At 29.2% G+C, this 144152-nt stretch overlaps 3 protein-coding genes across 4 annotated transcripts; 1 reads left to right on the top strand and 2 right to left on the bottom strand.

Annotated features, from left to right (window-relative positions):
* Window positions 1-10663: 10663 nt before the first annotated feature.
* Window positions 10664-23343, bottom strand: LOC136969064 (short-chain dehydrogenase/reductase family 9C member 7-like). The gene is made up of 6 exons (XM_067263155.1): window positions 23263-23343; window positions 16165-16297; window positions 14132-14341; window positions 13854-14039; window positions 13258-13390; window positions 10664-11015 (listed from the first exon to the last, which is right to left on the bottom strand). The coding sequence occupies exons 1-6, from the start codon at window positions 23341-23343 to the stop codon at window positions 10664-10666; spliced, it is 1095 nt and encodes a 364-aa protein (XP_067119256.1).
* Window positions 23344-44019: 20676 nt separating this feature from the next.
* LOC136969418 (uncharacterized) lies at window positions 44020-115553 on the bottom strand. Of its 2 annotated transcripts, none has more exons than XM_067263567.1 (23): window positions 115370-115553; window positions 100932-101090; window positions 98434-98655; window positions 96210-96322; window positions 93390-93524; window positions 91671-91808; window positions 88798-88881; window positions 88100-88206; window positions 84628-84741; window positions 82534-82597; window positions 78986-79107; window positions 78435-78865; window positions 77975-78363; window positions 77705-77887; window positions 75031-75201; window positions 72045-72170; window positions 55187-55317; window positions 54715-54829; window positions 51278-51657; window positions 48928-49080; window positions 47408-47605; window positions 45977-46075; window positions 44020-44785 (listed from the first exon to the last, which is right to left on the bottom strand). In XM_067263567.1, exons 2-23 carry the CDS (start codon window positions 101039-101041, stop codon window positions 44405-44407), a joined length of 3966 nt encoding a protein of 1321 aa, XP_067119668.1. In that variant the 5' UTR covers window positions 101042-101090; window positions 115370-115553; the 3' UTR covers window positions 44020-44404. The 2 variants fall into 2 exon arrangements, with proteins under 2 accessions (XP_067119668.1, XP_067119677.1); XM_067263576.1 differs by having other exon boundaries at window positions 91671-91787.
* A 2688-nt stretch (window positions 115554-118241) lies between these two features.
* Window positions 118242-139226, top strand: JMJD4 (jumonji domain containing 4). The gene is made up of 4 exons (XM_067263475.1): window positions 118242-118522; window positions 122085-122244; window positions 137732-137860; window positions 138939-139226. Exons 1-4 carry the CDS (start codon window positions 118249-118251, stop codon window positions 139195-139197), a joined length of 822 nt encoding a protein of 273 aa, XP_067119576.1. The 5' UTR covers window positions 118242-118248; the 3' UTR covers window positions 139198-139226.
* The last annotated feature ends 4926 nt before the right edge of the window (window positions 139227-144152 follow it).

Below are 144152 nucleotides of genomic sequence, written 5' to 3'. Positions count from 1 at the left end.
AAGTATAAAAGCCAACAGTAGATTCATTGTCATAAATATCGATGACTTTGAAATATTTTCAACTGATAATAATAAGTATTTTGCTAAACAAATTGCTTATTTACATTTACTAATACAAATTAGCAATTATATAGCAAAAAATGCATTGATATTATTTTATTGTGACACATTAATTTTATTTATTCTATATTATTTCTAAAATTATTTTTAATACCAGCTTCAGGGTTAATTATATTATTAAATTATTCAAAAACTAATAGAATAGTGCGCATAATACACATTAGAGGAAAATCCATTGTTAAACCTATTGTAATTAGAATAAACGACAGCTACTAATAAAAAAACTCAAAAATTTAAAATAGCTTTTATTAAAACTTTAGTTAATTTTTAATATTTTTCATTTAGTTTTATAACTTTTTCTTAACCTAATCGTTTTTAAATATATATAACGAATAATAACTTTTTTTCTTTTCCAGTCCAAAGAGATCCTCCTCTCTCTTTGAGAAAACTAAAATCGATTTTAAGCTCGCTATTTATTGAAAATTTACATGACTTTGTTAGCTTTTATATGTCTAAATTTACAACAAGGGGAACGCGGTTGCACATTATTTCTATATAAATTAAGAATATAAATTTTTAAAAAATTCTGATTAATTTATGTACTTACACCGTAAAACATGAAGTTAAAAAGGGAACTTAGCGACGCATCTAAAAACTAAGGTGGAGTACATACACTGGCAGAATCACTTTATATTTCGGCTCGTCTCTATCTCATAGGTGATGTTATCTATAAATTCAATACTAAATCGTCAAATGTTCTGCGTAGTGGCAATAGACTGTGACTACAATAGACTGTGCAACTACAGGTTTATAATCACCTTGCATTTTAATTTTTTGTATTGTTCATAACCTTGAGAAGTGTAAAACATCAATTAATTATAGAAAATAATTAATGCATGCATTAATTATCAAATTAAAAGCAGTTGCATACACTAATATAGCGCATGCAATTGCTTTTAAATTGAGCTATCGGTTTAATTCATAATTTTAACAATAAATATTAAATGCTGGTTATACATTTTCCTTATTTCCTTTTACAGTCAGCAAATACTAAAGATTTAATTGTTGAATTAAAAACATTATTTACTAGTTCTCGGAACGAAGTGACGACTAATACTTGACTTCATGCATTCCTTGTCAACATTATAACTCTGGAATGAGTTGTCCGATCTTGATGAAATTTTCTAAGACGACTCATCATCACTCAAGGATGAACTGATTAAAATTTCAACTTTCAAAAATGATCCGTTTTTGTAGAACTGGAGATAGGGGTTTTTCTTCAGTATGGATCATTTTTGAGAGTTGAAATTTTAATCAGTTCATCCTTGAGTGATGATGAGTCGTCGTAGAAAATTTCATCCAGCTCGGACAACTCATTCTAGAGTTATAATGTTGACAAGGAATGCATGAAGTCAAGTGTTAGTCGCTTCCTGCACGCACGTGTAGAAGCGTCATCCAGTGGTCGGAAAATATGACAAGCATTAAAACGGTAATTTTGAAAGGTAAATGTTATCGCTAACTGGATAACACAACAAATATAAAGAATCTTTATAGAATAATAAGTTTAAAAAGTTTTCTTTTTAAAACGTGGAGCAGCAGACGATCAATATTGATGGCTTTACGATCCATTCTCTCCTTCGTCTTCCTATCGTTAGTACGAAATTTCGATCTCTAAATGGAGAAGCTGCACAGAGATTCCAGATTGAGATGAAGTCGCTCAAATTCATCATCATCGATGAAATGTCAATGATTGGTGCAAGAATGCTTTACATGATCGAGAGAAGATTGAGGGAGATAAACCCCGAGAAAGATGAGCCATTTGGTGGATTCTTTGTCTATTTGTTTGGTGATTTTCATCAGCTTCCTCCTGTTAAAGATACTCCTCTCTCCTCGAGTGTTTTTTTACAATGTAATGTCCTAACAAGGAAGGGACCTTGTTGGGACATTACATTACATTCGCATTTGATTCTTTTGTGAAGTTCATTGTACTTAGTAATTCTCGTAGACAAAATAGCGCAGATAGTTCCTTCACAGATGTCTTACAACATCTAGCTTCGGGTGATTTCTCTGATAGAAAAGAAATCGAGCCTATTTATCCAGAGATGAACTCGGTCAGTTCCAAACGGCAGTAGAGCTATATCCAACAAACGAGCAAGTTAAACAAAGCAACGAAGACTACTTGCAGTCAACTGGATGCCCTCTTGCTTATATAGCATCTGAAAACACTCCAGATATTGCCCTGCCTTCGTCCAAAGATGACTCAGCTCTCGGTCTCTCCAAGTATTTGAATCTCTCAGTTAATGCCAGAATCATGCTGATTGTCAACTTATGGGTGCAAGGGGGTCTCGTCAATGGTTCACTAGGAACTATACGCTACAATATATATGCTCCTAATGCTCGCCCACCAGCTCTTCCTCTGTTTATTTTAGTGGAATTCGATAGCTATCAGAGACCTTTCGTCTATGATAATCTGTTTCCAATAATCCCCATAAAACGCTCTTCGAACGATGGCAGTATATTGCGATCTCGTAGACAGTTTCCCCTTACCTTAGCATACTCGATGACTATACATAAATCACAGGGATTAACTCTTCCAAAAATCAAAGTAGATGTAGGGAATAAAGAGACAGCTATCGGTCTTACCTATGCTACATTGAGTCGAGTGAAAAAAAGAACTGACTCAGTATTTTTAGAGTTACAATAAAAATCGCTACGAGTCAATCTGTAAGTCCAAGGCCCATAGTGATAGCCAGAATTTTATGAAACGTTGGCATAACAATTAATTAATGGTTTATTCTGATCTTATATTTGTACCTTTAAATGATCCAATAGAAATCAAATATATTGTTGAGAACGAATGATTCTTTGTTTGTTTTTTCCCTCATAATCTTAAACCCTTTTTTCTTAAACTATGGGTGCGCGACCCCATTTGGGGTCGCTTAGCGAAATCTTGGGGTCACGAGATTTTAATGCAAAACATTGAAAATAATTTGAGAGTTTGAAAATGGCATGCTTTGTGTCGTAGGTTTCGTGAGTTGCACTTTGTGTCACTTCTGGTGCAGCGAGACAACGATTCAGCAACACTGATTGTAGTGTGAACTAGTGTAGTGTTGTTGCTATTCAGTGTATTCAGTTGTCTCTGTTCCATTGTAACACAAGAGTGAACTGTGGTAGTACACCATTATTGTTTTTGCAAATTTGTATATATCTTCAATATATATGTATATTTTCATTGTATTTCATATGTATATTGCAAAATATTTATATATCTTTATTTTATTTTATTTTTTTTGGGGTCGCGAAAAAAAATCACAATCATAAATGGGGTCGTGAATAAAAAAAGTTTAAGAAGCCCTGATATAGAAAATAAAGGTGCGAGCAGCTTCGTTCCGACTACACTCTGAGGCAGCGTTACTTAACTAGTTAAGTAAGTTACATCGAGAAACTCAAAACGATGTTTATCGATGTAGTTAGCCTGGAGAGCAGTTTGAGCAGTAATATGTCATAACTGAAAGATTATAAGTAAAATATAGTTGATAAAAAAAATATGATGAAAAGTACAAATAAAAAAAAAAGTGTAATAAAAAAATATTTCTTGGAAAATATAATTAACTCTCAGATAAGATATAATCAAAAAACGCTAAATCTTTGATGCTTAATAACAAAGAGGTATTTTGATATTTTTCGGTGCAGAGTTGAACTCGGATAACTTTTCCATAGTTCAACCGAAATTCACTAAACTCTGCAGAAATATGAAGCAACTGTCTGGCTTTATATTCCAAAAACAGCACCCAAAAATGTCAAAATACCACTTTGTTATTACGCGTTTTTCGATTATATTTTATCTGAGAGTTAATTCTATTTTCCGAGAAATAATTTATGGACATGCCAGGGTTCTACTGAGTATTTTGACACCAAAATCATCAAACTCTAACGAGAGAATTTTTTAAAAATTCAGACACGAAACCGCAAAAGTCACCCCAGAAGCCTGCGCTCGCTTATTGCTCGCCCAGGCAAAAATCCTTTGCTTAGCTTTTAATCCAATTTTTCATTTGTAAATATTTGATATTGTTTTATGTAGCACAAAATTCACGTGTATAAGATATAAGATATCAGTTATAGAATTTAGAAGAGCTTTGCAGTTTATGGCGAAATTTAAAAATTAGTTTCTTTAAAAGTCAAGAGAAAAATGCTTTAAGGAAAATTTCTGCTTTGCTGCATTAGGTAAATTCATGCATTCAAAATAGAACTTATTTACGGACAGATGGTTACAGATGATTAATTCTGCTTATCTTTTTCCAACTCTTAAATCTTGATATAGAAACTTGATTGTATAGTAAATACGTGTTCTTACAAATAAAGGAATCGATAATAATCATTTAAATGCATCGCTGTAGTAGGGATCCGAATCGTTTCAGAAATACATTTTACTATGTTTACAATTGCTATTTTGTGCATGTTCTTTTGAAACTCTACTTGGAAAATTTGTTTACATTGTTGAATAAACTGACAAAAATATCTGCTGTCTTAGTAATAATAATGTTGGCACACTCAGTCGACTTGTACTACGAAGAAGCTTTGCGTTCGTTTAACTAATTTAAAATAACGCTTAATTTTAAATTTGACATAATTTTTTTGTTAAATTGATCAATCAAACAAATATTATTATGAACCTTGACTTTTTAGTTTTTTCCCCTTAAAGATTTTCTCCCATTTTGTGCTTTTATTACCACAAAAAATTCATAGGACTGTTACTTAAATTTTAAAATCTTTGGCTAAATTTATAATTAAAAAGTTAAATGAACATTTTCTCATAAATAAATTACCTAAAAGTAGTAATTTTGCATTTGCTTACCTTTTCTGGATCTCAGTTGTTCTTGTCAGTTCGGTGTCGTCTGCTTGAGAGTAATGCACACACACTGTAGTTTCCGAGATAGACCGTTAATCTTCTCTGGTCTCCTTGTTGTTATCCTATAACACTGCTGAAGCATTTATCACAGTAGGAATTCCGTTATAACAACTCAATCGACCTATATTTAAAAATTATCTTGAAAAATAGTCAAACCTCAGTTTTCAAACGTAATTCGTTCCTAAGAGTTGTTCGAAAACCGATTGGTTCTAAAACCGAAACAAATTTTTCCATAAGAAACAATATAAAATCGACTAATTCGTTCCTGACTTCAAAACAAAACTATTTTTACCTTTTTAAGCTGTAATTCATGCATAAAACTGCGTAAAAATGCAATATTATGTTATGTATTCGAAATACTTGCCGGATATTTTTGGTGGTTACAAATATTTTATATAGTATATAAAAGAAGTAAAATGTTCCATCGCCGCCAACCGAAACCAATACTTTAGAAGTGATTCAACTCTGCCTGGATGAAATATAACAAAATCAAGCGAGACAGACAACAAGTACTTTATTCACACTTCCCGAATTATTATGCTTCAATTGATTTGATTTAAAATGAAATTTAAATAAATAAATTAATTTTGATTTTAGTTTTAGTTTTAGTTTTGGTGTAAAGGACAGAGTTTTAATTATTATTTATTTAGTTTTAAATTTAATTATTACTTTTTGTTTTAATTAACTGGCTACCTAGTATTAATAAATATTAATATTATAATATAAAATATTATATTAATTAATTTGATTTTGATTTAACCGAAAAACGGAAGTAGTATCTTTCCAGCACGCGCATTGAAATTTAATTTTAATAACAACGTCATCGATGACTCGTGTCGTGACATCTAATGACACGAGGGAGATCTTGGCGCCACTAACTTTTCGATCTGTAGTCCTGTCGTTGCTTGGTTGATCCATCGACATTTTTTAACATAAGAAATGTAGGAAATTGACCATCTGTGGTCGCTTTTACCGATTTGTTCGAAAAGTGACTCGTTCGAAAATGAGTTGCTCCACCAGGACACGTTGTATGATAGTCATTGCTTTAACATACAGGTGCTTCTTGATGCGGATATTATACTTGTGAGAATCTGAATTATTGGTCTACATTATATTTTCCGTGGTATGTTTGTCGCCTTTTTGTCAGCTACCTAGCGATTAACTGTCAACTTTTACACATGAGAGCGAACCATCTGTTCGGTTCTCAGACGTCTAAATGACGCTTTCTCATCACCTCTCGACCTAAGTTGCATCCAAAGTAAAACAGCACTTCAAAATTCGTCAGTAGCCGCCCCGATCGACACTCGCCAAGTTCCTAATTTCATAAGGCGCCATTTCCTTTGTGTATGTAAAAAATTGTCCCTGGATTAAATCTGCCGTCCATTGGATTAATCACCGACTTAAGTGGACTAAGCTTATCGTCATCACTACGAATTTTTCCATTCATCCTTCCTCTCGCCTACGAACTAATCGGACTAACAGGTCAACCAACCTCAGCTTCAAAAAGGTATTTATCGCCACGCGGATCTTATGTAAACTCTCTCTCTCTCTAAGAATCGCGACGTTAGGCCTATCTCCCCTTTGCTTTTCTTTGTATGTAGAGTCATGCTCTGTGTAAATAAACGTTGTACTTTAGTTAACGAGGCCTCTGTTTACTTCGGTGCGTGGTCTCTCCCTCTATCCCGAATCCGATCGCTCCGTAACGGAACCGCTCGCGTGTCCGATCTTTGAACCGCCGCGGCTTCCGTGTCAGCTAAGACACGGTGGTGTCAATCCTGACGAGGCATCAAAGAGGTGCCGACCCCCCCTCCCGGTTACATAATTGCCACTCTTTAAATAAGTTTTACAGATTACCTGAGGAATAATAAACCTGTAAAAGATCAAAGGTGTATTTTAATTACCCATTTCTGTTAAAGAAATCATCTATTATACTTAACTCTGTTTTTTAGGAAACAGGTTGCTAATATTTACATTTTTCAAACGTCGCAAGAATAATATTTGTATTTTATAAACATGATAATTCTATTAAAATTATATGAATCAGTAATGGAGAATTTCTTAAGATTTCTTGAATTTCTTTCAGTGGCACGTTATTCAGTAGCAAAAACGGCAATTGCCTGTAGAAGATTCATTTTGGTCCCAACCAACAGATGGCCCAAATCAATCTTTATAAACTTATTACTGTAATAAGAATATCGAAATTTAAATTTGGCGCCATATCTGGGAACCCTAGACCCACAAGGCATACTGGCATAGCTCAGAATTGAAAGGAAATATCACCAAAAGAGTATGATAACTGTATTATGAATTTAAGAAATACCTATTCAGATAGTATCAAAGTTACTATTTTTAAGAAAGAATTAACACTGTCTATACAATTTGCAAAAATAACCAGAGAGATTTAAATTCTCCTTTATTCAGGTACAAAACGATTCAAGGATTAGTTTCTTTTCCTAGTGTGGACATAATTTTCAAAATACTGTACTGTATATTTGTCAATTTTTGTTTTCTTAGCAGAACGACCGTTCGATGTCCTTAAGAGAGTTAAAAATTACAGTACATTAGAAGTTCTGTTGGACAATTGTGTAATTTGGCAATATTATATATCGAGAAGGACATTTCCAAATGAACTGATTGACAATTTATCAGCTTAAAACCATGGTCAGGATAGTCAGGATATGATAAGTTTTGTTTATTCGTCTCTGTAATCCGTCTTCTAATTTTTCTTTAAAAAATCGCAATTTCAACAAAATTTAATTTATGTTTTGTTAAAAATGTTACGTTTTTTCATTTCTAAAAGACTTTTTTCTTTGTTATATAAAATGACTGTAGTTTACAAGTATACATTATTCTCACTACTTGTTGCAATAAAAGTATTGTACATATTAATTCAACTAAGTGTGTTATTTACCAAAAAATTTATTACGTTTGATTTTTTCTTGTGGATTACATTTAATTGTTTTTGTCGTATATCCAATTCTGTTTTGTTTTTAATGAAATTTTATCTAAACTTGTTTTTTTTTTTTTTGTTTTTACATAGGGCAGTGTTGAATCCAAGAGGATACAGGGGAATTTCTCCAAAAGATTTTCCCGAAGAAAAATGCCTGATGTCAACACTATATGAGAAGTGTTGATATCAAGCATTTTTATCATGTACTGTTGTACTGTACATGACAACAGTACTGTACATGAGGCTCCTAATTCAAATTATCCAGGACTTCATGAAGCTACAACGCGGCACCGGTTTCTTCTCTCATTATGTATAATTTATCTGTTTCAGAAGCATCAATAACAATACAATATTTTTAGTAGTGAGTCGACGATAGAGAGGAAGGAATCGATTCGTAATCTACGTATGAATTCACATTAGAAGCAAAGAGCTGTTTTAGACAATTTAATTACATTATTATTTTATTCAATAGAAAATTCTTACAATCAATTTTTTTTTCTCACTAAATACGTATAAAAACACAAAATCTTTTATCATATTGCCGAACACTTTATTACACTTTTGCCGAACAATTACACTTACTTGTTAGTTAGTTTCTAACTAACAAGTAAGTGTAATTGTCGAGAATAAACGCTTACTTGAGGAGTTCTATGGTTAAGGTACATAAGTGCACTTAAATATCTTTATTTCAGTTAAGTGTTTTATTATGTATATTAATAAGGATTTTGTGGGTATGAATAGTATTTAAACCTTACTCACTTCATAACAAACCTCGGCAAAAAGAACAGTTCTTTGAGAATTTCTGAAAAACATTGGCATTTAACTTAGGCACTTTATTTCATAGAATGCCTCAATTATGCGTAATGCCAATAAAATTCTAATACAAATATAAACATTAGGAACAATTTCAAAGTATTGTGAGGCCGCGGAGGGCCGCGTTTTAAGGGAATTTTAAATGAATGTTAAATCGTTTTTTCTAAATTTAAACATCCCCGATAAAAAAAAACTCGCCTTGCCGAATATCCGGTCAGATGCCACCTTTTTGTATCAACAATCCAGTGGGAAAATTGACACTTAGTCGTCGAAGATGCATCGATGGCTCATTTTCCACGACAGTCGTATAAAAGCCACAGCCACCGGTAGCTCGGGGAGATCGAAAAAGGAAGTTGTATTTGAGCTTGTGCCCATTGTGGTCTCCCGTCCCGATCCTGTCCGGGAAGACGACGTTAGAAGATATCTAGGTCTTCCACAACTTCCATACCCGAACGATCGTCGCCATCACGACTGAGAGTTACGTATCATCGTGCCAATTTGAGTCTCCATAATGCAGACCCGATCCAGTCCAAGGAGAAGACCTCCTCCAAGAAGCCACTCAACGGCTACGACTCTTCCATATAGACGACGTTCTCCATATCGACTCTTTACTCCCATATGAGATATAAGTATATTGCTGTAAACTCTCTCTCCGTGAGCTTAGCATCAGAATTAGGTCAATAGGTCAAGCACGTGCCTCGCGAGCTAAATAGAACTTTCAGTCACTCCACTCGATAGGAGTATATGTAACCGCATCTAATTGCATATTCTGTAGAAATTAGCCTCACTAGTAGAATTGTATATATATCATAGCGTAGTTATATAATAAACTTTTATTTTTGTTATGTTAACCTCTCAACCTGTCTTATTCGGCGAAAGGACACCTATCGACTTACCCAACGCACTCCCCACTCGAAAGTGAGCCCTCCTACTCATCCTAATTGATAAGAATCGCGAGTTAGGACGCGAATTAGATTCTTCTGAACTATCCTAATTGGTGTCAGTCCTGACGTTGGCGGATCTTGCAATCCCGCCGACAATTTATCCTTAAAGCCATCCGACGACACCGAGGTCGGGTTTCAACAACCCTTCCGATTAAGTGGTTAATAGGGCACCCCCTTTAGCCCCCTGCTTATCTCACAGTATATTATTCTTTTTCAATGCAATTTAATGCCGTAGCCTACAAGATATAGTCTATATTTAGTAGGCTAAAGCATGCAATGGCGACAAATTAATACATAATATATACTGATTTATAAATATTAAAAGTTTGTTATAAGAATTTAATGGTTCATTATCATCAATTAAATATACATGCAAATTTTGATATATTTTACAAACATTTCCCGAATTAACTGTAATCAAAGACGGTATTTAACTTAATAGTAAAATTTTTATTCCCTATATATTTTCTCATTGAAAAATTCTTTATTCTGTAGACACTATTAAGTACATTTACAGTTCGTATTCTGAAGCCGTGTCTTCTTTTTTCTGTAGATTACTATCACAACTAGGTACAGTACATAGACAGACACTGGGCATTTCTGACATCAATGATGCCAGAAATGCCCATTTTATTTAATTTAAAATATATGAGCCCTACCTGAAATTAGTAGTGGCTTGCCCCTGTACATCATACTTTTCCTTTAACTATAGAGTCGTGCCGGTCATCTAACACTTTTCAGGGGAAATTTTTGAATTGAAATCACGTGACTTTCGTTTCAAACCGGAAGTTCGTATATACTTCACCGGAGTCTCCTACCCCAAGGTTTCTATATCTGGTTTCCACTTTCATCTATCTAACTCCGTTCTTGAGATTTCGGAAAAACAGTGGGAATTTGTAGGTCTGCAATTTTATCAAATTGCAGCACAATTAAATTTATTCAAGAAAGTCTCATTATTATTTTAATATTTTCTATGTCAAGAAAATTTCATCTATTTAGGAACTTTTCAAGATAATTAGGAATTTTAGAATAAACAAATAAATTCTGAATAAAATCCTGTGCGGAAGGAGGGAGTTGATTAGGTATATCTATGAAAATCTTGTTGAGAAGATTTCCCGGTCGATAATATAATTTTGGAAATGGCGAAGTGACTGCATTTTCTAAACACAAAATCACATCTTCCACTTTCTTGGAATTCAAAAAATTGGCCATTCGACAGATACTTTTGGTATAATTTTTTAAATATTCATTTCCAAGAACAGAAGTATATTTTGAATCAGTATTCTTCCAACAATGATCAATATTCGATGTAATATTATCATTATTGGTTAGATGAGTACTGTAAACAGACGAAAAATTATAAGAATTTTAATACGTAAATACATAATATTGTATATATAATATGAATTTGAAAGATAGATAAATTATGTAAACTAAAGGAATATAGCGAAAGCTAAAATCATGAAAATTGCGCTCAGAATACGATCATTAACGGCAATCGAACGATCACGCCATTTCGAATTTTTATAGTTTAGAGTGATTTTTTGCTCTAAATAATTTAAAATCTTATAATAAATTAAAAATATTAATAAAAAACGATGATATAAAAATAAAACAGTCATTTAAAATAATATGAAAAATTCATAATAACAAATGTCATTTGAAAATTGGAAGATTGTGCTGATTGATGCAAAATGGCATCATTCAGATGCCATTTTGTTTTATAGGCGTTGTAGGATAAACTTTATTATCTTGCAGAGCAAAAACTATTTACTTTTTGGGAATTTTGATTGTTCTAGTAACTTACTCAAAGTCCTCTTTCAATTGTATCATTTCATTTTTCTGTAAGAAGTTTTTGTCTAGTCAAAGATTTCATGTCAGTGACATCAACGTGGATTTATTAACATAAATAATGAATTTTAAATATTTAATCATCACTTTTAAATCTGAAAAAGTGTGTTTCTTAATGAGTGATTATGTTTTCGTTTTAATGAAAAGATTAGGTATTTTACTATATCTTCTAATGAAAATTAAATATTTTATTTTGCTACGATTCACTACTTCGTTCATTTTTGTCTGATAAACAATAAAATTGCATTAATTTTAAATAAATTAACCATCCTCAAATTCAAATTTTCGCAGTTATGATACTTTTTTTTATGTATTGTACTGTACGTTCAGATGTTAAGTAAGATTTATTATTGAATGATAATTTCTAAAAAAAATAATAATGATTTTCAGAAAACATTCTATTGTGCCAAATGCCTTTATTTTTTCACATATCCGGACTAAGCCGTTGTAAGTCTTATTTGCCCATAGTGCCGTATCATATGATCTATTGTGTACAGGCCTAAGTACAGAACCTATATATAGTAAAGTCAAAAATAAACCGAACTTTTGGTACACATTACTACAGGCTATTGTATGACAGAAATTTTTACACCACACTACCTTCAGCGTAAACTTTGTGTGTGTCTATGCACTTCTGCTAGGATTTATACTTTTTATCAAAGCAGTCCTGAAAGTTATTTTTCATTATGTTTTTAATGACTCAACGCTCCGACATCTACTCAGCTGCTTATTGGAATCTGCATCCCCTCAACTTTTTGAACAAGGAAGTGGAAAGAGTGTAATATGTCCTCCTTGATCAACTATTCGCTGACAAGGAATGACCGAGGGGAGGTAAAGTGGAAGCTGCAGCGGCCAGAATCCTTAAAGACATCACAAAAAATGACATCCAGTACTGTTTTGACAAATGGCATGGAGGCTAACAGAAGTCTACGGCTGCAAAGATCCGTTAAATCATAAAGAGCAACATGACCAACCTTACTTTCTTAATTAAACTTACTGTATGATACGAAATAGAATCAACCTTCATGGATGGAGAATGGAAATTTTCCATATATTTTTAATTTCCCATAAAATAGTTTGAATAAAAATACAATAGAAAAACTAATAGAAAATTAAAGATGTCAATTTAAAAAAATACTTATTTAATTGGTTACTTTATAGGCTAATTAATGAGATTCTGAACAGTGTCCTATGTTTTTGTCAAATGTACAGAAAAATAACAACTGTATTTTTAAGATGGTTTAATAATTGAATATGTAAGCGCTGAGTATTGGCTCTAGGGAGAATTTATCACACACTTATTGATGCAGCCGGAGAAATCACACAGAGATGGATGATAGCTCCGGCTGATTGGTGAATAGTTACAATAAATAACTAGTGTTCGCCCATATCCATTCAGATTTGTTGTTTGTTTTTTGCCCTTATATTACTATAATTGAATATGAGAGCATTAAATTTTGGTTCTGTGGAGGACTTATATTATTACACACTAATAAGTCCTCCATAGAACCAAAACTTAATGCTCCCATATTCAATTATAGTAATATAAGGGCAAAAAGCAAATCACCAATCTGAATGGTTTAAAAAAGTGCAATTTTATGTTTTCGTGTTATGGTTTTAATTTAAAATTTTAATATTTTAAAAGAAAATAGAATTTCATTGAAAAAAAATTACACGATTAAATGAATTAAAAGCTGAAACTGAGACTTGTATGTTAAATATCATTTTACCTGTAATAATAAGGTTGTATATTTATAACTTTAATGTTCCATTTTTTCATTTCCAAACGAATTCCATCCGAGAAACTTGAGGCTGCCGATTTACTCATACTGTAACATACTACTGAAGGTATCCTTCTAATACCTAAAAAGTAAGAACAAGTTTGAAAATTGTATGTCTGCGTTATATTTTATTCGTATAATAAATTAAATTATATATTATCTATATGTATTAATATTTTTACTAGTATAGATCAATGTTTCCTAATAGACTGTATACTATTGAACTGATTGATAAACATTATATTCGCTTAAAATTTTATATTTTTTATTTATATACATAACACAATTATATAATAAATTGTTTGTAAAATTCCCATACTTTTTACTCTAAATTGATTAATATTGCTATTTGAAATACTTAGTTTTTAAATTTTTAAATAATTCAAATATATATATTTCAAATCGCAAATTAATTCATAAACATCTCTCGATTTAAATTTCGATTATTATTAGCTCGTTATTATACAATAATTGTTCTTCGTTTTAATTTCATTTTACACTTTTAAAATAGCAATCAGTGAATTGCTATAATTTAAATATATTACTTGTTATGCTTGTTAAATTGATAATTCTTCCTCCAGATTTTTGTAGAAGTGGCAGAAATTCTTTAGTCACTCGAACCATTCCAAATACATTAACATTAAAAAGTTTTAAAATTGTTTCCATCGGAGTCCATTCAATTTCACTTGCATGTCCGAGTCCAGCATTATTTACAACTGCCCATAAAATATCTATGACAAATAAAAAGATATATTTTTAATAGTATTCATTACAAAAATATCACAAAACTAGATCTAATGTATATAAATTGTTCTGTAGTTACCATCATCTCTAAGACTGATTTCCACAGCTTTGGCCGCCTCTTTTACACTTTGTTCGTTTGTGACGTCGAGAGGAACGACTTCGATCTTCGAAGAAAATGCTTTTAATTTATTGGCTCCGTCACCTTCTGGAAAGAGACAACCCGCAAACACACGATAGTTCCTTTCTGCCATGCGTTGAGCGAAAAGATGTCCAAATCCACTATCACATCCTTGTAATAAATATTTCCTAATTAATACATATCTTTTTACATCAAAACATGTGGTTCTGTACTGACAAACGGTATACAATTCAATATCAATGTAAATAGAGGAAATATATTGATATGTTGACAGTTTATGGCTCGTTTCCGGGACCGGATTTAGACTAGTTACGGCTCTAAGTTCAAAGTAATTGCAAAGTGGTTTTAATAAAAAAAATTTAACTGATTATTCGTAATGATGAACAAATAAAAATCCTTTACCAGCAACACTTTAATAGGATATTAGAACACCTTATTCTTATACCACAACGTTATACTTTAACGGAATATAATGTTCTAATATCCTAATGTTGATTACAAGAATAGTTGAAAACATACGATTTTCGTTATAAAAAGAAGAAGAAAAGAAGGAGTAACTGATAAATGTTTTCACTGTTTATCGTTACATTATGTAAGAGATTTTTCTCCTTCACAAAATCAAAGAAATTGCCAAATTACGTAAATTCTTAAAGAAATATTTTTGTTTTTTCAAAAATCTTATATTATTTAGTAATATAAATATATTTATGTAATTAAATTTGATTCATGGACAAGGAAATTAATCAAAGTAGGTAACTTTATCTTTTACTCATTTTATTTAGCCTATATTTTCAAAACCACATTTTACTTTATCAGCTGTTATATATACATAACAAAGGAAATTATTGAAATCATATGAAATTTCAACTTCAGTAGATTTCCTGGCATGTGTTTTCTATAATAACTGTATAAAAATACAGATTTGAATAACAGAGTTTTTATTGATCATCTTTGTGTAGTATTAAACAGTTAAAACACTGTATTTCCATAAATCTAATTCAATTTATCATATTAAACTCACGAAAAGGCTAACTTTACAACAGATCTTCAAGAAATAATTAGATCGTAAAACGGAAATATATTGTGGTTAATGTTCATATTTTCTATAATATAATAAATTTTAGGTTTTGTTCTTACATCTGTCACACTGTGAATCGAATTTTAACATTTTAGATCTCAAGGAATTTATAATGCACTTAAGCAATTAACTTATGTAATCCAAAGGCTAGAATGAATTAATTCTAGGATATGATTTTGTTATTTACTTTATTCAAATTACGAAGAGTTTTCTTTAAATATATTTAATAGCTATTTTTAAATATTCACCCACCAGTGGAGAGGAATAACATTACTTGGGTTTGCACCTCACCAATGGGCTGGCCACGTAAAGTGTTTAAAGTCTAAAAAGGAACCAGCTTCGTGTAAAAAGTTTCTCCCAGGAAACCTTTCCCTTCGCAATTTGCCTTTGTGTTAGGTAACTTTATGGATCAATCCTGTAATCCTTTTTAGCTTTTCATTTCCCCAAAACGCAAAATCTATTAAATTGCTCTTTGTGTGATGAATAAACAATCATTTGATCAATTACTTTTATTGAGTTTTATATAAAGTAAATAATTTGGTATTTAAATTTTTATAAATATAGAATCGTGGAAAATTTAAATAATTGAGGCGAAGCGTCAGCGAAACCTCTTCTATGTGGCTTATAGATTGTGTTTGTTCTCAAAATCTGTTCTATCGATTTTGATTAAACTTTGTCATTTTACATTAATTGCGACGAGAAATCCAAAAATGTAATAAAAAATGACTTCGCTTTCGGGATATAAGGTCGTTTCAAGAGCGCGGGCGACAAAGCGATAAAAAACAACCGGGATCCCTTTTGAGAAACCCTACGCGATACGACAAAGTCGCGCGATGTCGTAGTAAATTATATACTATAATCTTGCTAGAAATGAAACGATTAAACAGGAACTTACCTGTAATAAACACAGCTTTATTCTTGGATGGTAAACGTCGTTGATACGATTTGTATATTAGATATCCGAAGTACAGAAGCAGTACAGAAATGATTAGATGGATGTAAGAAACCAATGAAAGCATTTCTTTCATCTAAAGTATTCATAAAAGAAAACCAGAATTACTTATAAAATCATTATCAATATATCGAACTTTTAAAACTTAATATATATGAATATTGTGAAAGACATCTAATACTGAGGGATGAAAGGTACCGGTACATTATGCCAGGTCGATCGAAAGTTGAAAGGCGGAAAGCAGCATATTAAATTAGAATATAAAGAACCAGGCTAACCTTAACAGGCTACCTTCATTGCTCGTCTATCCCGCTGTCGATCTCGTTATAGGCTTGGCGAAAAGACTCTTTTAGTGCCGAAAGAGTAAAATAAGATACCGAAATAAGGCTAGTTTTCCATAGAAAGTCGTCTTGAGTATCTCTCCTTTGGTAGATTATTCAAGCGTTGCGTTGCCTTATTTTAGGCTTGTCCAACCTTTTCTCCTAATGGGCCAAATTAGAAATTTACGTATATCCAGCGGGCCACAGAGGTACTTTAAATAAATATATGCTTTTAAAAAGCTCAAAATGTGAATATCAAACCTTAATAACAAATACAGTATTTTATGTAATTATTAAGGTCTGGATTTTTGAGTGCCGCACCCGCTCGGTTTTTGAAAGGGGCAGAGTATAAAAAGACAAACTAAGTCGGTTTTAGTGCGGTAGGCCCACTCATTGTCAAATTGTTTAGCACACCAAATCGCAAACATGCCCCCAAAACGGTGACTAGCACCCAAATTATATATTTTGCACCCAGCAATCTCCCTTTTTTTACATTTCCAAAAAATATGTTGACAATTATCTCTGTTTTTGGTGGTTTTTATTCATTCATTTGAGGGGCAAAACAAATTCGTTAAACCGGACCACGTATGATGAAGAAAAAAATACGATAATTAGCTTACTCTCTTCTTTTGTTGAGAGAAAAGAGGTAAAGAGGAATTTTCTGGATTAAACAACTAAGCCTTAAGGTTGTTCTAAGAATGTCAGAGTCGTGCCGTGCTATGATGCAGAGAGACGGCCGCATCAGGCGGCACCGTAAGGGGGGGCATAAGCAGCGAAATCAAAATATTATTTGAACCATTCAATAATTAAAAATTTTTACTCAACGCTTTTCTATATTGGTCTGTTATTTCGATATTGATGTATATGATTTATGATTAATCGCACTCCTCTGCCTAAGTGCTTTCGGTACCCTTTGATTTCGGTTTATGGTGCAGGTGCGTTGTTGGCGAGCGCTCGCCAAAAGGCTTTTGACGTGACAGCCCAAAGCTATTATTTTTGTTTGTAATATACCGGGAGACTGCTCCTAAAAGCTGAGGCAGCAATTATCATAAAAGACAATTGTACCTGTAACGTGTTTATAGTTCTGCTATGAGCTTAAATTATTGACAATATTTGATTTTAACGTTAGTTTGTCTCGACAAGTAGCAAGTGGCTTTGCTATGTTTAAATCAGTAAATCAGATATACAGGGTGTTTTTTTTTATCTTGAGACAATGAAATAACTTAATTGGATTTTATTATTTTGGGTGAAAGGTATAGACAAAAGTTGTAAGGTTTTGAAGGGCCAATAAATTGGTGATCTTGGATATGACCTTGACCTTGACCTTCAAGATCATTTGAGGGTCAAGTCTGTTTTTTTCAATGGGAACAGATATTTTTAACCCCGGCAATGGAAAGAACGGGAAATTTCACAACTGGATATCCCTTTGACCTTATGATCTAGGTCAAAGGCCAAGATTATTTTAAAGTTTAAATTATAAGCTTTTTCTATTGTAAAATAAAGTAAATAAAGTAGAGTAAAATTTATATCGGACCTCCTACTCCCAATCTTTCCATACGTAGTTTCGGATTTCATCTATCTGCGTTCTCGAGATTAAGGAAAGGAAATACAGGCGGACGGACGGATGACAGTGGGATTTACAGGTCTACAATTTTTTTCAAATTGCAGCCTAATGAATAAATAAATGCAGTGAGCTAGTATTAATTAACAGATCATTTTCATAGAAAAGATCTTACAGTAAGCAAATGTACTGTACTGTACGTACTGTACATCCTGAACTGTCATACATATAACCCATTAGATTAATAATTTTTAATAAACTTTTTAAATCGAACCACCAAGAATGCCTTATCGACCATTTTGGTATACGACCAATACCGATTCCGAGATAGAATTTAGTATCGTATCAAAACCAAAGACGGGAAGAAAGTAATGTAAAAATAAAGTAATTTTTGCAATTAGATCTGTAAGATTTAAAATCGTAATTTCAACAGGTGTTCTGTTTAAAAGAAAAGAGACGCCACGATTAAAAAAACCGTTTGACTATGTAGTGATGTCAAACTTTTCGATTTGCGGGTCAAATTGCGTGCAAATGCAATACATATCCTATGGTTCATGTATTGTATTAACAACTATATTCACGTGTAGGGTTATATATTCTCTTTATATACATATATAGTAGCCCCTCGTTATCGTGCATTCGGATATATAGCACTTTTTTTGGGTCCTCCAAATTTTAAAAGCATCGAGTCAATAAATTTTAAATTATCAATTGCCAATGAATTTATTTTTGCAACTAAATACGGTATTTTATCCCTACCGTTGTCTTTGAAACTACCCCTGAAGGTGAAACAATAAATTCGTTAAGATCTAAATAAGCAAAACAGGTGAACAGACCAATTATCATTTATGTTTCCTCTTGATGTTAAAAGATGTTTTTATCAGAAACACTTGCTGATGAATGAATAGAGGATAGAGATTCTGAGCTTATACTATATATCAGGGGTGGCCAACTTTTGTGCACATAAGATCTACTTTTTATCGTAAAAATGTGTCGCGATCGACTTGTTGTCATAGGCATAGTCTAAGTGGGGAGGGGGAGTGTGAAATACATACTATGTTTATACACTGTGTTTCAGTACGAAGTGCACTCACTGCTTATGAGTCGAGTCATAATTGCATGCATACAGTTGCGTTCGGTTACAAATATAATACATTAAGTCAAGACATCGCTAGCGATCGACCAAAATTGGCTTGGCGATCGACCGGTCGATCGCGATCGACTTGTTGGCCACCCCTGCTATATATAATCTATTTAGTATAAGCCCAGAATTTTTTGTACTCGATTATATCGCGCTTTTTCTTTGTCTCCCGACAAGCGCGATATAACGAGGGACTACTGTATTAAGTTATAATGATGCTTTGATCATTATACTTATAGTTTGTACGCGAATAATATATACACATTTTTTTCTTTTTTTATAACTATTTCAATTTACGTATTGTTGATATAAAAATATTTTAAAAAGTAAACCAATATTAATAAAATATAGGCTAAATCATTTTCTGAATTTTCCTGAGCGCTATAAGAAGTACGCTCTAATTTTCTAATAAATAAGTTATTGATATTTATTTTAAAAAACTACTACTTTATAAAAATACAGCAATTACAATTCACTGTACTTACTTTAATTTCTATAAACGCCAGATAACTTTACCTGTTTATACTCGTCGTTGTTTTTAATGAATCACAATATTATTTAGGGAATTAGGATCACGTTTACTTAAAAGCTGTCTTTTCATTAAAAGTTAAAAGCTCATTTCCTATTGGTGATATCGCAAATATATGCCAATTTCGTCAGAAGTAACGTCGCCTGCGCAAGATCTCATTGGGTAATCCATGTACTGTACATGTCATTGTCCTGAATTATCGTTGTTAAGTGTACTCAATATTTTTTGTTTGTACATAATAGTAACTTTGATTTTAATAAAATTCTATTTGTTTATTGAATAAATTTTGTTTGATAAAATGTAGTGTTTAAATTGTGTATTTTAATAAATCTATATATATAATCGAGACGAGTTGATAATAATAATAATAATAATCAGCGCAGAGCCCAAACGGTTAGGAGTTGAAAGTTGAAATTTGGTACACAGTTAGGGTACGTCACGAAAACGCACACTAAGAAGGGATTTTTCGAAATTCCTTTCCACGGGGGAGAGGGACAGGATTAAGCCTTAACACTTCCATCAACGATGGAAGTGTTACGTAACAATGGAAATGTAAAGAGAAAGGAAGTGCAAGACACAGATGCAATTTTTTTCGAAATCGAACATTCTATCTAAACATTCTGTAATTAGTCTGGAAACAGGGAGGACCCAATTCTTGCATTCTGTGAAAACAGGTAAGGTTGACTATAACGTTATAATATTTTAGCGAATATCTTAATATTCGCTAAAACGGTTAGGAGTTGAAAGTTGAAATTTGGTGCACAGTTAGGGTACCAGATATAAGTTCCAAAGTGTTAAGTAACAATGGAAGTGTTAAGTAACAATGGAGAACAAGAGAAAGCGACGTGCAAGATTTACGGACGCTGGAAAAAAAAAAGAAAAAGAGTAATATGTTGGAACATATTCGACTCAAATTTAAACAGATTAGTTCGGTTTTTCTCGACCTTTCTTCTTTAGAACATTCGATGAAAATCGAAGGATATAATCAGAACACGTCGTGAAAATCGAACAATATTAGAACATTCGATTTTCAAATTTGACCTTTCTTTAAAAAAACGTAGTTCGTTGATTAAATTACTGTTTTTTTGTGACTATAATGTAATAATCTTAATCTTCGCTATCGTTACTTTTGCCCGAGCAACGCCGGGCCTACTTGCTAGTATTATAATACCCGAGTAATTTGTTTATTAAAATGTCTGTACTTTAACAGAAAGTTAGACATTAAGTATTTAATTATTATTCGTGTTTTATATATTTAATATGACACTTTGTTATTTCATTTAGGCAATAACAGATTTTCGTATGTCTTATGAACTTTCCACGTCGACACCGTCTCCATTAAAAAAAAAAAAAAAAAAAAAAAAAAATACCGTCAAAATTCATCTCAGACATTTAACTTTCTGAGACTAACATTTACTCAAATCATCACGAATTGACGATCATCCACCTTTTACTATGACGACACCAACCCTTGCCTTGGACCGTTTATCTATATCAGGAATGGGCAACCTTTTTTCTAAGGGCCACATTTCAAAACTTTTGAACTGACGCGGGCCGCATACAAGAGAAAAGAGGGGAGGAAATGTCGTAAATCAGAATTCTTTATTCATATATAATTATAAATTAGCATAGGTATATTTAAGCTGGGAAATTTATATATGTGTTAATATTTTATGCGACGCGGGCCGCAAAAAAATATTACTGAGGACCGCGGGTTGCCCATCCCTGATCTACATGACCCTGTCAAGGGTCTATAAAGCAAACGGTAGTGCAGACAGGGCGAAAGAAATTAAAAATGAAAAAATATATTATTATTCAGCGATATTGTATTTGGAATAAAAAAAATCCTCCGAAAATAAATTATAGTTTACTAAACTTTAGAAATGCATTTTTTAATTGCATATAACCGGTTCGGTCTTGAAATGAAAAAAATTGTTCACTTGTCAGAATATAAAACGTCTGTTTTTAAATTTTTTCATACAGACCGACATAAATCTATTTACAGTAAACTCGATACTCCAGTAGCTTTAGAAAATGCTGACCTAAATATAAGCTATAATCATTTACAGTAGGTAATACAAGAACAGGGTGATCACCTTCCGAGTGTATCCCAGAATATCCAGATTTCACACCTCATCACCGAATTCTTACGATAATTTTTCCGGATTGCACTGATTTTTAAGCATAACTGAATAAAATAATAATCAAATTAGCATGCTATTCCTCTTCGCAGTAGTCGTCTTCCCTTTTCTCCTGCACGTACTGTACAATACTTCTGAGGATATAACATATTAATACGTAAAATAAGTCGAGTTTAATTTATTGAAATTAATTAAATTATTATTACTGCCACTGTCGGATGCATCCGGGGTTTCTAATACCCTCATTCCATCCCTAATATATCTCTGTTCCTATATTCCTGCTCACCTAGGCTCATTGAGTAAAGACCTGGATAAAGCTATTATTCGCGTGACCGTTAGACTGGCTGTGTTACGTAACAGAGCTTCAGAGGTGATCATCGGTGTAAGAATGATATATGGATCAATTTTTAATCTAAGAATTAATTAAAATTTATATTTATAAATTTTAAATTACGTAATTTACAATAAATTGATGGTTGTTAATTACCATAAAAAGTATTTTTATTAGAAATTATATAGTCCTGTATATCACATTTATTCACTTTAAAAAATTACCCAAGAAGTTTATGGTATTATGAATAGACACAATAAGGAATTCTTTCATTAACTTTCTTTCTTTAACATAAGTATCTAAATGAATGATTACAAAGAAAATTATGAAAATCATTAATATTACGGGAGAGGAAGGTCGGGTAGTATCGGATACTTAAGCTTCTTCTATAATATAAAATATTTTTACAGCTCAATTTGGTCCAGATTACATTCCATACAAAACTTCATTGTCTTATAAAAACACCTGTTAAAACTCATTTTTCTAAGATAAAAATATTAATCATTTTTTTACAGTCATTATATTTTTACCAAGTTCAATTGTGGAGGACATGAGAAAAATCTGCAAGAAGAGAATTACTTTTTGTTTCACAAACAACTTTTTATTATTAGGCAGAGTTATTTTTGAGAAATTTATAAAAGTACAAATTACACATGGTAAAACTAAGTTAATACATGATAAGAAAGTGGTATAAATGAGAAAAATTAAAAAATTATCAGTCTGAAAATTTAACAATTCGTTTTAATGACAAATGCATTCTGTTTTTACTTTTTTTTTGGTAATGTAAACATCACATTCAAAAAACAGATTGTTTCCTTCAAGATCGGCGCAATTTTCGTGAGCCCAACCTTCACAAATCCTACACTGAAGCCAGCCAAGAACTCTTCAAAGGTTTCACCACAGATGATGCAGTGAGTTTCTTGGTCTTCTCTCTTATTTTGAACTGATTTAGGCCTATTTACTGTTTTATTTCTTCGTCTCTTTATTTAGACGATTTTACCCAGCAGTTTTCTCTTACCTGCATAGATTCTTTCTTTTTCTTCTTTCTTTCCTTTCTTCTGCCGTACTTTACCCATATTGTCCCGTAAAACAAAAACATTCCGTGAGAATATAATTCTTATCAACCTTAAACTGTTTCCGATACAACCCGCAACAATATCTGTCCGATACGAACCTGTGAGGTTTGCCGAACGACTGCGTTAGTCAGAATGTCGCGCGGTCACGATCCACGTGTGGGAGTGAAAGAAACTCTCAAGAGACAGGTTTTCATTCGTAACCCGTTTATATAACAAAAAGTGCTTACAACTACAATATACTTTTATCAGCGGCGGCGTTCGAGTCTTCTGGGCCTCCTCTCGGAATCGAAAGTCCACAAGAAAAGTCCTCCGATGTTTCGCAGGAGTATGATGGCCTCGGGGCGCACTGTTCAGTTTCTCGAGGGAGAGTTCCGGAAGCAGGGACGATTCAAATTACAGGTGACAAATCCAAGGGAGTGGGTGACCTTCCAAAAGAGATGTAATCCAACTGCCGAAGATCACGGGAAAAAAATCCCGTCGTACAATCGCGAGACAAAGCTCTAAGAGCCAAGAACCGAGAGAACTAATGACCGAGAGAACGTCACATCCCTTTTTCTCAGGGTTTTTATAACTTTCTTTTGAGTCCCAGATCGAACATTCCGATAGGTCGATGTCGATTTGCCTCCGCTCTCTAATTGGTCCCCCCCCTCGTTACGCATTGTAACGAGATCGGAACTCCGGTCGTCGGATGAGTCAACATCGACTGACAATTCGATTCCTACCGAAAATGTTCGATCTAAGTACTCAAATTCATCGATTGTTTCAACCTGAGAAGAATGACTTTCTCAGAAATTTCTACAGACGTGTCCTTTTATGGACATGTAATATTCACTTTTCGTTTAACTATTTTTTTTCTTGTCTGACGGTTTCTTTTTACAACGTTAATTTATAATAACAACAATTATTATAATTTGCTTCTATACAAAAATTACAAAACAAAAAAAAATTTTCTTATTTGCACAAATAGTAGGCCCACTTCCGAAGCTTCACAGGGCTCTCCGCCATTTTTAAAATGTTGCTGTAGAGTAGCGACATTTTACCTGAGAGCGTTGTACGCTGTCAGTTCATTCTCCGCTTGCTTTTCTCGCGCCCGTTTGGTTTCGCGTGACATCACATGACTATATCCGAAGGTTTCTACAAATGATCAAATAACAATCACGGTTACATCGAATAACAAATTTTTAACAAATTATAAATTTTTCCGACAATTTTAACTTTTACATTTAAGTTCTATGCTACATTTCTTTCCTTTTTTTTGTGCAACGTTTACGAACATTTGGTGTTGTATTTAATTCGATTTGAACATTTAAATTACATTTGTCGGTACGCAAACATTTTATGTTTGTAGACTGAGCAATTCATAACAATCACCATATTCCATTTCCATTTCTGAAAAAGCCGAAAAGGGGGTTTTAAAATTGAATATGTCCACGTTTCTTTTCAGGTTCTTGGGAACACAAACAGGGATTCGATATTTAGTTCAATCGGTCTGTCACATGCAAAATGTAGAAGCTACTTCCGACGCACGTGGACATGTAGAGTCCGAAGATCACGTGTCATCTGTAGGTGTGCTTTTCTTCCTTTCTCTCGAAGTTTTCCAACAAAAAGGTTTTTCTTCCTTTTTTGGACATTTGGAGTGGACTACTCCATTTCCGTTCTGAATCGTATGAGTATGATGGGGTGTCTGCACAGACAGTGAAAGTTTGTGTGTTCCCCATTTTCTCCTCAGACATACCAGTTTTCTAGATGTCAGTCTTCTGAACAAGAGACAGTTATCTGTCATCAGAGTTGATGCAGATTACCACTAATCGAGGTCATACAGTTCGAAGATGACAATTTCTTCAATTTTGACTCATTCTGTTGAAAGTTCGACGTTTCTTGGACCTTTTCTGATGATGATTTCAACTTTCTCTTTTCGAATATCGTCATTTTCTTCCGAATCGGTTCTTTTGACGGTTGCTTTGGTTGTGACAGACAGTTGTTTTGCACGCGTTTAAAAATGGGAGGGAAAAATTTTCCTCATATTCCGATTATATAAATTACTCAATCTATGACAGATATTTGCGCTCGTGTTTCTCTCGCGACAATTTTAAACTCGTAAAACGCTGGTGTACACAGAAAATTTCACGTTCAAGGTTTACAAAGTTGACATAACTAATAGTTCTGGGTTCGCGACATAAAAATAAAAATCCCGTTTTTTTGCCTCTAATCAAAACTTTCATTTATATTTTAATCGTCAATGACTCCTCCTCTTTTTCTTATGATAGTCTCTTTTGCTGGGTGATAGAGACTACCATTTACAATCTTTGAAGAGTCCGATAGGTGTAGGTGGCGGCAAGCGCTCATGACCCTGGCTTTGTGGTAAAGTCCTACTTTTTTCCGCGTCTGTTCCCATCGCGTCAATCGGTAGTGTGATTTTTGACGAGGTCGGAAGAACCCATGGATATTCTTGCACAGATCCCCGACTTCTAAGGGCATAATTATGTGAAGGTTGTGCAGTGGATGTCTGTTGGTTGCGTACTAGCGTTTCTGTTGTGTCTAGTTGGTCCGGCTGAATTGATTCTAAAATAAATTCATCCCAAGGGTCTCTAGATATAGGTGACTGATGTTCTGAGGCGGATGACTCGGTAGCCTTTGCTTCGGACTTAGTTTCGTCCGTCGCAAAAGATCCGAATTCCATACGCGCCAAAGCGGGCTTCATCCGGTTAGCGTGAGTGTGCATCCTTTTCCCGTTATGCACATGCTGGACGATAAAGTCGACCGGACTTGTCTCCGCTACTATCCTATAGGGTCCTTGCCATCTTGGAGCTAGTTTTCGCTTTAATCCCGATGGAACCGTTACTTCCGTTACGAAAACTCTGTCGCCTATAGAAAATTTGTAGGGCTTATTCCTTCGCTGTTGATACGCATTTCTATCCAGTGCGGCTTTTTCTGCATGTTCTTGGGCCAGCTTGTGTGCTATCGCTAGTCTCGCCCTCAGTTCGCTTGCATAATTTTCGCTAATATCGTAACTCGGTCGGTTGGGTTCAGTTACGACATCAAATGGATAAATTGGGTCTCTTCCGTACACTAAATAATATGGCGTCTCGTTGGTACTGGAATGAACGGTGGTGTTGTACGCGAATAGGGCGTAAGGAACCATTTCATCCCAATTGCGCTGGTCTTTATCTACATAATGCGTTAGTATATCTATTAAGGTTTTGTTTAAGCGTTCCACCATGCCGTTGCATTGTGGGTGGTATGCAGTGGTGAGAAGTCTTTCTATGTGCAAGAGATCACAAACTTCTCGCATCATTTTCGAAGTAAAATTTGCACCTCTATCAGTCAATAATTGTTTGGGGACTGAATGTCGTAAGATCACTTGTGTAACGAACGCTTTGGCGACGGTTTTAGCAGTAACGTCTGGTAATGGCACTGCTTCTGCCCATCTAGAAAAGTGATCTACAAAAACTAAGAGATACTTGTTGCCATTATTAGAGGTAGGAAAAGGACCTTGAATGTCTAAAGCTGTTCTCTCAAATACCTTTGTGATTTTAGGGAATGTTTGTAAGGGAGCTTGATGTCCGTGTAGAGGACGTCGTCGCAAACTACATTCCTGACACGTCTGGCAATAATGTATGATGTCTTTGTTCATTTCGGGCCAATAAAACTGCGTCTGTAATTTTTTTCTCAGCTTCTTCGCGCCTAAGTGTCCCGAACTTGGAATATCGTGGAACAACTTCAAAACGTATTCGACCAAAGTTTTAGGGATGACTAATCTGTCCCAAGTTTCGTTTCTTTCCGGGTTTGTCTTTCTATGATATAAGATTTGATCTGCGTCTAAATAAAATTCGCTATCATCTGTGTTCAGACCCTGTTCCGACGGGGATAGGTTTTCTGTTAGGCGTCGTCTGATTTCCTTACAAAAAGGGTCCTCCGATTGTTGTTCCCGAATCTGAGCCTTACTATATATTGGGTGCATCTCAATTATTGGAGCTATAGGTACTCGACTTAATGCGTCCGCATTAGCGTGTGCTTTTCCTGGACGGTGTATGATCTCAAACTGGTACTCTTGTAATGCTAAATTCCAACGACTCAGCCTTGAACTTTCGTCTTTGACGTTGATTAGCCATCTAAGCGGTCTGTGGTCAGTTATGATTTTAAATTTTCTACCATAGAGATAAGGTCTAAAATATTTTATTGCCCATATAACTGCTAGACATTCTTTTTCTGTTGTACTATAGTTTCTTTCGGCTTCCTTGAGTAACCGACTAGCATAGGCTACAGGGAGTTCACCCCGCTCGTCTTCCTGCGATAATACGGCTCCAATTGCAGTGTTCGATGCGTCGGTTGCCAAAATAAAAGGACTACCAAAATCTGGTGATCGCAAAAGGGGAGCAGACACCAAAATTTCCTTAAGCCTTTCAAACACCTCTTCGTGTTCTTTGGTCCAGTGAAATTTGTTATCTGCCTTTAGCAGGTCTGACAAAGGCTTAGATATTCTTGCATACTGAAAAATGTGCCTCCTATAGTATCCCGTTAATCCTAAAAAGGCCCTCACCTCACGCTCATTGCTTGGTCGAGGGAAGTTTTTCACGCATTCGATCTTCGAGGGGTCGGGTCGAATCCCTTCTTCCGAGATTTCGTGCCCTAAAAATTTTATCTGTCGCTTCATAAAACTGCACTTTTTTGGCTTTAGTTTTATTCCAGCACTTGCTAGACGTTGAAAGACGAGTTCTAAGCGTTCTAGATGCGAGTCAACGTCAGAACTAAACACCATGATATCGTCCATATAGACTAAGCAAATTTTGTGTTTTAGACCCGTTAATATCAGATCTGCAAGCCGTTGAAAGGTTGCAGCTGCATTACAAAGTCCCATAGCCATCCGGTTAAATTGGTAATGTCCTGATGTGGTACTGAATCCGGTCTTTTCCTTCGTGTCGGGATTCAGGGGTAGCTGCCAATACCCACTTAAAGTGTCCATTGTGGAAAAATACTTTGCCTTCCCAAGTAAGCTTAATGACTCCTGGATGAGGGGCAAAGGGTAAGGATCTATTTTTGTTACTTTATTTAATTGCCTAAAGTCTACCACAAATCTCCAATTTCCATCACGTTTCTTTACCAAAAGAGCTGGTGCCGACCACGGGGAGCTGGACGGTTCGACTACCCCGCTGTTCACCATTTCGCTTACTAGATTATCCATTAATTCCCGCTGAGCATACGGAATGCGATAAGGAGCACGATATATTGGTGCACTGTTTCCTGTTTCTATTGTATGTTGAATTAAATCGCAATATCCTAAGTCAAAGTCGTGCTTTGCAAATACTTGCTGATATTTGTATAATAAATCAATTAAAGGGGTTAATTTGTCCTTACCTACTTCCTTCAAATCAAATAAACTAGCAAATTGGGCTCTGGTCATGGGATTCTCTTCCACCCGAGATATCCTATCTTGTTTCGCCTCCTCTTTTGATTCTTCTTCCGCTTGAAAGTACGCGCCTACTTTACTTCCTCGTTTTAGCTTTAGGGGCTGCGTGCTTACATTCATTATCCTTATGGGAACAGTTCCGTTTTTGGGGACCTTCACTAACACGTTAGCGACTATCAGATCCTCCCTTTCAAGTGGACATGGTTCAACTACACCTATCTGTCTATTAACGTGCTTGCCACATACTCTCCCTTCTATAACGACTTCTGACCGAGGGGGAATGGTGGAGTCGTTCTTTGCTACCACCACTCTCTGGTCATTTTCCTTTTGACTGCTCTTTTCTACAACTCTTCGCTCTAAATTTTTTTTGTTTTCTTTTCGTTTTTTTCTTTTACTCACTTTGCTACCCTCTCTAAAATCGTTTGTTCGGGTTAAATCCCTCAAATCTCCTTGACATAGACTATCCTTCCCGTTCTTTTGTCTTTCTACCATTGCAAACTCGCTGTCATTCTTACTCATGTTACGTGGGTTATTAACATTATTATGAAGGTTCGCTAATCCCCAGAATGTAACTTCGTTACCGCTAGGGAAAATAAGCTTCGCGTTTTTTATCGAAATCGTAAGGTCGTATTTCTCAATCACGTCTCTACCTAGGATCCCGTCATTAGGTTCTGTTATTTTGGAGTCCACTACATAACAATCGTGTCTAAAATTCAATTGCCCGATTCTAAATGCTAAATCGAATTTTCCGAGCGTCTCTATTGTGTGTCCTGTGACACTAAGTAACTCTACCTCTCTGGTTTCAGCTTTCTTTAACTCGCGTAAGTTCGAAAAGAAATCTTTTGATATCAAAGAAACTGCCGCGCCTGTGTCTATTGTTAATTTCGCTCTTTTATTTTCGATTTCACAAACTAACGTGCAAGGGGGTAAATCTTCATTTATAAATTTAGATTCTCCGACACCCGATAAACAAGTAGCTTCGCGCGGATAATCTACTATTTGCTCTAAATCTCGACGCTGTTCTTTTGCTTTCACCGAAGTTATTCTACTTCCGTCTCGATTAAACCTTACACTATCTTTATTTAACTCCTGTGATACATTATTTGTTTGCCGAAGGCTTTCCTCCGGACTGGGCAGCGCTAAGTATTTAGGAAAGGTCGCGTTATCTAAGGCCCGCTGGGCATTAGGGTTGTTTACGAACCAGCCTTGCGCGTAACGCGTCGGGTTAAAAGGCAAATATTCAGAGTTCTGATCATCCCTAGGTCCTATCTGTCTATACTGTTCTCGATAGACTGGCATTTGTTCCCGATATCGCGGCGAAAACGGATTATTTATAACAGGAACCTGCCATTCTGGAGTGTTAGGGTTTCCTCTCCACTCCCCTCGATTGGGCGGAGGGAAGGTATCTTCTCCATACCAATCGGGTAGTGGGGGCGACGCATAAATTCTACTGTCTAACCAATTTGAAGTAGATCGCCGATAATTTGTTGGTCTCCATTCGAAATTCGGCCTACAAGGAAATGAATTATATCCGGAGTATCGTCTAGAAGGAATCTGGGCAGAATAATTTAAGGACGATCGGTTATTTGTAGGAAAACGTGGTTGTTGTAAGCGCTGCGGCTGCGCGAATCGGCGTTGAGAGCTCGAATGGGTACTGGGGTTACCTACTTCCTGTCTCCCCCGTAACGCGGGTGATGGCATTCGTCTATTTTGTTTGGATTCTCCTGCTCGCGTACTAGTTGTTTGCGTTGTCGAGGACCGATTGTCTAATCTCTTTCCTAACGTTTCTATCTGTTTAGCGATTTGACTTATTTTCGCTTCTAATGCATCTTCCTTATGGGGTTTTGTCTCGTCGGCTTTCGTTGGGGAATTCTCTGCAGACTCCTCTACGTTTCCTATATAATTCCGCTGTTTGTTAGTCAATTGCTCTATTGTTTCCTCTCTTATCGCTATTTTTAACGCTTCCGAAAATGTAGCTGGGTCATGGGTCATTACGTTACGTTTCATTTTTTCATTTAAGCCGTGCAAGAATTGAATGCGGAGCTTCTCGTCCAATTCCTGTTGCTGACACCGTTTGATAATGGCATTTTCTTGCTCGTTTGACCCGGTTCGATCTACAATTATCGCGCTAACTAACGTTTGTAACCTAACGGCGAATTCTTGAACTCTTTCATCTTTGCGTTGCGTACACGCGTGGAATTTCTGTACCCTAATAGAATATGGTTCTCGGTCAAATCTACTTATCATTAAGCGTTTAAAGCTTGCGTACTCCGTTACTTCCTTCATTTGGAGGTCGCGCCACGCAAAATCTCTCGCTATCCCTGTTAGTTTACACTTAGCAATGCTTAAACATTGTCTAGGGGTCCAACCTGCTAATCCTGCGACTTCCCCTAACGTATCGAAAAAATCTGTTACGCGCCCCGCGTCTCCCGAGTAGGTAGGTATCATCCCACTAAAGGCTGAAAGGGCGCTAATTGAGCCGCCTCCTAGGTCGCGAGTCGGCGCTGGAAAACCTGTCTCTGTTTCCATGGTTCTTTCCCACTTTTCTCTCGGCTGCCTCAACAATTATTGTGGGACTGAAATTGTTTGCAATTGTTGCAAAAATAATCAAAATGATCCCGCTTTCTGACACCAGTGTGAGGTTTGCCGAACGACTGCGTTAGTCAGAATGTCGCGCGGTCACGATCCACGTGTGGGAGTGAAAGAAACTCTCAAGAGACAGGTTTTCATTCGTAACCCGTTTATATAACAAAAGGTGCTTACAACTACAATATACTTTTATCAGCGGCGGCGTTCGAGTCTTCTGGGCCTCCTCTCGGAATCGAAAGTCCACAAGAAAAGTCCTCCGATGTTTCGCAGGAGTATGATGGCCTCGGGGCGCACTGTTCAGTTTCTCGAGGGAGAGTTCCGGAAGCAGGGACGATTCAAATTACAGGTGACAAATCCAAGGGAGTGGGTGACCTTCCAAAAGAGATGTAATCCAACTGCCGAAGATCACGGGAAAAAAATCCCGTCGTACAATCGCGAGACAAAGCTCTAAGAGCCAAGAACCGAGAGAACTAATGACCGAGAGAACGTCACATCCCTTTTTCTCAGGGTTTTTATAACTTTCTTTTGAGTCCCAGATCGAACATTCCGATAGGTCGATGTCGATTTGCCTCCGCTCTCTAATTGGTCCCCCCCCTCGTTACGCATTGTAACGAGATCGGAACTCCGGTCGTCGGATGAGTCAACATCGACTGACAATTCGATTCCTACCGAAAATGTTCGATCTAAGTACTCAAATTCATCGATTGTTTCAACCTGAGAAGAATGACTTTCTCAGAAATTTCTACAGACGTGTCCTTTTATGGACATGTAATATTCACTTTTCGTTTAACTATTTTTTTTCTTGTCTGACGGTTTCTTTTTACAACGTTAATTTATAATAACAACAATTATTATAATTTGCTTCTATACAAAAATTACAAAACAAAAAAAAAATTTTCTTATTTGCACAAATAGTAGGCCCACTTCCGAAGCTTCACACAACCCGAAACATCATTGAACAAAACATCGGTTACCACATACGTATTAGTAAGCTTAAGGAGATTTCCGGCCTACAAGTTAAAGAACAATAAATGTTGTTTTCAATAATAAACAAAAAAAAAAAAAACAACTTATTCTCATTTTTATGATAACCAGAAGTTATCTTCGTTTACTCAAAACACTCTTAAAAAAAAACAAAAAACAAATTTTCTGCCACGTGTCAACAACACTGCTGATTGACTAAATATGGCGGTATCTGAACTTTCTTTATTCGCCCAACATGCTGGTGTCTTCACAGGTCCTGCCATTTGCAGCAAATGTTAAAAACAACGCTTGTCCGATACTACCTGACCTTCCCCTAAATAGGCTACTATCACAGCGCATTAGCAACCGGTTCTCAGTTACTCTGTGTAACGTATTATTTTTATTTTTTTTAATTATCGTTATGAATGACAGTTATGAAACAATCTCTAAACAACATCTGTCTTTATTTTCTATATAGCTTTTGTACTTCACTTAAAGACAGTAACTTACAACGAGGCACTTAAGGGACACTTAAAGACGTAACTAAAACCAAATTAAAACCAAATTAAACGTGCAAATCTAAATTCATTTCTGTACCACTGCAGATGTAGCCACTAACGCTGTAGGTGAGGAATAAATTCTTAGGTATTTGTCATATTCAAATATTATACCTGTACTTATTTGATTTTTTTCTTCATTTATTTATTTACAAATGTAAATAAGGTAAGCAAAGGATCCGGGAAGCCTTAGTTATCCTATTCAGTGCCTTAGCTACGGGAACTAGGTGATGGCAAATCCCCTAAAAAATATAATAGCCCTGCAGCAATGTCCATATGCAATGTATAAAATATATGCTTTCGCTTTCATTACGTAAACTTAGGCTATTGTTACTTTTTACTTAGCGACACTCACTTGAGCCGCTTCGGCTCAAGTGAGTGTCGCTCTGGGGCATCCGGGATCAGATCCGGGCGGTCCCTCAAGAATTTTTCAAGTAGTAGTCCGTTCGAATGTGTCGGCCTCGTCCCTAACTACCCGGTGGCTTCATTGTGGGCCTGGCCGAACCCATAATAAGATTGCTAAAATGACTTTCTTAGTGTCCACAGGACAAAGAGTTAAAAAAAAATTCTTCTTACACGTGGATCGTAGCTAATAGTGCTGGCAGAATAAGAGAAATATACAAATCATTCGTCAGAATATTGTTCAATTTGTGTTCGTGTTTACGTGTCAATTGTTTTTATTGCTCATCAACCCTTGTCTCTCGCATTATCAGATAATCTGATAATGTAAACATATTTTCAACAAATGAAATTAATAATAATCTGTTAAAATTCATTAAATTTGTTTTCCGTCTTTTCCAAACGAGAAAATTAAAACCTTTAACAGTTGAAGGGTTCGTGTGGTAGTCCTGTTAATACGGACCTTTTTATAGGTCTATACATTTAATTAATAAATGATAAGCAAATTTAAAAAAGTTTCCAATGACTTTCGAGACTGATGCTACTGCCTAAAGATAATTCTTTCAAAATATACGTTGACATTAATCGATTTCTATAACAGACATGTTCGCCATTCCGGCAAAAGGAACAGTCATGATCCATATCATGAATGATACAATTTTTAGAAAATTAAACTGTAGGCCTATAACTAATTTCTTCGTAATTAATACTCCTCAAGTTTTATTTATGAACTAAATCATGTTCATACAATAAGACTTCATACCAGAACCGTCGAGAACTTGTATGGTGCCCGGAAGTAGAGTGGGCCCTTTTTGCCAATTTTTTTTTTTTTTTTAATAAATGAAATACAGAGAATGTTTCTTTATTAACAAGAAGCAGATTTAAAGATTTTTTAATTAAAAATAATAATAATTTATAAATAGGTTGGAGCTACTACGAGTCTCTAAGTTTTTCTCCGGTCCCAAAGAAAAATCCCAGCTCTCCCCTCTGGACCGCCTCCCTCCACATATAAATTAATTGTTTGTTTACCAAAATCTCTTAATATGTGCTCCACGTATATAAAATACGAGTTAGCTTAAAATAGTCGCGACGCTTTTTTCCGTCACGAAGAAAAACAATATAGAAACGATGGCACCAGAAATCGATAAATTCTCACAAAATTTTTGAACGCGTGGGCGAAACCCGTGGAGCGAGCGAACCGGGGGCAAAGCCCTTCAATTAATAGAATAAAAAAAGAAATTGAGATTTTACTGAAAGAAATTAATTTGTGTGTGGAATCTTATTGTAAGAACGTTATTTAATCCAATAAAAATAAAATTTAAGCGGTTATTAAGATATAAGTGATTTTATATAAACGTTTAATAATTATATACAAATATTAAATACAGTGTATGTTTTGCTCTTTTCGCACTGCTGTCATTAAGAATGCCTTTTTTTTTTTATCGCGCTAATTGTGGATTTGGCCAGGCTCATGATGAGACGACGGAGTGGTGAGAGGCAGACCACTCCCCAAAAACTTCCTGTGGGTTTCTCTTTTTTTTTCTTTTTTTGAGTCTATTTGATTCGTTCCGATAGGATCGAAAACGATAGGGTAACACTTTAACCTCTTGGCCATTCGGCCGTCTAAAATTATTATTATTATTAAAAGCATTCAGTGTTGCAAAGTGTCGAATGTATTTAATTAAACTTAATTTTTTTTATAATTTTGTACTTTTAATTTTAATTTATTTATCTATAAATTTACAAGATTTACATAATTTTAAACGTTAAATGGAGCACAACAGTGCTTTTTGCAGCTCTATCTTACAAAAAACACACAAACAAAATAAAACAAATATTAAGACAATTGCCAATCTAGAAGAAACAAGTAATATATAATAGCCTAATTTAACGAATTACGAAACAAATGATTAGCTGATAAAATTATGATTTAATTTTTTAATACAATAAATATTTTAATAACAAAAATCAGTGTGGAACAGTTCCAAAATTTTGTACATCTAAAAAACACATGTTTTTGTCTTTCAGTACGTATCTAATAATCTTTTAAAATACTTGTTCGATTGATTTCGTTTTAACGTTCTCATCTTTATCGCTCACAATTTATTTACAATGATTTTTAAAAAGTCGGATTGAAATAATAATTAAAATTCTGTACGTAGCGATAAAATAAAACAATTATTACACAATGATATATCATTGTAAAGACAGTTCGTCACAAGCATTACCAAATATACCTTGATCGTTTGCATTAATTGCCGGTGTCGGAAGTAGTGTTCGACGTGTTATTTGATTACGAACAAATGCAAATTATGCAACAAGCACTTTCAGTCAAATCGAAAGGAAATGTAAATCTTTGTTTTGAAAATAAAGCAGCAGATTAATGCAGTGGTAGAATTTTTTTGACGTGAATACGTCTTTAAATTTGCTTCCGTAGTGGGAGTCAATTCAGAAAACTGATGATAACAAAATCGGGGAATACAGTTTGGCATTGTAGCTATCATCTACATCCAAAATTTAATTATACCACTCGATAGTTAAAGGATTAAAGAATTCATTACGTTGAGTGGGGACTGTGACGCATCGCGCGTGGGGAGGGAGAAGCGCCGCCATTTTGAGGTCGTTTTGTCGCGTCACATACTTTCCGTTTAGTATACATTGTGACTCGGAGAAGCTACGACGCTCGTTTGAGTTTCAATTTACAGCTCTCGTCAATATTTACCGATTGCGTGCACAAAACATTAGTGTGGAATAGTTATGGTGAATATATATGGTGTTAAAGTTATAAATTAAGAATACTTAATACAACGTCGGCCTATACTCGTCGAAAAGCCAAATCAAAATATAGAAATCGTAAACGGTTGGAAAGGGTTTCTCAAGAGCAATCCAGTGATACCCATAAAACACCATGATAGAGTGAAGCGCTGCCGGGAACGTAAAATACTCGGCTGTGTGTACATCCATCCGGGCACAGCGTTAGCAGAAATTAAGCTCTGTATGTTACGATCGTCGCTAAAGTATTCTAAAAACATCATTAAGATTATACCCGAATACGAACCAGATCTCACTACACCAATCATGATCGTCGGAGACTTTAATGTTAATGTCTCGCAAGTCCGCTCGTTGCCCGACTTCATGCTCAGCGATTTTAGTCTGTCTTATACCGAAACTCCTTCAACAACGCTAGGCAATACCCGTATTGATTTAACGTTCACCAGAAATCTCGATGTATCCTGTATGCCATTTGTATCGTACTCTTCGTATCACAGACCTATCATTAATAAAATTATAACACACTAATTATTTGTTTACTTGATTTCTTTCCTGAACCCGACAAAAGGAAAATGTTGCCATCATAAATAAAACGTGGAGATCCTAAGGACTTCTTACTGTTAGGGAATGATTATGATATACATATAATACGCTCAAAGAAAATATTACCCGTTAACGTATACGTATTCACGTAAAACACATGGCCGTGTTCCCGACACAGCCACACCCCTCTTTGTAAAATATTAACCTTGTACGAATTACATTTAAAAGTATTTTACATTGTAAGAGTGCTTTAAACTGTAAAAAAAGTTTACATCTCATACTTTTTCCCTATTAACATTGGTATTTTATTACACGTTCAGAAACAAAGTTTTTCCTCAAAAATGACCTCGAGGATATTATAAGAGTTCAATGATAACAAGAACATAATTTCTAAATTCTACAACTATCGTTACGATTATTTCTTTTTGATGTTAATTGTTACGAGAGTTATTTGTTACGATTCTGACCTCTCACAACTTTGAGTCGAGTGTATAAACACAATATAACTTAATTTTTAAAAAGTTACTGTCAAGTAAATTGAAATAACTTCCTACTTAAGTTTAAATGTCCTAGCTAATCACTAGGACATAAACTTAAAATATTGAGAGATGTCATGCAAATCGGGGCAACGTAATATTTAAAATACAATAATAGTTTAACATTGGATTTTGCAGGAAATAAATCCCTAACATAAAAATTTTTATTTGCATTTACTAAAAAATTATTAATTCGGCATCTATGTCATTGTTCTTCTGAAACGATATTTTGTACCGTGAATATTTTATTATAAACCGTTGAATTTTTATCCTATTTACTGTTTAGATTTTAAAAAAAAACCAAAAAAATATCTTTACTTCACTACTGAAATATTGTTTAAAAACGCTTTAAATTACCGGAATATTAAATATAAATCTTCAATATTATTTATACAAAATAGCCTAACAGCTTCCTAACACGTGTGCTTCTTTTCCAAGGCAGATATATTAAATTAACACAAGGTTAGGCACATCAACATACGCTAGTGTCCTCTCGGGTTTACCAATTTCTGATTTGTAATATTTAAGATGAAACTGTTCTTCAATGATGTATCCTTGTGCCGTAATACTGCAATAATTTTTTTACAATTATTTTACGTACAGAATTTGATTACTATAGCATCTTAAATGCGATAATAATCAAATTCTTCACGTGTTAATCAAAATAAAAAATAAGTTTGTGTGACCTAAATAAAATGCCTCGGCGTTTACGATTATCTTCCTCTCTTTAGCTAAACGAATAATACAACACTTAAATATATGTTTTGAATTACTTGAAATTTTAGGAAGGGGAATGAACGATTTGGACTGAATTATTAGGATTAGACAACTCAATGCAAGATCGATGAGAACTTTCTATGAAGAAACTAGTTTATAGATGCGAAGAAAACCCAAAAAACTCCAAGCAACCAGAAAAGGACATCCTGCATAATATACTGTCTTAAATATTAATTAAAGAATGAATGTCGTATTAACGAGAATCAACACAAGGTGATGTGAAGACCTCGTTTAACGCCGCCTCGATTAACGCTGATTCGATATAACGCGGTCTGCTCGAAGCCTAAAAACAAGCTCAAAATTTACGCTGATACAAATTATCGCGGCATTTTATTAATTCAAATACGATTATTTACAAACACCAACCAATCAACAAAAGGTGGCAATTCGCCGTAGCGCTGTACTTTCCTTAAAGCCATGTTTGGTGCAATTTTGGAAAAAATATATAACGTCATGGATGCCATGGGCAATATCGACTTCGCTTGGCAAGAATTAACTGATAAATGCATGAACGGGGTGTGGAAGGTATGGCTGGAATTATCCAAGGATTCAGTCAACGAGAAGATCCTATCGTTGACTAAATTGTCATCCTAATCGATGTAGCAGGACTAGATGTAGACGAGCAGGATATTGAAGAGTTACCGCAGGTTTCTGAGAGCCTTACCAATGACAACCTTCAAGAACTGGCAGAACAAGGAATTCACGTAAAACTAGAAAATAGTGATTCTGAAAACGAAGAACCCAAAGAACTTGTTACAGATTTCCTTAGTAAAAGTTTGGTAACGATATTGTTGCGAATGATCCAGATTTTGAAAGGAGTGCAAAAGTAAGACAAGGCGTTTTGGATGCAATCTCTTACATTTACTTAAGGAAAGGAAAAAAAGCGACAAATGAAACGCAACACGACTTTATCGCAAAAAAAAACAATGAATTTCAGAAAAAGTCACATAAATGAACTTTATATTTCTGTGTGCACATGTTTATTTGTTATTTAACATATATTATTATGCAAATTAACATAAAAATAACTTAAAATTAAAGTAAAATCTGTTTATTTTTGGTCGCGTGTACCGATTACCTCATTTACTCTGTGTTAAAATGACCTCGTTTAACGCTTTGTCGTCTAAGAACGTATTCCCCGGGTTAAGTGGGGTCTTACTGTATAATAATCACCATCTTTTAGTTTGAAATAAAATAAATTTTTTTTTTGTATGAAAATGTTTTCATTTTCTGATGATGATAATATATATATTCATTTTTCTGATCTATGCATTTCTTATACCTTCTATGCATTTCTTTTCCATATTCTCTACAGTTTTGTAAACAATAACGCTCGCGAATATAGAGTTTCTACTGTACAGTATGAAATCATTGATTTTTGTAAGATTTTGGGCTTCTAAGCAAAACATATCATCATCAAATGTATGGAAAAAAATTATATGACGAGTAAAATTTTGAAAAGTCTGAAACAAACTGTTTTTCATATACAATAGATAAACTGACACTGTGTTAGTTGTTGATTCTGTGGTAAACGTAGAGAAAAAACCCAATATTTTGGAGACGTTTGTAATATGGGTTGAGGTTGAGAATGTTAAAGTGACTGGACAGATCGGAATCTAACTCGTCTCTTGGTTCGATCTTGTAGGACTTTTCTTTTTAATAATCATACTTGTTGGGGAGTTAGAATGAAAAAGTTGCTTAATTATTAAAATCACCATTATTTCATTGAATATAAGGACCACCATAATTGTCAGATTTTAGGTTGAGCGTTTCTGATACATCTTACTGGGAGTTTAGAAATAGAATTAGTCTGAATGATAACTTTTTTGGCATCAGCCAGCAGAAATGGGCTTTATGACAAAAAAGTATTTACATTTAAATTTTAGTTTTAAATTCTATTAAAAAGTTTCAGTTAAGATGAAAAAACAGAATCACCTCTAAGAGGTTTGAGGATCTTAAAAGTTTTTTTTGTAATGAATCAATCAATAATTGAGAATTCCTTTCATATTGTTTATGTCTGTTCTTTGTTTACGAACGAGCGAAAACAGTATTTCGGTAAATTTGGATTGCCACGGGCTGATTTTTCAAAAATAACTGCTTATTCTTCTTCTAACATGTTCAATGTATTTTATTTTATTTCCCATTTTTATAAAGCTAGTGCTTGAATTTTATTTCAGAGGACGTTATTATCGCTTAGTACTATGTACTGTACGTTGGATTCAGTTTTCTTTGCGGTTAATCTGGTATTGACAGCTGTGACCATCTGTTGCTAACCTTTTTTGCATAATATTTAATTTTGTATTTTTTCCCAGGTAGGTGAAAATTTATTATTTTATTTTTCATTTTCGTTTTTGTAATGTGTATTTATTTCTATTATTATGGCACCAGGTCGACACAGTTTGTTTACTGGTTTTCAATTATTGTATATTAATTTAATATTTGTAACAACCTGTACGTTGTGTAATTTTTTTTTACCTTGTTCTCCGTACAAAAGGTAAAAAAACCCTGTACTAAATAAATAAATAATTACAAATTAAAATTTGATAAAAAGAATAGTCAGAAAAAATTTTCCATCTTTTTCATAAAAACTTTATCAATAAATATTTTGATTGGACGCAATAAAAATAAACAAATCGACAAAATGATTAATTAGTAAAATTTCTTTAATGACTTTAACGTGCAATTAATATACACACAAAAACACAATTCTCCAAATGATGTTATTTATGAACACAAAAATCTAAACTTTCTAAAAAATATAATACAGATCCTTCATACATATAAACAACCTGGTTAAAATAAAATTTCAATTATTATTATTATTGTTATTTTTCTCCTTTTAACCTTCCAGTATCATAATTTTAGTTAATAGCAAAGGCACTGATGAATAAATTGTTATGATCTAACAAACAATTATTATAAATGCATTTATTATTTTAAAATATATAAAAAAGTTTTAACTAATTTTTCTCTCCCTATATATATATATATATTCAATTTGCAATTATTGATATGTACTGTACATTTTACCTGCAATTTTCCAAAACTACATTTTACATAAAAATATGGCAAATTGAATTAATTTTAACAATGCACAATGCAATTTCCTAATTTATAATTTCGTTAATCCTAACTGATGTTTACATCATACTGCTTTTGAATGCACAGGGTGGCCGAGAGTCAGTTAACCTTTGTTACGACTGAATTGCATCTTATTGCTTACAAATTTTGCATACATTACAAATATATAATTTACAACACTGGCACAAACACAACTTTACTAACTTTCTGCAAAAATTGCTGAACTGCTTTAAAAAAATGGTTAACTGATGTTTGGCCCTTCACAAATTTAATTTCGTTGATATCAATATAGCTTTTAGTATTATTACAACTCAAATATATGATCATACGCATATATATTTGTTGTGAAATGTAAGTATTGTATATTAAATATTGCATACATTAATATCAGGAAATTTCTTAAAGGCACAGAAAACATTAAAACAAAACTTCCAATCACTTTTTTTACATAAACTGAGCATCTACATAAAAAACAATTTATGTGAATGCTTGAAGAAAATAAGTCTCATAACAGAATGATGATAATTCTAACAAGAAAAAAAATAATCAAACTTAATGTTAAGTACATCAAAGCAGAAAATAAATATGAATACAATCTTTAAAATGAAGAAAGTAAAAAACTAATATAGAAAAAAATTCTATAAAAATATTAAATTGATATCTTCATTCAAAATAAATTTAGAAAAATTATTTCATACAGAATTTTTTTATTTTTTATTAGTTTTTTTTTAAAAATAAATATTAGTAATTTTAAATATAACTTTATTCTAAAGTATGTAAAACTGCAAGATCATTTCATTTTGATATATAGGGAAGAAAATATCAATTTTAATAACAACTTTCAAGAAAATTTTTATTGTAAACTTATGCAGGATGTCCGCTATATCTTGAGATGTTTTCTTTTTAATTTTGACACTCTGCCCTGAAGGCACTATTATACTTTATGTCCATCATGGACTGAACCAGGCCCACAATGGAGGGTAGCTGAATGAAGAGAAAAAAAGCCCATATGTGAGTCAATCCATCCATTAATATTTCCAAGCAAATCAAACTCAAGCCTATGTCACATCTTTACTGCCTCAGCCATCTGGCCATCAATATCTCACACAAAGGAAGCTTCACTGACAAACTATTTATGAAATATAATTTGAAATAATATGAAATGTAATTTTTGTTTCAGGTGAATACCAAATTCATTCTAATAAAGTCTTGAAGTCAAAAGCAAAAACTGTAAAACTATGTTTTAAAACTGGCTGTGTACTACCAGCCCAATATATTCAAGGAGGAGTTACAAAAAGTATAAATTTTCTTGGAATGGTAAAGATTAGCAGTTCATGACATTCTAGCATAATTCAGATAATTTTACACAAACTCCAAGATCTAGTGGACATCTTGTACTTTCATAATTAAGCCACTTATGGTTATTACAGCACTATATACAAGTGATATAAGTAAGTATAGCACATATCAATTGTATACCAATTCAAATATTTTACTGTGTAAATTTTTTCAAGTAATCACTCTTTGGAAATAGTAACAATTTATGTATTTAATTCTTTCAAAAAATAAATATTGTAGTTTTTTGACACAATCAATACTCAATATTTAACTTCGGCATTCTACATTGTTACCAGAAGTAACTCTAAATATCTAAACACATTTTATAAATTTTTCCTGATTAACAGTAATTTGAGATACACAAAATTATAACAAATATGTTTAGTTAGTTAGTTCATATAAAATTTTTTAAATGAAAAATTGTTATTAACAAATTTATTTACTATGTTAATAAATTAAATGTTAAATTAATATTATGAACTATATAAAATGGAAATACTTTTTGTTTTGATCGCAAATAGATTCAATCAAAGTACATAAAATTGAATGTAAAAATTGATAAACTAAATAAAATATAATACTGTCATTTTGGAATGATTTTAATATTTTTAAAAAAATATTCAAATCCCAAAATAATACTATTATTAAAATACATTATCTATTAAACTGTAAAATATAATATTGGAATGAAATTAATATGTAATTAAAATGTAAATATTGAAAATGTTTATCAATATTAACTATTAAATTTGGAAATAAATATTTATTATTATATAAGCAATGTAAAATGTACTAAAATTTCATTTTATTTTATGCTGGTTGCATTTGGCAGATACGAATATAAATTCATAACTTTGATAATTTATTTTTCCTGTTTATAATGTATTTAACTGGCATCTCTTATAAAATTTCCAAATTTAATACATTGGTCATTAAAAATTCTTTTTAAATGTATTTGGCAATTGATAATACTACAGTGTTTATTTAGTGAAACCTGTATAGTATGAAAATTTGTTATAATTGACTATTCTATAAACTTTTCAGTATATTAAGTTATTAAATTTTTGCTACTATTAATGACAGTTTATTTATAAGCTCTCAATAATTATAAAAATAAGACTTATGTATTTGAAAGATATTTGCATTTTTTATAATAATCAGTATATTTAACAGACATGATTAATGCACCATATTTAGAAAAAATTTATATTACACTTCTGATGTTATTGTCATCACAGTTCTTATTATTGTTTGTCATATAAATCAATTATGTTACAGATTATATATGACATGGCCAGTCCAATTTTTTTTACAATCACAGATCTGGCTGGTTTGAAGAGGAACACTATCACAGACAAAGGATTGGGAACAATATTCCAACTACTTTCTTAGGATCGGGATTAGTTTTTAAGTTGGCTATTTGCAATGGTATACTGATGATTATCATGGGGACACTTGACCAATTCACTGATAATAATAAATAATAATAATATCTTTTTTACTAATATGAAATTAGTATGCTTATTGTCATAAATTGTTGAATTTCTAATAGCAATAATGATAATGTTATACAAATTTTGAAGGACAAAATTAAAATATTTTCTTGTTATTTTATAAAATTTTGTTACTATGTTTTGAATATGGTTATTATATATTTCAAATGTCAAGATTTCTTAATTAATTTAAATTTTAATATATAATTATTCAGTTTTAAAAATAATTTTATAAAAGTTCTATCAAAACATACAAATTATTACATAACTGTCAATTTATGATTCAAAACATTTTAGAATATTTTAAAAATTTCAATCTATACAGGTTTCACTATACACAATTTTTTTCATTAAGTACAAAACAGATATTTATACAATATTAGTAAATAAATTAAACCAACATTAAAACACTTTATGACTGTCTTTTCTAGAACAAAAACTAAAGTGTTACGTAGTAAATATGTCACTACTTATAACAACCGCAAGTCCCAAAGTCTGGAATATTTCTTTACCAAGTTATCATCTCTCATAAGATGAGGCAAGAAAATTATATTGTCCTGACAAAGCAAAAATAAAAAAAAAAAAAAGGCTTCTGATATGGCACAATAACTACTGTGCATCAGATGCATTCAATTAGGAATATTTTCCATTGCTGGAAAATCTTCACATACGGAACTATCAGAGAGAAGACTCTGTTCAGCTCGTTTTTCCCAATAATTTGCTCTTTGAAGAATGCTTTTGGATGTCTTACGTTTGGCTTTTGATACAGAAGAGGAATGATTACTTGTAGTACTTTCATCAGATGTATATCCATGAAATGCTTCTCCAGATACTTCCATATTCTTTTTAGATAAATTAATACTTTCATTTGTTGGAAGAGTACAATCTGATGGATGTGCCACATCAGTATTGTAAAGCACATTTTGGTCAACTGATTGTGAATGTAAGAAAACATTTTGTGCTTGTTTACGTACTTCTCTACTAAGATTACGAGCAGTTAAACTGTGTATCTGAAATTTAAAAAACACACATTTGATGAATTACAATTAATACACATTATAATTAATACGTAATGAGAAAAATAAACATATAAAATATATATAATTAAAATGACCACCAGAAGCTTAGATAAAGTTGTGCTGCCAAGCATACAAAACTTCTTATGAAAGCTTTTATTAAATTATGAAAACTGCATAATGTAATAGATATAACACAATACAAAATAATCACTTTGATCAAATAAAATGAAATATTAACAGAAACTATTAACTTATTTGCATAATAAACATGTACAACTGAGAAAATGTTATATACAACAAAATATTACTTTGCTATATATAACAGTTTCTGGCATGTATAAAATTTTATAAAATATTACAAATTTTGATCTTGGTGTTTATTTAATATTATGCAAATAGTCAGTTAAGAGCTTTCTGAATAATGTATCAATACCTTCATAGAGTAACATAATATAACTTTATATATATTGGGATGGCTCTTATTTTTAAGTTTTGGAATGTTGGATGGGGCCTAGAACCACTCACTGTTCAAATAGAAATCTTAAGTACAGAAGTAAGAGCACAATGTCATGTTGTGACATTGTATCATGGAAATTACAACTAAATTTTAATGGTTAGTACTATATTACCTTATATTTTCCTATAAATTTCACTGAAAAAACAAATAAAAATGCTAGAAAAGTTGTTAGGGAGCTACTACTACTACTTAGTGAAATCGTTCTTTCTGTTAAAGTAATAAACTGATACAAAACTAATGCCACAGCGTGTTAATCCATCAGGTTTGCGATAAGAGAGGATGATCTTTGTGCCAATAATTAATAGCAGCTTCCTAACAACTTTTCCATCATTTTTATTCATTTTTCAGCTAAAGTCACAGAGCATCCACAGATTCACACATGCATAAAGTAGTAGTTACATAAACAAACTGCTTAAAAAATATTAAAAAAATGTAATTCATAAATCTAAATTTAGAAACATTGTATAAAATTTGAAAAATAATATATCAAGACAAAAATATATGCCACTGTAATGAGGATATCTCTAATTGACAGTCTTGCACAAAATATATTTGCAATTATAATATCACATAATGTGATATAATGAAATTATTATTTCATTAAAATCTAATAAAATTTCTTTAAAATCAAAAGAATTTAAAAATAAATTATAATTATCTCTTACTACTCGATTTTGGGAAGTAACTTTGAGTTTTTCTTCCTTTTCACCATATGGATTCTTCTTTAAAGTTTTGTCTATGACAATAACTTTCTTTTCTGAATTCTAAAAAGAGAGAAAAAATATGAAAGTAGTTATTTTTATCATATTAAGGATAGTTCTAAACTTTCAGATCTAATAAATTCTTAATAATGCAAATAATTTATGCAAAAATCAAAAGTTCAAAAGTTGTGTATCATAAAGGGGGTGCGCCATTCCTTCTATATATCAAAATGAGTTTAAACAAGTGCATTTTACAATCAAGGAAATATAGTCAGGGTCGTTCTGAAAATTTTTTAAAAAATTGCCAACTATTTCACCAGTTTTACTTACTAATTAAATACAGTTAAATAAATTTTTACTTGCACAAAAACTACTGTTGGTTCTCAATGTCACTTCCTACTTTCCTGTCTGAACTTGCCACATGGTGTCATGAAATTGAGATTCCATGGATAAAAGACAGATAGGACAAATTTAACATAACAATGTGCGTAGAAAAAGTTTGAGCATCTACAGATGGCTTAACCAGCAATGTACAGTCATATTCTGTTATCTGAATCTAATCAATCCTCGAAAATGTTTTAAATGTTGGTAATTCGAATATCAATGATTTTCCATTATTTCTTATGGGAAAGATTCTAATCATTCTCAGTCTCTCCAAATAATTGCTAACCAATTTCACTAAATGACACAAACACTGAGGAAGAAAAAAAAATTAACTACAGTAGAGACTCGTTAATCGGAACAATTTTCAGTCAGACTGTGTCGTGCTGAATTGAACGTTTTTGGTACTAAATTTACTTCTAAAGTATAATTTTCATGTTTTTATATTCTTCAATATATTTACTTTGTTTGTACAAAATGCAGAAATAATTTTTAACGATACGATAGCCTCGATTATTATTATAAAAATTTTTGTTAGGCTTAAAATCGACGAAAATTCAACATGAAGCGACACGCAACAGAGAAAAATTCAACACGAAGCAACACGCAACAGAGAAAAATTTGAACATCGGACAGGTTAATGTATTTATTCGTACATAATTGGTAATCGGAACAAATCACTAATCTGAACAACCCCAGTCCCCAATTGATTCCGATTTTCGGTTCTCTACTGTATCAACTTATAATTTTAGCATGATAAGCATGAATTAAGTATTAGAAAGGTAGTTGGAAATGTTCAAACAAACACTTAATAATGTCATTAAAGAAAATGTTTTTAATGCCAAACTGAACTGGCTTAATTATTAATAACTTTATAGGCAAATTTAGTAACCCAGTTTTATTTAGTACAACATTAATGTTTGGAACAAAGTTCATTTTTTATTTATTTTAAAAACCTTAAAAAGAACTATTTTAAACTATTTAACATAATTAATTAATATTTGTTACTATTACCTTTGTGGTCTCTGATGACTTTTTAGATTCAGCTTTAGATGGCATGAATTTATTTGCCAAATCTCTCACAGATGGTAAAGAAGGAAATTTTTCATCTCCAAAACTGCATGAATTTGATGACAAACTGTTTGCTTCTGCAAATGAACGACTATTTGAAGATTTCTTTAATTTAAAAATTTCCTCCTCCAAATGTGAAATCTATGAAATAAATACAGTTTATTATTAATTATTATGACTGATTTAAAATTTCTAAAAATTTTAATAAGCTAGTAATAAAACACAAACTCCTGTACACAAATTAGGTTCAAAAAAGAATCTCATTTTTAAATGTTGAGCTACATTCAATGAATCTAAAATCTAATTATCACATGGTTCATATGAATACAAAAATATATTTTTGAAAAATGTCACAATGAGGTTCTTAAACTTGAAATTTTATTATCAAACTGACATTTGACTCAAATTGTCATTGCTGTTAAATATTGTCCTTTTTAAGAATTGTGATTTATTATTCTTATCAACTTGATAATTGTAATTTTAATTATATTAGTATTAAACTTTTATAAAGAAATATTTCACAAGCATTCAATTTGTTTTTATAATACAATGCAAAGTCGAAAATCCAGACCCCATCCAGATTTTCAAATACACATGTAAATTAGCATATTAAATTCTGAAAACAGGGACAAACTTAAGTTGTATGGAACTGCCAGGCAAACCTTTTTGGCAAAGCCCCTAAAATACTTTTTCACTCATTGTCATGTGTAAATAAGAAAACTCATTTTTTGTCAAAAGAAAGACCATTTATAATATAATGTTATTTAAATAAAAAATGTATTTTCTAAATTATTTGTAACCAAAAGTAGACATCTATTATTATTATTATTTTGCAAATGAGGACTCAACTCTAGTTGCAAACTTGTTGCAAATTTTGCACAAGTTTGAATGGTCAGATGGTTAAATGATATATATATATGATATGATATGATATATATATATATATATATATATATATATATATATATCATTTGCTTTTTTTACTTTCTTCCTTTGTTTTTGTGACTTTTTTTTATTATGCATTGTGGGTCCCTAAAAGTGTGACCCTAACTATAAACTTCTGTGATTCAGATTTAGATGCTTTAAGTTGAAGCCAGTATTTCACAAGAAATGTTAGAATACTAACAAAGATTAAAAATATAATTTACAGAATTGCTATATTTTAACAAAAATATACTAATCATAATTTCAAAATTAAAAAAATTACAAATTCTGAATGAATGTAAGAACAATAAAAAGTTACCACTGTAAGGACTAGCACTAAAATAGTATTTTTATATAAAATTTGATCTACTTTTACACAAACATAAAAATAGAAAAATATTTTTCAACCATTAATTAGTATGACATTACAATGGTTGTTAATTTAATCTAGTTATTTTCAACCAATCCATTTATTAATTATTACTTATACAGAAATAAAACAAGTTTATAAAGAATTTAGATTATAGACATTAACTGACCTGTTTATCATTATCAGATATATCAGTTGCTATTTTTGCTGTTTCATTTTCAAGAATGTTCATATCTTCCATACTAGTAACCAACTGAACTTCCCTCTCTAATCGACGAACGTGATCTTCTAGAGTGAAAACTTTTCCTGTGCTAATATAAACCTGTAATTTTTTAATAGAGTATGACTATTTACTTTCATTTGACAATTTTCATAACTTCAAATATAATCTATGAAACCACAATTTTACTATATAAGAATATACATATTTAGGAAGAAAAAAAAGTGTAATGTTTTGTGCGAGTGTTTTAGGCTAGAAGATTAAAGAAATTGGTTTTCATAATCTTCTAATGCAAAAAAAAAAAAAATTATTATATCATGTAATGTTTGCATTGAATATTATTTCTTTTCTGCAGTTACAATAAATAGTTATAAAAAATTCATGAAAATCAATTAGTAAGATTATTATAAATTGAAAACTAAATACTCAAATATCTTATAAATATCCATTCACAACCATAAGAACACAATTAACATTAGCAGTGTCAATTTTCTTTGGAAGCTCTTTAGAGACTGTGAATGGACATTTGTAGAAAGACTTCAAAAATTTTTTTTTGTATTTGGTCTTCAATTTGTAATAATTTTAAAAATTGTTTAAATATAGTGCTTCTGCAATTTTGTTCTGGGTTGATTAACTTTTTATTGGAATTATTTATGAATATGTAATTAAATAAATTACAAAGATGATGATAAAATGTAGTATGGTGCAGTAGATAATATAATAAATTATTATTTACTAAAGTTTATACTGGTATTTAAAATTGGCAATTGGTATAGAAAGAAGTAATGAAAAAGACTTTCTGAGAAAGTGAAGAATTCTGAGAAAATTTTTCACAATATTTACACTGCAAAATTAACAAATATGATATACTTATGTGGAGTTTGGGGCCGTTAAGATTTATATTATGCACATTTTGGGTAGGGTCCTGCCACCAGGTGTGTTTTACCGGACACACTGCCAATTGAGACAAAATAAATAATTAAGGCACAAGGGTAAGAGTGAGTCACTCCGAAGTCCAGGAATGAGCCTCTCAGGAGGAAGAATGCAGAGTCAGATATAATCAATTAACGGGAATTAGTAAAAAGCAAAAAAGTATTAGCAAAAAAAAAAAAAAAAAAAAAAAATATGAAAGTTCAGAACAAAGTTATCAAATCCGATTTTTGTAAATTTGCCTATCTTTATCTATACAATGAGGGGGTACCTAATGGGGGGTATTTGAACTATGCGACTCACAACATACCAGGTAAACAAGATGTCTTCTCTCGTCTGTTCAGACAGTCGGTCAGCCTCTTGATCCTGTTTCACTCTCTCTCTTTCTCTGTCTTCCTGTATGTCTCTCTTTCTGTCTGGTCTACCACCTCTGGTCTACTCTCTTCTTTCTGACCCCTGATCAGGTTAGAGCTCCCTTTTTAAACACTTTCAGGATAAGAAAGTTTGTCATCAGGCGATGATTTATTGGTAGTGTGTGTCATCATTGGGTGTTGATTTATTGGCAGTGTTGTCATCATAGCTGAGATGATTGTTTTATTTTGTTTATTTGGTAATGACATCAAACTTTGTAGAGTCATCATAGAGTTGATGTGACTCATCTTTGTTTTGTGACAGTTCTCATCATTATTCATTGATTGTTTTGACTAAGTTCTTTGTTTAATGTGTAAACATTGTAGACATCCAAGCCTCGTCACTACACTCGGTGCCATGAATAGGGTGAACTACGATATTTCCCATTTTTATATTTTTAATCCTTTACAAATTAATTTAATTACTTAATTGCTCCTTCTTCTTTTCCTTGGCATGTTGTGAGTTTTCTGATAGAATAAAACAGTTTATTATCCAACTGATTATTTTAAGTCGATATTAAAATTTGGAAAGGGGGTCCCTAAATCGGTAAAATAGGCGAATTTCTTCTTACAACTTCTGTTGTTGTTTAAGATACAGTTAAGGTTTTAACAAAGTTCCAGCGAATACATAATTAGCAAAAAAAAAGTTAAAATAAAGTGATTAAACAAAAATTATTACAAATGTCATAAATAACAGTTTACAAATGTTTATATAGAGGAATTTTTGGAGGGGGGGAAATGGTGGTCTTCACACTTATGTTGCTGCTAATCTATAGAGTTTGAATTTTTATTGTGTATGAAAGTTTTAATGAGAATGTACTCTAAAATATATATTTATTTAAAAAAAATTAAATATTGTAATTATATTTTAATTTCAAAAATACAAGTGCAAAATATGTAATAATAAAGATTACATAGTAATCAAGAAGAGATAATTAAAACTTGATTAATATACTAACCTTTTCTTCTAAAGAATTCAAAGCTTCTTCATTATCTAAATCTACATTTGATTTATTCTGACTATTCTGTTCTGGTATGTATTTGACATTTAATTTCTTGTGTGTTTCATTTGACACGTGATTAATGTAATAGTCTCTTTGATAACGAGATGGATCTACAGAAACATTAAGTATAGGAACATTTTCAAATGCCTCATAATTGTTTTGTTGCTGCTGACATTCAAATTCTTCAAAAGTTAATGGTCGAATAGCTGACTGAGAAAGTTCTACAGATGGTCTCCTTCTTCCAAGTCTTTTTGCTATATTTGCAGCACTATAAGGATTGTTTCTTAAAGGAATTGCATTCAACCACTTCTTGTGTTCTCTTTCAGCAATAGTTCCTGTATAATAATTAAATTTTTAATATTTAATACTACATATATATTTATTCTATTGATTTCACAGTTTCACTAAATATCAATAAATTTTTTTATTAATAGTAGTAAGAGTAATAAAGAATGCTGTAAGAAATTACTATCAAAGTTTTATTAAAAGCAAATTAATATATTGAGTTTCACATTAAATCTTAAGTTGAACTGACAAAAAAATATAAATCTAAACATTAAAATGTATTATGAAGCTATTTATATAATATTTAGCTTAAAACTGCCACAACATGGTTTTCTATTGGGGAAAAAATCCTAATGGCTACACTGGAAATAAATGACTCATCATAAAATTTTTTGAACAAGTGGACAAAGTCCCTTAATATATATGTATATAGCATTATTCTGCCATCAAAGTTGTACTCTTAATTTTCTTCACTAATATTTAATATAAATAAAAGATAATTAAATATGTATATATATATATATACACACACACACACACACACACACACACACACACACACAATACGTTAAAATAATGATATCATCATTAAATTTATTGTTCTTTAACAATTTAGTTTCCACTGAATAAATTATTTTGATAATTCTTGTGAAATGGTTTTGCCTCAAATATATGAAATTCTTGAGAATGTTAATTTCTTACATGTATAAAAATGAGGGATTTATATAAAATCTGCACAGAATAAAAAATTATATATGGAATTGAAAACTGGAAAACTGCATCATACTACATATTACACCAATTACAGACTATGGTCAACCATTCCATATGAGTGATTTATATACTGTTTCATATAAGTTATAAAGAGAGACAGGATCATAATATCTGCAAGAACATATCAATAACAAATATCCTAAATATAAAGCACATGTTACTTTGCCATAGATATACTAATAACCTGGCTTTATATGGCTTTTTGGCAAATTCTTTTAAAAAACAATGCTGGCCAAGCAGATAATTCATAAAAATCTTATAAAGTATCTACATATGCATGTTGAATGAACTGACTAAATACTAATCATGTAACATTGTAACATTTTAACTGTTTTTGTATTTTGCAATGTATAATATCTGAAAACCCAATAGTCATGATACCAAAATAAATTGAAATTGAAACAAAATTAACATCATCACAACAATGAGTAAATTTAAAAAATCCACATAATCCCTTCTCAAATTCTACTTAATGACTTTTACCTATTAATATTTATAATTTGGAACATATAAATTTTTTCCAGTAATGTTTGAAAAACAAAAACAAAAGTAACTAAAAGAATACTTTAAAATTTTGATTTTGTATTTATCTAATTTTAAATTTAGTGTACAAAATTTCATAAACGTCAGATTAATTTATATTCAAAAATTCAACTGTTTATAAAAATTATTAAACTGTAGATGAGAAAGAATTCTAAAAAAATCTCTCTCTTCTTAAAAAAAGTAAAAAATAAATAAGATTTCTTCTAAACTATTTACTATAAGTATTGTATATTAATAAGTTCAATAGACTATAGTAACAACAAATTTTAAGCAGTTTATATTATAATCAATTTTTAAATAATATATTCCAAACTTCAAATCTATGTTTAGTATATACTATAATTTCATTCAAAAGTTATTATTATAAAATATAATTATTATTCTATATAATTTTAATATATTGAAATTATAAAATTTGTTCAATTCAATATAATTATTCAATGCATTAGACTTAATTTTGTTCTAGTACTGATGTTAATTCAAATATTTCTAATTAATTTCAATATAAAATAACCTTAAAGCATACTTGTCAGAATAATTTTTAAATATTTAAACTACTTTCAAAATTATACAGTAAGTTATTTGCTTTAAAGGAAAACATTTCAGAAAAACTTGTAGATAATTATTAAACTAAAAGAATGATTCAATATTAACTGCTTCAGAAAAGTAATTTCATTTCAGATTAGGTCAACTATAGTTTTTTTCTCTCCCTTGACCTCAATATCACTTTAAATATATTTGATACAGGTGAATATCACATTTATAATATAATTTTTTCAAAGATAATTTACTTAAACAATTAATTTCTTTTATTTCAAATTGAAAAATAATTAATCAACGTATTATTTGATATATGAAGCTATTTATTTGTTTATTTCATTTATAAAAGAAGCCATAGTTAAGTAAATAAATAAAATAAATGTGGTATTTTGAAATATGTTTACATTTATTTTAAAAAAGTGCACTGTCTATAACTTTTTAAAGTCTGCAACGGCACTGTTTATTAGAAGTACACTTACTATTAGAAAGAGACTATTATTTTTATTCTTTGGGAATTGGATGCAACTAATATTCAAGGCCAAGTTTTTATGGAATAAAGCCACTAACATAACACTCACTTTACTTCAACTTACAGTAAGAGTGAAAATGCTGAATAAAACGTGCAATTTTTCAGTTTAAAATAAGCTTTATTTTTTTTCTCTCTTGTGCAGACACAATACAGTGACAGTTAATTTAAACACTGGGCAAATTTTCATCCTTTATTTTCCTCCTCTAATAGTATCTATCTAAAACTTTTTTTTACTTTGCAGTTATGCTGTTTATTAGAATAATACAGTATTTATTTTTTAAAGTTTTATTAGAATAAGCATCTTTAAACTTTTCAGTAAGAGATGAAAAGTTTAATTTTAGAAGAATTATAGGTGACTATAAAAATAGAAACATGTGCAAGGAGCAACAGATTCTATCAATATTTAAAATTAAATTATAGTATTTTCAAATAATATGTTTAAATTTATTGAATTATATTCTGCTAATTTTATTATAACATTGATAACATACAGTATTTTTGTCATTCATCTGTACTTTTATTTTTATAGCAATTTAGTTTATAAAAACATAGTGTTCAAGGATTATGATATATTTACATAAATATCAGGAAAGTGATTAAAAAAATAATTAAAAATAAGTCTTAAAATAGTAAATAAAATCTGCATAAGCAGAAAGCCCTTCAGAATGGGCAATTCCAGTTTACACAGGTTTTAATGTAATAAAATATTAAATGTACAAACCTGGTCTTGGTGGTGCATTTAAATCATTTATATTATCATCACTATTTGATTCCATATTTTGATCACCTTCATTTACAGATGACTGATACATTAGGTGTTCTTTACATTCTGTAAACTAGTTAAATAAAACATATATCTATATATTTAAGTCACAGACTAATTCTATATATATATATATATATATATATATATATACTGTATATACATTCAATACATGTTTTTCACTTGCAAACAAGGCAAGCTACTTTTTATATTAATTAAAGAATCAAAATTGTCAATATACAAATCACAAAATTTATTATGAAAAATGAATTTATATTTTGAGAAAAACTATTAAGATATTATTAATTTAATTGCATGTTTTCTTTTTATATAAAGAATTGAAATCTGAAAGAAATTCATTTTATTTTATTTTAAAGTAAATAATTAATGAAAAGAAGAAAAACAACTATAATAAAATCTTTTGGCTTACTTTTAATGTATTTTTCTCTGTTTTTATTTCAATTTTATCCTTAATTTTCTTTTGTTTTAATTCTGGAGAATTAATGTCATTTGATTTTCTGTTTTGCTGATTGATAATATTAACACTTACATTGCAATGTTCTGTAAGAGTATCACTTATTAGGGAAGTTCATCAAATGTAAATTCAATTGAAATTGCTTTTTTTGAAACAAGAACTTTTAAAAAAAACTTGAGTATTTTGGGCCACAAGTCCATAATCACAGGTCTTCTTGATCTTTATTTCTTTTTACCTTCTGAAGATGTAAGAACATCCCAAAATCTCTCAAGTTTTATAAAAAGTTTTGTCCAAATAAAAGCATAGATTTAAATTATAAACTCATTAAACACTATTATAACCTATCTATAATATTATACATTATTAATTTATTTAATTTATGTTAAAAAATTCTATTTTTATCTGTAATATTACTTTATGTAAAATATTACACACATTTTTATCAATATAAAAATCTTCATCTGAATTACAAATTCATATGCATTTTTAAATACAGAAAATATAATTAATGTAAACATTATTAAAAAAGGCATTAAAGTAATACATAATTATTATTAGATATATTTATCTAAATGAAAAAAATACAATATAGTTTAGAACGTTTACAATTATATGTATTTAATAATGAATAAATGCTTTAATTATTTATATACAAATAAATCGTAATTATTATAATAAAACTTAAAAATTCTATAAATAAATAAAAATCCTTTTTTACAAAATTAAAAGTTTCTTATAACGTAAATAACCGAAAAATTCGCTATTTAAAATATTATTACTAAAAATAACTTTATTAAATACATAAAAGAAAACAATATTTTAATGATGAAGGGTCTTTTGAATATCCTGCAGTTCTTACAATAGTAACTTCCTATTAAAACTGTCAAACGACAATGAAACACATGCAGACAAATTCCTCACTTGTCAATTTTCCACGTGAGTTATTTAGCGTTTTCCTCTAAAAATTTACCATATAAAACTATTTAAATTCAAATACTAGCGTTTTATACGCAGGAATCATTAATTATTTAATTTAAAACAATCGAAACATTATTATTAATTCAAAAAAAAATGATATTATTTTCCTTTGCTGAAAGATATTTTGATATATAATCCACTAAATATTTGATCAAATACATACCTGACTTAATATATAGTTTGAGCCGTTACAATTTTAGTAAAATGACGAAAATAGAGCTTTATAATTTAAGAAAAACGAGAAAAGGGAGTATAACGTTGACAAGAATCCCGCAAAGTCGCAACTAAACCGCTATACAACCATTTCTTTATTAATACTAAGTTATTAATCTCTACCGAAGTAACAGTTGCGCATGTGTAATGTATTTTATAAGCAATGCATCTGCTATTGTTTTGAACGGTTGACAGATTCGCCCCTCGGATGCTTCCTGTAATCGAACAAAAGCTTGAAACCGGATATGACGTCGAAGAACCGCATTTAGATTAGCTAGGATTATAACTGTTATAACTAACATTAGATAAAATGCATTCTAGAAAGTTCGCTGCAAAATTTTATGCGCAATTTGTAAGAAAAACGAAGGACACTTCGCCTAATTTCGTATACAGGGAAAAAAAAAATTATTTCGACTTTTGAATTTAAAATTTCTCATTGCTAAATTTTATTAAAGTTTATGTTGCAAGTTTTTATACGGCATGTTTTTTTTGGCTTGTTAAATATATAAAAATATATCCAAAAACGCGCTTAGTTGTAGAATTTTATACTACTGTAGCTTATCTTTATAACTTGATAAGTAGAATTTTCCCAGCAAAGAGATAGACACGTTAGAAACTCGTTAACAAACCGGTTACATTAACAATACAGATAGAATCGACAATTCTTTGATCTTAATCTAGTCGATAATTAGAAATAAATTGTATAATAATCTCTATTAAATATATTTTAAAAAATTCATCACTCAACTGTTAAATATAACAAATATTTTAATATAAAAATCACGATTTTAAGAGAAAAAGTGGGCTTAACGTAAGTTAAACAACGCATCTTCGTGTGAAAATGATGTTTCATTTCTGGATAATTAACACTTAATAAAATGACTTGACAGAGAAATTATAATTACAGAAGTTCAAAAAATAATTATTCCTCTTATTTTCTCCGTTTTTTTAAATAATGTATTAAAAGACAAATAAATAATTGATTTCTAAAAGTTATTGACTTATAGAACGGCTTTTTTCTAAGAAAACTGTGCCTTTTTTTATTTAAAAAATACTATATTGGCTAATAACATGTAATTTTATGTTCTGCCTCTTATAAAGTAAAACTAGATTAAGACCTCCTTTTTTGTCGGAGGCCTCAGGAAACGATGCGTAGGTCACGTATGTGTAGGTATAAATAATAACCGTTAAGAAGGGTGACCAAACAAATATGAAGGGGATACCAGTAATAGACTCGCTGTACCATAAAGTGAGTCTGTTATGAGCTTCCGGGAACAAATTGATCTGCGCTACAAACAGTTAGAAAATACCTTTACTGAACCAGAAATGTCATGCTAGGATTCCTGATAAAACAGCTTTTATATTAATTGGAGTTTTATTCTATATGAAAAAATGACTGGATAGTTATGTCTTCATAAAATCAATACTTCAGTTATATATTTATTGTAAATCTATAATAAAGCGAAGGAATCAAACTAAATATTTGGTTTATTTATTATATATTTTCTTCGCTATATCACAGCTTTTAATCTAGTAATCGAGTAAAATATTAATTGTATATCTTTAATTGTATATTAATTGTGTATCTTTATAATAATTAATTTTTAATTGCATATTTATAAAGATTTTGTAACCTTGTTTCCACTCAAAATGATAACTTTTGTCAATTTCTTGTTTACATTTAGAATAATTTTTTTTTAAGATTTTGGATAAAATTTAATGCAAACAATACAAAATCAATACTTTCTAATTTGAATCATAGACAAATATTGATCAAAAGTCAACAGAAAAATGTTCACCAATGGCTAGTGAATGGAAGACAAAAAAAATCAATCGATCACGAAAACATGGCGAGTTTTATTGCTTACAAACCGGTTAAAATCGACTTTCAGACTAATAATAACCTCGATTACAATTTAATTTAAAATTATATATCTAAACTAAGGTTGAAAATAAAAAGCTAAAGAATGTAACATTATAGAACAAAGGGCACTATAATAATAAATTCCAAAATTTGAACCAAATGCTATAATTAATATTATATAAGTCTATGGCCTGAGACAGGTGACACGGGCCTGCATTCACAAATGGAGTCCCATTTCCTCCCCGAAAGCCATAAAAACATAAAAAACACACATATATTTGTTTTTTTTAACCACTTATCAAAATAAACTTCAATTTATACCATTTCTCTCTCTCTCTCTCTCTCTCTCTCTCTCTCTCTCTCTCTCTCTCTCTCTCTGCATTAAAAACTAAATTCTGCGGCCTCAGTGTCCAGAGCTGGGCCAAATGGTCCTGCAAGCCTCTCTGTCTAGGCCTTCTTAGGTCAAACTACACTAAATACTGATTTTAAATATTTGCTGGTATTTTATTTCGGAATTTTGTAAAAGGTATATCACTCGTATTATTCTTATAGTATTAATTTCAGTAAATACAGTATATTTCAAATGAATGTATAACAGTTTAACACCTATTTATCATAACAATGTCGTTTAATTAAGGGAATAAATAAATAAATGCGATTTACAGATATTGCATTTATAATTTAACAATTTCGTTAAGTATATAAAATAAGTTTTACTAATTATTTATTTATATAAATTTTGAGATCGTTAAAATTAAAAATTATTTTTGTCTCTATGCATTTCTAAATTTACTGAAAAATTTTATAAATCATAAATTTACATTTAAAAAGCTAACAAGAACTCTCGCACCACCTTTCAGGCACTCATAATTTACAAAGTTAAAGACATGTCTGGCGCCATTTATTTTAAAATAATTTTTACATTATTAATTATTATAAAAACGCAAGCAGCTTATTTTTGAAAGTAGGATTAAGTTCTAAGTAGGCCATCGAAGTCCTAGTGATCAATTCTTCGCGCTATATTCGAGTTCGAAAATCGCGCGATCTAATTGTAACAATGTGGTTTGCAATGCAAAATCGTACATTTAGCAATTCACATATATTGAAGTATTTTCTACTTATGAGGAAGATCCTGTAACAAATATTGATTGATGCTTTTCGAGAATGACAAAAAATTGTATGTATAATTTTTGATCGTATCAAACAAGCGTGATATGCGGTTATCCATTTCATTTAATACGAAATCTCTGATATTGAACAAGACCTAAATATTCTTATCTTCGTCATCTGCAAACTGAGCTGAACGTTTTTTAAATTCGTGAAATATGAATAAATTTAAATAGAGAATAATAATTTTTCATTCTTTTTATTTCTATGCCCTTAATATAAAAGGAACAAAGTAAAACATTGTCTACTTGAAACTTTTTTATTAATAGGACTTATTATACTGGTTTAGTTTCTGATTAGCAAAGAGAGGAAGTCAGTCAAAAAGGTAAAACAAAATATCTTTATTTTGTTTTACCTTCCTCTCTTTGCTAATCAGAAACTAAACCAGTATAATAAGTCCTATTAATAAACAAAATCCACGTAGACAATATAAAAACAAAAAAGTAACAATTTTTAATTAAAAAATTTTTCATACCCCGTAATTTATCATTAAGGAAATCGTTCCTTATCTTCACTCATACTAGTCGACATTTCTAAGTGTAATTATAGGCGACTGTTAAGCTTTTAATGCAAATAGTTTTTGTTTTTCCTCCTTAAAATAGTCATATTTTGAAAATTAACTTATCCGAAAAATATAAATTTAACAGCATCGATTTATTTTATTTATTTTGTTTATTGAGGAAGCCCTAAAAAGTTAATTCATTCATTCACTACTTTTACAAATTTTCTAGGACTTTAAAAATTCGTAGAAAATTAACCGATTCGATTTTCAAAATTCTGAACCGTAAATTAATAGCAAAAGTACATATCATTCTAACAAAAAACTGTTTGGTTCCATCTGTTTCCGTTTTCAAGAATTTTCTCATATAAAAAGCATTAAATTTTTATCGCCATCTGCTGAAGATCGCATGCATAACTAAAGAGGTTACAATCAACATTAATCTAAATTGTTGTAAAAAAAACCCACTGATTGAATGCAGCGAATAGTATAAGTAATTAGTATAAGAGTAAACAACAATAACTTTTAAACACTTTAATGGTTATTTTCAAAATATACTATTTTGAAAATAACATTAACATTAACCATATACTATTTTTTTGGTTTAATTCGGGAAATCGAAATAAGGTTTAAAAAAGTACAGTTAAATCTGTCTATCTGGAATCTCACAGAAACGAGAAAAAATTCGAGTCCAACAAAGTAAACAGTAATAATACGTTAATAAGCTTGATTGGAAGTACGGTATTTTGTCAATACAATAGCAAGTACAGGAGGCCTAAACACCTGTATTAGGTACAGTATAAATAAAATATTTTTGACATACTTTGAAAGAAGTTTGTGAATAGTTTCCGATGCCCGACTTTTTTCAACCAGTAACATGTTAAGTCGCAAGCCAAACTCGTAGACAATCAGAGAAAAGCAGCATTAATTATAGCTACGTATTGTATTGTAAGAGATGTTTCTCAACTGCAATTTATGCTATCAAAATGTAGTCGCCCAGCTTTGAATTTGTAATTGACACTTCAGTCTGTAATTTGAGATATATAAGTTTGGGAGAAAATTATTTGAGATAAACTTGGAAAATATATTGAATTTCGGTTGAAAATGCAGGGGGAAAGAAACATTTCGAGATAAACATGGTTGAGACAGACAAGTTCAAATTCAAGCATTTGCTGCATTAAATAACTGTATTAACTGCATTGAATGAACAGATTATAAAAAATATTTTATAGTTTATCTTTATACATACAATCAATAATTTTTATAGATATTTTTTTCTTTTTAAAAATTCAAAACTTGAACCTTCAAAAAGTATTTTTTTTTTTTTTTTTTTTTTTTTAGAAGTTGCCTGAAGACGTTTCTCTCATAAAGAGGCAAAGTACTTGCTTCAAAAGAAAAAGTTATAAAGATCGTTTTTTCTGCAACGGGATTGTTGTTTGATCAATTTGATGTGATAAGGCAACACAACACGATTTTGAAGTACACCTATTGGCTTGAAATCATTATGAATGAAAACCGACAGAAAATTAATTAATGTATAGGATATACCTATACAATATATATATACGTGTATATATCTGCTTAATTTGTCAGAATTGTGCATCCATTTTACGCAAAATGAGTTCGAGTGAATTTGAACTTTATTTTAAATTACATACCCAATTCTGTTTTTAGACTGTACAGTAAATACGTTCTCGGAAAATCCGTACGACAACACAGTCCGTAAGAAAAAATAAAACATTAGTCCCAGACCTTAAAAACCAATACGATAAACTAATTAATATAATAGGGCGTGTTTCAACAAAATAATTAGCCTACCGCTCTGAGGGACCCAGGATCGAATTTGGGTGAACCCCAGGAATTTTTTTTATGTGAGTCGTCCCAGACATATCGGGTTACATCCCTCACCATCCAACGCCTTCATTACGGGCCTACCCGAAATGGGTATAAAAAAGCCCTCTTAGTGCCCACAAGGCGGAAAGAATTAAAATGCAAATTCTAGAAATGTTTTAAGAAAAGAATGTATAAACATTTTCTTTAGAACTAAAATCAAATGGAAATTCGTAAAAAAGACAAATTTACTGAAATCTGTTATATCAAAACAGATCGTATATAAAAAAAATGGAATTTTTCTAGATGATGTTAAATCAAAATCGTATTAAAAATTTTTTAATTAAATGCAAGTATTAATTAATAATTAATTTTTGTCGTATACTAGACGTGAAAAAATTATTTAATTTATAACTTCAGTATATCAAATTTTCTAAAAGTCAAATTCTGAAGAAATTATTACAGTAGAGCGTCGATAAGTGGAACCAATTGGGGACTGGGGTCCTTCCAGTTAATGATTTGTTCCAGTTTCCGACTTTGTACGAAAAAATACATTAACCTGTCCGATGTTCAAATTTTTCTCCGTTGCGTATCGCTTCCTGTTGAATTTTTCTCCGTTGCGTGTCGCTTCGTGTTGAATTTTCGTCGATTTTAATCCTAACGAAAATTTTTATAATAATCATCGAGGCTATCGTATCGTTAAAGATTATTTCTGCATTTTGTACAAACAAAATAAATATATTAAAGAATATAAAAAACATGAAAATTATACTTTAGAAGTAAATTTAGTATCAAAAACATTCGATTCAGCACGACACAGTCCGACTGAAAATCGTTCCACTTATCGACGCTCTACTGTATTGATAAAAACTGCGAAACGAAATGCAGAATTTACTTTAAATTTAACGCTGTGATAAATAAAAAGTCATTTCTTTCGTTAAAATATTTATTTTTGTTGTTTTGATGTACAAAAACTTCCCTAATGTAACATCATAACCTTTATTTTATACGCAATACAGGCCGATCTATATTTAACTTTCGGTTTCAATGTAACTGCTATTTAAGATTTCAAAAAAATCTTGCGATATAAATTGCAGAATTATTTTTACATTAAAAAACTTGAAATCGGAACATTTTCACAAACTTCAGTCTGTGGATACGCAGTCTAATGTTATGTGACTACATAATCCAGAAAATCATTCCGAACGGCATACTAAAATTTTGTTCGATATGGTTCAGTGATTTCAAAATGATCAATGAACTCATACAAACAACAGACAAACTCGCAACATAAATACTGCTTTATTATATTGATTGCATGGTTATTTCGTTTTCCTTCTAGTCACAGACATATATTATACATTACATATATATATATATAATATATAAATCTAGTAATCTCAGCCGAAATAGGTGATGTTAGCAAGGTCATTCAACAGAGACACAGGACACGAGGCCTCCAAAATCAAAATTTAGTCTTATATATATATATAAATATAAATAAATAAATATATAAATAAATATATATATATATATATATATTATTATATTATGTATATATATATACACACACACACACACGAAAGTGACATACATCAAATCTCGGTTTTCGAACATAATTCGTTACTAAAAGTTGTTCTAAAACCAAAAATTTTCCCATAAACAATACAAAATGGATTAATCCGTTCCTAACCCCAAAATAATTACAATTACAGTATAATAAATAAAATATTAAATGAAACAAATCATTAACAGATACAGTACGTATGCAGAATATCTTTAAAATATTTTTTACATAGAATAATGATATGGATAAAAGTACGAAAACATTTCTAAGGAACATAATCACCATTATGTAAACCTTGTTAAAAAGTGAAAATTCTAAAAATTAAATAAGATCTTGTTCAATGCAAATTTTTGCTTTCTTCAATGGTAAATGGTTAAGATTAATCCGTGTCACCAATCTGACTCTCTTAAATCAGCAAACTGTACTTCAGCTTACGACATTCTGAATATTACAGCTATCACATGCTACTCACTTTAGTAAATATAATAATTTTTATATTTTTTAAAATACTGTACACAGTATAATATAACAACATTGTTTTGAATACAGTGGATGATCGGTTAACGATCACCCACTACATTCAAAGAAATCGGGTAACGAACATTTTCGCGAAAGATTTTTTGTTCGGACAACGAACACTTCACAGAACAAACACAAAAAGCGACGTAAAATAATGAATACAGATTGGTCTTCCCTTGTCTTCAGGCAACAGTTCGAAACTTTTCGGCGCGCGGGAGACGTCGACATCGACGCTCAACCCGATATATACTGATTGGATAGTGTTCCTCCGAACTTTGAAACTCTCCGTTGTAATTCCAGCCTTTTATTTTTTACAGAAACAAATTCTTTTATAGTATTCGCGAGACTGTCGGGCAGGCACTCGTTAAATTTGCGTCGGTTTTTATTTTCAAAAGGTGTAAATATAATAGCAAAAGTAGAGAGTGGGCAGAAGATGTCTGAATTTGCTGGGCGTATGGCTTAAACAGGTCTACAGTAGGCCGCAGTTCAATCTTCTCTAAGAAAGATACAGTATAATCAAGAAGATTCAAGCAGCTAAAGGAGTAACAAAAATCACATATGAGAAATAAAGAACATTGAAGAGCTCATAATGGAACCCGAAACTGATCTGATGATAGAATTGAATGAAGAACATTCTTCTATCATCAGATCAGTTTCGGGTTCCATTATGAGCTCTTCAATGTTCTTTATTTCTCAGATGTGATTTTTGTATATAACTCAGTGAGATGTTTTCTTCTGAAAAAGAAGATTAATGCGGATATCTGCTATTAAAGATCTTTTGAAGTAGTGGGAGGATGTCAGAACAACGGTCTTAGAATGGCATCCAAACCAGGTTAAAGTTAATAGGCTTGGGCATCTCTACAATTACAATGCTATTAATTACTTCTGAAAAATACTGAAGAAGAAACAAAAGCAATCGACATTAGACAAATTCTTTAACCCCCACAAACGGAAAAAACATGAATAATAAAAATGCAAGACTGTGAATATATGTATTTTTATTATTACATATAAATGAACGTAGTAAGAAAGTATATATTTTTTATTTTTCGGGGTCTCCAGAACGAATTAATCAAATTCCCATAAAAACCTATGGTAAATCGATAATAGGTTAACATATAATTCGGAGAGCGAACAAAGTCTTGGAACGAATTATGTTCCTTAACCGATCACCACTGTATTCAGAAACTTCCAACTAACTGTCACTTGTTTTACCAAAAACGTAAGTAAAACCTTTCAATGAATTTTAATATTTTTCTGTTAATTACAATGGTTGTGTAAGTCTCTAAACATTGAGCCTAGACTACTTTTAATGGTTCACAAATTTACATGAAATTTGATTTTACACAATACCTCCTGCCATGTAGCCCACATAAAAAAAAGTCTATCCTCTATATGGAAATTTTATGAATTCGTATTTTAAATAATTACAAACTGAATCTAACTATTATGAAATATTGCAATGTGATATATGAATAATAAAGTAAGAATAATTCACAAAAATATTTTGCATATCAAAAAGCTGTATTTTTTCTAATTAAGATAGAGAAATGAATAAAATATTGTAAAAGTCTGCAATTTCTTCTTGAATATTTATTCTTTCAGGTAAAGTGATTGGATCACCTATCAATTTATGAAAAGTAGTGTGTGTTCACCTTAAGAATTCATTAACAATACAGCATGATATGCTATTTGCTAATGAGTGTCATGTTCATTTACACAGTAATCTCACAACCACAACTGTAGATATTGAGGCAGAAAAAGAATCTCAGAATGTCAAAAACTATCTTTGCTCTCCTTAGAAGACACATTTATGTAGTCAAAATGAACTAAACTTCCAGCAGAAACCATAGTGCAAGGAAGCAAAAGAACACACATAACCAATATATCAATTAAATGAAAAAAATTTCTATGCAAAGTTATTGGTCTGCATGAAAACACTCAGAGTTCTCACTTAAGATCCTCAAATTTTGGCAATCATTTTAAACACAAAGCAATAAAACACTTCATGTGATATATTCATATTGTTGTTAATCTGTGCAAATAAAAGTTTGATTTAAGTTCAAATATAAAAGAGATATAGCTCTTTCAAATGCGAAACATTTTTATGCACCATCCTCAATTTAAAATTTCTATTCCTGTAATCAATATTCCACTACTCTCTACTATACTAACTACTCAAAAGAAAGTGAAGTTTACAATCAGAAAAATTTTTAATTTATTATTTTTTAATTTAATTTTTAATACAAAATTCTAATATGAAAATTATTTAAAAGTTAATTTCAATTTTAAAGTTATGTGAATTTTTAATTCTTCAAAATTTTACATTTCTAATTTTTTGTTGTTAACAAGTAATTAAAAAATCAATTATAGTAATTTCCCAATTAATTGGAATCCATTTTAAAAAGGCTCTGCATTACCTGAAGTGAACTGAGAAAGAATACTTTAAGAACAAAGAGAATATAGTATATATCAATATAGTTTATCATGAATTTATATATAATTTGTTTCATTTACCCTGGTAATGCATAATATTTTAAAAGGAAATTTAGATGTTTTAAAAAGAATTATTTTATTCTAATGGCTTCTCATGGCAATATAAATTTTATAAAAAAAATTTTAAAAATTTAATTGTAATCATAAGTTTACATTCATTTTAATTAATACAACGTAAATAAAATTAAAAGTGATTTTTGTACAATTTGTATAACTTTGTAATTAAAATTGTGAAGGAAGATGTTACTACTAAATAATATATAAAACTTGAGAATTTGTAAGAAAATAATTATTGATATAAATTTTTGATTTATTGTTTGTGAAATGTATACTTTCTTTTTGATAATTGTAATTATTTAGCACCTGAATAACAGGGCTCACACCCTTTATACTAATAAAGATTGATGATGTAATAAATTAAAGGTGTTTAATCGTTGAAAGTCATTATTTTCAATACGTAGATCTAAGAAAAATGAAGTACATCATATACATTAATGCATCCAAATTTTTATGTTACTTAATAATTTACCAAATATTTCGTATTATCAGAATTTTTGAGGGTACGTCAAAAGATCAAAAAATCCATTATTTAAGTCATTCTTGCTTAATGACAATGTTTACAGACCACTATCTTCAACAGCAAGACAGAATAGCTCCCCACATTGGACAACAAGTCAAGGAACTGCTTTGTGCTAACTTTGGTGAGGATCAGGTAATATCCAGAGCTTTTCAGGATACCTGGTTTTCTTGTTCACCAAACTTGAATCCCTATGATGGTTGTGGGGATTCCTAAAACATTGTGTTTATGTAAGAAGGATTAGGGCTCTGTCTGAATTGAAAACAACATACCATGTTGCTGAAATTCCTGGAAACTTTGTTTGCACTACCTTTAAACATGCTGTAATGTACTTTGAACACATAATTGAGTCATTCACAGGCCAAAACAACTCCATTTGTAAATCCTTAATATAACTGTTAGTTATGTGAAAAATTTGAAAATAATAATTTTATACATCATTATATTAAATGATATATAAAAATACATTCTGCAATGTTTATTTAAATTTAAAGTTTAGAGGGAGTTTTAAAAAATAATTTATATTATCAATTTTTATATTTTTTGTTTTGTTAATCGATTAACAAAACAATCAATTTGGCAAGTAAGTGGCACAATTAATAATGGTGCACATGTTAACCACATTCTGTGATTGAATAAAGTTTAATGTTTGACTTGTTTTTGTCCTTCTTTAAGCATCATATTTTCACCTGGTGGTCAAATTTTAAACTACTTTTTTATTGTAGAAATCTCTTCCCTATGGTCTATATAATGTATAAACCAAGTTTCATCAAAATCCAATAAGCAGAGCAGGTTCTAGAGGGGTCTGAATAGGGTCAGTTTAATTATAACCACCCTATATGTAAACAACTTCTCAACAAACCCAATTTTTGATTAAAGCACGATGATCTGCCAAATTATCAAGCCATGATTAGGCTAAGTAAACAATCCTACATGAAGTAATTTGTCTACAGGAAGCAGTTAAGCCACCATCTCAAGACAAATTCATTCATATCTAATTATTTACTTAACCTAATCACAGACTGATAATTTGACAGCTAATCTGGCTTTAACAAAAAATTGGATTTGTATTTGTATAGAAAATTGATTACATTACAAGGACTGATTTTCACCTGTCCCAGCATTCCTGCATTGTAACCAGTATATAAAAAAAAGTTCTAAAGATCCCTGGTTTAAACTTCATGCAATTTAGTAGAAGTTCAAATTTTATATGCTTCCTAAAATTTAGTTGTTTTTTTGTTGTAGCTACAAAGTATGATGCAAAATTCTCAGAATCACAAAAAATCTGCTTTTTTTACACAGATTATTGGGGATTACAATATGCATGTACTGTTTCCAACATACACTCACTGCCATAAAAATTAGCCCACCAAGAAGTTTTGTTGTATCAGTGCAAAATTTGGCCGGCAGATAAGTTTCAAGAAGATATGGAAATGATTAGAGTTATAGCATGATAGCTCATTGCATAATGCCAGCAAAGGGCCTTAAACTGTGTCCCCTTGGCCTATAAAAAAATGCACAAAGGCACCTGTCTGTAGTTTATATGTTGCAGAGGTACACTGTATCACTAGAGATGCCATTATGTAACGATTGAAGACCATATGAACAACTAATTGAGTTTGAAAAGAAAAGGATCATTGGATTGAGAGAAGCCAGATGGTCATCTCAGCAAACAGCCCACCACCTAGGCTGTTCTGACAACACTGTGAAGCTGTGAGGTGTTGGGACCAGTGGACTAGAGAGAGCTCACAGACACAGCATCCAGGCTCAAGACACCCTTGGCAGATCACTAGCAGAGAGGACTTCTGACAAGTCCTCACCTGGTCCTAGCCTGGTCCTCTGACAAGCATGCACACAGCCGATTGTATTGTTGTCTGCCATCATTACAGGCCCCTGTGTCTGTCTGTACTATTTTGAGGTGCCCGAGAGAGAAACATTTATTATTGCAGCATCATTACATATGCTGCCATTGACAATTTTGCCTTTGTTTGGAGTAATGTCATTCTTGACAAGATTGGACCCCAATGGAATGGAACTGGATTGTTTACAGCGACAAATCCAGATTCAGTTTGGGCACTGACGACAGCCATGTTTACGTCTGGAGGCCCTATGTTGAACGCCTCAATCCTGCCTACACTTTGGAGTGGCACACTGCCTCACAGCTGGTGTGATGGTCTGGGATGCAATCATATACAACAGCCAGTCACCTCTAGTAGTGATCCAAAGGATCATGACAGCCAAGCAGTATGTTGGAGACATCCTGAAGTTGCTTCTCAGGGCAGGACTGCAAAAAGTCGTTTTCCAACAGGACAATGCTTGACCACATAGAACAAGAGTGTCATAGAACTGTCTCTGCCACATTGCCACACTTCCTTAGCCTGTCTGGTTCTGATTTGTCACCAATCAAACATGTCTGGGATAACCTGGGATACCAAGTTGGACAGCTTAGGAGTTTGAGCTTTCTCCAGCTGCTTGCAGCAACTGTGGACTGGGATGCCACAGGACACCATATGGCATTTGTATGCCTCCATGCCTGCCCATATCACATCATGTATTCACACTAGAGATGGCTCAACAGGGTACTAGTACTTCCTTTCATTTGAAGTTTTTCCTGAAATAAATTATCCTTTTTCTTTCATTTTGTAATCACTTACTTATATCACCATTACACTCACATATGTACAATTTCATTCAATTCCAGCAACTCCTTCTTGGTGCATTAATTTTTATGGCAATGAGTGTAATTTACACTAAAAAGGAATGTCAAAGAGCAACAAAACACAAGTGACAAAACAAAGGTGATTCTTGAAAGAGATGAGCTTTAAGCAGAACTTTACAGGGAGTGGCCAAAGTTTGTCACATAATATCTACAGAAAATCCCAAACTCAAAGTGAAATTGCACATACCTGTGACTGGGCCATCCACAGTATAAGCTATCATTTACAAAAATTTTGAAATTCATAAAGTACAGTAAGGGATGGGTTCATAGATTGTGTCTTGCCATATCAGGAAAAAGAAAAACCAATATCAATCTTCTGAAACTGTGTTTTCTTAATTTCTATAATTCACTAACACAAGTCGTGCTACTATTTTAACACTTGGCAGTTTTCCATCTTTATTTAGTTGACTAATGAAGATGGAAAACCACCAAGTGTTAAAATAGTAGCATGACTTGTGTTTGTGAATCATAGAAAAACCAATAGCCAAAAACTACAAAATGTATCTTTCTGGCAAAAAATGGAAATTGGTCATAATTGTTATTGATGAAACATGAATATACCTAGACAACTGTAACAAACAACAAACCATTTAATGCATACCAACTGATAACAACTAATAAATGGCTTAGCAAATGGTTTGGCTTTACTAAAAAAATCTAGCAATAAGAATTTGTAACTTTCCCAGCTGTTATGAGTTTTATTTTAAAAAAATTTTATATTATTAAGCAAAAAATAAAATTGTGGCACCATCTGTTAATTTTTTTTATAACAAAATCTGATTTTTATATTTTTAATTACTATAAAAAAGCTTAATTTTAAAGGTAGAGGCAAGTTTTATAAAAAAAGTGTAAATGTTAAATAATGAATAAGATCTTATGTTTTACCCCTCTCAAGATGCACGACCCCCTCTATCTCCCCACCCTCTTGACCTTTCACTGCCAAAATTTATAGCACCAATGCCCTTCATATGCAAGCCACTATGCCAAATTTCATTCCTTAATCTTTACCCAATGCTGAGATGTTAAGCAAAATAGACATCAACAACACACACACAGCCATAGATTTTTTTTTTTACTTTTTTGGATTCAGGAGATTTGCAAAAAACTTGGAGGGTAAAATTTGACATGATTACAATACTTTTCCTTGTTATGTATACATAACAGTTGAGAAAGTAAAACTGGCAAAAGTTCTTGCTTGACTTTCCCAGTCTTGAACATGAGGTTAAGGAGACAGGTAGATAATTTTCAATTATATTACAATATATAATTTAAATAATATTAAAAGCTTAAAAAGAGTAATTTTGTTGAATTATGAAAACTTTCACTGGCTGCAGAAACAGATTCACATCAATTATCAAAACAATATTAAATTGTCTATTACTAAAAGAAAACAGCAAGGAAATCTTTTAAAAGATGATAGAGTGTTTACTCAGAATGTAGTGTATATAAAGAAATTTTATAAAGATAGATTTTATTATTATTTTAATATAAAGGCTTAAATTTGTTTGTGTGTATGTAAGTGAATTCTCTATATAACTCCTACTATTTTTGTTCACTCCAGGTGAAATTTTATTTTGTTGCTCTTTATGTTACAACAGATAGTATAAATTACTTAATTTGTAGAATTATTAGCAATTGTTCTTGAATGTCTTAAAATCTCAATCTACTCTTCTCAATGTCTATTTTCTCATAAAAAGTATTCCATCAAGCTTGACGGGGAAATTTCTAGTCCTGAAATATTAAACAAAATAGATGCCAACAAACACACACTTCCCCCTCTTATTTTTTTTTTGACTTTTTTGAGTTCAAGGAGTCTCAAAACATTGAGATTTGTAAAAAACCCTGGAGGGTCAAGTCTGACACAATTACTTTACTTTCCTGTGTTATAACAGTTGAGAAAATAAAACAGTATAGAGAGTGCCATAGAAGTTTTATATCTGAACTTATGATTGTTGCAGGTTTCTTTTATGAGATGATGTTGCAATTTTGTATACTAGATGTAAACATTAAAATTAACTTGAAATATTTCTAGATGAACATTCTAGACCAGATTTACTTCAATAAAATTCCATCATTCTAAGTGGTTTGGGTTCATTACGCCTTGAGTCATGGATTACAATCAAACTGTTCTCATCTTAGACTACAATTATAATAATACAATCATGATGGATTAAAGATTCAAGCATATCTCACTGAAAAAAAATTCAGCCTAGCTAGCAAATATGGCAGTTTTAGCAACAATCATTATTACAGTTTATTTTACATTACCAAAAGTATTATTTATGTTTTTATCAAAAATAAAATAAATCATATTTGAATAAATACAAATTTATTATAAATATATGCAAAATAATTTTTAAAATAATAATATATTTTATACTTACCAGGAATTAATTCCACACTTGATGATGCTTGGCCCAATTTATTGCTTGCAATCACTGAATATTCTCCTTCATCAGACTCTTGTAAATTACTGATTTCAAATAGCCATTCTCCATAACCAATGCTATCTGAAATTTCATTTTAAAAAAGATGATATTATTTATCAAAGTTATCAATTTTATAATTTTATTTATCTACAAGAAGTTTAGAAAAAACAGTGTTTGCATATGAAGTAAATTAGATACTAAGTTCAAATTTTTTTCTATTGCAGTAGAGACTCATTAATCGGAACCCCGGTAATCCGAACGATTTTCAGTCAGACTGTGTCGTGCTGAATCGAATGTTTTTGATACTAAATTTATTTCTACAGTATAATTTTCATGTTTTTATATTTTTCAATATATTTATTTTGTTTGTACAAAATGCAGAAATAATTTTTAACGATATGATAGCCTCGATTATTATTATAAAAATTTTCGTTAGGCTTAAAATCGACGAAAATTCAACACGAAGCAACATGCAACGAAGAAAAATTTGAACATCGGACAGGTTAATGTATTTTTTCGTACATAATCGGTAATCAGAACAAATCACTAATCTGAACAACCCCAGTCCCCAATTGATTCCGATTTTCGGTTCTCTACTGTATTTTTATTTGATTTCCTAATACTTTTATAGTAATATTTTAAGTAATATTTAATGAGTAATGTCAAATTACATAATTACTCAAGAAGATTAAGTCTCAAAGTTCCTTAGACAATATCTTCCCAATAAAATTCTTTACTTAATTGCAGTACATAAAACCTTATGAAACCCTTACTTATATCAAAAGTTTTGTATTTTTTTTTTTTTTTTTTTTAGTTTTTCAAATTATAACATTAATACATTTTCCTGTATGCAACTTTAAAACAATAAACATTGTAAATATGATATTTTTATGTTTACTATACAAAAAAATTTCTTAGATAATATAGTTATGAGAAGCTTAATGATAGTTACAAGGAGTTAAAATTTTACATGAAATTTACAGTTTATAAATCAAACAGAAATGTAGAAAAAAACTAGTTATGAATATAAATTCAGACACTGCAAATTTATTTTAATTCCAATAATTAGTTATTGATTCATATTCTTAATCATGTCTTATGTTTGAGTGTCAATAAGTGCATGAGAATAATGTGTTCCAAACAGAATGATTTTACTTTCCTAGCTGTTATTGTTATGTATACATAACAAGGGAAGGTAATAAAAGCATTTCAAATTTGATCCTTTAAGTTTTTTTTTTCTTTTGCAAATCTCAACATTTTGAGACTTCCTGAACCTAAAATAGTAAAACATAAAAAAATAAATAATAAATAAATAAATCCAAGCATGTGTATGTTGGCAATTACTTTGTTTAATATCTCAGGATGGGGTAAAGATTTAGAAATGAAATTTGGCATGATAGCTGTGTGTAAGGGACCTTGATGCTAGTAAATGTTAGTTGTGAAAGATCAAATTTTATGTAAGAACACGCAAGGTGAGGAATTTTGCAAAAACAAAGAGAAGTTACGAGTTTATTTACTGATAGCCTCAATATCAACTGAATAGATTAGAAGGTGATCACATGTATCTCAAGTGGGGTCAGACTTAAAGAAGATTTTTCTTGTTGTTACCATTTACAATTTTTTATAGAACTTTTCTCTACCCTCAAAATTAAGTTTTTTTGCCATTTTATAAAAATTAATAATATAAAAAGCTTTTTTACAATAAAATCTCATAGTAAATGGCACCCCACACAATTTTATTTATTATGATTAATAATTTAAGTTAATTTTTACATAAAATCTCATAACAGCTGAGAAAATTACATAACTTGTTGCTGGATTTTTTTCTTTCATGTTATCAACTGCAATATTCATAGCAAGAATCAAATCTATTCACTTCCATTATAAGTCTAAAATTTTACTTATTTATTTAATTTAATTTGTACAGGTTGTCAATCCCTAGGAAGAGGGACAAAAATGATATGAATAACACATAGTTATTAATTGTTGAAGTATCTCAATAACAAATAATTATATAAGGTTAATATAAAAGCAATATGAACTATGTTAGTAAGATGTTATTTTTAAACAACTATGAAACTGAATTTTGATTATTAATTAACATTCTAAATCTTATATCTGAATTATAGCTTGTGGTTTTATTAATATCATTAATTTATCTAAACTTCAGCCAATATCTATATTCCATTACAGTATTTAGATTTTTATATTTGTGAAAGATTTCTAATATGCATAATTGTATCAAGTTTGTTTATAGTGGAAAATTCTGTATATTTTCTAGAATAAGACAATGAAAGCTAAATTTAAATATTAAAAACAAAACTAATAAAGATAATCAAATACGAAAATATGCTCAATAGTTATGTAAGAACACGCAAGGTGAGGAATTTTGCAAAAACAAAGAGAAGTTACAAGTTTATTTACTGACAGCCTCAATATCAACTGAATTTAATGCTGCATTTTTCATTAATTTTTTGTCACTAAGTTTCAGATAAGGATGGGGAACTCATTTACTAATGCTAAGAATGGTTAAAAATGGCAAAGTTACAATTATAAAATAATACATATAGTGTTCAAAACTTCTTAAATTGGAAAGATTTAATGAATTAAAATAAAAAAATTTTAGAAATGAACCATAAATTTATTAATTTAATTTGTTTTAATTGAACTATAGACACAGTAATACAAATTATATCTGCAGTTAAAAATAACTTTCTAAAAATATGTTCTATGGTAAAGTAAAAATAAAAGTACAGATTTCTTTATAAATGTATATTTTTACAATGTTAATAAAGTCAGCTTTTAGTATTTAATACAATTATATTGAATATTAAAAGCTGACTTCATTAACATTGACATTTTTTATTGTTTGATAAAATAAATTTAATAATATATTTTAACATAGTTATATTTTATAAGCTTATGAAGGTATTATTCTTACATAGTTTATATTTATCATCATTTTTTATCTTCTGGTTGCAAAAGAACACATTCAAGCGAGGTTCAGGATAACCACCAACAGCACACATTAATTTTGCATCATTTCCAACTGAACAATTTAATATCTTTAAAGGCACAACAAATTCAGGAACAACATCAGCTCTTGTTGTTTCTAATATCAAAAAAGTAAATGAATAAATAATTATTTATAATAATTTTTACATAATAATTTAATAAATTAATTCTTAATTTATCAAGCTAATCATCTTTTAAATGGTATACCTTTACCTTTTTAATTTTAAGCATAAAACATCTCATTAATTAAAAATAAAAGGTATTTTAAAATAATTATATTTTAGTAAATATTAAAAATAAATCTTGTCATCAAAAATATATATTTTAAGCTATTACGATTTCTTATATAAAGTAATTATTAAATTAAATTTCCTATTACAAATGCATTTCTAATTGTTTGAAATTATAAACTGAAGAACAGATTTTAACTACTTGACTAATTAATTTTACCTTAATAACATAAGAACTCTCAGTAACAGTAATGTTAATAAAAATGAAAATCTGATTGATAAATGATAAATTTTATTACCAATATTTTTGATATATAATAAATATTATGACATATAAAGCATTTTAAATTTGCACATTAATACTATATATTTTATATTATTTTATATATTTTATATATTTTATTTTATATATTTTATTTTATTTTATATATTTTATATTATATATTTTAAAAAATTTCTCATGTTTATGCAATAAACGAAATTTGTTAAACAGAAAAACCTATCTTTAAATCCCAATAAAGTGTTTGAAATTTTTCAATCAAGCTAACAATATCTTTTAGATTAAACAGATAAAAAAAACAATGTTTCAACAGACCTTAAAATTTCATTATTAAAGTTTTATTATAGAATTTTTTCTTTAAAAATTAGTTATTATCTAGTATATACTAGGACATTGCATGACTTGTCATATTGCAATAGAACTGAAGCAGAGCTGAAGGAAAAAAACAATCCCTGCACCTGTTAGGAACAGAAGAGGCAATTTTCTTGTACAGTACCTGATGGATGTAAACAGGTAAAATTTGCACTTGCCACCATAAAAAAGACTATTCTTGTACCTGCTGGACGATCTTTGCATTGGCCAGGCATGGAAGACAATCCAAGAATAAAGCAATCAATGGCGATTGCTTTGTTTGTTTTTTGCACCTATTTTCTGTTAGGCACATGTAATACTGTTTTTATTTTTAACCCTTAGGCCTAAATTCTTTTAGGTGCACTCATTGCATCAGAGAACATGGACATTGTCATCCCTTTGTATACCAAAAACGAAGTCGTGGATTCCTATTTTTACTTTCCTGGCTCTGTTATAGATAACAGAAGAAAAGTATGGTAATTGGTCGAAAAATGACCCCTCCTCCAGATTTTTATTTTTGTAAAAATCTTGGGGACCTTAAAACATTGAGAAATGCAAAAACATTCAGTGTTTTTTCTGTATGAATGGATGGGAATGTGTATGTGTGGGGCATGATTTTGTTTACCCTCTTTGAAGATTAATAACACCTGTGCTTTTGAAAATTTCTGAAATTTTGTAAGAAGGTTTGTGTATTAGAAAGATTCATGCTATTAAATTCTGGTGGTTTAAGGTCAATGGGATGGGGGATAAACAATGATCGTGTGTCATATCTCAAGTAGGGTCAGACTTAATGACGATTTTACTCATTATTAGCATTTACAATTCTTTATAAAACCCATCAAAATTAAGCTTTTTGCCATTTTATAATAATTAAAAATATAAACAGTTTTTTTAAATGAAATATCGTAACAGATAGCATCACCAAAATTTTAAATGTTGCCAGGAGAGTTGAGTGATTTGTTGCTGGGTTTTTTACATTTAAATGGATCCACATTACATTTCTGGATTCCTCATCTCAATTAATGGAAAATGGAAAAGTTTTGTCAAAATCAATACATTAAATTTTGAGAATGAACTTGATTCTATAATTCCATAGACAATGTGCTAGCGACTGTAAAACATTGCACAACAAAGTCATGTGATTTATAAGATATTGCTGTGTCACACATGCTCATGAAATGACCTTATATCTCAAAAATGAAGTTATGGATCCCCATTTTTATTGCATTTTTGGTTTCCACATCACAATTAATGGAAATTAGCAAAGTTTAATCATAATCTATTGAACAGATTTTGAGAACAAACACAATTTTGTAAGCCTCATAGAAGAAGCTTCACTAATGCTCTGCTTCAAATATATATCAATTGAATTTTAGGACTGTTTTCTTTCATAAATGCATATTATATGATTTACAATCGAATAATAAAATCAGATTCATTAACAGATGAATTAAAACTTGCTAATTAAATATCTAAATATTTGATTTGGATATAAGCTAGGTAATTAAGTTGTCATCTTATATTAAATTTAATAATTAGAATTAATTCAAATTTTTAGAAAATTTTTTGCTAAAGTTGAGAAAATTTATATCCATTTATAGAAACAATTACTAATGAATTTCAAGAATTAATATTTATTATTTTATAAATGCAATCACAGAACAGCTTTGATGTTTTATTATTCAATTAAACTATTATCTTTTATATAAGGCATTTCAAAAAATTTTTAAATTTCATACCTTTTACTTTTAATGTAAAATCTCTCCAATTTTCTCCTTTTTCATTATATAAACAACATGAATAAGTATCAGAATCAGACAAATTTGTATCATATATATCCAATATATGTTTTTCATCAATAGAATATATAGAATACTGTGCTCCAGATAATAAATAGTGTTCACCTCGAAACCATGCAACTCCTAAAATTTTATACATTAGTTTAATAACTTACTTTATAATAAGTATTATATTAAACAATTAAGCAACCATTTAAGAATTAAACTTACCAATTGGTTTAGTACCCTTTGCTTGGCACACAAAATGGGCTATTTTACCAGCATGTAAACTTTGACTTTCAGGCACTTCTAAAAATATTGGATCACAAACATCTGATTTTCGAAGTTTTTGTGGAATGTATTTAGGATGATTTATTTTCATCATTTGTTTTGAACAAAAAGTTTCTTGTGTGAAATCTGAATGATTATTTAATACAGATGGATTGGAAACTTGCTGATATTCTTTTACCTTTGTAATGCTATTTTTTAATTCTGAGTCTTTAACTGAATCTGAATGATTGTACTTTTCAGTAATTTCTTCATCTACATTATCATCACTTGAAAGTACTAATGACCCAACTGAATTAGTTTCGGATAATTCAGACAACTGATCCAAATGCCTGAAATAATATAAATTTATCACAAACAAAAATTTCAAATGTAAAATTTGAAAAATAAATTTAAAACTAACCTAGATCCTATTAAAACCTGAACGTCATCAATAGGATTAGGAATAAACATAGAAGGAGGATCTCCATATGATGCCATTAAATGCATGCCAAGAGAACTATATACAGGAAGTCTTTTTTTTCTAAATAACCAATTTTCTTCCCAGGCTGAAACTGACACAACACAAGACTCAGCTCCCAATTCTTCCTCAACCTGATCTTCACTTAATTCAACAATATCCATTCCAAATTCAGGAAAAGGCACTTTTTGGCCAGCAGTGACATCTAATGCATTAAATGAATCTAAATCTGATATTTCATCAGTGCTTGTTATAACAGTTTTCCCTAAAGGAATATCATTTGTACTGTGATTGCTTGATTGTATGCTCATTCTACTACTTCTATCTTCTTCTGAATCTGTACCATCTTGAGTAATTTCTTCAATTTCTTCAATCTAATTAAACCATAGTACTATTAATTTATTTCTCTAATTTTATTATTAACTTTTATTCAATATAATAAATTTATTTTGAATAAAAATATTTTAATTTTTTATTATAAATAAAAAACATACTATATATTCTATACGAGATTGTGGCTTATTTAAATCTTCAACCCACATAAATTCATTGTTTGCTTCTTTTGCATTTGAATCTAAATTATCATCATCACTACTGTTCTCGTTACTGTTAGAATCTATTTAAATTGGAAAATAAAAATATTAATGTAATAGTCAATTAATATAAATAGTATTTAAAATTCACAAATTATTATTATTTAAAGATATTTTGAATAATTCTAAGTAAAAGAATGTTAAAAGATGATAAATGTAAAAATTCCCTTTAAAAATATTTAAATTATTTTTTTTTAACTGACTGCAAGTTAGGTTGGATGGCAGAAACTTTAACAACAAGAAGTTGGATAATCATTTTTCTGTTGTTATAATTTTGTATAAATGCGTTTTGTCTATTATAGTAGAACGTCCAAATAAACACCATCAGGACCTAGAAGCTTGTATGCTATTTAGAGATGTCCTCTATTGGGAGGTACACGCCAGCGGCCCTACTGTATTTTAATGCGGTCATCATACAATACAGTGAAGAATATGATGGATTATGAAAACATCAAATTTGTGTTAGGAATGTGAAATTACCAAGAAGTATATGTAGCATATATAATTAAAAAATATATATACAGTATATTATTTACCTATCCAATTGGATAGGAAAGATACTACATAATTTCAGTCAATCTTACCACATGTATTGGGTATTCTGGTATTGTTGTAATGTCAAAAGTGTTGTTTCTCTAAGACTATTGCTATAAATTTCTTAACTGAAGAGGACTTAAATTTGATAAAGCTGAAATGCATTTTGATAATTAATAAAAATAGAATATTGTTAAATAAAGGCATTTTTTATTCTCTATAATTTGTTTTATGGTACTTGGATAGACAGTGGCAACTGATGCATATTATGACAAGATTGCCATATTAAATATATGTAAACTAATTTATAACAAATCCTATATTTAGTAATTCACGGATACTAAAGAATTCTCTAATATTTGTAAGAAAAATCTATTCACAAGTATCTATTAGTATTCTACAAAGTGAGTGCTAAGTTATACTATGTAGAAATTTGACTATATTCTCGTTTCTTTAATTACAGCAATTACTTTAATATTAATACTGTATTTACTCGCATATAAGATGAGGTTTTTATTCATTTATCACAGCTTAAAATTCTTAGGTTGTCCTATATGCGCAAGTGAAAGATTCTTTGCGTTTTTGCAAATAATTTTTGTGAACTGTGTGTTCGCATTTTTATTGGATGCTCACTTGCTGTTTAAAAACAAAAGTATTTTATCTGGGTCGTTTCAATCGTTCTTGTGTATTGTCAGGAGTAAAGATGAATAGCAATAGGAAAAGCAAAGCTTTTGAATTGAATTCCAATTTGAAATTCCAAAATCACATGGGAGCCCAATATAAGTTTTAATCCATTCTCACATGAAAACAGATGATTATTCGGAAATCAGAATTCAGAGAAACTCATAAGTGTAATCGACAGAGAGTGGATTTGACTGTTAAAAATTGGCAAAACAAGTTCCCAATTGTACAGCTTTTACATGAAAAAATTATCTTGTCAATTTTACAAGATTTCTCCTTAGAGTTTAAAATGCCTGTAATTTTTGGGGGACAATGTGTACATTTACATTCATTTCATATTTTACTTGTGATTAAATGAAATAAAATTAGAATTGTATTAATAAATCTAATTTTCTTTATTTTGATCTTTAAAGTCACACCTCATCTTATATACGAGGTTGTCTTATATGCGAGTAAATACAGTATTTTCTTTTCAGATATTCAATATTAAATTGAGTTTAATATAAATATATTCACGACATATTTTATCATTATGTGGTAAAATATAAATGCTTACAGAAAATATACATATGACATAATCATCGACTTTTGAATATGAAACAATATCTGCACAAGTTCTCTTTAGCTCTAAGTAATTTTGAAATCTGATTCTAATAATTATTTTTTCTTTAATACACTAATCTAGAATGCTAAAAATGTATATAATTAAAAGGAAGATTTTATTAAAACAGGATGTAAATAATAATAAAACAGTGAGTTCATTGTGATAATTCAGTTAAAAATTACATATTTGATACTATTCAAGCAATTTGAACATGATTTAAAGTAGCCAACAGAACTGAATTATTCATAAAAGCAAATAAATACAGAACAGGTAATCAAGATAGAAATTAAAAAGCATGTATTAAATGATTAAATAATGATTATTGGATATTAGATAAAAAGAGATAATTTCTAGAAAGGTTAAAAACTATACAGGTATAAATGAAATAAAAAATATATGGGGTGATGCCAGTAATGGATTGTGACCCACAAGTAAATCCATGTAACAATTTCAAGGTCCCCACATTGAATGTTTAGAAAATATTAGATTTTTATAAATTATAAAGTTTTAGAATATATCAAATATTTTTGTATGTAATATGAAAGCAAGGTTTTAAAGCTGCCATAAAAAATCTTAAAAACCATTAATTATGAATCTCAATTAGAAAAATTATATCAAATAAACCACAGCAAATTTTGCATTATATAAAATACTGTATTTCGTTCCATTAAAATCACATTATAATTATGTTTTCATTACAGAGAATTTGTTGTTATTTTTCTGATATAGATTAAGAAATGAAATATTTGATCCACAATTTAGTTACTAAATTTTGAATTTAAGATTTTGGAAAAAGATTTACCATTGCTGCACTAGCTTATATTGCAATTCTGCTACATAATAACTAAGTGCAATTGCACTGGAGCAATAATTGGTAGTGGGATATTCATTAATTTGAATGCCATATACCCTAACCCCCCTTTCAAATGACAAATCCTATCATGGGTGCAGTGAAACAATGACATAATTTGAAGTACAAAGCTATAGAGAATATCAAGATCAGAACAAAACAATTTTAATCTGGTTAAAATACTCAAAGGAAAAGCAGCTGAACAGCATCAAAAAAATGAATGGTAAAACTGCATGAAGTATATCTACATGCTAATGCCATGCAGAAAAAGCTCATTGCTCTTCTTGATGTTAACTAGCCACTTACTTAAAAAAAAGAACTAATACATAGTTTATATATATATATACACACACACACACTGTAATTTGCAATATAATAATAGTTTAAATTATGAGAAATACAAGTGTCTTTTCGATTCAGTCATATCAGTAAATTAATGAACAAAAAATAAGTTAATATAAAATGTATTTGCTTATTAATAATTATAGTTTTAGACTACAAAATTAAACATAAATTAATAATAAATAAAATCAGAATTAATGTTATTTTATACATCTTTTTCATGAAAAAAAATTTACAATTTTTTTGACACTTGCTGTGAAAGTTTAGTTTAATTAGCATCTGTATTATATTTCTAATAAAATAAACATTGTAAATATAATAAAGTAATGAAATAATTTAAAAATAAGAATAAGTTAATTAAAAAAAGTAATCAAACAAATATTAACTAAATTATCAACAAAAATTATCATGTTTTTAAAACATTTTAAAATGTCTCACCTTTTAAATCATTATCTGTTCTTAAATTATCCTTTTTAAACTTTTCCTGTTGCATTTCAACAAGCTAGTAAAGAAAGTAATAAATAATTACAATGAACAAAAATGCATTTAAAAAAAAAAAAAAAAACTGATATTAAACTTTCTACTACAAGCTGGAATTTTTGTTAAATTGTATAAACACACTTTTCATATGTTTCCATCAATTCTTTATACTTCAAACAAATGTTTTCAGCTTGATTTATAGATCTGCCACAGGTTATATAATCTTAATATTCTTAAAGGCAATTATAACACTGCATTAGTCCAATATGCAAGTAACCCAGAGGTGTCCCCATATTGGAAAAATACCAAAATGTTAAGAAAAATATTGGATATACAAAAAATAACAACTGACGCCAGTGACAACTACAAAGCAGCAAGTCAAGGACTTTGCATTAACAACAGAGAAAACATCAACATATCACAAGCATGGCAAGCATTACTCTCTAAACATACTTATAACAAATAATAATTTATTCATTAACCATCCACTTCCATGTGCTGCTTAATATTCATTCTAAGTTATTTTATATTATCATCAAAAAGTAATTTTAATTTGATTTAAATTGATAAATATTGAATTACAATGTAAAAAATTTAAATAATATCTATAAATCTTCAAATTATTCCATTTTAGAATGCAAAATAACTCCTTTGTATTTGGATGGTTTATAATCTGTGGCAGGCCTGTAAATCTAGCCAAAAAGTCTGTTTGAAGGATTGCTGGAAGTGCATGAAAAGTGTGTTTATATAGTTTAAAAACTGGTGTATATTACTGCAAAAAACTTATAAAATTTTTAAATTAGATTTATAAAAGAAAGAACTGTTATATAATAAATAAATTAATTACTACAGTATGTATTTCAAATAATATATTATTATTATTAAATATAACAGAGTAAAAAATAATCTCTCACTGGCTCAAATTTTTCAAATGTGATGTGATTAAACATTTAAAAATATATATTTTTTAAAATTTTAATAAAAAGGAAACAAACTAGTAATCAAAAATATCATATTAGGATATATTTAGTTCAATTAAATATCAATATATTAAATTCATTTTTTAAAATCTATATTATTTAATTTTAAATTTAGCTCTGAATAAATTAAGTTAAATACTAAATTTGAAACATTAGGAAAAACTGCTTTTATAAAATAAAAAAATTTGTTTTAACATTATAATTTCAAAATTATTTAGAAAACAAAATATTCAATCTGATTACCAGTTTTCAATCGAAAATGTTGAGTTTAACACGTACATATTTTTTCCAAAGGTTAAATGTTATTTAAAAATTTTTAAATTTTTATTAGTTAGTGATATAAGTAAATTGACAATGACAAAAATTATCTTTAAAATGCAGAAACATAATACAAACAAACAGCTAAAAATTAATTAAGGAATAATGTTATAAATCTTTGAAAATGAAAATCATAATGCCAAAATACTATTATTTTAAGTTCAAGTCTTTAGCAAACTAAATGAATGAAAACATAAGAATTACTTTTTTCAATATTTTTAAAATAATAAAATAATATGTAATTAATTTTAAAAATATTGTGAGTGATTTAGTAAAACAACACACAAAATAAAATTTGAGTTACTTAGTACAATTACTAAAATTTTTATAATTGTGAATAATGTTAATTTATCTTTTTTTCTTTTCTCGTGTATGATGAAAGAAAACAGTATTCATGTTAAACAAGCATATAATGTTTTCTTCAGAATAGCATACAAACCATTTAGAATTATAATGTTATGTTAATAATAATATTAACATAAATTTTTGAAAAAACAGTAATATAAAGATTTCAAAATAACATTTTATATATGAATATACAATGCATTTAATTTTTAATCTTATATACATGAACAAAGAACTAGTAAAAATTCAATAAAATATTTAAATTTTACAAAAATATATTGTTAGGAAGTTAAGCACCATTTTTAAATTATAGCTATTTAAGAGTAAATTATGAGTCATATCATAAGAAATCATATACTATTACATCTGCTTATTTAACAAAATTTAATGGATTGAAATGATTACAAACCTTATTAATTATTGCAGCTGCTAATAAATCATTATATGTTTTATATACAGAATGACTGGAATTTTCTTGTACAGTTGATTTTGAATCTTTATCTTGACTAGACTCATCAATATCCTATTAAAAAAAAACAGCAAAAATATTTTATTATTATTGTTACAAATAATCCTAATAAAAATATCAACTCTTCTGTAGCAAATCCATATTTTGTTTTTCCAGTGTAACATAAGTATTTTGGAATTCATCAAGTTTTGATTATGTAAAGAAATATAAATATCTCAAAAATATCACATGTATAGCTTTATAAACAACAGTTAATTGTGTAGAATTAATCAATTATATAATTAAAGTTGCATTAATCAATGTGATTATAAAAAAAGTTAACTTTTTCAGTTAATACAGATTTTATTTCAGTGCACAAAAAGTTATTTATATATTTTAAGTATATATTTTTCAGTAAAGATAATTTCATAAAACATTAAATATTTTCCTGAAATGTCTAAATTTATTTTTAGTGTTTATGATATGATGCAATTTAGCTGTCTTGAATATGAATGATGGAATTTCATTATACTACAGAAACTTGAAAAAATTGAAATTTGAAGTTGTTTTCAATACCATATTATAATTTTTATAAGTAAAACTAAAATTTTTATTCAGCATACATTTATTGATGTCAAAAAAGTGATGCAATAAGAATGAATATGAATAGTATTATGAAATGACAATTCCTCTGCTGTCTAAACATAACACACAACATACAGTAGTTATTTGCCTTTGAGCTAAGAGATGGACTATATCCATAGAAAAAAGATTTTTGAACAATTGGGGCACAGAATTAAACTCTAGTTAAAAGTAAAATACCTGTATCTTGAAAAAATGTGTTTTTTTTTATTTAAATTCAATTATCCTTTCAAATATTTTGAAATGTTCAATTTTTTGTCTTATCCTAAATGTAGAATTTTTTTAACATGTAACTTGAAGAAACTTATTAAATAAATCAAAACATTTGTTTGACATAGTTATTAATTATTAAAGTATTTAATTGTGATTTAATTATATCAATAAACACTCTTCTATGTCAAATAAATTGCATTTTATTCTTGTCCTACGATAGCACACTTTTCTCTTAATATACTGTATACAAGAAATTTGCAAACAATTGAAAATCATCAGTTTTAATATTGTAAAACAAAGAATATTATATTCCTATTGTTTACTTTTTTTTAATAAATAAACTTAATTTATTTTACATTAATTACAGTTATCACTAAATATGTAAGAATGTAATACAGTAAAACCCTGCTTAACGCTGATTCGATATAACGCAGTCTGCTTGAAACCTAAAAGCAGCTCAAAATTTATGCTAATTTTAATTATCGTGGCATTTCATTGATTTGTATATAATACAATTATTTTCAAACACAAACCAATCAGCAAAAGATGGCAAAGAAATGTACTTTCTTTAAATCTATGTTTGTTTGGTGCAATTTTGGAAAAAATATAACATCATGGATGCCATAGGAAATATCGGCTTCTCTTGGCAAAAATTAACTGATAAATGCACTAACAAAGTGTGGAAGAAGTTATGGCTGAAGGAATCCAAGAATTCTCAATGAGAAGAGCCTATTGCTGTATCGTTAGGTTGACCAAACTCAACCTAATCAATACAGTAGGACTAGGAGATATAGATGAGCAGGATATTAAGGAGTTACATTTCTGGTGAGAGCCTTACCAACAATGACGACCTTCAAGAACTAGCGGAGCATGGAATTCATATGGAACTGGAAAATAGAGATTCCGAAAATGAAGAACCCAAAAAATTTCTCTACAGATTTCCTTAGTAAAAGTTTGGTAATGATAACCGAAATCTCGATCAAATTGTAGCAAATGATCCAGGTTTTAAAAGGAGAGCAAAAGCAAGACGAGGCATTTTGGATGCAATCTTCTGCTACTGATATTTGCTTAAAGAAAGAAAAAGTGACAAACGAAACTTCACGACTTTATTGCAAAAGAACAAGAATTTCAGAAAAGTCAAGACCTTCGTCACAAAAAATGAACATTACATTTCTGTGTGCATATGTTTGTGTGTTATTTAACATATTTTTATATTAATTTGCATAATAATATAACTTAAAATTAAAGTAAAATTTGTTTATTTTTGGTCACATGTTCCCTATCCCTATTTACTCTATGTTAAAATAACTTCGTTCAACACTGTTTCGATTAGCGCTTTGTTGTCTAGGAACGCATCCCCTGCATTAAGCGGGATTTTACTGTATATTATAAATTCTTATATAATTCTTTCAAATATTATAATAAAATATAAAAAATTATTTTTAATTCATACAGTAGAGAACCGAAAATCGGAATCAATTGGGGACTGGGGTTGTTCAGATTAGGGATTTGTTCCAATTACGGTTTATGTACGAAAAAATATATTAACCTGTCCGATGTTCAAACTTTTCTCCGTTGCGTGTCGCTTTGTGTTGAATTTTTCTCCGTTGCGTGTCGCTTCGTGTTGAATTTTCGTCGATTTTAAGTCTAACGAAAATTTTTATAATAATAATCGTATAATAATTGTATTTCAAATAATATTATTATTTGAAATACATACTGTAGTAATTAATTTATTTATTATATAAAAGTTCTTTTTTTTATAAATCTAATTTAAAAACCGGCGATTCCGATTACCAGGGTGCCGATTTACGACTCTCTACTGTAATTGGATAGATTTTAAGTAAAAAACTTATTTTCTTGCCATCTATTTATTTATATCTAATCTTGTATACAGTTTAGATATTACAATATTTTATATTTATTTACTGTACTATAACAACAGTTTAGATATGTTTTTTTTTTTATAAGGATATTGAGACATTACATACTGAGCATCAGCATTTATTTTACAATATCAAAAAGTATTTCATTTTTCATTCATCACAGAAATAAGTTCTGCTTTTCTTTATGCATTCATTTTCCATGTAACTGAAATTGTTATGAACATAACAAAGCAACTTCTAAAACAACATAACTAGCTATGACTATCATTACAAAAAGCACAATCACTTCATGTTCTTTATTTAGTATCTACACATGCATTTTTTCACTGTTATGTAACAAGAAGTAAAGGACAATCACCTATTATCTTTTAGAGCAATAACAATGCACTACCATCTTGTAATGATAGTTAAAAATTCCTCCATAAAAAATACAAAAATTACAAATGTTTTTCACATAATAAATAATAAGGGCTGTTAAAATCAACCAAAAATAACTTATTGGCCAAGCCACATGTATATTATTTGCTTCAAATATGCATTAATTTATGGATAACATAGTTATTATATTAGTATGATGATAACATAATAAAATAAATTTTGTTTATGTCAAAAGTTTTAAAATTTTATTCTGTATTTCATATTTATTGTGCTTACACAAAAATTTCTTATAATTATACTTTTAATTAACTTACCTTGAAAATAGGCAACATTTGTACATCTTCAATAACTTCATTTATAATATATTTTAATGCTGAATGAGCAGCAGTAGGTGTAATTTCATCTTCTGAAAGAGTATTGCCTAAAATAAAAAAAAGTTATGTACCTTCTGTATGCTTACTTTTATTGATATATTGCTCTGCTTAATACTGTATCTATTATTACTAACTATATATATCAATTATTAAGGAAACAATATCTATATAAGGATCCAATAAACAGGTTGAATGTTTGATGAACCTAGTAAATTAGAAAAGCAAATAATCTTGGTCTTTTAATTATTTTCAATCTAATTAAGACTTTCTTATTGTCTTATTTTTCATTTTTTTTACAGAAAAAGCTTTATGAAGTTGCAAAAAATTTTTCTTCGGAATTTGAGTGAGACTATTTTTTAAATGTTTATAATATTAAATTACCACAAAAACCAAATATTATACCATTGTGAAACTTTACTATTTGATAATTTATAAAACTTTTTGACATGAATCATTAATTACAATCATTACAGAAACATGTAGCATAATTGCCAACAATTTATAGTATTAAAAAGGAAGATATTGAAAGAAAAAGTACTCAATTCAAACAAAGTTGTAAAGTCAAAGTAATAATGTGTAATGTAAAATATATTAAATATTGATAACAAAAATATTTTTAAAAATTTTAAATAACTTACTTTGCATAGCTTTTTGTAATGCATTACATAAAAGAACAGAAGCTGATGCAAGTTGAGAGTGAAATTTCGCAAATAGCTGATCATCTAAAAATAAATATAAAAATCAATTAGGATAACTAATAAAATAAATTAATTATATACAAAACATTTTACTATGTATTAGTTTTATTCACATTTCAACATAAGTTACAAAGTAACATTTATGTTGAAATTAATTTAATTTTCTGTTAGACATGATTTTTAAAAATATCTGTAATCTAATACAGTAAAAATTTTTAGACCAAATTTTAAAGAAAACTGTTGCTGAACAAGTACAATAAAATAATTAAGATTATAAGTAAAATATTAAAAGTTTTGAACAAATTTAAACATCTGCATTAACATAATCTGCTTTACATAATCTGCATTAGCATAATCTGTGCATTACGTACTTTTCTGTTAATATGCTAATCATGCACCTGACACATCATATCATATATGAACGTTTATTAACCTATAAATCTACATGTTTTTAAACTTTTCTTTTTCTTTATTATTGTAATTATTTTACTTTTGAGGTTATATTTATTTTTACATGTAAATAATGTACAATAATGAATATGAATTTAATCAAATTCATTATGAGTTATAATCATATACTGAAATAAGTATTCATTGTTCAATCTGCTTATGAATATTAATTTAGTTTTAAGAATATTGATTATTCATTAGTTTTCACTTCATAATCTAAGAAATATGACAATAATTAAAAATATTTATATTTTTAAATCTCTTCTGCTTTTCCTTCCATTTATCAATTAATTTAGATAAAATGTATTAAGTTTTTCTGTATTAAAACAAATACATATTTAATAAGTATTGTTTTAATAAAATGTACTGTTTTTTTTGTATCTAAATTAAAAATATACATTAATGTTATAAGCAAAAATAATATCAAACATTTAAGGATTGTGAAAATTTGTTTAAATAATATTTAACACTCTTACACAACATAAATGAACTGATTGTCCACTCCCAAGTTGAAGTATCTAAATTGTGAAATAAATTTCTAAAAAAAAAACCTTGGTGAGTGGATCCAGTTTTACTCTACTTTTTTTTAAAATAAACATAACTGGCTTCTATAGCTCTATTCCAAAGTACACATATTATCAATAATTTGTAATAATTATTGCTTTTAGGAAGATGCATCTCTCTAAAAGCAATAATTATCCACAAGTTCTCAATAGTAAGTGGTTATAGAATGAACTGAGATCATCCCGTAATCTCAACCACATTATTTGTGTTTATATTAAGGATAATTGTATTTTCATAAAAATAACACAAGTATTTTTAACCAATTGTTTGACACATTTGCTTATTTTATGCTAAATTTGTGTTTGAAAATGATATGCTCTTTTCTGTTACTTATAAATGTACTGTACTGTACATTAGTCTGAAGCTGGCCATTTAAAATAGCTAAAAACATTACCTTGATTTGCATTAAAGTGTTCACTGATTGAAAAGATTGTAATATATAAATTTAATATAACAATCTCACACACATTAAAATATATTATACAAAAAATATTTTGTACACTACAATTGAAGGGCTTGATGCAACAACTGGTCAAGTAACAAAATTTTTAAAATTTGTTTTCTTACAGGTTGACCATAATGCATCACTTAGTGCAAAGTGCAATCTTAATATATATGGAATTCATTAGTACTGCTAGGAGAAAGATAACTGCTGTATTTATTTTTAAATTCATGTGTAAGAGAAGACTGGTTATTGCTTTGACATGTGAAGCAGCTTCCCATAATTTTGAATTTTGTAAAATTCTGAAGATTGTAAATGTGAAATGAGAGTGAAAGTACCAAAAAAAAAAAAAAAAACACTTTTTAGCTAGTATAAAATGCATTATATGAAGCATATTTTGATATTTTGATGCAACAGTGGGTCAAGTACAGTTTTAAGAATTTTATTTACAGAATAAATAAAAGCTAAAAAGTTTTAAAAACACACCCAAATATTTTATTACCTATACATGTTTAAAACAGCTTAAAGTCAAAATTATTAAAAGAGTTATTCAAAGTGAAAATGTTTTTTCTCTCTTGAAAAACTTTATAAAATGTACTTGACTTATTGCACAAAGCCCTTCAATTCTTTTTTCTTTCTCTGATTAAAAAAATATATTTTGATGTACGTTTGATATTTAACAGTAAGAATTAAAAATAAATTTAATTGGCATTTGCATCTTTTTATATTGTATGGACACATGACATCAGAGAATCAGTCAATCAGAGAAAGAAAGATGAAAAAATTGTTATGTTCACTATGAAATATTGATATTCATTCAATTTTGTTTTTACTTTAATTAAACAATTTTGATAAATAAAACATTAAATTAAAAAAATTCATATATTAACAATTAGATAAAATAATATTTATTATTTTTCCACTTACACTTATATTATTATATTAATGCAGAAAATAATTTATTTAACAACATATCCTTAACATATATTCAACCAATATATAAATGATTTTTAAGTATCAGTTAAATATATTTAAAAAATGTTGTGTTACTAAAGAATGCAATTCTTAGATAAATAATAGTAGCTTTATAAAATACAATTTGTCAAACTGCACTTATTCTGAGCTTTTTGATTTTTCAGTATCATCAGCGACACTAGCACTCATTCTCAACTCAATGAATTTTATTAACATTCTTTATTAATGTGAATTTTATTAATTTTTTCAAAAAAATCTAGTAGACATTCACCAAAACATAAATAATAATAAATAAATTCTTTGACTTATATAAAATTATTTTCAGCATCTCAAAATTTTTAAGTATATATTAATTTTGTGCCCTTATTAAATTAATACTTACACAAAGGATGATCATAAAGACAATCAACACGAGCTGTATCAAGAGATGTTCCTCCGATCAGTCCTTCTACAACTGTTTCAATATGATGTCTTATTTCTCCCATATCATCCTCATCATCTGCTTGAGAACAATGAGATTCTAAACAAAATATATTGTTATTATTAATGATTTACAGTTTTGATAATAGGGCTAATGCAAAATAAACAGAGTTTATACAGTGCTTCTTACTTAAAAATAATATTCACTAAAAAATAACTAATTAATTGTCATATATTTTAATAATTATTATTCATTGACATCAGCCAGATGACTAAAGGGGTAAATATTTCAGCCTGCTACTCTGGAGATTTAAGTTCAAATTAAGCAAAGAATATAAATTTTTATAATTATCTATATATATAAATGAGGAAATTGTTTATATATATAGATAATATGAGGAAATCATTTATATATATCGACTATCATCAGCTTGCAGATAAAAATGTTTGAAAAAAAGAATAATTATTATCAACATATTACAAATCAAACAATAATATTTAAATTAAAAATCAATAAGCATGAATAAAAAAAAATAGCATTTACATTTAAATTTGTTAAATTAAATAAATAAAACTTTTAATATGGCAAAATGAAATAAAAGCAAACACAAATAATTTATAAAATAAATTTTTTATATGGTAGCAATAGAAAGATGTTAAAAGTAATATTCAATTACAAAAAGATGTTAAATAAATACCTTCTTGAAATTAAATATTGCTTAAAAATACAATGTGTGGTAAGAGATAAAAAGCAAATCTTTGGCATTTAAGATTGTGATCAAAACCTAACTTCAAAATCAATCCCTTTAATGTATCTAGACAACACATGTATACATATCTGTTCTAATAGTTTGATGGAACTGCAATTTCTCAATTTTATGAAACAATTAGAGCATTCAATGTAACTTCGCAAATTACTGTCCAGTGGTCCAAAAAGGTATTCCATATATTATCATCTTTAACAGATGTTAAATGTTCTTTTATTCTCCTATTTAAATGATATATATGCAGAACTAATGTTATAATGATGTTTAACCACACATATTCTGGCTTATCCATTTCTTATTTTGTTTTCATTTGACCGCAAAATTTATATGGCTATTGGTAAATGTTTGACATGCAATTTCATATTTGATATGTTTATGTACAGAAAGTAACATTGACAGTAAATTATCCCTCCATCACATTTCTGTGTTAAGATTTCCAAACTTTAGATCCACTTAGATGCAAATTGATTAATCCTTCTATAATTTTTGCCCAAGTTAATAAGAAAATCATTTGTGGTTGTCACCTGTAAACATCTACTAAATTCTTGTTCTCTATATGTTGGCAAAGAAGAGTGGCAGATAGTTCTATTTATCAGAAAACTAAAGTCAAGTAAGACTCAAATCACAATCTTAGGCCCCAAAGATTTCTTCACTTTTACCATGAATCTTATTTCCAAGTTTAAATAATATAACATCTTCTTTGTATATAAAAAAACTTTGGCTTCCAGAAAAAGCAATTTTTTCTTTTTGATCAGATTAATTATCAGGATCAAATTACTTATCCAAGAATTAACTATTGGACTAAAACTAACCAAGTTCTAGCCTGACAGTCAATCTGTCCATATGAACATTGCACATTTAAATATACAAAACTTATCTATTTATGAAATAAATCTATTTCTATGTATATTTACCTGTTATAGAAACAGAATCTCCAACTTCTTCCTGTTTTATTTCATTTTGATTTCTAGGATAAAGCAGTGCAACAACTGATCTAGATGTTCCACTTTCATTTGTAGGACCATAACCAGAATCATTTTCACTATCAGCTGTATTAATTTACAGTTAACAATATAAATTAATTGCTCTTTTGGTTGAAAGAAATAGTATTATTATTAAATAAAAAATTTTTCAAATTAATTATGAAAATTATATTTATTCCATATTTTCTTTTCTCATCCACTTTATACTACAAATTTTTAGAATGATTCTGCAAAAAGTTATATTTGAATGTCTCATAGTTCTTTTTCTGAGTTTAAAACCAATGTATGAAATTAAATTGCTATCATTGATAAGTATTTAAAATTTAATAAATTCATATATTGTAAAAAAGCAAAACACAACATTAAAAATTTCAGGACCAAATTTATTATTATATTTGACAAATAAAATATTTATAATTTTACATTAAATTTTTCAAAATAAAATGATGAATGTTAGTGGCAGTTTCTGGTTTGTCTTGAAAAGTACAGTAGACCCCCCTATAACATGGGTTCATTTAACACAGCGAAAAAATTGTGATTGTATTTGTATAACACGCTAAAAGAGACTCGTATAACATGATAAAACGTCATCGCCAACTCGTGTCACGACAGGATTGGTCGAATCTGGACCAATAGCGGATATTGTACAAATCATTGAGTTAAACAAGCACTGACCTACTAAAAACCATTTATTATTCAACGGCCATAAAAATTATATTTTTATTAATGATATCTCCAAAGTTAAGTTATTTTTCTTCGAAAAATTTGCTGGTCAGGAAACACGTGTTCGCCGTTCGATGAACCGCTCCACGACAAAAACAAGCTTAAGCAATGGTGTTGTCAAACGGTGCACACTCAGTAAATAATCCTACTATTTTTTGTTTATAGCATAGTTTATATGGATTATTCCCAAAAAATTATACGTGATTTGGAAATGTTGAGTCAAATTAGTCTAGAATAGATTAATTTTATGGAAGAAAACCTTTCAAACAGCCGTAGCCCCTAAACTGCACAAGTGCCAAGCTGTGATTGGCTCATATATTTAAGTGACTCATACAACACGGATTCATATGACACGGAACGTATCTACCATGTTATAGGTCTACCGTGTTAAGTGTCTACTGTATTTAAAAATTTCTTAATAAATTGCAATAAGAAATTTTAAACAAAGAAATTACAAATAAATTATAAAATATATAGAAATTAAAATTATAAAAATTCTAAACATGTATTTCTATTTTTTAAATTTATATTTTTTTATTTCAAATATTTTGTAATTCCTATTATATAGTGTGTTTGTAAAACATATTTGTTTGAAGAATGTAAATCAAAAATTAGAGATCAATTCTTTTGCTCTGAACAACAATGACATTTTGAAAAAAAAAATGTAATCTTTCTCTATATACTTATAGTAGATAAATCCAGAAAAATGTCAATATATTAATATATACATATTAAGACACACACATGCACATATCATATTTCTAGATTCTAAGACACCATTGATTCTAAGATGCACTATGAATCTGAAATCAAATTTTAAGATTTTTATAAAAGAAAAATTTTTTAAATAATTGATTTTATTAAGTTTTGTTATTTAACAAGTTAGAAAAACCAATACAAATTCCATAAAATAGATACTGTTTTTGAGTTCTATTTCCATTCTCTTCCATATATACAATAACTATTCATTTTAATGTTGCATCATAATGTCATCTCAACAATACAGTAGAGCGTTGTTTATCCGAATCAATTAACGACTGGGGTTGTTCGGATAACCGATTATATACGAAAAAATATATTAACCTATCCGATGTTTAAATTTTTCTCCGTTATGTGTCGCTTTGTGTTGAATTTTCATCGATTTTAAGCCTAACAAAAATTTTTATAATAATAATCGAGGCTATTGTATTGTTAAAAATTCTTTATTTTGTACAAACAAAATAAATATATTGAAAAATATAAAAACAAAAAAAATTATACTTTAGAAGTTAATCTAGTATCAAAAACATTCGATTCAGCACGACACAGTCCGACTGGAAAGCTCTCGGTTGACTGGCTTTCGGATAAACGACGCTCTACTGTATTTTAAATATTAAAAACAAGCATTTAAATGTAACATTCATTACCAACAAAACTCATTTAAACTGAGCATTGGCATTGTGTGATATTACTAATCTATTACTATTCATAATGTATCACATGGTCTATTCATGACTACTGCTAATTGTCATTTTAGAGTGCAATTGTAAAAGCCATCAATTGATGCATCTCTAATTTTAAAATAAAAATAGGTCAAAAAGTGCATCTTAGAATCAGGAAATACAGTATTAAAAAAACATTAATTTGAATTGTAGTTATCTTATCATAAACAAAGTTAATATTACAAAAAGTTCAAACTAAGCTCTGTTAACAACTCAGGACATTCAAACTTTTATCAATACAATTATTTGAAAGCAGCTGGTTAAACTGAACAATATTTAATTTACTACTACTTTTTTTAATAAATAAAATCAACTTATCAGATGACGGGACAAAGATATAAATTCACTTATTGATAAGTTGATCTTATCAAAAGTATTTTGATTTTTTTTATTTTAAAAAATCTTTTGATCAAATAACATTTTTTTTAAAATCAAAACCTATTTAATAATTTTTGAGACTTTTCTTATCAATTTGATATATTCTAATTAATTTTACCTAATTTTACATTTATTTTGTAATTTTAGTGATAATTAAAACTATACTTACATTCTTTTCGCTTTTTATGTAATGTTTTTATAAATATTTTAGAGCTTCCAAAATGCTTAAATTTCTTTCTTACATGATCATAAAACCATTCACAAGATTGTATATACAAAATTCTAGAAATAAAATCATATTTTAAAAGTCAAATAAAATTGCATTTTAAAAGTCATATAAAAATATTTTATTCCAATTATTCAAAATTACTGAAAAATTATTAAAGCAAATTTAAACTATTATTTGTAAAAACAAAATGTTTTTTATTTATACCCAGTTTCAAAAACTAAAAATAATTCAGGAGCCTGCATTAAAGTGTTGAGAAAAAATATGAATACACAAATATCCCTTGTACAACACAGTACTTCTACATGATTTCACTCTAACATGATTTGAAAATTGGGGATATCCTGTATACAACACAACTTCTGGTCTTTCTCTAACATGGTTTTGGAAATCCTCCATACAAAATTTCACAGTTTTTAAGTTTAAACTTCATTATTCTATATCATTTTTTATTCAAGTAAGCATGCATGTTGACTCAAATTTGCCCATAAATGAATTACCAATGATTGCCTTAAAAATCGGGCTATAAATTGGCTAATTAAATGATTGATATGAAGTAATTTGTTAATAGAGTCAATCATATTACTGCCAATCATTTAATTAGCCAATTTATAGCCCAATTTTTAAGGTATTGGTAATTCATTATATACTCATCGGGCTTAGTGATGTTTATTTATATTGCCGATGAATTTTAGAATATTGACATTTTCAAATTATTTTGTGTTTTTTGTAAGGTTTACTTTAATGAAACTGATGGGACAAAGAAGAAAAAATTGCACTAACTTTCCTATCCATCAGGTGTTGGTGTGATTGTTGCTTTCAGACTTTAGCCCTGTTTTTTTTTATACATTAATCTTCATATTTAGTAAAAGTTTATTAAACATTTTTAGGTAAGTCTCACTACTCATACAATTTAGTATTCGAACACAAATTCTGGAAAAAAGTCACTTGGCACTCGACAACAAATGCAACCCATCAGAACAAATTTTCAATTAATAGCATATTTTTATTTTGCCATACATAAAAATTTTTTTATGATAAAAATAAAAAAGTATGAAAATGTTGCTGATACATCTGATCAAGATCAACAAAAAAGCTGAGATGATGACAATACTTTGTAAAAAGAAAACACCCTCAATTTAACTAAAATTAATATTAACACATAACAGGTACTTTTAATTGTGATTGTTAGTTAATTATTGGTTGCTTTAATAAGCATAATTCTCTTAGTAATGAAAAAGAATAGTATACCTTTGCTAACTTCTGAAACATAACCCTATGTTTTACATTAGTCCTTTGTTTCATATAGCATGGTCACATAACACGACACTTTTTCAGAAGGTAACTACCATGTAATACAAGGGATAGCTGTACTAAAAGATTACAGCATGCTTTCTTACAATTAAAGATAGATTATATCTACAAAATATAAATTTAACAAAATACAAAATTACAGTTATCCTTACATTCATGCAAGAAATATCATAAAACTAAAAGCAACATTATGTCAAAGTTACAATAACTGAAAATCTACATCAAAAAATTAAAACAATTTTTGTAAATCAATTAAGAATCAGATAAATCACTTTGCTTTGCTTTAATACAATTTATTAATTAACAGAAAGCTTATAAAACAATACCAATCATTCAGCAAGTAATAATCATCAAAGAAAGATGATCAAAACAACAAATATCTGAGAAGCTCAATTTGATTGGTCACACTATCATACAGAATACACCAAGTGGCAATATTAATATAATAAGAAAAATATAATACTGTTCAACAAGAAAGTAAAAAAACTAATTTAACAATAAAATCAAATTCATAATTCTACTTATATGTAAATCATGTTTGACAAAGAAATTGCATCAATTAAAACAATTTCACTTTGAAGATTATGATAATTAATAATTGATATATGTGATGCTGTAACAGGTAACGAATAAATAAAACCACATCAAAATAACAGCATCTAAAGAATCCTGAAAAGAGTCTATGAAGTAGATTGAGAACATTCAATGCAAAATTAATCTGCTGTTATATTGGTGTGGTTTTATTTATATAATATTAATAATTTTTAACTCAAAAATATTTATTAATGTATATTATATGATCAGATTATTGTTTAAATAATAGTGCCAATGTTAATATAATATAAATTCTTACCGTTGATGTTCACATAATCTGCACAACCAAATTTTTTCTTGGCTTTCCCAAACAGCACAATGTCGACAAACATAAAAATGGCAATCGTGACAATAAAATTTCTTATTAAATAGTAAATTAAAAGTTGAACAGCACAATATACACCATTTTTCATTAAATTCTTTACGCTTTGCTAAAACACTTCTTTGTGATGCTTTTTCATTCAGCTCTTCTTCAATTTTACTAAATTATAAGACAACAAAAAATTAAAATTAAATTATCCATGAAAAATCAATTACAAAAATAGCAGTAAAATAATAAAATAATTAATCATAGAGATTATCAATAAAATACAATATTAATTTGTATACTATTTTTTTTTATTGTATATTTCTTATAACACACATCATTATTACTGACAGAGAATAACAAAATCTAATATTAAAAAAAAAATAACATTCCATCTTAAAACTGTTAAATTTATAACTTGTTATATTCTTTATATATTATTTAATAATATTTATGAAAATATATCATACAAATAAATTTTTAAACTTAATTTTAATTAAAATTAAACATTTATTTGGGTATTAAATAATTTTCATTCCATTACATGTTTACAATATTTCTAAAGTTTATTCAGTTTTACTTACAATTAAAATTTATAATTAATTTAAAATATATTATCTCATATAAACATAATATTTCATATCTGTATAATACAAAAATCAAATGTTTTGACTTAGAATATAAAAGGATTATAACTTAGTATAAAAGGAGTTCATTCAAGCCGGTCCTAATTTCAAGAAAAATAGCATTTAAACAATGTATACAAAAAACATGTACAAATTTATTAAATGAGAATAAGACATATTTCAAATAAATATAAACCAAACTTAGTAATCATTAATTATTAAAAAATATAAAAGAAACGGCATAAGTAAGTTTGTAAGTAATAACACTTTCAAATAAAATAATTTCAATATTTATAATAGTATTATTTATCATGCATAGAGGTTATCATAGAGATAAGTAACACTTCCTGTATTAGATCAGGTTTGTGTTACATTTTTTGATTATTTGTAAAAAGCTGAACAATATGAAATTAGTATTAGATTTTCTTTGTATTATTTTCATTTAATTAGAATTTATTCACATTGTCTACTTCCATTTTTTTGTTGTTGTTCCATTTATCATTCTATTTTATTCTGGTGTCACATTAAAGAGAAATTGGAAATATAATAATAATTTAATCTACTGAACAGAGTAAATTATTCTTACATTCTTAAATAACTTTCCTTATAATTGAACATACGTATTGCTGCTTTTGGGAATGAGACTGCAAAAACATTTTGTTTATTTACTAAATTTTTAGTATTTCTAGAACAGTAACATTTCAGAATATAGTACAGATTGAAATTAAGAATATCTTATACTATAAATCTTTTCGTTAACTAAATTAATTAACTAAACAATTTAATATAATTTAACCTGCCGATTGGAAGTTATTTTTAAAACTTCAGTAATCTACATTAAGATTTTCTGCCATTTTTAAAGAGCATGTAGCTTTCAACATACAATCAGTCTCCAACTTATGACAAATTATACAATTAAAATACAAATAGTGTTTAAATATTGATTTTAATTGTATACTTTCTAATTTTATATATTTATCGTTACTTTTATTTCTATTTTATATATTCTAAGAATCTCTTTAATTTAAAAATTATTTTAAATTTTTCAAAAAACATCACTGTTCAATTCAAGCATTTCAACAATGAATATAGAATCAAGTCCTGAAGACCTTCAATTGAAGATCGAAAACATTAGTAAAAAAAACTGTTTCATATTAACTGTTACAGGAAAATAATTTAAAGCTTTTGAGTGAAGTATCTACTATATCATTCCAGTCCAATAAGTGGTGTTTTATCTCTTTTAAACATTTAAGTTCATAATGACAATGATTAACATTTTTAATAGTAAAAACATCTTTTACCACCTACAGCTTAATAAATTTAAATGTTTAAAAACTAACTAATTTCCTGAAAGAGCTATTAAAGAAATAGATTTTTAGCCAATAGCTGATGTCCTTAACAGAAAATCAGCTGTTGACTAAGAGGTGTTTGATTTTATAACATTGCATTTTGTCATAAATCGTATCATGCCCTATTCATTAAAATAGCATGATACATTAAACAAAACACACACAAAAAAAATTTAGACTAGTTTGTTATTCTTAGTGAGTTAATTTGCATAATTGTTATGCATTATAAATCTGTTAATGTCCAAACTAGTGAGCTTTTTTCAAATCGATTAGGGAATAAGTAGATGAACATTAAAAACATTAAAAGATCTATCTACTCCTTATAATAATGGATTTTTAATGTTCAGCTATTCTAAATAAGTAAATAGTATAATACTATTGTAAGCAATATTTAATTTCAAACAAAATATTTGAAAGATTCTTAAATACAAACAATAAAATTTTTTGTAAATATTAACTAAAATGTACTTCTTACCTTAAACGTTCCTGTTCTTTTTGTCGCAAATTGCAATCACGTTGAATTACAGCAAGAATTTTTTCACATTCATCTTTGCTCAAGTGTGATTTATTTATTTTTCGTGTCATAGTTTGAAATATTTAAACATTACATAAATGTTATGAGTGCAATATTAACCTGAAATTAAACATTAAATATCTAAATAATGAATACTTTTTACTTTTAATAAATTAAAGATAAAAATATAATTAAAAACTTATAAATATGAAAAAAAATAGAAACTCAAGTAACATAAAAGTAAACATTCATATAATAAAAATACAATAATTTTTAGAACAGAATCTGACAATGACTGTTAAATCAAAAATATTAGTTCAAATACAATAGTTTATTAGTGACACTTTAAAAATAATAAAATATTTTTATTGTTAATTTGAATCATTTAAAAATATTACAACTATATGAATATCAATAACAAAATATCACTGCAAAACATTGTATCAACTAAAATAGCATTATAGTAGAGTCCCAGTCTCTCAATAACTTGACATTCTGTAAAACTTGTCGTGGCATTTAAAAAAATGTAATCTAATTTATACCTCTATAACTTAACACTAGGATCAAATAAATTATTCTTCATGGCAACACTTGATAATAACACAAATTCCATGTTAACAAAGAATATAACACTTTTCCCAAAGTGCAACTGCAAAATGCTACAATTCAAGTAACTAACTCAAAAGTAGCCACTGAATAGCAGATACTTTCTTAATTAAAATTTAACTACAAATAGAAATAGTCACTAATGTACCGTACATAGTTAATATATATATATATATATATGAATAACATATAATATCTTGTAACCCACATGTAAGAATAAAACATTGATTGGAGGTAAATTTTTGTATCTTTTGTAGTACAGTAATTATTTTATGTTAGATTGTACTGTAGATTTTCTTTTGCTCTGAATGTTTTAAAAGATTTTTAATAATTTTATAACCAATAGTTAATAATTTAGCTTAGTTCTTCCCTATAATATACTGTCGCTGATTTATTTGAATATATTTAAATTTTAATGTTCTAAATATTTTTGTTTTTATTCTGGAATGTTTGTTTGATAAAGTATTTTAATAAAAATGAAAATTCTCTCATTACAATGTGTTTTACTTCAATTTGTTTGTTTTAATTAACACTGTTCTATTTTATAACTTTATTCTATTGTATTATGTGGTGTACAGGATATTGTTAATCCTAAATAAGAAGTTAGCTATTATAAATGGAACTTAGACCAGAAATTAAGATCTATAATGTTATTCAAATACATCAAACATAAATAACTCATAAGATTTATAATAAAATGAGTTCAGCCTTATGTTTGAAAATTAAAAATATTTATTTATACTGGTTTTGACTTTAAAACTATTTTCAAACCATATAAACTACACAGTATTCAGTTAAGGTTAGGAATAAATATTTTTGGCTTCAAAAACAAGGCTGTAATTATTTTATTCTTGATTTATATGTCATAATTTAGTGACAAATTTTGATTTAAGTAAAATCATAATTATAAAATTCTAAAAACAGACAAAATATTAACAATTTATAATGCAATTACTATATCCAATTTAACATGTCTACAATTGATAAAATTAGTCATTAAATCTAAGTTTTAAAAAAATTAGTATTTCATTCCTTACAAAAGTCAACTTGTAATTGGTATTTAAAATTTGAAAATTTTAAATATCAATTACAGGTTGAATTGTAGCTAACATTGCAAATATTCCAGTACAAATTTAATTGTTACAGATGCCTTCAATCTTATAACAGATTTAATAGAAAATATATATATACATATATTATACACATACACACATTTAGGAATATAACAATACTAAATGAGAAACTCAATCATCTTATTTTTGAAAACTTACATATACAAAAGTTATTATTCATGTAATAATTTAAACTAACAATATCAAAATAAAAATATAAATGATCTAAACATTATAAAAAAAAAATTTATCACCTATTTATAATTATATAATTGTTCAGAATTCAAGGTAGTTTGTTTTGCTTGATAGTCCTTGATCTAAATACAAATGTCACTTTTTTTTAATGGATTTAAAAGCTACAATCATAATTGTTATCTAATATTTTTAAATTCTTTGTCTTTGTATATATGTTTTAATTTTTTAAACAGTTTATGCATTAAATTAAAAAAATAAATGAGTGAAATACTTTAAAACAGTTTAGCTTTTGTTGCTATTAAAAATTTTGAATTAATACATAATCAAAATATTAATTTAACAAAATAAAAATTAGTACATAACTAGGATACAATTATAAATTATTGTTATAAAAACTGGAATAGAATAATTGAAAACAAAACTTAAATTACATAATTGCTAACAGTCTAATTAATTTGATGTAGAATTCATTTTAAAAACATGATTAAAAAATGCACATGTAGATACCACTTTTTATTTCAAAATCCATAATTTTATGCAAAGATGTACTGTACAATAGTTTCTTTTTGGATTAGACTTTTGAAATTAGTTGATAGAAGTTATGTTAAAGTAGCATATAACAAACTGTATAAAATTGTGTTCAACAATGGATAATTCTACCTATAATTGGTTGTTAGCATTGAAAAATTTGCTAGATTGACTCTTTCCTATGGGTTGTCTCAAGATCCTCATTTGATTGAAAGCTATCAAATTTTAATTATAAGAATGTATAAACCACATAAGAAGATTGATCTTTGTTGGAAAAACAAAGATTTTCAATTATATTGTAGTATTAAAACAACTTTATGTGCAAGAATTATTTGTTTATAGACATAAGTAATTTATGTCTATAAACAGTATGCAGTATTGAACATGTGAAATGTTCAATACTGCAACTGAGATGTGGTCAAAATTATATTTTGACATATAATAGTATATCCTGAGAGAATTTGTAGTAATTTTAGTATGCAAGTGTATGAAACTTGGAAACATGTATACTTTCACTGTATGAAATTTGAAGCAAGCAGAAAAAAGTATTTGATAAGATTTAAATCCTGAAAAGATATAATTAATTTATCACATTTTTTAAACATGACTATTATTGTGTATTTTATTTTGTATTTTCATGTATTAATCTATTACATTAATTCGTTATGTTGTACTAACCCCAGCTTTATGTAATACTTTAACCCCTTTGTAATGAACTAAGATTCAAAGAATAGAGAATTGATTGAAAATGAATATTCTTTAACAATATGGAATAAGTTGTTCTAATATTATTTGAAATATGGAAAAGTTTGAAAATATAATTAGTGGAAACTGGTGATTGCTAAATGATAGCTGAAAATATTTTTCAGTAATAATTAAAGATTTGGCTTCCTTAGAAAAAGCAGTTATTGAAATAGTTAAATTAATAACTATAAATATTATAGTACTTGACTGCTTATTGTTCTCTCAATTAGTATTGTATTTCCTATGAAATTAGCACAAGGTTGCAGTTGAGAACAAATCACACAGGAACCTCTTTTTGATAGAAAAAGTAGGTTTATTTCCTATTATATAAAAGAATATGTATTTTGGGCTTGATGCTCCCCTTTAGTCTTATTTTATTAAAATATATCGGCAAGAAATTATGTAAGAAATTACAGAATGTGTTAAACTATATTCAACATACATGTACAAAAGTTCTCAAAAAAAACAACTACCAAAAAAATATTATAGCGACAGTTGGAATAACTAATTATTAAAACCTTTGGGTAAAATAAGTAAAACTGAAAAAAATTTAAAAATTATTAAGAAATAAGTAAATAAATAAATGTAGTAAAATATTAAAATAATAAGACAATATACCTGTAGAAATAAAATTATTTTTATTAAAAAACAGACCAAAACATAGAAATCAAGCATATATACCACATCTTTCAACTAAATAACCACACCAACAAAATTATTAACAAATGGTTACAAAAACACACAATAAAACAATTGATACCTAAAACAAATGATTTATAAAAAACTAGATTATACCTGGATAATTTTTGAAAATATCCAAAGAATATTAACACCATATAATATCATTCTAGCCCCCACACTGAATAACAAAATCAAAAATTTCTTAAAAATCAAAGAACAACTTAATAGTAAAATAGATGTTATGTTAAATAATAATTTGGTTTACAGTTTCACTTATACATGTTAGCCAAAATACTATTACACAGGTGAAATGGGTAGAATGTTTTGAATAAGAGAGCTTATAAAGGCTGCGAAGTATGATTACACTAACTCAGCAGTTGCCAGAAACTGCAATCATGCCAAACACACAGTGAATGCTCTTACACCTTATTTTTAAACAGTTTTAATTGATCTTAAGGTTTTTTCATGTTTTACTACCTTTTTAATCAAAAACCTTTTATACATTTTAACATAATTATATTTATTTTTACAGGTATATCCTCTTATTATTTTTACAACACTTTATTATATTCTTTTATTCATTTATTTTTTTAATATATTTCAGTTTTACTTATACTAGCAAAATGGTTTTATACAATTTAACAAAAATAATTTTATTTCTACAAGTATATTTATTGTCTTATTATATTAATAATATTTTACTACATTTATTTATTTACTTATTTCTTAATATTAATTTTTTCAGTTTTACTTATTTCACCTAAAGGTTTTAATAATTAGTTATTCCAGCTGTCACTAATATTTTTTTACATAATTATATCTTTTGAGAAAACTTTTGTACATGTATGTTAAATATAATTTAACACATTCTGTAATTTCTTGCTGATATATTTAATAAAATAGGATTGAAGAGGGTGTTTGGTGTTTGGTGCCATTCATGTTATATCAATATTTAGAAAAAAGTGCATTTTTGGCAGGGGGTGCTGGTTTGGGTGCTGGTTTGGGTGCCCAGATCAAATGCAGGAAGGAGACATGGTGTCCACATATTGTATCATCTCAGTGTTCTTTGTTCAAAATCTTGTAGTATTGATTTGTTCTACATTAAACTGAGTGAACTGTTACTGTTCATGTTTCATTGTATCTTTCGCCAAACATTGCAAAGACTCATTGACAAGGGCATTAAGACTAAAATGCATATCCTTTTAAATTATAGAAAATAAACCTACTTTTTCCATCAAAAAGAGAGTTCATGTGTGATTTGTTCTCAACAATAGTCTTGTGGTAATTTCATAGGAAATACAAATAAATATTATATTTAAAACACTTGTAATTAGAATAAATTTCTTATAGAAACTGCACTAAATATTTGGCCAAATATTTTCCATTCTGTATTCTTATAATTATAAACATAACAATACTTTCAAAGATGCAATAAAAAAATAAAGGAAAATACTAAGGGGCAATTTCTGGTCACCCTGGGATAACTGGAAAACTACAAATCAACTATATATCAGAAAATGCCAAACTATTTCAAATTAAAGCTTATGATGAGAGGAATACAAAGGTACCAGTTTCAAGCTGAACTGGAGGAAATGGATTAAAAATTACACTTACTTTACCTAAAGTAAAAATTTCATTTTCATAGCAAGCATTACACTTATTGCTATGCAAACTACTAATAATAAAAGTAGACACTCATTACTCCTTATAGCAGAATAAAATTCAGATTTTGCATCTACTACTGTCAAATTATTTCAATTTTTTATAAGACATAATCTTTTCAAATTTCTATAAAAATGTTATTTTAAGTTTAATTATTATATTAATTTGTAAATACACTACTGTTCGTCTAATATTCATTACTCATTATTGATATTTAAAACAAGATTAAAAAGTGAAACTAGAAATTGTTAATATAAGTTCTGGAGTATTTCCAAATAGTAATATAATAAATAATAATATCTTTTATTTATCAGCATAAGTAAAATTTTATATTTCAAAAATAATTAGGTACATGATTATTTTTAAACACACATGTAGCTAGACAATTTATAGCTATCATATATTAAACATTTGCATATTAATACAATAAAATTATAAAACAAAAACATTAATTTTGAACCAACTGTGGTAAGAAGTTTTAAGTTATTATGAAATACATTAAGGGAAAGGAAACTGAACAAATTACAGAAATTAGGTTTAAAATGAACTCTATTACAAGCATTAAACATTGTTAATTTTTACAGAAAATACAGAATAATAAAAGTCATAACTTAAACCTGGGCAGAGAAGGATCTAAATAATAATTTTGGTCTTGTTATTCTAACCAAATTCTAAATACGAAGAAAAATATTACTCCTTGAAAATAATATTTTAAATAATACTTCAGCCAATTAACTTAAAATTTTTCAGGAACATATATATGAATTACCAATGCCAACAAATATCTTCAATTATCATTAATGTGACACAAAGGCATTCACTATCTATTCATATCACAAGGTAATCTAATTAAAAATAAGAAAAAATATTATATTGTTAAGTCAGGAACTTCATGTTTTATTCAAATCTACTTTTAAATATATAAGAAAAAAATCTAAATGATCAGATAATGCATAATAGTTAATTTATTACTTCCACTTCTTCTGGGAAATGGGTGTAATGATATGTATGCATATACTTCTGTTCTTTTTCTCATCTCCATCCAAAAATACATTAGAATTTAAGTGTCAAATGACAGACATTATTTAGAGTTGTCTTTTATATTGGAAAGAAAAACAAAATTGTAATTACTGCTGTAAGTAATTGTTAGTTTTCACAGTAATACACCAATACTAACAGTGACAAAACTCACTTCTCAGTAGTCCACACCTGTGAATTTGAAAATTGTAATTAGTCTCACTCTACAGCTCTGTAATTTTAAAGGCAGAAAAAAATTCCAAAAGTTTAGAAGTTAAGTACCATAATCAATAACTTAGAAAGTTAGATTAGTCTCTGAAAACTAATAAAGATCATAATATTGTTTATTGTCATTGTTAGTTGTATTTTAAAACAATGTCTTATTTTGAGTAATTATAAATACAGAAGATATCATTCATTATGCATTAACGCATTCCACAATAATTACAAATACAAAATTGAAAAGTTAAAACAAAATTAAACATTAAGTTTTAATATGACATTATTATTATTGTAATTATTATATAAGGATGCATACAGAAATATTACTATATCATCATATTCCAGTATCATACATTATAAATTATTATTATTATTCATATGCATGGAATATGATAAATTATATGACTCAAATAATTGAAACAATATTTTCAAATATATATATATATATATATGATATATGAAACTTGAATTAAACATATATAAAACACAATATATTAAATATTTTTACAAAATTAAATAAGAATTAAAAAAAGGTCAAATATTTTTTAATTCTACAGGGATTTTTAATAAGCTTATAAAAGAAAAGGAAGAAAACTAAGAATAAATATTCAAGTTCCAATAATCACAGCATATTGAATATCAAGTAAAACAAAAACAAATTTATTCAATTATAAAAATATTAGTATAAGTTTATTTACAAAAAAATATAAATTACTTAGCTATCAAATTAATTATACTACTTTTATACAATATTCGATTTGAAACATTCTATTCTATCTTTCAAATTCTTCCATCTTCACCTGAAGAAGAACTGTTTTAAGTTCGAAAATGTTTGTCAGACACTCGTAAGACGATTTTCGCAAGATTTACACCGGTGACAGGTTCATTTTGAGGTTATATTTATACAATACATTCTTATAAAATAAAATGAGCCCAAAAAAATGTAATAAGTGTCCTAAAATCCAATATGAGATAGATTATGACTCATTCAGGAGAAATGCATTTTAAGCATAAAAGAGTTTATATAGTAAAGATATTAAAAAACCTATTTCAGCAGAAATTACTTGGAAAAATGTTATCTGTGGTATTTACAACAGATAGTGTCATTGTGCTGTAACATAAATGTGCGAGGTACAATTACATGCAAACTTCTACTTAATTTTATACTTTAATTATCAAATTAAATAGTTCATGCAAAAATATTATATGTAGTTTTGCATGATATACTATAAAGCAGATCAACATTCATTATTATGGTTGAATTTTGTAAAAACTGTCAGACTCACTTTCTTAACCTCATTTCAAAATGTTTCAATACATGCTACTTTGATTTTTATTTTCAATGGGAAAATAATGTAATTTAAAACATAAGAAATGATATTTATTTGAGACTATTGGTTATATAAGAATATCCACTCAGCATCAGTAAATAGATTGACCATTCAAAATTTCACAAAAATTATTCAATTCTTTACATCAATGATAAATATTAAATGACATATTAGATAAATGTAGATAAAATTGTTAACAATAGATGTAGGTTGCTAAATGTTAAACTACTCAAATATTATATTAAAATCACACAAATAGTATTTTCATGTCTAAATCAGTTTTCATCTAACTTTAATAATGCATTTTCTATTATAATGTGTCCCTTCATCTTCTGGTTTTGTTAACTTATCTGAAATAACTTATAATCCTCGACTTCTTTGTCTAAGAATATAATTGGTTGTCAGTTGTGCAACATATTAATGAGAAGCAAAGTATTATTCTTTGTGATTGAACTGTAAAAAGAAAAGAAATCAGTATTTGCTTAAAAATACATAAAATCGGCATTAAAAAAATACAAAATGCTAATTTATGTAATCCATATATTTTTTATGTTTATTAATACTTTATTAAATTTCATTTTTTATATGCCAACATATTGTGATTCTTTGACAATAAACAACAAAAACGCAATAGCCCTTTAACTCATTAAGAAATCTCGGGATCGGGTAATTAATTGTCAGGTCGAGTGGAGGAAGTGTGTGGGTTTGTCGATAAGTTTACAGCGATATTCGAATAAATGGACCCATGATGAAAACACATGATGATTTATTTAGACGGACAAACAAAATACAGACATCTAATGCGTACCGTCCCTAATCGCGGGAGAGAGAGAGAGTTTACACATGGGGGGAATCATACCCCGTCCTCTGATATCTCGGTTGGAATCAAAGGTGAAATCGTCTCGGCTCTCCAGTCATGGAGGTAAGCAGGAAGATCAGTCAGGGCAGCTTGTCGGCAGCGGGCTTCAGTGGCTTCGGGGGTTCGGCCCTCGATTCTTGGGACTGATCCTATGGGTCGGGCGTCTTATGCAGACCTTCAGCGACTCCGTTCTCAGATATCTCCCCCCCTTTATATACTCCAGGTCTCATCCGCTGCAATCACCAATCGCGACAGAGGGTGATGAGTTGATCTCCGTGACTCAGAAGTCGGATCCAGAGAGGAGGGAAGCGAGTTTGACGGCGGAAGGCTGCACATCCTTTGAATCTTGATCGCTATCTCCCGAGGGGATTCGAACAATAAAATTTTTAAATCGGTTGGGCCAGTTTAACCCGGTCCTCACATGTATGTATATAAAGTATAAACCAAATTATTAAAATATAATTATAAGTTTAACCAAATAATAAATATTCTCTACTGTTTGGAAAAAATCCATCAATTTTTCTGCTTCTGTTTATTATGAACCCTTTTGTAGAGCTACATTACATTCTTTGCAACAATAGAACTGTGTAAGATTAGCTTTAGCTTAATTTTCAAACCAATTAAAGCATTTGGATAGTATCTCCACATCTTGATAAGTTACCATCATCATCAATTGTATGATTTCATATTCTTTGTTGTCATCTATAATTTTATTCTCTTCTAGAATGTTGTTGATTAAATCATCATCAGTGAGAAACTCTTATCCACTGTTTATCAATCAATTCTTTTGTCATTCATTTATCACACTAAAACTTTGCTATCAGGAATTTGCATAATTAAATCATATACTAAAGATAGAATCTTCTGCTATTCATTTTCTACAATAATTTCATAAGGCTATAACTTATTCTAACACTTCTGTAGCATTGTAAAGAATGTGTTACTCCAACATGCAGCAAATAGTATCTTCAATACTAAATTTTCTCCAAAACTATTAAACACCACCATCAATATGTTATTAAATTTTGGATGAAGGCTTGTCTATGCCATTTGAAACTTTTGATTACCTCTTGATCCATGGGTTGAATCAAAAAATTCAAAACTTGAGTAAAGAAACTTTTGATACACACTGTATATCATTTATTAGTATAGATACCCCCATGAACAAAAAGTATCAGGAATGGTTCAATAAAACACAAGATTTCAATTTAATCATCAAAATTTATTTCATCTCCTTCAAAGTAATCCTCTCCCACTGCAATGCATTTATGCTGACATTTTTTCTAATCTTCAAAACATATATTTATTAAACATGTTTTTGTGTATTTATTAAATTTAAATAACTGCCAGCCATGTTCTTTTACTATTTTTTTTACCTAAATGCTTCAAAGTCATTTTCCTGAAACCCCTTCAGGACTTGCAATCAATTTTGTTTTATGACATTAATCAACTTAAAATGGTGAACATGAAGCAAAAGTTTTAGTCAAGTAAACAGGAAAAAGTCACCCAGTGCCATATCAAGTGAATACAGAGCTTGTGGAACCATATTTGTTGAATTTTGGCCAAAAATTCATGAACAAGAGCATTGTGAGTAAGTGCATTATCATGGTGCAAAATACAAGTGTTTTCTCATCACAAATTAGATCATTTTCTACAAATTTCTTCACATAAACAACATAAAATGCTCAAATATTTGTTGACAGTTTGGTCAGTCAAAAGGAATTTGTGATGCACAATACTAAGACAATCAAACAAAACAATCAACTGAACCTTGATTTTGACATGGTCTTTTCAGTCTTCACCATTTAAGCACCATTCGCTTGATTGTTGAGCTGTTTCAGTGTCAAATGCACAGATTCGTGTTTAATCACTCATAGTGATGCATTTTAAGAATAGTTTGCCTAGAGAAAGCATTTCCTTGGCCACTCAAACATGACGATATTTTTGGAAAAAATTTGTTTTTGGGATGACTCAAGAAGCAACGCACTCTAAGTCCAAATGATCTTTTAAAATTACTTGACAAGATCCAAATGATAATGGAACATACTCAAATATGTTCCCAAATTGTTAAACAATGATCAATGAGCATCAAATCTCTGACTTGAGCAATGTGTTTATCAGTTGAAGTGAATGGTCTACCAGAGCATGGTTCATCTTCAACACGTTCTCTTCTTTCTTTGAACATCTTGTACCACTGAAAACTCTGGTTTTTGACAGACTATCTTTGCCAAAGGCTTTTGGTAACATTTCAAATGTTTTTATAGCAGTAATTCTATAGTAAAATCAAAATTTAATGCATATTCTCAATTACACTTGACATTTTGCCAGCACAAAAATTCCTTACACATAAAATAAACATTTATTTGCAAACAAAAACAGACAATGATATATGGATTACTAGATATCTATGACAGTCATACCAAATGATGAAAAACAACAGCACCCTCTTGTATATGCATAGTTTAAATGAACCATTCCTGATATTTTTTGATCACATTATATTACCATTATATGAATGTTTTACATGTGCATTTCTAATTTAATATACAATTATCCCTCATACAACACAGCACTTCTACAACACAGTTTCATACTAACACGATTCGAAAATTAGGGAAATCCCTCCATACAAAATTTCGCAACTTTTAAGTGCAAACTCCTTTATTCAATATTTTTTTTATTCAACTAAGCATGCATGTCATGTTGCTTATGGATTTTAGAATATTGAAATTTTCAATTTATTTTGTGCCTTTCATCAAGTTTAATGAAAGCTGATAGGAAAGCTAGGACAAAGAAGAAATTGCACTATCAATCAGGTTGCTTTCAGAATTTAGCCTTTAAGACTGTCACTGTGTTTTGTTTTTATACATTAATCTTCATATTTAGTAAAATTTATTTAAATACTTTTAGAAAATTGTTATTAACCTTTGTTTTTAACTATAAGTAAGTAATCATTCATAAAAATGACAAAATGCAGTGGTATCTCGGTACTCAAACTGTTCCTACCTCAAACAATTCGATGTTCAAACACAAACCCTGAAGAAAAAAAATATATATTGCTCAGTCAGATTCAACAAACATGGTCCGCTAGAACAAATTTTTGATTAATAACATATTTTTATTTTGTCATCAAATAAAAATTAAAAAAATGAAGACGTCGTTGATATTTCTGATCAAGATCAACAAAATAGCTGAGATGACAACAATACTCTGTAAAAGTAATCTTAAAAATATATGTTTTCATGGATACACATTAAAAATGGCACAAAAGAATAACACTACTTATAGATCAAACAGAAAAATCATCATACTTAACAATAACTAAAGGTTCATTAATCACATGTACGATACAGTACAGTACATTTTAAGCAGGAATGGATTATGAAAAGTGCATTATTGTATACAAGAAGAAGTGAAGCATTATCTACATGGTTCTCATAGGCCTATATACTCTCAGTTAAAAAGTTCAGCAATTATTTTCTAAGTCATTTTTTCAATGTCAAGGGGAATCCATAATTGAAGGAGAGAGGTTTGTCACTAGTACATCATTGTACACAATTTCTACAACAGGGTGGGAAGAAGTCAAAAATGGCTTAAAAACTATAAACATAGTTAATGGATGGCTTCACATTACTTCTGTAGTAGGGAAATTATTAAATCTTTTTTATTTTATTTGACAATAATATTTTATATACATATGAAAAATATTTATGACATCTCAAATAATAATAAAAGTGTTTGCTAAATGTTGTGGACATTATTACTTCTAGTATTAAAGTTTATATATTTAACTACATTTTTGGCTTTTTAAAAACTGATTTGTAGATGTTTGATTTTTTAAAAGTCATTTTCAATTCAATATATTTTTCCTATTGAATTTAAAAGAAGTTTTATTGAATATTTATTGTAACCCCTAGTGTAGATTAATGTACTGTACATGCAAGTACAGTACACGTGTAGTATAGTACAATTAAAAAAAATAACATTACACTAAATAATATTTTTAATACTATATTAAATCTCAAGTTTAAATTTAAATATATACTATCAGAATTATTTTAAAATTTTTAAAATAAATTTACTTTCTTAATTTATACTTTTAAATATAATTATTGTATTTAATATACAGATTTTATTAGTTTGAATCAACTTCAAAATTTTACAGTATGATGTATTTCTCATAACATTAATGGAATCTTGTTCGTAGAAAACTTTTAACTTTAGATACTTTCAATTTTAAATTGCAGAATTATAGTTAATTAATTGCTTGTCTGAGCACAGAAACCCTGAAAATTTCATATAATTAGTAGCCAAGATAATTAACTCTCAAATTATAGACAATATTTAAGAAATGATCAAATATTCTTTATATAAAGCAAATGCACTTTTATGAAATAGGGAAAAAATTATAAACAATGCCCAAAATTTAAAAAATAAATATATATATCTATCTTAGATCACAAGAAATTTAAAGTTAAGTCTAGACTATGTAAGAATTCAACAGAAATTTAATAAATTAAATTTTGAAAATAAGTAAACAAATATTAAATAAAAATACTGAAGAATTATTCAACATTTTAATGTTGACAAAGCAAGAATTAATATTACTTTAAATAAAGCATTTTTGTGCTATTATGGATAATTTGAACCAACCAAACCTCGACAAAAAAACCTTTAAAATGGAACTTTTTATTAACATTTCAGACATTTCTGGTTCCATAACAAACTTCATTTTATAGAAATTTGAATCATTCGATTTTTATTCCCGAAGAAGGTCATTCAAATGGCCGAAAACATTTGAAATGTTAATAAAAAGCTGCATTTTAAACTTTTTTTTTGTTGAGGTTTGGTTGTTATTTAACTGCAGTTAGAGAAGAGGATAATTTGAACCTTTTTACAGAGTGCTAAACAGTTGTATTTATAAAAAAAAAGTTAATTAATTAAAATATAAATTCAATAAACATCCTTACAACCGAATAATAAATAATTCTTACAGTTTTTATCAGAAGATCTACTGAGACACATGGCATCTGTTTTTATTATAACATGTACACTGTACAGTAACAACTACATAACAGATAAGAGAGAAAAGATAATTTAATTACGAATAAACATAATGGACTAAAAATATATAGAAATATATAAGTTTCTTACAATTTATAATCAAAAAAACAAATTCAAAATATTATACAATTTACTTCGGTAAACATAATAAATATACATGACACGTGAAAAATGAGAGGAGAAAAAGTTTGTAGCATAAAAAAGTAGCGATCATCGTTACCTTATAAAAATAAAAGGGTTACCTGACGTTAAATTCACAGATTAAATAGACAAAACAATAGGAAATCCGTAAATAAGATCACATCCTATATCTACCATTTTAAGTACATATATAATTTATTATATGATACGTATATCATTATGACTTGGAAATCTTACCTTTCCGCGTTGATTTTGGATTTATTTGATGAGAATTCATAGTATAAACAACCATAGTAAACTATTTAACGTCACTCGTCGTATTTCTAACCTCACAACGTTGCACTTGAATGGTGTTAATAGGTTACTAGATCCGGCAACATCACCACTCTTATCATCAACATCCGACGTTCGGATGTTCTTCTTCGTCCTAAATACATATCGTATTCCCGAACAGTATAAATCTGTTTATAGTCAAAATATAGCCCAAACGAATATCGTTACAGCCGATCCCATAATTATATACTATATTATTACATGTTTATTAATACGTGTTTACAACATTTTTATTTGTAATTACAAGTATCCCTCGCTATTTGAGTCCCACGTTATGCGATTTCAAAAAAATCAAAACACTGAATCAGTGGCGTAGCGTGGGTATCAGCCACCCGGGGCGGAGGAAAATTTCGCTGCCCCCTTATTTACGTATTATTATTATTTATTGTGAAATTTTGCCGCCTCTTAAAGTGTCGCCCGGGCAGGCCGCCCCTGTCGCCCCCACTACGCTACGCCACTGCACTGAATTAAATCACTTTGCGCCTACACCTACGATTCAACCATTTTGCGTACAGTGGTAATATGTGTTTAGACTTTCAAGCAGCGCCGTAACTAGCCTTTTACGCGCCCGGTGCGAGCATCTGTAACTACGCCCCAAAACTATGACCCAAAACTTGGTCCAGGTCATTTCTGCGCCCCCAGGGTCTAGGCCCTGTGCCTGGGCACCGCCGGCGCCGCCCTAGTTACGGCACTGCTTTCAAGTATAGATTACAACAAAAATATTGTAATTAAAGATTTAAAAAGTAGAATCGTATTGGTGTTCTTCATTTCTTCCGTAAAGCGGATGTAGATGATGACAGGAACAATCATTCCTGAGTGTTTTTTTTTTTTTGTTCACACAACTCTTATTTTTCATTATTAAAATAACATGTTTATATTTTAATATTTTTATCATTACTTTTGAATTTTGTTACTTTCTTGGTGTTACAGTTTAGTCTATTTTAAATTATTGAAACAAGAAAGTTATGCTACTATGTGCAGTTCTATGGGTGAGGCGACAAGGCGACTGCCTCAAATGGCACAATGAAAAGCGGCCAAAAATGTTTAAAAGAAAAAATAAATAAATAAGACAAACAACAAGCTGAATATAATGAAATCTCGAAATTGTATTTTAAACTTGTTTATAGCTGCTTCATATAAGAATGCGGCGAGAAGAGAATACTTCTAAAGTGCTTGCTACAGACAACCGTTCCTGAAAGAGCGACGGAAAACGTGGGTTTCACTTTATGCGCAAGTTTCCATTGAGCCGGCACTGCTGCTATGTTAATAAAACAGAATATTGTATACTGTATAATTTATGTTTACTTTGTACTCGTTTTATCTCTTCTTAGTCTACTGTATCGTATTACTCTATATACTTATATTGTAAAAATTAATAAATGAAGTCATAAAAAATAACTTTTTTTAAAATTCATTTTGTTAAAAATTCTGCACAGATTAAAACTTCAATGTTAATTAAAATTTATGAATATAATCAGAGTCGATAGATATACTTGTCTCTCAGCTACCAATAGCTAAAGTGGCATAATAAATATTTCTGTCCCTTCGTGTGCTGTAATCGCTTTGCGGAGAAAGTCTGGCTCGAGGACAATAATAATCAGCTGTAAAAAAAAAGAGAGAAAAATTTCATCTTTAAAGAATTTCATTTGAAATTCTTTAAAGATGAAATTTTTCTCTCTTTTTTTTTTCTTAAACTCGGATATTGCTTTTGTCCTTTTTAAAGGATTGTTTGTAAATACTGTTTTAATCTGGTTTTATACATAAATGTCGCTAACATCACAGAATTCTATTAACTGTCACTTTCATGATTTTAGACTTTAAATTGATTCGACGGTTTGTTTTATGCTATAATTTGTGTTCATTTTGAAATATTTTTCGTAGTTTTCATAATAGGTAAGAAACGTGGGTAATAGAGTTACAAAAATGCTTGAAAACGGTAAAACTACCTACTACCAAATGGATAAACCAACTCGCCGCAAAGCGACTCTTGCGCCATTAATCGACAACCTGGCACATTTACTCTAGAACGCAGCTGAGAGACCAGTATATTTATCGATTCTGATATAATACTATACTGTATATCGTATACACTGTATATGATAAAATAGTTACATAATCAAATCATAAAAAAATTGTATCTTGCTTTTTACTTTTATCTTTTTTAAATGCTTATAAAAATTCGTTCAAACAAAAATTTTACACCCAAAAAAGAGGACATGTCCGCAAAAAACAGGTAAAACATAGGTAAAACAGAAGGAAAATCGAACCGGAGTTTTAATTTTTTCCTCCTTGTTTTCTTAAAATAGATCATTGTTTGATTTTTATTTTGACTAAGTTCTGAATTTTTCATTAATAAATATGTGAAAAATAAACTTTCAAAAGATAATTTAAACAGTAGAGTATATATATATATAATGTGTGTGTGTGTGTGTGTGTGTGTGTGTGTGTGTGTGTTTATTAAAGAATGGAGTTCATTTAGATTGAAAATATAATCCAAGGTATCCTTGTAAAAGCTGACAATTCCGAGGTTTTTTGTAAAATATGTGTTTTATATTTGTAAAAACTATATATTTAGATATGTTTTTTGTATTTATATTTTTCAAGAAAAATAAAATGAAAATCGAACTCGGAATCTCGGCTTTCACAAAGAATAATAATAACATCAAATTTCAGAATTATATTAATAAATTATTTCCATTTTTTAAATGCGGATATAAAGAGCTGATAAATTTCATGACGCAAGATAAATGCACGTGACCCGCATGTAAAATTTAAAGAGAAAGATGGCGGCTAATGTTGCGTCCGAGATGAATTTTACTTCGGAAATAAGCTACAGTTCTGTTACGCAATGTTTGAATTGCAATAATTTAAAAGAAATTACAGAAATTGAAATTATAGACAATGAAATTACTTATGAGGAATTCTTTTTGAAATTTATGTGTGCTAATAGACCTTGTAAATTTTCATCGAAATTTACAGATAATTGGAAAAGTAGAAAATTATGGATTAATAATGATGATGATAAACCAAACTTCGATTACTTACAAAGGGAATTCGGTTGGTTCAGCTATTTTCCAAATGTAATATCTAGTGTAAATTTATAGTTCATTTTAACATTATAAATGAACACTTTTGCATTTTAAATTAAAACATACACAGGTTAATGTTACCTATGGTTCCAAAATGGCGGCTCGTCTCTGATTCCAACAAATAGAAGACAGGAAACAGTGGGGACGCATGTTCTAACCTAACCTATTCTAATAATTTTATTGGTAATAATTATAGTAATTTATTAGAATAGGTTAGGTTAGGTTAGAACATGCGTCCCCACTGTTACCTTTCTTCTATTTGCTGGAATCAGAGACGAGCCGCCATTTTGGAACCATGGAACCATTGGAACATTAACCCATACGCACACTGTTTAAACATAGTTTCCAGAGAAGTTGATTATAAACCATTTTTATAATATAATGGCATTATAATATATTTTTATAATATATATACAGTATTTTGAAGTTGCTTATTTCAGATGCAAATTAAATCTCATCAAAATTTCAAAAACCAAATACAGTAACATTTTTGTTTTCTATAGTTTTGAATATTTGGTGTTGTGGAAGTTCTAAAAGGAAGAAAATATTTCCTCATAATGTTATAATCTCTCTGTCAGTTGTTTTCAAATAGGATTAACTACTATTTCTTCCGGTAAACCTCTACTTGCAACAAGTAGAAAAGGAGATATATTGGCCCATTATTTCACATTACCGAAATGTCTCACTTTTTCTATTGCAATCTTGGCTTCTGTTTTTTTTCCTTTTAGTTGGTTTCTGTAATGAGTCTTGGTATACGAGAAATTTGATTTTTTGGCCTTCCGGCAATGCTGTTGATGTAAATGAAAAGCAAAAATTTTTGGCCTTGTTTGGGAGCCAGCTTTGGACTTCTATAGAATATTTTCTTTTTTATTTTTTCTTTGGTCTAAAGGTCGGTTTGTCGTCAATTATACAGTACTTCCAGCTTTAAGGAATAATAATGTTTTATAAAAAAGAATATATATTATTTATCAATTTCTCTATTTTTGTTTTGTAGAGTTAATTGATTTGGCAATTGAACAGTTCATTTCTGCTTTGTGCGGTGATATTAAGATGAAATCAGTAATGTTTTTCTTTGAGTTCCGAGATTGGTGATCTGGAAGTAGAAGATACTTAATTTTTCCATGTATAAATTATAGAAACAAAATATATTTCTTACTAGATTTGTGTTTCAGACTAGTTTGCTTACTTCCATTGAAATTCATTAATTGTTATTTCAATATAAAAATAATTTATGTTATTCTTGATAATTGAAATGAATTTATCTAAAGAGAAATAAAGAAGGAATAAGCTAATTTTGTTTTTACTGTTATTTTTTTTATAGTTTTAATAAAATTCCATATCTACACAAGGAATATATCAATTTAATCAGATGAAAATTTGTAATCATTGTTAAGATACTTTATTTATATATATATATATATATGGGAGCAAAGTATTGGAAGAACCAATTAGACAAATTTTCTAATGATTCTAAATAAAATTAAACCCAAGAATTTATAGTATAGGGATAATCATTTTCAAGTTAATTGAATGTAGATTAGCCCTATACAATTTTTGAACTTTTAGAATCATGAGAAGAGAGATTTGGTTAATTGATTCTTCCAATAATTTGCTCTTCCCTAGTTTATATAGTCTAAGTCAGATCTAAATAATAATAGAAGATTAGATAATAATCTCAGAATTTCCTACTCTTGAAGATTACATTTTAATCATTGTGTTTAAATTTGAAAACATCCTGAATGTGCAGATATGGAGAAAGTAAAATATCTTAAAATTAATTAGACTTTCTGGAATTGGATTATTTTTGAAATTTAATATTTTAAGAATTATAGAAATAAAGTTTTAGAGAACATTGTGTTGATAAAATATGTGATAATGTAGAATATTATTGATGTAATTTGAAATAATAATACAAAAAAGGGAATTTTTTTTTAAAATCAATATATCTTTTTATCAGTATATTAAATGAAGTATTACCAAATGGATTTATTATCTAGCCTATAATCTTTTGATTGTCATTTTATGTGTTTATATTTCTTTTATTTTTCAATTATTTTTCCTTACTTATTTTAAATTTTTATCTAATTTTTACTTTCCAATTTATTCATTGTTTTATTTCTTTATATTTAAATAATGTTAATAATGTAATAATAAATATTTTACTTAATTTATCACTTAAATATTTAAATATTAATTTTTGTATAATTGATAAAATTTTTTAATGACATTAAAATTGGTCACATTTACACTTCAGTGTGAAGCCACATTTAAACTTAGTCTTCAATTTGATATGTAAGTCTAGAAGTTACAAAAAAGTTCTTAAATGCTAAAATATTTGTCATACTTTGTCATTATCAAGCCTCCACTAAAGAATAAATAATAATAATAATTAAAATAATAATTGCTTTTTTTTATTTTGTGGTAATTTGAGAATGGCATAAAGTATGCCAAAAACATTAAAATTTAAGTGCTTTTTTTATAATCTCTTGACTTCTATATTTAATTAAAGAATTGTTAAGTTTAAATATGCAAATAACAAGTTATAAGTTTAAAGTTTACCGTGTTTGAACTAAATAATTTTTTTGGTTGTAATCCCTTTAAGAATTTTTATTTTCCAAATTGTTTTTCATTCTATTTTTTGTTTGACCTTATTTAAATTAAGAAATAAATATAAATATCACTCATATTTTTTTTTTTTCTTTACAGTAGTAAAACTATGATTGACTTAATATCTACTGTATATTTTCATAGATTCATTACTCTTGAATGGTAGAATACTAAATAAATGTTGATTGGTATTAATGTTGTATTGTAACATAAACCATTACAGCTGCACTGTTGAGTTAATATCTAAAAAACAAAATTAGTTGTAATTAATCATAATAAAAAAAATCATTAATAATCAGATAAACTATTGGATTTAAGGACAGTTAAAATTTAAATAAAATATTTATTGGATATTTCTTTCTAAACCAATCTTGAGATATATTGATTAATAGGAAGCTGAAAACATCATTTTTCATAAACAGGTTATTTTCACAGAAATTCTAAAAAATAAATTAATTAAATTGTTACATACTTGTCCAAAACAAATTTGTAGGAAAAACATATAAATAGAACATGAATATTATCTATAACTAAAATCAAGTTGATAATTCCATCTTTATTTAAAATTAAATTCCACAATGTAAAAATAGTGAAAATCAGCAGTGCTGAAAGATGATGATCTCTTAAATTTTATAATAATAAAAAAATGATATTAAAAAATATTTTAGACATGTTTCACAAGAATTTTAACTTTTTAATGATTTTAAAAATTTTGTGATACCATGTTACTTCTTATAAATTTTTATATACACCTGCAGTATATTACATATAGATTATTGTTTTGAATAAAATTTGTTAAAAACTAACTCTGAAGATTGTCTTAATTAATAAATAAATCTCTTTACAAAATTTTATCATATGTTTTTTTTTTTTTTTGTAAAAACTAATCTTAATTTTTCATAAATCAAAATTTCCTGATACAGGTGATTCTCTAGCACCAGTAGCAGATTGCAGTATTAAATTATATAACAGTCATTGTAAAGAAGATATGTCTGTTAAGAATTATATTTCTTACTGGAAGAGAAGATCTTATAGTAAAGAAGATTCACCTTGTTTATATCTTAAAGATTGGCATTTTGTCAGGTATGTATCTGTTCATATGATAAATTTTAATTTTATATTAAAGCATAACTGTGTTGCATTAAATGTTATGATTATCCCACTTATCAAATATTAGTCGTGAATCAACATTTCAATAATTTACCAGTACTATTTTACTGATTTTGTGTATAAATCCTTAATTTTAGACTTTAGTTTGTTGTTTCTAAATTACAAAAGGGGACTGAAAAATATGTGAATGGGCCCTTGTTTATCATTTCGATTAATGTTACCTTAGGTAGCCAAGATGGTGGCTCATCTCTAATTCCAGCAAGGATACAGTGGGACGCATGTTCTAACCTAACCTATTCTAATAAATTACCATAATTTTAGCAATCAAATTATTAGGATAGGTTAGGTTAGGTTAGAGCGTGCGCCCCACTGTTTTCTTGCTGGAATTAGAGACGAGCCACCATCTTGGCAACCTAAGGTAACATTAACCGTCTGTTTTAAAAATACTATATTTATTAAACTAAACTAATTAATATAAATATATTAAAAAAATATTATTGTTATTGGGCTGCAATTTGAAAAAACTATAAACCTATATATTCCCACTGTTGTCCATCTGTTCATGTGTCTTTCCTTAATCTTGAGAATGGAGTTAGATAAATCAAAGACAAGACCAGATATGGAAACCTTAGGAACAGGAGACCCCAATTAACTACATATGAATGTCCAATTCGAACCAGAAGTCATATTATTTCAATTCAAAAATTTTTCCCTAAAGGTGTTAGATAGATGACTGGCACAACTCTATTGGTAAAGGAAAAGTATGATGTACAGGGCAAGACACTACTAATTTGAGGTGGAGAGCATTTATTTTAAATTAAGTAAATTAAAAATATAATAAAAAAAATTACAGCCTGAAATTGTGACAATGTCACAATAAATAATTGCTCATTTGTAAATAAGAATAAAAATTTTAACCTTGTAAATACATCTTTTTTATTTATAAAAATTAAAAATCTACAAACTCTCCAATCTTTAACCTGCAATTTTCTTCATTAGAGGTAATTCTTTTGTTCTTAACAATTTGGCTTTATAATAATAATTTTTCTATTCTCATGTCCTCTTTACTTATAATTAACTCCTGATGCAAGAGAACACGTATGTGGTTACTATATTATCAAATAGGTAATCTAAACTTCAATTTATTTTGATTATACAATTTTGGGATTGAAGATATAGTTTACATTTTATACTGTGACCTCTTTACAGATATTCCATTAATATGAATTTGTTGAAACAGATCAACTTTGTATGATACTAACTTGTATGCTGTATACATTAAATTGCTAAAATTGTATTCGATTAGATATATAGTTCTTTGACATTGCAGTATATAACTGTATTATCCTAAATTATTTAATTTTCTGTTAATGACTTCACAGTTATTTGCAAACTATCTCTAAAGTTTATATTTTATCTATTATTGGAATAATGAGTAATGCTCATATTAGATAATAATAATATGTAAAATTATAAAAGTGTTTAAGAAAAAGAAAAATAATAATAAAATTTAATATAATCATCTTTATTGATCTGAATGTAAGATTTTGAAATTTTATTTAATTTTTTTAAAAGTAATTTTATGTTAAAAAATGTTATTTAGTTACAGATAAATAAATAAATAACAATATAAAAAAATTTATTGTATTCAATAAACTTAGAGGTTTTTTTTTTAAATCTAATTAGTAAAAGTCTCAAATTTGTTTGTGTATATATCAAAAAATTGTTTATTATATTTATACCATTTCTGATATATTTATGTTGTTATTAACTATAAATAGTTAATAATAATGTGTTTGACCCAATTTTTAAGGCTGTATTGTTATTCTATATATAAAAACAAAGAATTAAGATGTTACAAATCTAGTCATTTAAAATTAGCACAGATTTTCAATGAAAGTTTGAAATAAAATATAAAAGTTTGTGTATATAATCCTGTTTAAAAAATATGATAAAAATTATGATGATGAATTTTTATGAATAGAAAAGTCTAGTTTAATGTCTAGCCAACAAAATTTTTATGCATAAGGGTTCAGATGAGCTTATACTTTCCTGTTAAATTATTTATAACAATTTACAGTATAAAAGATTGTATTATTTATACTTAATTATAAGAATATATAATTTGCTACTAATTAAATTTATTTGATATTGTTCTGATTTGTTCCTAGATTTATTCTTTGATGCCTATTAGTTTTATAAGTTGTATATTACTATTTCTCTTTTCTTAGTATATCTGGACTACTTCTAGATTAAACTATTTAAATGTTTTAATTATGAAAATCAATTGAGTTGTTAAAATGTCCTCTTACTTCACTTATAATTACACTTATTACAGTTTGAAATTCTTATCACACTTCAAAAAATTTTAAATGTTATTGATTTTGCTTTAGAATTATTTACAGGAAATAATTTCAAATTAGAAAAATATTTTTAACAAAAAAAAGTATATTTAACTAATAATATTCATCCTTTCGTAAGGACAGTTGCAAATTATACAATTAGAATATAGCAATAAATTATAAATTATGTATGAAAATATTTTCTCTGAATAATATTTGCTAAATATACCATATGATAAACTCATATTAGCATTCTTATCAATTATTATGAGAATTGATAAGATTTATTCAAAAACTGCATAAATTCTTACAAATTCACTAGTTTTGTGTCTTTGGTCTCTTATGTATGATACTTGAATTTTAATTCAGAAAATTTCAATACTGTATTTATTCTAATAAAGAATGTACTGTCTATAACTTTTTTCAGCTTGCAACTTCACTGTTTCTTAGAAAGTGCTTACTATTAGAGGGTGACTATTATTTCTATTCTTTGGGAATTGGATGTGACTATTATTTAAGTGATTATTAATGAACTAAATTCAGTCAATTCTTTCACTTTATTATTTGTGCAACAATGCAACACTCAATATACTCTCATTTTACTGTATTACTTTCCTGGCTGTTACAAATAACAGAGGAAAAGTATGGCGATCGGTAAAAAATGATCCCTAATATATTTACATTTTTGGACTCAGAACACCTTGAAACATTGAGAAATGCAAAAAAAAAAAAAAAATTCAGAGGTAATTTCTGTTTGTATGGATATTAGTGTGTGGAGTGGACAATTTTGTTCACCCTTTTTGAAGCTTAATAACTTCTGTGCTTTTGTTGAAAATATCTGAAAATTTTCAGGGAGGTTTGTTTATTACGGAGGCTTGATGCTATTAAGTTTTGTGATTAAAGGTTGAGGGGATGGGGAGATAAAGGGGATCATGTGTATCTCCACTAGGGACTTAATGATGATTTTACTCATTATGGGTTTTATAAAAAATTTAATTTTGAGGGCAGGGATGGGTTTTATAAAAAATTACAGTCTTTTTGTCATTTTATAATAGTTAAAAATATAAAAGTGTTTTAAAATAAAATATCATAACAGATGGCACCAAATGTTGCCAGGAAAGTTAAGCAACTCATTGCTGGATTTTTTCAGCATAAAGTAAGAGTGATAATGCTGAATAGACTGTTCAATTTTTCAGTTTAAAAAATAAACTTTATTTTTCTCCTGTAGAAAGTGTGCTTATTATTAGTGTACACTGTCTATATCTTTTTAATCTTGTAGTTGCACTGTTTATTAGAATAAATACAGAATTTTATTTATATATGTATTATTTAAAATAATTAATTAGGAACACTATATTAATTAATAACATCATCTTTTTTTTTCAGAAGTCAAATGCTTTTTTTAATATTAAATTTTTAGATTGTATATCTGTCTTCAGAAATTCTAACTGTATGTATCAGCAAAGTTAAATAATTTATTTTATAATATGCCAGCAAAAAATGCCCAGCATTGTTTGGGAACTCGGGGAGAGGTCCTTATTATAAGGTAGCATGTGTTTCCTGCTGGATGGAAGAGAATAACTATGCAAAATTTGGTGCAAATCAGTCCAAAGATTTGGAAATTTATGGGGAATGAAATCAAGAAGGCAAAGGTTCAAGTTTAAAGTAGCATACACATTTTGGAGGAATTGTAGAGAGTAACTATGTAAAATTTATCCAGATTGCTTAAAAGGTTTAGGAGTTTGGAGGTAGGGAGAAGGAGTGTGGGGTTCAAGTTTTATGGCAATCCATGCTTCCCATAGGGTACCAGAGGGTAACTATGTGGAATTTGATCCAGATCAGTAAAAAGGGTTTGAGAGTTTGTAGGGGGATATGAAATCAGCAGGAAGGAGTGAGGGGTTCTTGGCTGGATGTATTTCATGACAATTGTGACTTTCTTTTAGGCATTTTATTCTTGAAATGTTCACTTGTACATGTGTACATCTGAAAAGTAACTGAAAGAACTCACTTATGTATGCATTTATTTCATAATATTAGACTTATTCATATTTTAATTTCCTGGCTGTTATGTATACATAACTTGGAAAATTATGGGAATTGTGTCAAATTTGACCTTCTGAGCTTTTTGCAAATCTCCACATTTTGAAACTTCCTGAATCCAAAACAGCAAAAAAATTCTGTGACTATGTATCTCTGTGTTGGCATCTATTTTGCTTAATATATCAGGATGTGGTAAAGATTAAGAAACAAAATTTTGCATGGCAAACAAAATTTGGTATATGAGGGGCATTGATGTTATTAAATTTTGGTGTTGAAAGGTCAAGATGGTGGGGAGATAGAGGGCGGTCATGTATCTTGAGAGGGGTAGGATTTTAATGAAGATTTTATTCGTTATCAACATTTACATTTTTTTATAAAACTGACCCCTACCTTCAAAATTAAGCTTTTCATAGTAATTAAAAATATAAAAAGTTCTTTATAACAAAATCTGATAACAGACAGTATCACACACAATTTTATTTTTTGCTTAATAATGTAAAAGTTTTTTAAATAAAAACTCATAACAGTTGGGAACTTTATGCAGCTCTCATTGCTAGATTTTTTAAATATGAAAATAGAGTAAGGACTATGTTCATCTAGAAGAAATAAACTTTCCAATAGTGAAAGTATTTTTAAAATCTGTTTAGTAGATTCCAAGATTATCTCCAACCAACAAATAAACACTCTCATTTTATATATTAGTATGGATTTAACAGTAAATGAAATTAATTTTTTTATTTTTTAAATATTGAAACAAAAGTAATGCCTATACATTTTGACCACTTTAACTGTACAGCATTACTTATTTTTGTTTCAACATTTTTAGTGAAAGATGGACTTGTTTATTTAGGTCAGCTTAATTTTTTCTGATATAACTCAATTTTTGTTTGTTTTCTAAGTAATGTAAGTTTGCTAATGATGTGATTTTGTTTATATTTATTTCTAACAGCTCAGAAAATGAAACTACAAATTTCAAAAAATTTGTTATAAACAAAATACAGGATTCCATATATAAATATATTGATAAAAAAAATTAAATTTATTTTATAAAATCATGTTTTTAATGTAAATATATATAATAATAATGTAGTTATCTGTTGCATTATATATGTTAGGATCATATAGTAAAATTTATATTTTTGTTCAAAGCTTTGAAAGTTTAGCTTCATGAATAATTTAATTGGAATCATATTTCAAATGTGCTTTTAAGTCTAGAAACAGTTGGAATAAATTGTAAATTTTTGGTTTTTCATAAAGCAAATTAAAATATGCAGTTAACAAAGGTGTGAATTAAAATACATATAAGTAATACTGCATTTTATTATAACTAATAAGCTTTCTTTTAAATTCCTACAAATATTTTTTCAAATTTTATTATAATATAAGCATTCTAAATTTTTAAGTTAACGTTACTATTAATTACAATTTGGATTAGTTTCACTTTTATATGTTGTAAATAACATGCAATATTCTTTTTGTTTTATTAAATATAATTAAGGACAGATCACTGGTGTAAAAGTTTATGTGAAACAGTTAAAGCTAAAGCTATTTTTGAATTTGAATGAATTTGACATAAATATTGAATAATATGAAAATAACTGCTAAGATAGATACTAAGTCACTCATGGCCTTTTAGAGTAGCAAAAACTTTTAATAACTAAGTACTTACATTCTAAATTATTTGATTTAGATTATTTGATTAAAAGTTTGTAAATCTGAGGATGGTTTATTAAGTATGACTAAAAATATTATTAAAATTTTTGCTGCTCTAAAAGGTTGTGATTGGCTTAATAAATATTGAAGATAAACAAATTTTAATTTTGAAATTAAATGGTAATACAGTCGACTCTGCATAAGTTGACACTCCAAGGGAAGTGGAAATGCGTCAAGTTATCCAATGTGACGACTAAAGCAAAGTTGGAAAAAATACCACAAGACTACAATTAATAAAATACAGTAGGCTTACAATACATCATGTCCTCCATTTACAATTAATCTGTAGATGAAAAACTGAAAAATTTGTTTAGTGTTGTTTGTTTTGAGCACTTAACTGTCTCAACTTTCTTTTTCAACGATCATGAACACCTTTAAAACATCATCTTCGCAATTGTCAATTGTTGGCAAGTAATGTCTAAGGATTCTTAATGCATCTGGCATGAGAAAATGCAAAATTGGATTCTGGTGTGACGTTGATGTAGATTGTATATTTTCTTTTTATCTGTTATTATTTTATACATAAAAATACATAAAATGTTAAGGCATTTTTATTAATAATATTAATATATTATTAAATATATTAATTATATATTAATAAATAAATCGATTCCCCCCTCATGAAAAAAAATATGAGTTCACACCACACGTGCAGAGTGAATTCATTTTTTCAGGAGGGGGTGACGACTTATCAGAGTGTGGGACAGCAAAAGTATGTCGACTTATCCAGTAGTGACAAGTTAAACGGTGTCAAGTAAACCGGAGTTTTTTAACATTAATGCCTATGTAAGTCAGCCAGGACCACAGAAAACTGACTACTTAACCGATGGTGTCGAGTTATCAGGGTGTTGACTTATGCGGACTCGACTGTATATGGATTCAAGTTACTATTCATGCAATATCCAGATGAACAGTAGTTATAAAAAAATACTGTATGTAGATAATCCCCAAAGTTTAGGGTATAACAGTGAAAACCATAATCCTTGATTCCACATAACACTGTTATTGTGAGAAATTGGCATAGATACAGTACCTTTTGACACTATTAAAGAATATAAAAATTTTTTTGGAATCAAAGTAATGTGATTGTAGGGATTGTAATGTTAGTTCATGCCAAGCATTATAGTTATTGAAATATTAGTCCACTACTAATTAAATTGGTACACATTAAAATTTTTGAAAGTACAGTACCTCTTTTGCAAGAAGTTTCCCTTAATACCTTCATCCTCCACACAGCTGCAAATATACAGAAAGTTAATAGAGGACCTAGCATGATGTAATCAAAGAAATAAAAATAATGCCACATTTTCAATCCATTAATCCTTCATAAAGTAACCAGATACACATCTTTATCAATTTAGTACTGTTGAGAGTATCAGGGTTGCTGCAGAGTTCTGATCATCTTTAAGTACATGGTTGCACTTGTAGAATGCCAGAATTGCATTCTGCAAGTGCAACTGTGTACTTAAAGATGTTCAGAACTCTGCAGCAACCCTGGTAAATTACCACCCAGTCAATTACCCAATATACTCCTTAATGTCAATTGTAACCTACAATCAACCATTCTAAGGACTGAAGAGGGGTCATTAAGACCCAAAATGCATCTCCTTCAATAAAAATTATAATAACTGCTCCTTGTGTGATGTGTTACTGAAGAAAACCAATAGCTTTTAATTCTTTAAAGACTACAAAACCTAAAGTATTTTATTTTATTTTATGAAATTTGTAGATTTTTAAATAAACATCATCGGCCAACCCGTTGTAGTGTACATACAAGTGGTACTGTACGGTCCGCGAACGAAAGTACAGAAGGACTATACAACACTTATACAGATATTCAAAGTCCCTTTATTACACTTTGTACAAATAAATTCTATCAGGAATCCCAACTGGCTACATAAACTTTAGATTCGGCGCGGCTTTCACAAAACTCCTGGTACCAAACAAGGCACGAAGTGACCGTTCCCCGATCGCGTGACAATAAAATTTTGGGGAAAACGCGTAACTAACCTAACTTAATTCTAACTTAATACTAAAAGAAAAAATGAGGGCGATAGGATGGTTTATTAAGTATGACTAAAAATATTATTAAAATTTTTGCTGCTCTAAAAGGTTGTGATTGGCTTAATAAATATTGAAGATAAACAAATTTTTATCTTCAATATTATTAAACAAATCCTTGCTAAGGAAAGTGGGAAGAAATGAGAATTGAAAAGTGTCTTCACCCGGGATTTTACTATTTTCAGGACGATACGCACTTTGGGGATGGTCTCGGTTCTGTTATCGACTTCCGTCTTTCGGATTCTCTCCTCTGTATCGTTATTCGAGACTTAAGTTCTCTTACTCGGTCCCTGTCTGGACGGCCTCGAACTTCTTTCTCGATCAACTTCTTTTCGAGTTCCTCACACGTCCGATCTCCTCCGTGTCTCGTCCAAAAGTGCTCTATATTCGGGTGCTATCCACCCGGCCGCACTTTCTACTGTTCCGTGTTCCAATTCTTAGAATCGCTAATTCCACCCCAAGGCAATAACAGTCTTTGAAAGTTTAGGAAAAGAGAAGACAAAGAAACAAAGGAAAGACTAAGACTAACTAAAATTAACAAATATAAGTATATTATTATGGCCGACGGCCACATACACCCCCGCCAAGAGTCAGACACCGTAATGTAGTCTACGGTAGTTTACTCGATTACTGCGCAAATTATAATGAGGCTGCATTTCAGCCTCTCCTGCAGTCCTAGGATTATCTTCAGAGTCACGTAAATGATCATTTCTCGGAAGATGCTGGGTAGGATTTGGCATCGGGTTTCCTTGAGGCACCCAGGCTCTTATGCATTCCTCCACATCTTCCTCCTCCATGCCTTCTAGTTCCTTATGTGCTACATTCTTGCTACGGGGCCGGTGGTGTGTTCTTCGTTTCGTATTCCTGTATATCGGTGAATAACATAATTTTATCCGATCTGTGTGTATAGTCCCTTTGCTAGTCCCGTTGTTATCACCTAACTCCACAGTGACGGGCCCTAAGACGCGCAGGATACGATATGGCCCCATATATTTGGGAGAAAACTTCCCAGAATTTTTTTTTTTCCCTTTCGAAGTAGCCATACCCTTTGGCCCTCTTTCCAAAAATTACATTTTCTTCCGTTATTTATCCGCCCTCTATTGTTTGCGTTGCGCTGCCTCCCCAAATTATACGCCGTTCTCCTTAATACATTTAATTTTTTAATGAATTCTGGGTTTTGACATCGACTTTGGTGATCATTCCAACCGTCTTCCTCGGGAAATGCACCTGGAAAACGTGGGTCGAACCCATACAATAAAAAGGCTGGGGATTCTTTAGTAGCTGAATGGGTAGAGTTATTGTATGCGAAGAGAGCCGGATTTACAAATTCATCCCAATTATGGTTACCGCCATCCGATATCCTTGCTATTATTCCGCATATGGTCTTATTGAAACGCTCGCAGACTGAGTTGGAACATGGGCGGTAGGCAGTAGTCACGTTATGCCTTATTTGGAGCTCGTTACATATCTCTTGGAATAAGTTGGAAGTAAAATTCGCCCCCCGATCCGAAATAATGATCTCCAGACAACCATATCTGCACACCAGGCTATTAAAAATTGCGTCAGTCACTACTTGAGTCGATTGATTGCGAATCGGTACTGCCTCAGCAAACCGGGTATAAACATCAACAATAGTGAGAATGTACCTATTCCCTATGGGGGACGTTTGGAGAGGGCCTATGATATCAATTGCTACCTTTCGTAGAGGAAATTCTGCTGTTTCTGTCTCCTGGAAGGGTGTACGACTTCTATGAATGTTATGCTTTTGACAAGTCTTACAACCCCTTATGATACATTTAACCCTCTTTTTTAAATCTCTGATGTGATAATACTTATCAACCAGACTATATGTTTTCTCAACCCCAAGGTGTCCCGATAATGGTGAACTGTGGAAAGACCATATAACTTGGTCCGCCATCTCATCCCCGACACACACACGGGTTCCAATTTCGGAGCCCCATTCTTCCCGGCTTCACATGCACAACTACGTCACCTTCTAAAGCGAATTCTGGCTGAATACCCCCAGTTGGGCTATACTGGTCATGACTTTGACGTTCCCAGTTCTCGCATATCTTCTTCAAGAATTCATCCCTTCCCTGAGATGCCACGATCTTTCGCCACAATTCCTGATTATCTAAGACAGTATGACATACTCTGTTATCTACCCTTTTCTTTTTAAAATTAGGCCGTGATAACGCATCAGCTATGCTATTATGCTTTCCCTTCACATGACTTATTTTTAACTCATAATCATTCAATTCCATTGACCACCTCATGAGTCTTTTGTTGTGGTTTTTCATGTTACTCACAAACATGAGTGGTTTGTGGTTGATATGCAACTCGATGGGATAACCTAATATGATTGGTCTAAAATTGCGTAGAGATAAAACCATAGCTAAACATTCCTTTTCTATGGTCGAGTAGTTTCTCTCGGCACCATTGAATTTCCTGCTAAAATATTCCACAGGGTAAAATCGTCTCCTTCCATTTGTCCTAACACCGCACCGGCGCAGTCCTCTGACGTGTCGGTATATAATTGAAATGGAGACTCAAAATCGAGGTGCTTTAAGAGAGGGGGTGTTGATAACGCAACCTTAAAGTCCTCGAAGCTCTTTTGGCAATTCGCATCCCAAACAAATTTCCGATTCTTCTTTGTTAAATTTGTCAGGGGTAGAGCTATGTCAGAAAATCTTGGTATAAAATTCCTAAAGAAACCAATCATACCCAAGCTCCAGACTCCTTTCACATTGCTAGGTGGTTCGATTTCGCAGATAGCCTTCACATTATCCTCGTCAGGGAGTATCCCGTTTTGGTTTATAACATGCCCCAGGTAGCGGACTTCCTTTACGATGAATTGACTTTTAGTGGGATGCAACTTTAAATTAACCCTGTTAAGTGTCCCTATAACATCATCAAGTAAATCAATATGCTCATCTAAGGATTTGGAAAAGAGCACAATGTCATCTTGGAAGACGTGGCAATTTATCCCTATGAAACGGGCCAAGATTTTAGACATGACAGCTTGAAAAAAACGGCCGCTATTTTTTTGCACCCTGGGGCAGGCGGCACATCTGATATTTGCCCCAAGGGGTCGAGAAGGCAAATATGTGCCTCACAGATGCGTCAAGGCCAATCTGGAAATATCCAGATTTGAGATCCAACACGGAGAAATATTTACTACCGTGGAATTTGCTTAGGATCTCGTCTATGCGGGATATGGGGAATTCTTGCGATGTTGTAAGGTCATTTATGCGTCTGAGGTCCAATGTCATCCGGATTTCGCCGTTACTCTTCTCGACAATGTGAATTGGGGAGTTCCATGCGGAGGAGCTTTCCTCGATAATTCCCGCCTTCAAATATGATTTTGTAAATGCTTTTAACCTTGGTAAGTAGCATTCAGGGATTCGGTATTGGCGCGTGCTTACGGAATTAGTTTGATCTATTGTGGGTTTGTGTAAATCGCCTACCATCCCTGTTAGCTCCTCTATGGATTCAGCGATGCACTCAGGGTATTTTTTAAATATTTTCGCAAACCCTCTCCCTTTCGACATGACTTAGGCCACCTAAACCTTTAATCACTACTGGAGCAGTGTTCAAACAATCATTACACATTTTCCCCTTTTGGTTATGGTTGGTCGTGCTCCCTTCCATGGTTACCCTTAACCCATCAATAATTTTAAAGGTTTTATTGATAACGTCCATCCCCAGTATGCCATCGTAACCTGTATGATCAGGAAATCACATACAAGCTATGGTTGTGCTACATAATTGATCTTTGTAATTTACGTCAACGCGCAGGGTTCTCTCGCACTTGGTAACAGTCCCGTTTATACCCCTAATCCCTATATTTTCCCCTTCTAATGTTGCACTATTTATATAACTGAGCGAAAGATCCTACATTGCTATGGAATTTAAGATCGATTTTTCTGCCCCCGTATCTAATAAGAAAGTAAATGTAATACCCTCGATCTTACCCTTGATGAGGGGGAGGCCTTTACTTTATTTGAATACTCTATCGGCCATTATGATTTTTATTGTAGGAGCATGATGCTGACCCCCATAATGCTCCCTCACTAGTTTAAACGGATGTCTCTCCGTTTCGAACAGTTACGGGCGAAATGCCTTACATCACCGCAGGCGTAACATCTTCTGCTAGTCGTCCTCTTCTCCCGGTCCATACTATTTAATAACTTGCTAACTGCATCCGAAAGCATTTTGATCTTCCTTTCCAATTCACCCATTCTTTTTTCACCCTTATCTACCTGTACTCTAAGGTTATCCCGCTCTTTGACTATTGTCTCTATCTCTTCCATTGCAGCGTTGACCCCTTTCCGCTCAAAGTAGCCGTTACATTCAATCTCTATTGCCTCTTCAGCCTCAGCTATCTCAAAAGCCTCTTCCAAAGATTTTGGGAGCCTCCTTAAAACATTACTTTTCATCTTCCCTCTTAACCCTTTAATGAAACGCTCTGTTATGATATCATCGCGTAATAGGCTTATTTTATTATTATCCTTGACTGCTCTTGCTAACAGCGTTTTTGTTCGTATCGAAAAGTCAGTGACTGATTCATTAATTCCCTGTTTAAGATTTAACAATTGGTTGACAATGTCTTTGTCGCCAGATTCCTTTTTGTGGAAACATTTAACTAAATCACGCTTAATCTCGTCATAAGATTCCGGATATTGTTCCAATAGACAAAGGAAGGTCGTCAAGGGTTCACCTTTCAACCTCGACTGCAAAACCGCGACCTTTACCTCATTGTTCCAACCAGCCAATCTAGTGATATTCTCGACCGTCTGAAAAAATTGTTTTATATTCACGGTATCACTTTGTGATCCAGAGAACGTAGGGATCATACCTAAAAAACCGGTGACGACTAAGGGCGGACTGTGGTTGACCCCATCACTGGCTATAGAGCTCTCAACCTGATTACTAGTAGCCATTAACACACACTATGTATTATATAACACAAATAAGCAAATAACCACGCGGGAACACAAGGGACAGGAGTGGTACGCCTTTTGTTAAAGTTGGGATTCTGTCGCGGACGCCATTGTGGTGTACATACAAGTGGTACTGTACGGTCCGCGAACGAAAGTACAGAAGGACTATACAACACTTATACAGATATTCAAAGTCCCTTTATTACACTTTGTACAAATAAATTCTATCAGGAATCCCAACTGGCTACATAAACTTTAGATTTGGCGCGGCTTTCACAAAACTCCTGGTACCAAACAAGGCACGAAGTGACCGTTCCCCGATCGCGTGACAATAAAATTTTGGGGAAAACGCGTAACTAACCTAACTTAATTCTAACTTAATACTAAAAGAAAAAATGAGGGAGATAGGAAAGTGGGAAGAAATGAGAATTGAAAAGTGTCTTCACCCGGGATTTTACTATTTTCAGGACGATACGCACTTTGGGGATGGTCTCGGTTCTGTTATCGACTTCCGTCGTTTGGATTCTCTCTTCTATATCGTTATTCGAGACTTAAGTTCTCTTACTCGGTCCCTGTCTGGACGGCCTCGAACTTCTTCTCTCTCGATCAACTTCTTTTCGAGTTCCTCACACGTCCGATCTCCTCCATGTCTCATCCAAAAGTGCTCTATATTCGGGCGCTATCCACCCGGCCGCACCTTCTACTGTTCCGTGTTCCGATTCTTAGAATCGCTAATTCCACCCCAAGGCAATAACGGTCTTTGAAAGTTTAGGAAAAGAGAAGACAAAGAAACAAAGGAAAGACTAAGACTAACTAAAATTAACAAATATAAGTATATTATTATGGCCGACGGCCACACTGTAATATATAAAGCTACCACCAACTAAAGCCGAAATTATCGAGCTGGAAACAGCTATATTAATTATAAATTACAAGATAATTTGCTATTAGAGTGTGGTGTTAGGCACCATCTCTTGCTAAATTTAATAATTATAATTTAATTAAATAATTTTTAAATAATATAGACCGAACTGGAAGAAAAGAATCTGCCCGAAGTGGGACTCGAACCCACAACTTCTGCTATCTGTGCAGACAGGTTACCAGTTACGCTACTCGGACCTTCAGTCCGATCTCCCCTTCCAGTACATCTAAGTATAAGCTATGACCATCGACGGCCATTAAAACGCCAGCTGGGGACACATCAAGTGAGTCCCGCTTCAGGCCGATTCTTTTCTTCCAGTTTGGTCTAAATTATTTAAAAATTATTTAATTAAATTATAATTATTAAATTTAGCAAGAGATGGTGCCCAATGCCACACACTAATAACAAATTATCTTGTAATTTATAATTAATATAGCCATTTCCAGCCCGATAATTTTGGCTTTGGTTGATAGTAGCTTTAAATATATTTTATAACTTTTTAAAAGCAAACTTTTCATACAATTTCAGAAAGTTTATTGCAAATACATTTATACATATTTTTCATAATATACAGGCAGACCCCAACTTCAGACGTAATTCACTTTTAAAAAATTTTACAAAGGTTGAATGTCTAAAATAGACATAGCAATAGATTTGTTAAAAAGAGGTTTCTGATCCCAGAGAGTAAAAAGAAAAATTATAAAATCTCTTATTAAGGTTAGGAAAGTTTTAGTATTTTATAATATGTAACAAAGTATAAAACATTACAGTAGAGCATCAATTATCTGAACCAATTTGGGACTGGGGTTGTTTGGATAACTGATCACTTACGAAAATATACAGTATTAAACACAAAACTGCACTGTATATAATTTATATCACACATCTTACAAATACATACCTTACATAATGTAGTACATTAATTAAAGTAAGCCTACAGTTTAGGTTGGCAGAGAGAGGGGGGAGTGCCGCAACGCCGCAGCACTAGCAGAAATTTGAATTTTCCGACTGGAATGCTTTCGGTTAACTGATGTTTCAGTTGATTGGTATTCGAATAATCGATGCTCTACTGTATTTTAAATGTTAAAAATCACAAATTAAACATAAAACAGATAAAAATTAAATTTTATAAATGATTTTGATGATGCCATAACCAAAACTGGCAGAAAGCATCATCACACAATAATTCAAAATTTTTGTTTGTCAATAGACAAATTACAAAAGTTGAATTTGGTGTAAGAAAAATGAGTTAATGTTTCATGTATGAAAGAGATAATCTAAATGTTAACTAAAGGATGATGTCTGAAAGTTGAAGACTGTCTATAGGTGTGTATATAATATATATATATATATATATACTAAAATAAAGATTATATAAGATTATATGTATTATTTTTTAGAAATTGACAAATTATAATAATAAGTATTATTTTTTCAAGACAGTTTCCTTCTTATGAAGCTTATTTGACTCCAGTATATTTTATATCTGATTGGCTAAATGAATTCTTGATATGCACATCTAAAAATGACGATTATCGATTTGTTTACATGGGACCAAAGGATTCATGGTAAAGAATAAATATTAAATTATTGAATATTTTATCAATTTTATTTTATACATTTTGTATATCATTTTCTATATTTTGAATATTAAAACAAATAACTATAATTAATCTTGAGAGAGAAACTAATCAACAGCATTACACAAGAATTACAGAATTTAACACATTTTTGACATATTAATGTTTTTATAATCAATAATATTCCATCTTAGAAGCTTTATAACTTAAATAAGGAAAATATCTGTTTGAATTTAATGTAATGAATATAAGTAATTATTGAATTCAAACATATATTTTTATATAAACATAAACTATAGTCTGATATTAAGTTAGTCAAAGACCTAAAACTGGATTATTTATGGGCTATAACTGCTAATTATCAAATAATCAAATAGCTTAATTTTACCTAAATATAGGTAGTTAGGTCTTGTGTAAGTTTGATAACTCAAGATTAATTTTGAATTAAATTAATTCCAAAATCTCTAAATTAATTATTTTAATTCAAAGTAATTTATAATAATTAAACTTAATTGATTAGTCCCTCATCTTGTATGCTACCTTTAGGTCAAATTTAATAAGTACTCTGAATATTGGGTTTGTCTAAGAATCTAAGATATTCAAAAGTATATGTGTTTACTATGTACAAAACTTATAAAATATATTAATAAAATTGTTTTCTTTCAAAAATAATTTTAATAAATGTAATTGTTTTTTTAGATTTAATTCTTATATGTAGTGTTACTTGAAAATAAATCAGACTTGAGATTTAACTTTTTCTACTTTGAAGCTCTGTGACAAACAAATAACAGAAATTTTGTTAAGTTATATATAATAACAAAATGTTTGTACAATTATTTGTAATCATATAACAAATCAAAACATAAATTTATTATCAAGTAGTCATTGCCTTATTACTTTATATAAACCTGCAACTTTGCTTTATAACTTGTAAATTCTAATGAAATAAATAATGTAAAGCTGCATGTTTTAGTTCATCATCATTAACTCATAAATTATTCTCTATTTGATTTTTAACATTTTCATTTATTTAAAAATTATTATTATTATTTATTTATTTTTTTAGGACTCCTTTTCATGCTGATGTGTTTGGTTCTTATAGTTGGTCAGCAAATATTTGTGGTAGAAAAAAGTGGTTACTTGTTCCTCCAGAGAAAGAGAAAGTTTTTTCTGATTCTACTGGTAAATTATTGTTTGACATTAAATTAGATTCTTTAAATAAACTAGATGTTTTAGAGGTAATTCAAGAACCAGGTGAAATTATATTTGTCCCAAGTGGTTGGCATCATCAAGTTTGGAATTTGGTATGTATAGATTATGTATAATTTTAATAAAAAATTTTTAATTCTACAAATGATTTTCTAATTATTTCATAGGCTGATACAATTTCAATCAATCATAATTGGTTTAATGGTTGTAATATAAATTATATTTGTAAACAATTACATTTTGCTCTTAAAGAAGTCCAGAAAGAAATAGAAGATTGCAAGGATATGGATGGCTGGGATTTGCAATGTCAGGTAATTCATCCTGCATTTTTTAATTATATTCAATATCTGTTCAAGATATTGATAGTTTATATAAGATAATAGTTTATATTCAATATGTAAATCCAATAAAATTAAAGAACTTCAGAATGTAAATGATATTAAATTATTTCCAACAATAAATTTATATTTTGTGATAAATAATAACCAAAATTTTTATTAAAATGTTTAAATTGTATAATTGTTTAATTTTATTGGAAAAGATATGTAAAAAACAATTGTGAAAACAATCAAAAATTTCACTGACAAAAAATAACAAGAGTGTCTAAAAAATTTAAGAAAGGATCATTTTAATTTTTGTTTGTTTATAAATATTTTATTATACAAATTTTAACTGTTTGAATGAGAGTATAATAATAATAATAATTATAATGCATACTTTATCAAAATTTTCAAAATAAATCTATATAATCTTATAAAATAATAATGAAAGGTAATATTATGTAAATTGCAAAAATGTTTAATAAAATTATAATTTTTTAAAACCATTATAATATTTTGCCTAGTTTTCATTAGAAATATTGAATTTTCCAGATCTTTGTTTAAAACTTGAAATGAAATTCATTTTGTTTATTCTTGCAAATTTCTCTTATCTTCATTATGGAAACTAACAATTACTTCTGCATTGATGTGTCTTAACTTCTCTTAAACCCTTAATACATTTACATTAAGTAATTTTGAATTAATTGAATTTGAAATATTTGAAAAGTAGTAATAACATTAAAATAAGCTAATTTATCATTAAGATATATGACAAATATGCATTACTGATAAATTAAGATTTATAAATTTTTATATTAAAAAAAAGAATATAACAGTTTCATTTTTCTCTGTTGGTTTACTTTATTATGTCAGTTGACTTTTAAAATTTTTATTTATCGGGAAATGCATTTTGAGAAAAAGTTCTCATCAATGTAAAAATAAAAAAATGTTACAATTAATACAGATATGTAAATCATGTAAAATAGATAAATACTTGTTCAAAGAAAGAATAACTTACTGTGACAAGTATCAGGCTTTTTGAAAAATATATTTGTCTGTTTGCTCAAAGAAAATAGATGTTATCTGCAAATAATTACAAACTAGACAAAATTATCATGTGAACTGCTCTGACAAATTCCTTCTTTTGTGTAGTAAGTTTAGTTTTGCATAATTTGTTGAGCTCTGACAAATTTATTACATGGAATAAAATGTTTTTTCATTATTAGTAATAACATTCCTGAAAGTAATTTTTAAAATTATTAATTTAGTAATATGAATCTATTATATCTGCAGATAAAAGAAATAACTTACTGAGTAACTCTAAAGCAATTTACAACAATGTAAATATAATGTATGAGAGAAGCATTTATTTATTTATTTATTTTTATGAAATAACTAAATCATCATTACTAAATAAATAAATTTTTCAAAAATTAAAAATTAGCAGTTTACTGATTGATATGTGACAATTCGATGAAAAAAAATTATTTTGAAAATAATATACAGAACACTTTTAATCTGACATTATTGGGAACAGAGATATTCTAGATTATGGAATTTTCTGGACTTAACTATTCAGATGCTTTGTATGTTTTTATTCAATGATAATTTCAATCATGTTTTTAAAATGAATTTTGTTAATTTATCAAATTATTTTTCTTGAATGTAAGAAATAATACTAACAAGAATGGCCAGAATAATCAATTTGATCACTAGTAAACTTTTTATATGTGCCATTCTCATCATTTTTGCAGTGTGAAGTTTAAATTTTTTGATTTTTCATGATATATATGATTATACAAAAATATGCATGCATACATTCTTTAGGAATATAGGCCATTATACCTAGAATGGCCATTAGCAGACAATCTGACCATTTTATTTTTCTTAAATCTATACTGGTTATTATTTACTGCTGACATATTTATTTATTACTGTAGTGCAGTGATTCCCAAACTTTTTCAAGCCACTGCCCCCTTGGTTCCATAAATGTATATCCAACACTCCCTAACTCATTTTCCCTTGTGTGAGAAAGGCTTGGAAATATTCTTAGGAAAACTTTTTTATGAACCTCACACTTTCTGTCCTTACTGTACATTGTCCTCAATGTCTGAAAACCATTAAATGCAATGTTTCTTCTTATCTGTTTTGATTGAGGACAGGGAAAGATTTGTCCCCAACCCCAACCCTTGCCTATGGTCACAGTTCAGTGCACTGCCTCCAGCACTCCCCTGCTGCCCACTTCCTTCTTTTTGCTCCCTATATTTACCATCCACAGAGTGGTAGTGTCCACTTTCAAAACCACTGTTCTAGTGAAATGCACGTTGTAAATATTTAGTATGACCATCTATTGATTTGTTTGATATTTTTGTGCATGTTTTCCATCTGTAGTCCAATCTATACCATTCACTTATGAAATCCTTAGTCTTTAGCAATTGTTAGCAGAAAATTAAAACCTGGACAATAACAACTCTTTCTGTGTATCAAGATAATAAAAGTATTTAGTTTCAAGTAGTTTGCATCCCAACATTGAAGTACACAAAGGAACCAAAGGCTTCTTGAAAACAGTATGAAACTATGAAATTTAATAACAACCTGATTCAATTAGTATTGGGCTACATTAAGGCTAATTTAAATTTAATAATTAGATATAAAGCAATTTGGCTAGGGGTATCATGAGATGGTGGCCTAACCACCTATCTCTAGTCAAATTGCTTTATATCTAATTACTAAATTAGCCTTAATATAGCCTGATAAATAATCTGACATATTGTTTGGCACTACAAAATTTGCTGTGAATATTACGAATCAGATGACAAATAGATATTCTTAAGAGCTTTGTCAATAAATATATTTTACAATATGATGATGATTAGCAGTGAACAATTCCTGAGTTATCTTTAAAGAAGTTACCAATAGAAAATGTTTTGACATCCATTCATTTTCTACCCAGTGGAAAAGCACTGGTTGATTATGTATAAGTAAAATCTTAAATCTGAAAGATATGAGAACCTGAGATCTAAGTTGGATATGAGAACCTCAGAAGTAAGAGAAGATAATGTCAAATAAATTTTTAATACCATCAAAAAGTTATCACATTGTCATCTTCAGCAAGATAGCACATAGCAAATGTTCACATAAGCTAATTTCTTGTATTGACTTGTTTGTCAAAAATTTGAACATTGTGCTCAGTGATTGTATTTTAAAAAGTTAAGATCTTATATTACAAAATGTATTTAAATATAACTAATAATTATTAAAAGATTAGCATATTATTTTTGCTAAATTTTAAAAAATATGATTTATTGTTTTTTTTAGTTCTGTCTACATAATTAAAAGTAATAAACTTCCAGAGTAGTGTTAAGTGGAAATTTCTATGAAATATTTTGCATTTTAAATAAAATAAAATATGTGAGTATCTTTTTTATTTTGTAGATTATTCTGAAGACTCATCATGGAATGGATTTGAAAGAATTTTGTCAGTTATTGCAATATATTGGAAATCGATCTATAACAAATCTATCAAGAAACAAATCAAACTCTGATGTTATTTGGCATAATGTTTTTGATCTTCTAAAAGTACAAGAAGCATTGCAATATATAATGAATGAAAATTTACTTAATTTTGATTTAAAGTATGAAGAAGATATTATATTATTAAACAAAGTATATGAACATGCTTTAGTGCCTTATAATTTACTTGAAACAGTTTAAATTAATTTAAAAATTTTAAATGATGTATATACAGTTGAGTTTAAATATATATATTAATAAGAAGGAGTATCATTAAATTCAATAAATTAATTCTTTTTAATCTTTTGTGTTGGTAATCTTACAAGAGTTAAGTTATTATATATATAAAATATAACTATAATATAGGAATATTCTGACAATTGACAAGAGTAACTCATATGATTATACAAGTATTAAAGTATTAAAGATCTAATTCAATAATTAAAATTTCAATATATATTTATAAAAATTTAGTGAATTTACAATAGTAATTTTTCTAATCTTTTTTAATTCAGAAAAATGTTTTATTTTGAATGAACATTTTATGAATCTTTGGTCCCATTATAAGATTCATTACATTCTGTTAAGTTGGATGAATTAACATCTAAACAAGGGGTGTCCAATTCAACCTTTTTGTTTCTCTGGGCCACATTGGAAGAAGTCATGGAGTTTTGGGCCACAAGTATATTATATATACTTGTGGTTCAATCCTTAAATATACAAGTATATTTAAGGATTAACATGTCTAGATTATAGCAATAAGTATTAAAACTTTATCACAAAAAAGAATATTTTAAAAAATTACTTCTACAGACACTTTCAATTTTTACTTAGAAATAGATAAATTCATTATATTATATATAAAGGAGACAAACAAAAATTTATTTGGAAAAACACAAATATTTGTTTTATTTGGGTCTCTAATTAATAAAAAATGACAAAACACTATTTTAAAGTGCATTTTTATTCAACTACTATATTTATAAATAATATGTAGCCCAAAAAGCATCCAATGTGCCAAATGGTATTTTTTTATGCCAAACTAAAAAAAGGGTAGCCAAATCTTGCAATGCTGGAAGGAATACTAAATAAAGCTGGAGTTGGGACTAAAAGGATTATAGACCCAAATTCGGTGAAAAGAGAGAAAGGAACAAAAGATAAAGAAGTGAGGAAGGTTGGAAAATTAAGGGTCAATATTTGCATAACAGAAGATTTATTTAACCTTTCTCACTACTTTT

Source organism: Centruroides vittatus, unplaced genomic scaffold (genome assembly GCF_030686945.1).
Source record: "Centruroides vittatus isolate TY-2023 unplaced genomic scaffold, ASM3068694v2 contig_1035, whole genome shotgun sequence".
Lineage (NCBI taxonomy): Eukaryota > Metazoa > Arthropoda > Arachnida > Scorpiones > Buthidae > Centruroides > Centruroides vittatus.
Note: the sequence above shows the minus strand (reverse complement) of the source record. Positions and strands in the feature narration are given on the sequence as shown.

Coding starts and splice junctions, on each gene's coding strand:
- LOC136969418 (XM_067263567.1), bottom strand. CDS start 101,041: ATGACACGAAAAATAAATAAATCACACTTGAGCAAAGATGAATGTGAA. Junction 93,525..96,209: donor ACATAAAAAGCGAAAAGAAT/GTAAGTATAGTT, acceptor AAATTAATACAG/CTGATAGTGAAAATGATTCT. Junction 88,207..88,797: donor ATTACAAAAAGCTATGCAAA/GTAAGTTATTTA, acceptor TTTTTATTTTAG/GCAATACTCTTTCAGAAGAT.
- JMJD4 (XM_067263475.1), top strand. CDS start 118,249: ATGGCGGCTAATGTTGCGTCCGAGATGAATTTTACTTCGGAAATAAGC. Junction 118,523..122,084: donor TTACTTACAAAGGGAATTCG/GTTGGTTCAGCT, acceptor TTCCTGATACAG/GTGATTCTCTAGCACCAGTA. Junction 137,861..138,938: donor ATGGGACCAAAGGATTCATG/GTAAAGAATAAA, acceptor TTATTTTTTTAG/GACTCCTTTTCATGCTGATG.
- LOC136969064 (XM_067263155.1), bottom strand. CDS start 23,343: ATGTTTTTGTTTTACGGGACAATATGGGTAAAGTACGGCAGAAGAAAG. Junction 13,391..13,853: donor CAATTTAACAAGCATAACAA/GTAATATATTTA, acceptor CTTACTTTTTAG/GTATTAGAAGGATACCTTCA. Junction 11,016..13,257: donor ATACAACCTTATTATTACAG/GTAAAATGATAT, acceptor GTCTGTTTACAG/TACTCATCTAACCAATAATG.